This window comes from Lactuca virosa, chromosome 8 (assembly GCF_052849685.1).
Source record: "Lactuca virosa cultivar CGN04683 chromosome 8, Lactuca_virosa_CGN04683_v6, whole genome shotgun sequence".
NCBI classification, from domain to species: domain Eukaryota; kingdom Viridiplantae; phylum Streptophyta; class Magnoliopsida; order Asterales; family Asteraceae; genus Lactuca; species Lactuca virosa.
This window is the reverse complement of record NC_136433.1, coordinates 388,605,352-388,749,530: the sequence shown is the minus strand read 5'-3', so window position 1 is coordinate 388,749,530 and position 144,179 is coordinate 388,605,352. Positions and strand designations below refer to the sequence as shown.

The 144,179-nt window shown below is 40.0% G+C and overlaps 1 protein-coding gene and 1 long non-coding RNA gene across 8 annotated transcripts; both read right to left on the bottom strand.

Moving 5' to 3' along the window:
- Positions 1 to 26,728: 26,728 nt before the first annotated feature.
- LOC145129069 (uncharacterized) lies at positions 26,729 to 46,914 on the bottom strand. 7 transcript variants are annotated; one of them, XR_013717282.1, is made up of 7 exons: positions 46,550 to 46,914; positions 46,270 to 46,338; positions 45,943 to 46,188; positions 45,715 to 45,842; positions 44,702 to 44,816; positions 29,454 to 29,888; positions 26,729 to 26,865 (listed from the first exon to the last, which is right to left on the bottom strand). It is a non-coding gene; the product is annotated as an uncharacterized LOC145129069 (long non-coding RNA). The 7 variants fall into 7 exon arrangements; XR_013717284.1 differs by having other exon boundaries at positions 45,747 to 45,842; XR_013717281.1 differs by lacking the exons at positions 26,729 to 26,865; positions 29,454 to 29,888; positions 44,702 to 44,816 and adding exons at positions 44,891 to 45,148; positions 45,339 to 45,402 and having other exon boundaries at positions 45,747 to 45,842; positions 46,550 to 46,906.
- A 20,842-nt stretch (positions 46,915 to 67,756) lies between these two features.
- Positions 67,757 to 68,086, bottom strand: LOC145131986 (uncharacterized). Its single transcript, XM_079066627.1, has one exon. The coding sequence runs from the start codon at positions 68,084 to 68,086 to the stop codon at positions 67,757 to 67,759; it is 330 nt and encodes a 109-aa protein (XP_078922753.1).
- Between the last annotated feature and the right edge of the window lie 76,093 nt (positions 68,087 to 144,179).

Genomic DNA, 144,179 nt, shown 5'->3' with positions numbered 1-144,179 from the left:
AAACATGCTTATGAACTCACTAACTTAATTGTTGACACTCTTTTCAAAACTACTTGTATTCTCAGGAAATCAGTAAACAGGTATCCATAGGTTTTGAGAAGATGGAGCTTCATTGACTCATGTCTTTTAACTTTTGCTATACATTTTGGTGTCAAGTATACATTGATTTGAACACGAATGTAAAACTATACGTTATCAATATAATGGTTGTTGTACTTTGATTACTATTATGCAATTGTTGTGATACTATACATGACGTCATCCGCCCCCGAACGTTTCCGCCATTCTGATTTGGGGGTGTGACAAGACTGATCAAGTATCATGTCTTTATGTAAGACATTATGAATCGTGTCCCATATGCTTCAGATATAGGATCGATTGCATATGCTATAATATTCATGTGTCTTAATTTTCCAAATGCCTAGGGAATTAAGAGAGAAAAAGGACAAGAACCGGATATGACTAAAGTTATTAAACAACTGTCAAGGACGATCTGAGGTTCGCTAAGGATTGGTTGCTTAAGGACAGTTGGAAGTATAGTAATGAATGGAAAATATTGATATAATTATGAATAGATAGGATTCTTTTAAGAATGTACTGTGCTTTGAATATGAGACTTCATATCTATGGAATTGTCTTGTAACAATCTCCAATGGAAAGTTTTGTAATTGGAAAAGTCTCTGTGAGTTATGTACATAGTCATTACAAAAGGATCACTGCATATATATGCTTATAATCTAACAGATTACAGTAAGTGGCAGGGACTTGGTATTCTTACACTTACGATAAGGATTTGGAATTGTGAAATAAGTGTCATTGGAAATGTTTACAATTGATCTATTTCACAAAGTAAGGACCATAGGTAAACATAGTGTGCATGCTTGGAGCATGGGATGACTATTGTTTTAATTCAAGTATTAAGTTGATCAGTCGAAACATTATACAACGAATAATGTGTAATCGATATGGTGATTAAATAAAAGGTGTTTTATTTATATTCAAAAGTTATGAGACCATAATGGATTCGATTATTCTTGTGTTTCACTTCGCATGTTTTGACTTCCCGAATAATAAGATTATTCAAACATCCACAATCAATCATACTTTGGAAGTAGGTAATGAGGTAAGACTGTGATGAATTCATCTGTAGATTGTCTAAAGTGTTAGACATAGCACAAGTTTGATGCAGTGTTCATGAGTACTCCTATAATAAGATTTGAGTATTGGATTAAACCCACGCTCATCTGAATCACTTCATGGATTTTATCACGGGTGATTGTGAGATGATAATATCTTATATTCTCGAAACGGAGAGATATGAGTTGCAGTTTACAAGTCGGTTGCACATTGATGATATGTAAACACACCAGTAACATAGTGTTATAAAATGTATTGTTGTGTGTGATTTGATGAGTAAATTGAGCAAGCATATGAGTCGAATTTTATCCGTTCATTTTACCCTAAGCGGGATAAAAGCGATATATGTGGGCCCCTCGATGATTTAGTGATGACAAACCTAAGCGCTTGGCCAAGCCTAGACTGATTTGATTTGTTCAATTAGTCGGTCGTCATAAATCGGAAATCGGGAAACAACACATGGACAGAGAGAATGATTATAATCCATGTCTCATGTCCATACGATATCTAGAATGGAGGAATATATGATCCCTTATCTAATGGACGCGCCAGAGTTTAACAACTACTTTTAAGAGCTACGATTGCTAATCGGATTTTAGAGTCGTATTTGCAATAATAGTTATTAGACTTATCCAAGTGGGAGACTGTTGGATTAGGTGTCTAAGCCCATAACTATAATTGGTATGTACTTGACCTGATAGTAGCATGGTCCATTTCAGGTTGCTACATCGGAACAATTTGATAGGATGGATATTTGAGTAAGACGTTATTTGTGATTTATTAATATATTATAAGTATAATATATTAATTGAGAAATCATATTATTTAATTAGTATTGATCAAGAATTAATTTGGAATTAATTTAGTGATCAAAAGAGACTAATTAAATTAACGGGGACTGATTATGTAAATCAGTGAGACATATGGTTTGGGCTAATGATCCATGATTAATTTGTATTGGACTAAGCTTATGTGAAAGTCCATAAATTATTAGTCCAAATAAGTTATGGATCATAAGCCTAAGTATAAGGATTAGGGTTACATATAACTCTTGGAATTCTACACTATATATGTAACCCACTAAAGCCAAAAATCGACCAAGGGTGGATTATTCTAAGAGATGGATTGATTTTGTGGGCTCCATAAACTCTCTCATTATTTTCCATTTGTTCATGGTGTTTGTGACTTGTTTGAGGCATCACACTTGAGGTGCTAAGCTCTTGAAAGGCCAACAACTACAAGCTACAAATAAGAGGTATTCTTCTAACTAGTTGTATGATTCATGTACCATATTTGTATGCTAGATAGGTTTCATGCTTTGGATAATTTTGTTGCATGTATAACTAGAGAAAACTTAGATCCAAAGCATTAAGGTTGTATGTGGACCATAGGAGTGTTATAGTACTTAAAACCCAACACTTACGTCCTTTTTCTGAAAAAAGGAGTGCTACCGGAGGACGCGAAAGAGGCAAGAAAGATGCGAATTAACGCACCGAACTATACTATGTATGGGGGTTGACTATACATGAGGGGTTATTCCACCCCATGGCTGAAATGTGTAACGAACAGAGAAGCGGAGGCAGTAATGCAAGAGATACACTTTGGGGTTTGTGGAGCACACGGAGGATCACGAGCAACCACCCAGAGGATACTTCTAGCCTTCCATGACCCGCGACATGGAAACATTCATCAAGAAATGCCACGACTATCAGATACATACGAATGTACCAGCACTACCGCCACAGGATATGGTTAGCATCACGAGCCCGTGGCCGTTCTTTCGGTGGGGAATTGATATTGTGAGCCCTTTCCCTGAAGCACCAGGAAAGCTCAAATTCCTTATCGTAGCAATCGACTACTTCATTAAACGGGTCGAAGCTGAAGCAGTCACGGCCATAACCGGGGAAAGAATTATCAAATTCGTGTTGAGACAAATTGTTTGTTGCTTTGGCCTACCCCATACTATTATAAGTGACAATGGAAAACAGTTTGTTGAAAATCCCTTCAAGAAGTGGTGCTAGGAAAAGAGAATCCTGCAGAACTTCACCTCAGTGGCTCATCCTCAGGCCAATGGTCAAGTAGAAGTAACAAATCGAACTATGGTAAAGGGAATTAAGAAAAGGTTGGGAAAAGCCAAAGGAAATTGGGTTGATGAACTACAATAGGTGTTATGGGAATATCGAACCACGGTGCGAACATCGACCAAAGAAACTCCTTTTTGCTTGGTGTATGGAACAGAAGCAGTCATTCCTATAATAGTCACAATTCAGACTACCTGAACCAGTAACCTAGAAATACGGTCGAACACAACAAATATACAAACAAATCTAGATCTTCTAGAGGAAAATGATACTACAACGCCCGGGTAAAAAAGTCATCATGTGCAGTGGGTGATTTGGTTTTATGCAAGAACGAAGCTAGCAGGCAAGAGCCCATGGGAAAACTTGGTCCAAACTGGGAAGGGCCATATTGGGTGATCGAAGTACAATAAAGTGGAGCAAACGTTCTAGAGACTTTATATGGGATCCGGCTACCAAGAACGTGGAACATGCATAACCTCCGAAAATTCCATTTTTGAAAATGAAATCAAGCAATGACGACATTTTAGAATTCATAACTTTTGTTGTTCTTTTTTGGATGTAATTCGATTACTTATTCTAAAATGATATATATTACATTCCTTTCAAAAACTACCTTTTACGAATAGTCCATGTTAATAGCTTAACATCATCGCCATAGTCATCCACCTTATGGCATGATGTTACTTTTACTCGAACCTTAGGGTTATGCCTAATGGTTCGATCAATTTCAAAACATCTCCATAATCATCCACATTATGGCTCTATGTTACTTTTACTCGAACCTTAGGGTCATGCCTAATGGTTCGAGAAATTTCAAACCATCACCATAATCATCCACATTATGGCTCGATGTTACTTTTACTCGAACCTTAGGGTCATGTCTAATGGTTCGAGCAATTTAAAATCGTCGCCATAATCATCCACATTCTGGCTCGATGTTACCTTTACTCGAACCTTAGGGTTATGTCTAATGGTTTGAGCAATTTCAAATCATTGCCATAATCATCCACATTATGGCTCGATGTTACCTTTACTCGAACCTTAGAGTCATGTCTAATGGTTCGAGCAATTTAAAATCATCGCCATAATCATCCACCTTATGGCTCGATGTTACCTTTACTCGAACCTTAAGGTCATGTCTAATGGTTCGAGCAATTTCAAATCATCGCCATAATCATCCACATTATGGCTCAATGTTACTTTTACTCGAACCTTAGGGTCATGCCTAATGGTTCGAGCAAGTTCAAATCATCGCCATAATCATCCACATTATGGGTCGATGTTACCTTTACTCGAACCTTTGGATCATGCCTAATGGTTCGAGCAATTTCAAATCGTCGCCATAATCATCCACGTTACGGATCGATGTTACTTTTACTCGAACCTTAGGGTCATGTCTAATGGTTCGAGCAATTTCAAATCATCGCCATAATCATCCACATTATGGCTCGATGTTACCTTTACTCGAACCTTAGGATCATGCCTAATGGTTCGAGCAATTTCAAATCATCGCCATAATCATCCACATTATGGCTCGATGTTACCTTTACTCGAACCTTAGGGTCATGTCTAATAGTTCGATCAATTTCAAATCATCGCCATAGTCATCCACATTTTGGCTCGATGTTACTTTAACTAAAACCTTAGGGTCATGCCTAATGGTTTGAGCAATTTCAAATCATCACCATAATCATCAACATTATGGATCGATGTTACCTTTACTTGAACCTTAGGATCATGCCTAATGGTTCCAAAAATTTCAAATCATCGCCATAATCATCCACATTATGGCTCGATGTTACTTTTACTCGAACCTTAGGGTCATGTATAATGGTTCGAGCAGTTTCAAATCGTCGCCATAATCATCTGCATTATGGCATGATGTTACATTTACTCGAACCTTAGGATCATGCCTAATGGTTCAAGCAATTTCACATTATCGCCATAATCGTCTATATTATGGCTCGATGTTACCTTTACTCGAACCTTAGGATCATGCCTAATGGTTGGAGCAATTTCAAATTATCACCATAATCATCCACATTATGGATCGATGTTACTTTTACTCGAACCTTAGGATCATGCCTAATGGCTTCGATGTTATTCTTTCTGGAACTTTATTCTCACATCTAGTAGTTCTACTAATTCCCAAACGTCACCATAATATGCCTCACCATTCGATTCTTGGGTTAAAGCCCGATGGATCAAATTATATGCTAAACGTAAAATTCACGTTCGTAGGTAAACCATCTCAGGATCTGACAAGCACTTCGAGTCAATAGAAAGGCTGGATGTCAACCCTGGGCAATAAAAGAACAAGCAAAATTACAAACAATTCTCATTACAATACGAACAGGAAGAAAAAGGACTCGATCGCATAAAACAAAAGTTCATTGTCATTTAGCTAGATGCCATTACAAGATAACAAAACAAGCAAACCCGCCTAGCGGCAAGGGCGAAATTAAAAAGTAACGATTACATCTTCAAACCACTACTAAAACTAGCACGATCCAACTTCATCCTCCTTGGAACAATCCACAACCTTCAGCAATTTTTTCAAACCACCCACATCCATTCCTTCATCCCCTAGAGCAGATAAAAGGGAGTATTGTACGTTGTCATCTCAGCAAAACGATCAATAATTTGACGTTGTGCATCTGGGTACGAATACAAGACACTCTTATCCTTCAATTCTTTAGGGTATTTTTCCTTCATGTCAATGCAAGCTTGATGAAGACCAAGTTGGATGGCGGACGTCTGCAAGGTAGCATTCACAATGCCAAACTCGCTTGAATCTAACAAAGCACGGACAAAAAGATAAATACCTTCCTTCACAGCCAACCGCAGTTCCTCAACTCCCTGGTCCACTCTTTCCTGGCAAGTGGCTACTTTCTGTTCCGTCAGGAGTTGTGCATCATTCAATGTAGAAATTTGAGCATCCCTCTCCAACATCAGAAGTCTCGCCGCAACCAACTCCTCCTCCAACAACTTAATGCTGACATCCTTACTCGAATAGGCAATCTCCAATTGAGAAACATTCTCTGTGTATTGCGACTTCAATGAATGATACTACTGAAAAACACCTTCGAGCTCTTTAACGGATGAGGCACGATGGCCTAGAGCATCATCGATTCTCATTTGCAAATCCTGGTTCAACTTTTTCAGCTCCTCTTGCTAACCGATAGATTGACTCAAATCCGCTACCAAACTCCGGTTCCTTTAACTCTTTGGCTTCTTTCTCCATCTATTCATGAAGGACTCGCAACTATTTCAGCCCTTCCAAAGCTTCATCGAAAACAACCTGGAGTTGGGAAAGCTCCTCTGAGCGTTCCTTCGTGCGGAGGGACACTTCATTCAACAAGTACATTCCTTCCATCAATCATGACCGAGCCTTATCCAGTACTTCCTCATCAGAGGCAACCCCCATTTGAAAAGGGTTCGGAGGAACACTGGTCACAGTGAAAGCGCATTGAAACTGGGGAAGTGAAGCAACGAGGGTAATCAATGTGGGCATAGCGGCTTCTTTTCCTGTTATAACGATAGTTGCACAAACAATAAAAGAAACAAATCGTAACAAGGATACAACAAAATATAAAAAAAAGAAAGATGGAAGCAAACATCGATAAAGAAAGAAAAGAAACATACGGCCCGACGAAGAGGAGGATTGGAGATAACTGCCTCCGTGTCCGCGGATTTGGTTCCCACAGGCTCCTCGTTCTCAGTCATGGTATCGGAAAGGATAGGGATAGGTGTAACAACCGAAGAATCAACGGTCGACGCCACAAAGAAGCCAAACCCAGACCCAAAGAGTTTCTGCTGGAACACAGCGGCAGCAGACAATCTCTTAGGATTTTCCTTCTCTAAAAGAGGGTTTTCAAGGTTGTTTTTAGGGGAGATTCTTAGCAGCATCCTCTGATCCTGATTTGGCCAAATGGGACGCCTCTGCCTCGTTTTCTACACGTTTCATTTCGTTGTTCAGTTCGATTAGACAGTCATGGAAGACAGTGGTTGTAGGGCCTTCCAAGGTACGTTCAGAGCTTGTAACATCGAGAACAAGAGGATCATCAAGATCATTCAAACTTCGGCTTCTTGTTTCACTACAAGAACATTTCCGTTTGGGAGGAGACATTTTGATGAGCTGGTCATCTTGAGCAATTTCAGAGCGCCTCTTTAAGATGAACCCTGTCGAGGAAGCTCTTGTAGATACTATGGGAGATCTACCACGATCAGAATCCAGTTTAACACCTTTGGAACGAAGGTTGGGGGCAATAGATTTAGAGCTCTCCGACTGAGAAACCTCTAGAGCGGAATCCATGCTGGACTCTGAACGAGTCGGGGAGTCCGGGATCATCAGCTCCTTTGTAACTAGGCAGGGTTCACATTATGCTTTCGATGAAGACGATCGAGAAGGGTTATATTTTTTTCCCTCAAATATATCCACAAGTTTCTTGCCCAAACGACTCCAATGGGGACTCATGCCCGCCATACCCAACACTGCTTCACCAGGATATGGCCATCGAACAAAATTCCTCGCTAACCTCTCCGTTATCAACATTTCGTCAGGCGAGAATTTAGGGATGGGGTCGGTAACCCTGTCAGTGGTTGCACCATACGCCATAGGGCCACAAAAGGCAGAGGCATGAACGAAGAAGAACTCTTCCTTCCAATGTTTGATAGAAGTAGAAAGGCCATCACATAGCTCCACCAAACCATGGCGAAGGGAGAAGGAAACCCAGTCTCCATTGGACATAGGAAGGTAGAAGTAGCGAAACAGGGCAATAGACGACGACAAATCTAGGTAACGCGCAACAGGGTCAAGAAAAGAACCTCGCGAAAGCCATTGGGGGTTATTTAGGCGATGTGTAGACTATAGTAATCCAGAACGGATTCGAGGAAATCAAAAGCAGGGAGATGCAACCCAGACTTGAAGAATACTCAATAAACCCCCACGAAGCCTTCAGGAGCGTCAGTAATGGCATCGTTGGCCTCTGGCAAGCGAGGATGGAACTTGGGATCGATATGGTACTTTCGAACAAGCATACCCATGGTTTGAACGGTTAGTTTGGATTTCACCGTTCCTATATGAGAAATCCCAGTGCTTGCCATGTTCAGAAGGGAGGGAGAAAAGAAGAGGAAAGGTGGACAAGAGAAGAAAACTTACTATAACTGAAAGAGCGAATGATGAAACAGATGGTTTAAAACCGAATATTTATAGCAAGTCTAGAGCATATGAAGATTAATAGGCAGACAAAGTGGTTGGTGGATACTGTACCCCTATTCAAGTAATGGCGAATGAAGAGACGGTTATAGGGATCATCATTAGGACTAGCGTAACCGTCAGCACGTCACTTCAGAATTAATTCAGGAGTTTTGCGCCCCGAGCTGACCACAACGGCTATAATATCGCTGTTACCAAAGTTTGCATCCCTACTCCATCGAATACGTAGAGATACAAACTGGGGGGACTTAATCGGGTATAATCCGGAAATACCTTTATCCATTCCTAAACATGCCGAACCGGCATGTTCGAAGATGCCCGAATCATTAAACACTGAACTGGCATAATGACTTTTGAGGAAAAGAAAGAACAGAGGGAAGGTACAAAGTGAAGTCTAAACAGTAATGGCAATATCTCGAAACTATGAGGATACAGCCTGTACGGGGATACAAGGTTAAGAGATCCTGGTGCAGCCACACGACAGTTGTATCATGGTATGTATAGTACCAATGGTCGTACCTTCGGGTGTTACACCATAAATGCGATAAGATGACATGTCGGGGTCGATGTAGGAAGAGCTTGCCACTTCCTATACCACTATAAATAGACGTCTCGTCACCTCAAGAAGGTAAGTACACATAATCTACTTCTAACTCTCGTGTATAATACATCGAATATATAGCTTCTCGCTAACTTATTCGTCCGAGAATCCTCAGGGATCCCCTCCTGGCTGGTTATTTACGGTTTGTTTGTAGTCTTTAGGTCAATCTTATTCCCTGTGGAGATCGGATCCTTAAGTGAAAGATGTAAGACGGACCTGATGACACATCACCCTCTTATAGTTCAGTTGTGTGAATGAGGTGTTGGATTAGGTGTCTATGCCAATAACTGAATTAGTATATACTTGAATTATTGGCAAAGCCCTTTTGGGTTGCCCTCAAACCTAGTAATCGAAAAGGATGTTTTTTAAAGAGAGAGATTGATTTATTAATTTATTATGTGATTAATAAATTAAATAGAAATCAAAATAAATAGACTTTTTAATATGTTATGAAAATAATATATTAATTAGAAATTGTATTATTAATTAATAATTCATCAAAAATTAAGTAAAAATTAATTTTGGGATTAATTTGATTAATTAAAAGTGCAATGGTTAAAGTGCAATTGTTGAACAGTTGAACAAGAAAGAGTCCAAAACCTTCCTTGGAAGGGTTGGATGAATTCTACGATATTCCAGGGTATCTGGAATATTACAGATAAATAGAAAGTTGGATAATTACCAATTTGAATAAATATTATTTTATTCATCTTTATGGTTATCTAGGGTTTCCAAGTTGCACTATATAAGGAACCCTTAGGCTCCAATTTCCAGCCACTTCATTCTTGAGAGGCAAGGCCAAAAATTCTATCATCCCTCGTTGCTAGGGTTGGGTGTGAACTATCAGAGGCACAACACTTGTGGTGCTTGCTTTCAAAAGCTTTGAAGAATGGTTTTGATTTGTTTACTACAACAAAATCAAGAGGTATGTAATCTTCCGTTATGAATTCAGATTTCATTAAGTTTTGTAGTTTGATAGTTCATAGTATGTTGCTTTTATATGAAATATTTTGATCCTCTTTAGGTTGCATGTGCCATAATCATTTAATTGTTAAATGTATTTCTGCATAGAGCATAGTTTTGTAATCTATGTTTTCCATAAGTGGTATCAGAGCCTATGACTGTCTTTCATCTAATTGCACATTGGTGAATCGATAAAACAAATAAAATTCGATTTTTTGTATTTCACGACGTGAGAGTTTGAGCTCACGATGTGTGATGTATCGAATTCGAAAATTTCGAATTTTATCTGCTTAATCTGATTTGCATGCCTTTATTTTGTAATTATCTGCCTTAAATATCTGTCAAATCCGAATTTCCTGCAGATTTGATAATTAAATAGAAGCTTATAAATTTGGAGATAAATATTTGACTTGATTAATTGATTAATTGATTAATATGATTCATGTTTTAAATGTGTAAATCATTAATTTAGATATTAATTAATGTCAAATACCTAGTGTTTTAAAATGTTTAAAATACATATTATACTATAAATGTGATTAATTGTTTAATATATATATATATATATATATATATATATATATATATATATATATATATATTTGTGTGTGTGTGTGAGAATAAGTGAGTCGGATCGCTAGTATACCTCATTATGAAGCCGAACTATAAGGGGTATAAGGAAATTGCCTATAAAATGGTAGTTGAATGGGTGTCCATTCTCACCCACCGTTTTTTGTTTGGTGGAGGGTCATTAGCAGAACGGATCTGATAGGACATTAACTTCAATAAAAGTATAATGATATTAAGTAACTAAACTATTTTATAAAATACCACTCTTAGTTACTTTAGGAAAAAATGTGAAAGGTATGCTAATCTATAAAGTTGTACATTATACTTTATAGTGGTTAGTGGAGCACGTGTGGTTAACCGACACACTAATAGTAACTATAAAGAGTAATAATGGGTGTCTCGAAAATTATCATTGATTAATGGAGCGCGTGTGGTTAACCGACACATTAAAATGAGATGATAAATGACATCGAGAGTGCCAAGCATATTTGTATGGTTAATCACATCTTGTTTGTGATCATCGGTATCCCAGTCACAAATAGTGGAGCATAATCTGAGATTAAACATGCCATTAATAGATTCAATGAATCTCAAAAGATCTAGGAATTTCATAGTTCGAAATTGGTAAATTGTTTTCTCTACCTTTATAAATTCTCAATAAGATTACGACATCCCTCTTCTTAGTTGTGAATTGATATTTTGAATCCTATCCTTAGTCGTTTATTATGGGTTAAATATTAAGGATAATTGTCATCTAACTAAAACTACCTTCTTTCTTTATAGATGTCTACTCCTGGTGATGCTTATGCTCCATCGTCATCTACCTACCACTCAGGTTTCTCCATACTCTCTATCGTGTCCAATGTGACTTTTGATGGCACCAACTATAATGATTGGATGCGCAATATCAAGATGACTCTTTGATTCGAGGGAAAAGAATATGTCCTTGAGGAAAAACTTGTTGAAATCGATGAAGCCAAAGCTATTCCTGAACAACTAGCCTCCTATAGAAAACACTACGAGGATGCAACAAAAGTTGCTTGCATCATGGTGGCTACAATGACTCCTGAATTGCAAAGGTTCTATGAGGACTACTGGCCATATGAGATGAACAATGACCTTGTGGAAAATTACCACAAGAGAGCTCGTCTAGAGAAATAAGAAGTGGTCAAGTCCCTCATGGCTTGCAATATGAAATAGGAGGATTTTGTATGCAACAACGTGCAGAGAATGCAAAGATACATGAAACGCCTTTGTTAGGCTCAATGTGCACTTTGACGAGGATTTGGTCATTGACATGGTCTTGAACTCCTTTCCAAGTTGTTATGATCAGTTTATGTTGGCTTATCATTTAAACAACACAGAAACCACATTGGCCCAACTCCACAACTTGCTATAGACTGTTGAGTCATGAATAAAGGGAAATAATCCAACCCCCTCTACTAATGCTCATGTTCTCGCCATTGGTAAAGGAAAAGGGAAGAAGAGGAAGGATGCTCCTAAAGCTAACTAGAAGAACAAGGCCCAAGCCGTGTCATCTAGCAATGACCCAAAGGCAAGGCCCAATTCAGAGTTTCCAGCTATTAGTGACCCTAAAGAGGCCACTTGTTACTATTACAATGACAAGGGCCATTGGAAGAGGAGCTTCCCCAAGTACCTGCAAGATATCAAGAATGGCAAGGTGAAGCCATCGTCATCAGGTATATACACTATTCAAACTAATAACTCACAATCTACTCGTTCTTGGGTCCTTGATATAGGATGTGGTTTTCATATTTGTTCTTATTTGCAGAGACTAAAAGAAAGTGAAGAGGTGGAGCATGGGAGGATGAACATGTTCCTGGGAAATAGGTGATCTTCTCCTGTTACCAAGATTGGAACTTATCGTCTTGTTCTTAGTAGTGAAGTTAATTTAGATTTGATTAATTGTTGCTATTCGGCATAAATGACACGAAACATTATTTCATTTCATGCATTGTTTAGACAAAGTTTTTTCTACTCTTTTAATGATTTGAATGGTTCAATTTTGGTTTAATAAGAATGGTGTTTTTATATTTGAAGCTTTACCTTGTAATGGTGTGTATGAAACTTTGACTTGTGTTGATAGCTTAGGAAATAGTGTATTTCACATTGATTCGTTTAATGGTTTAGACAACGCATGCTTGTGGCATTGTCGTCTTGGGCACATTAACAAGAAACGCATCACCCAACTCCAAAATGATGGAATTTTGGAATCATTTGACCCAAGACCAAATGATGAATGTGAGTCTTGTCTTTTGGGAAAGATGACAAAATCACCTTTCACTAGATCTTGTGAAAGAGGTGAAGGTTTGTTGGACCTCATACAGACAGATGTGTGTAGACCCTTCAGGTCGAGCACAGGAGATGCTAATTGATTCTATATAACATTTACGGATGATTATAGTAGATATGACTATATTTACTTAATCAAACGAAAATCAGAACCTTTGAAATGTTCAAAGTGTTTAAACATGAAGTCGATAATCAATTAGGCAAGAAAATAAAGATGTTCTGATCTCATAGAGGATGAGAATATCTTAGTATCGAGTTCCACGACTACCTCAAGGAATGTGGAATAGTTTCACAATTGAATCCTCCTAAGACACCACAACTTAATGGTGTGATTGAGAGGTGTAATCGAACCTTGTTGGACATGGTTCGTTCCATGATGAGTTGAGCCACTCTTCCCATTTCCTTCTGGGGGCACGCCTTAAAAACAGTCGCCCATATCCTTAATCTTGTCCCAACTCAAAAGGTTTCCAAAACACCTCACGAGATGTGGACAGGGAAACTTCCCTCGTTAGCACATATCAAAGTCTAGGGTTGTGAAGCTTTCGTTAGATGAGAGACTCATGACAAGCTAGAAGCCAGAAGTGAGAAATGTATTTTAATTGGCTACCCACAAAAGTCCTTTGGATACTTGTTCTATAGACCTAGTGAAAACGTGGTCTTTGTAGCACGAAGTGGGGTCTTTCGCGAACGAGAGCTCATATGCATAGAGGACAGTGGGAGCACAATTGACCTTGAAGAGATTCAAGAGTCAACCAATGAAGGAACCTTAGAAGACACTAGTACTCAACCAAAGGAAAAAATTCCAGTTGCGCCAATTGACACTTCTTTACCTCTTCGTCGTTCCAGTAGAGTTAACATGCCACCTCAGTTTTATGGTTTCCATATAGCTGCAGAAGGCGATACGTTTATCAGTGATCGTACACTGATGAATTTAGAAGCACCAACTAACTACAAGGAAGAAATGGCAGGCCCTGAGGCTACCAAGTAGAAAGAGGCAATGGACAGTAAGATCAAGTTCATGTATGACAACCAAGTTTGAAATTTGGTTGATCAAGAACCTAGTCGAAAGACAGTTGGTTACAAATGGATATTCAAGAAGAAGACCGACATGGATGGGAATGTGTACACATTCAAGGCATGATTGGTTGCGAAGGGCGTTACTCAAATCCCAGGGATTGAATATGATGAGACCTTCTCACCAGTAGCTAAGATAAAATTTATTAGGATAATGCTCGCCATAGTTGCTTTTCCTGACTATGAAATCTGGCAAATGGATGTCAAAACCGCTTTCCGAAATGGGAAGTTGGCTGAGGATATTTACATGAGTCATCCAGAGGGTTTTGTTGATGCAAAGTTTTCTAATAGAGTGTGTAAGCTTTGATAAATCCATTTATGGATTGAAACAAGCATCTCACAGCTGGAATCTTTGCTTTCATGAAAAAGTCAAAGAATTTGGTTTTTCTAGAAGTAAGGATGAGTCATGTATATATGTCAAAGTCAGTGGGTGTATAGTAACTTTTCTAGTATTGTAAGTTGATGACATACTACTTATAGGAAACAACGTTCCAACCTTGCAAGAAGTAAAATCTTAGCTTGGAAAGTGTTTCACTATGAAGGATCTAGGAGAGGCTGCCTATATTCCCGGGATAAGAATTTGAGAGATAGAAAGAACAGACTAGGACATTGTCAAAGTGCATATTTGGACAAGGTACTAAAACGGTTTAGTTTGGAAAATTTTAAGAAATGAGAGCTACCTATTCAGAGCAATGCCAAGTTGATTAAGACTAAAAGCCCAAGTACGGATGAAGAGATAGATGATATGAGTCGAGTCTCTTATGCTTCGGCTGTAGGATCCATCATGTATGTTATGACATGTACTCGTCCTGATGTGTCATTTGCTTTAAGAACGGCCAGTCAGTATAAGGGAAATCCTGACAGAGCTCATTGGGCAGTAGTGAAGAGCATTCTCAATTATCTATGAAGGATAAAGGATATTATTCTAGTCTTTGGATGCAGTGATAAGTTGAGAGTGATTGGGTATAGTGACGCCAGCTTTCAGACGGACAGAGACAACTTTCATTCTCAATCTGGCTGAGTATTTACATTAAATGGAGGAGCAGTTACTTGGAAAAGTTCCAAGAAAGACACGGTGGCTCATTCTACATGTGAATCAGAGTACATAGTGAAGCATCAAAGGAAGCAACTTGGTTGAGGAACTTCATTAGATATCTTGGAGTAGTTCCAACCAATTAAGAACCAATGAAACTTTTATGCGATAATAAAGGTGCGGTTGCTTTGACTAAAGAACCAAGAGACCATGGCAAGTCAAGACATATCGACAAAAAATACCATTACATCAGACATATAGTAGAAGAAGGTCACCTCATTGTCAATATGGTATCATCAGAAGATAATCATGCATATCTTTTGATGAAGGCTTTAAGTAGGGTTAAGCATAATCAGCATGGTAGGGGCATTGGATTAAGAGATTATATTAGTTTTAGTAGTTAGATGATTATTCTGGAAACTTGTAACAAAATAAATGTAATTGACTTTTGGTGATTAATAATAGAGATTATTTATGAGTTTTTTTTACTGCCTTTGTCAATTATTTATTCTTGTGTTTTGTTTTGCATGTTTTACTTCCAGAATAATTTAATTATTCAAATTCCACAGTCGCTCATACTTTGGGAAGTAAGTAGTGAATTAAGATGGTCACGATTTGGATTGTAGATTGTCTAAGGTAGTTAGACATATCAGTTGTATTGCTACAACATTCATGAGTACTTAGAAATGGAGATTTAGTTATTGGATAAACCTACTCTCAGAGAATTACTTCATGGATTATATCATGAGTAATTGTGTGTAACACCCCGACTCTCAGGTATAAACTTTACAACCTTATATTCATTTTGAAAGGTCTACTCGACGAGTTGGATGCCCTGACTCGTCGAGTAGGAACGAACTTGGCTGCGTGTCTTAAGTGACCAACTCAACGAGTTGGAGGACACAACTCAACGAGTTGGAGCTGGAGGATGAAACCCTAATTTTCAGGGTTTTTCACCCTATTTAAAGGGTCATTAGCCTCCCTTAAAGCCCCCCCCCCCCCCCCCTTGAGCTCAGAAACCCTAAATCGTACTTACTCTCCATATTTGTATGTTATTAAGCTTGGAAGGTGGATTTTTGTGAAAAGAGCTTGAAGTCCAAGGAGCTTGGAACAAGGATAAGTTGTGGATACAAATTCTACTCCATCTTAGCATCACTTTGAAGGTGACAAGTCGATACCTTGGCTCTCCATTAGCTAGATCTCTTTATACATGGTTTTAGAACCATTTCTAGTGTATTGTTGTGGTATTTCCGGATTTGGGGCAAGATCTGAGGTTGTAACTTCATATCTGGACTCCTTTAGCCCCTTATTTTCACAAAGTTCTATTCTTTGTCAAGCTATGGCCTTCTCCTTGCCTTAAGCTTCTTCTTTAGCCTAGTTTTGGCTCTTAAGACCTTGCATGCATGTAAAGTTTGCAACTTTACGTGGTAACTAGGCCGTAGGAGACTAGATCTACCAATTGGAGCTTTGGAGTAGCTTAAAAACATTTGTATAAGAAGAGGACTGCATGAACTCGATGAGTCATATAGACAACTCGGCGAGTCCAATGAAGATTTACCGTGGTTGTGTTCTGCATGGACTCGGCGAGTCAGTAAGGGGACTCGACGAGTCAGTAAGGGTTTTCCCCAACTTCTGAATACGCATGGACTCGACGATTTGGTTGGAAACTCGGCGAGTCAGTGAGGGTTTTATGACTTCTGAGTTCTTGAAGAACTCGACGAGTTGCTAGCTGCACTCGACGAGTCGGGTTAACATGGATCGTTGACTTTGACCTTTGACTTTGACTTTGACCAAAGGTTGACCAGTTGGACTTTTGAGGGTATTTTGGTAAATTGGGATTCTGATGGATTTGGTCCTATGGTGGTTATAGGTGGTGGGGTTCGTGACAGTGATTCAGGAGTTGATCTTATAGCTACAGTTCGACACTTGTGAGGTGAGTTCTCCTCACTATATCAACAGGGTCTAAGGCACCAATACCGAACCTTATCGGATTTGTATCCGGTTTTATTGCATGATATGCTTATTGATTTACATCCTGGTAGTTAGCATGGTGATACGCTTAGTGGCCTGGTAGGTCGGTATCCTGTTTATAGGATGGATGTTATGTTAGAGATCTGTTAGATCAGTATCCTGGTTATAGGATGGTTGGTATGTTATTGATCGATTAGATCGGTATCCTGGTTATAGGATGGTTTCCATGTTAGTGATCCGTTAGATCTATATATGACTATTTGTCCCTGCATGTTAGCGTATAATAATATGGGCACATGTTTATTGGTTTGGGGGATTGGGTTGAGGCAGGTCCTGCTTTGTGCTGTAGGCCAAGATACCCAGGGCGGACCGGGTAAACTGCAGACCCGGGAGGGCATATAGTCAGGCCGAAGGCCCGGCGAGTGGTTTGGATAGGCTGAAGGCCCTGAGAGGCGGTCCAGGCGTGCCGAAGGCTCAGAGAGCGGTCCAGATAGACTAACGGCCTGGTGCGCGCGGTCCAGTCAGACTGATGGCTCATTATGCATGTTGTGATTGTTTATATGTTATGATTATGATCATATGGCGTTGGTATTTTGGGGGTAACTCACTAAGCCTTTGAGCTTACATTTATCGATTATTGTTTCAGGTACTTCTGATGACCGCGGGAAGGCGAAGGCGTGATCGTGCACCTCCTTATGTTTTATGATTTGATTCTGGAAAACTCTGACATTGAACTATTTGAAAACAAGTTTTGTAATAATCATTGGTTTTGAAATGTTTTAAAAAGTTTAAATTTGGCATGATTTTTATGGATGTTACAAGTTGGTATCAGTGCCTTGGTTAGAGTGAATTGGATGAAACACTCGCGTGTCTCCAGTCTCAAACTGAGGACAAGATTTTAAAACGATTTTCTTAGAATGTTTTCAAAATAATAAAGGAGGATGCAAGTGTACGATCAGCCGGAGCTCGCGGATAGACCCCAAAATACCTTACGTATTATTTGATTTATGTGATATGTTAGAACAACATGCTAGTACTAGGCTAGGGATCTTCAGGAATTGCATGATAGAATTGCCTGAGTATATGATGCCTGATAGCCTAGGGTTTTCCTTATAAGAAATTGACATCATTATTGTAGTTGCTTAGTGTATGCAATACGGCTGTACATAATTAAGATCTTATAGCATGAGATTGTTTGGTTTGGCCATATTTCCTGTTCTTGTTTGATGAAGGGCTTAGTGTAGGATCAGGTATTCGAAAGTCTATAGGGTCTAGCGTTATGTATGGCTAGCATACATGAGTGCTGCAGGGTTGGTGGAAGTTTCATGGATGGGTTGTTTGGAATGAGTTCGCCAGCTATGAGATATTTAGCCTTCCTCTAGGAGTGAGGATTGAGTGCACGCCATGCTTACGTATAGTTTTATGGCGTTGTGATGATACTTGAGACAAATATGGGTAGGTGTGGAAGGTAGTATGGGCCCGTACTACTGAAAGCACAGGACCCATACCCGTAGCAAGGAAGTCACAACCCCTAGGGTTTTGTTGGGAGTTGGTTCCCGGATTGTTATATGGAATATATTATATCTTCTTGGTATATTTTCAACATGGTGGTTACTCGATGATTTGTGACTGGATCCGGGTCAGGATCAGTAGGGGCGGGTAGGAGGCGGCGACAGCGCCCGACACTATCGGCCATATGGGGCCAAATGAGATGGATGCCAGGATCCGGGAGATCCTGCACGATGAGGTTGCTGCTATGTTCCGGGCTCAGTTACCGGAGATGTTTGGGTCTATCAAGACCGCCATGGTGGAGTATTTCGATGATCGCTATGCAGCCCTCACCGAGGCGGCTGCCGCAGCAGCCACAGCGGCTGTAACGGCGGCAGGGTTGGGAGCCAGTCAGGCTTTTCAGTATCGGGACTTCGACAACACGAAGCCCCCTACTTTGGATGGGACTCAAGACACCATCAAAGGCATGAGGTGGCTATCTGACGTGGAGGGGTGTTTCTTAACGTGTTCATGTCCTACTGACCAGAAGGTCAGATGTGCCCTGAACCTGCTGAGGACTGGGGCAAAGGACTGGTGGAGGTTGATCAATGGATCGTACTCGGATGATCAGAGAGCTGCGGTTACTTGGGAGCAGTTCAGGGATATGTTTCGCGCTCGCTACATTCCACGAGTCGAGCGGGAACGGTTAGCTCAGGAGTTTCTGGATTTTACACAGGATGGTGAGACGGTGACGGAGATTACCCGCATGTTCATGGAGAGGGCGATGTTCTGCCCAGAGTTTGCTTCAGAGCAGGCTCATATGACATGTTATTTGAGCATGCTCAACACTGACATCTGTCAGTTTGTTGCTACCCAGCGATGTGATACTTTGCTGGAGTTACAGGAGGCCGCTAGGCGGCGTGAGTTGGAGATTGAGCTACAGTTGAGGGAGCAGCAGTAGGCCCCGACACAGTCACAGTCGGCGTCGAAGCGGTCTAAGATAGACTAACGGCCCGGTGCGGGCGGTCCAGTCAGACTGATGGCTCATTATGCATTATGTGATTGTTTATATGTTATGATTATGATCGTATGGCGTTCGTATTTTGGGGGTAACTCACTAAGCCTTCGAGCTTACATTTATTGATTATTGTTTCAGGTTCTTCTGATGATCGCGGGAAGGCGAATGCGTGATCGTGCACCTCCTTATGTTTTATGATTTGATTCTGGGAAACTCTGACATTGAACTATTTGAAAACAAGTTTTGTTATAATCATTAGTTTTGAAATGTTTTAAAAAGTTCAAATTTGGCATGATTTTTATGGATGTTACATTGTGAGACGATAATATCTTATATTCTTAAAACTGAGATATATGAGTTGTAATTTACAAGTTGGTTATGCATTGGTGTTGTGAAAATGCATCAGTAACATGATGTTATAAAACGCAGTGTCATGTATGATTTGATGAGTAAAGGATACAAGCATATAAGTCAAAGTTTTTCCGTTCCTTTTGCCATAACAGCAAAAGCGATATCTTTGGACCCCTCAGTGATTTGGTGTTGACTTATAGTGTTGGGCCCAACCAGGACTCAATTGATATGTTCGATTTGATGTCTTATGTCTTCATCACAAATCAGGAAATCGTGAAAAAACAAAAGTTGGACAATGAGATTGATTCTAGTCCATGTATCGTGTATGCATGATATCTAGTAGAATGGAGGAATATTGGATCACTTATCTTAGGACCAATGTCTATTTATTTCAGAGTTCGACAGTTGCTATGGAAGCACTCTTTGTTGTTTAATTTAGAAGTTATACTAGTAATTGCAGTTATAGACTTATCCAAGTGGGAGATTGTTGGAGTACGTGTCTAAGGCAATAACTAAATTAGTGTATATGTGAACTATTAGCAAAGTTCTTTTGGGTTGCCCTTAAACCTAGTAATCGAAAATGATGTTTTTTAGAGAGAGAGAGGCTGATTTATTAATTTATTATGTGATTAATAAATTAATTAGAAATCAAAATAAATAGATTTATTAATATGTTATGAAAATAATATATTAATTAGAAATTGTATTATTAATTAATAATAAATCAGAAATAAATTTAGAATTAATTTTGGGATTAATTGGATTAATTAAAAGTGCAAGGGTTAAAGTACAGTTGTTTAATAGTTGAACAAGAAAGAATCCAGAACCTTCCTTGGAAGGGTTGGACGAATTCTAGGATATTTCAGGGTATTTGGAATATTCCTTACAGATAAATAGGAAGTTGGATAATTACCAATTTGAATAAATATTATTTTATTCATCTTTAGGGTTATCTAGGGTTTCCAAGTTGCACTATATAAGGAACCCTTAGGCTTCAATTTTCGGCCACTTCATTTGTTGAGAGCAAAGGCCAAAAATTTTATCATCCCTATCCTCTCTCTTCAAGTATTCAAGTTGCTAGGCTTGGGTGTGAACCATCAGAAGCACGACACTTGTGGTGCTTGCTTCCAAAAGCTTTGAAGAAGGGTTTTGATTTGTTTACTACAAAAAAATCAATAGGTATGCAATCTTCATTTATGAATTCTGATTTCATTAAGTTTTGTAATTTGATAGTTCATAGTATGTTGCGTTTATGTGAAAGACATTGATCCTCTTTAGGTTGCATGTGCCCTAATCATTTAATTGTTAAATGCTTTTCCGCTTAGAGCATAGTTTTGTATTCTACGTTTTCCATCATGAAGCATACTAGCGATCCGACTGACTTAATCTCATACATATAGTAATTAACTTTTAATACTATATATACGGTGTATTTTAAAAACTTTTCAAAATATTGGGTTTAAATCAAATTTTTGAAATTAAGGAATTAATTTAATTTAAATTAAACCAATTATGTTTTTAATCTTTATCTTTCAATTAATCAAATAATTAAATGTAATTAAAACACAAGAATAATTCACAAATTCAAGATAAGGATATCTGATTACAAAGATAATTATTCAGTTTTATATACAATTAAAAACATTATCTAAATTAATTATCATAATCAATTTGTGAATTAAGAAAAAAAAATCGTTGATCAGAGGGTCTACCATGTCGTGGCAGACAATTTCCACATCGTGGTGGAACGGGAAAAAGACGCGAATAGGAAGATCGAAAACGTTGTGGCAGAAGAACACCACGGCGTGGTGCCGCAACAGAATGTCAATTTTGTTTCCTCCAATTAGGTTTTGTTCAAGTTCAAGCAATTTACATTCAACTGTTAGACAACCATATGCTCTGATACCACTGATGAGTTTTACATGCAATAACGCAGATAAATCCTTATACTCTTAAGGGTACATGCAACCTATTGGATCTAGTAATAACTCTATTGAAGTAACATTCTATTGAACAACAAGAACCTTATAACCCTAGGTAATTTTGAAATTTATAGAAGAAAACATACCTCTTGATTTGTTATTGTAAACAAATCTAAAATCCTTCTTCAAAGTTTTTTGAAGTGAGCACAAGAAATCTTGTGCCTATGATAGTTCACACCCAACCCTAGCAACTAGGTGACTTGAAGAGAGAGGATAGAGGAGATTAAATTTTCGGCTATCCCTAGGAAAGGAGGACTGACCAAAAAATTGAAGCCCTTGGGGTCTTTATATAGCTGATTTAGGAAACCCTAGATGACCCTAATTTCAATATTATATTAATATCTCAAATTTGGTACTTATCTACTCCCTAATTATCTATAAGGAATAATCTAGAAACCCTAGATTTTACTCCAAGAAACCGTCCAGCTCTATAGGGGAAGGTTCCAGAGCCTCTTGCTCAACTATTAAACAATTACAATTAGACCCCTATACTTTTAATTAATCCAATTAATCACAAAATTAATTCCAATTAATTTCTGATTAATTATTAATTAAATAATACATTTTCTAATTAATATATTATTTTCATAACATATTAATAAATTCATTTATTGCTATTTATTAATCATATACTAAATCAATAAATCATTATCTCTCTCTTTAAAAGTCATCATATTCAATTACTAGGTTTGAGGGCAACTCAAAAAGACTTTGCTAATAATTCAAGTATATACTAATTCGGTTATTGGCTTAGACACCTAATCAATAAATCATTATATCTCTCTTTAAAAGTCATCATATTTAATTACTAGGTTTGAGGGAAACTCAATAAGACTTTGCTAATAATTCAAGTATATACTAATTCGGTTATTGGCTTAGACACCTAATCCAACACTTCGAGGGTTCATCGTGGGTGTGTCCCGAACCTGTTCAGCGAGAGATACTTTATTGATTTGGTATCGATTCCTCTGCGAAGGTCGAAGGTTATCATCAGGATGGATTGGTTGGGTCCCAATGGGGCCATGATTAACTATGGGTGCCAGCAAGTGAGAGTTCGAACCCCAATTGGGGGAGAACTGGTTATTCCTGGTGAGGGAGCTTCGCATGGGACAACTCTTTGTTCAGCTGTGAGGGCCAGGAGATACCTTCAGCAGGGTTGTTCTAGGTTTTTGGCTTACATGTCGGATACTCGGATTGGTGGCTTGTCGACATTGTGTGAGGTGCCCATTGTTTGGGATTACCCAATGCATTTCCCAAAGATTTTCCTGGAGTGCCTCTCGAGAGGCAGGTCGAGTTTCGGATTGATTTAGTCTCTGATGCGGCTCCGATAGCCACGGTACCGTATCGTTTGGCACTGCCGGAGATGCAGGAGTTGTCTACATAGCTTCAGGAGCTGTTAGAAAATGGATTTATTCGGCCGAGTAGTTCACCTTGGGGAGCACCGATCATGTTCATGAAGAAGAAGGATGGGTAACACAGGATGTGCATTGACTACTGGGAGTTGAATAAGCTAACCGTGAAGAACCGTTACCCACTTCCGAGGATTGATGACTTATTTGATCAGCTTCAGATTGCATCTTGGTTTTCCAAGATTGATTTGAGATCGGGTTACCATTAGATGAGGGTCAGGGACGATGATGTACAGAATACGACCTTCAGGACTCATTATGATCATTACGAGTTCATGGTGATGCCATTTGGGGTCACCAATGCACCAATGTCATTCATGAATCTCATAAGCCGAGTTTGCAGACCGATGTTGGATCGGTAAAACCTAGAACTAGAAGACAATTGAGGAGAGTGGAGAAGCAAGAGAATTCCGTTCATAAGCTTCTAGAAAAGACTATATACTAATTTTAGTGCCCCAAGGGTCCTATTTATAGTTTAGGTAACTATGGGACCAAGCAAGATTTGAATGTATTTAATCTCAATCCAAATCATTTCCTTATATGCATCCAAGAGGCTTTTGAAAATTCCAATGAGGCTCCCAAAACCGTCCTCCCTTGGATGGTTCTAAATTGCATCTTTTGTTCAACTATTGAACAATTACAATTCACTCATTGCACCTATAATTAATTGCAGTTAATTTCATATTAACTTTGATTAATAATTAATCAATTCTAATTGATTTCATATTACTTCATTAATTATATAAGTTAACAAATCAATTATTTAACAATTGATCTCATATTAATTTTATAATCACATAGTAAATTAACAAACCAATTACCTAACTCCAACTAATACAAGAATATAACAATTTAGTTACTAACTGACATCTTAATCCAACATTGACATCGAGAAGGCTACGTAGCAACAACCATCCCGCCCTTTAAATTTGCCACACTTTTCTATGTAGAATTCCACCGCACATAATTCTCTTTTCCATTTTTTTTCTTTTTGTTTTTTAAGATGACCGTTTACTATGTGAGAGAGAAAAATGATATGAACCGAGTTGCCACACGGAAAAAAAAAGAATATGATGAATACACCCTTTGGCTTAGTTACATATAGATGTAGTTAATAGACGTCTTTCAGTCAAATATTAAAGGTTCAACTCTTTACGATGGAATATAGAAAATAAAAAATATGGTAATGTGTGTATTTACACTGCTCTTAGAAAAACATATATATTAACTAATTTGCCGATAAATGCATTTTAATGGATTCATATTGGACCAATGTGTGGAAGTCAAACTTTATATATGCCTACCCCACAGAATAATATTTGTGCAAACAAATTGGTTACTTGAGTGATTGAGTTGAGTATGCTTTAAGCAATACTTGCTCTCATTTCCTTTTGCTTGCTTTGGTTTTTCTTTCTCTTTCCGTAAAAAAAGACAATGACACTAATATACTTTTAATATGTTATCAATTTGTTAGAAAATATGTAATTTTTGTTTTTTTTGTAAGTAATACATTGTGCCACCGTCTAAAAAAAAATTAATGGACTAGAAGGATCAGTTTTTGATATACATATAAATATGACAGATACTTTTTCCGACCTCTTTTCATTTTTTTGATATAAGCACATTCATTTTCGTGTACTCTTTCTTCTCCATCACTCCACTTAATCTGTGTACCCACTACGCTTTTCTTGTTTTTTCTCACAACGAGAATGAATGCACTGAAAACTCAATTTCACCAAACACATGCACACATCACACATTGCGGTTTGTTCATGTGACTCCATTATCCATTAATCCACTCTTCACATTGTTTTCATATTCATTTCATCATCAATCCCTTCTTTTGGTTTTCTATATATCTATGAAATAACGATAAAGCTACGACATAGCCACCAAATATCGCAATCAATTTATATAGAATTAAGTTTATCTTGCTTGCTATTTCACAAGGTTCTAAATAAGTTCTAAATAAGGACACATGTGACATGTCCACGTCAAAATTTTGTAAATTGCCCTTATAATTTATTTGTGTTGAACTGACTCCTGTTTCGAGTTTTTAATATCATGTCTCAATTTGAAGGGGCCTTTGGCCACGAGGGATGGTGAGTAAGTGCTGAACTTAAATATTTCAGTAGCTACCAAAAAAAAAAACTATTATCTATGTAATAACGATAAAGTATGGATCATAAAAATGATTCATGCTTCAATTTTAATGATCCAAAAAAAAAATTTCAATTTTTTTTCTCTCCGATATAGTATTATGTTCGATTTTATGATTTGTATTTTTTTTTCAATTTTTTAAGGTGTACGCATGAGTCCTTACTTTAAAAAGAATTATCACCGATCATATATATATATATATATATATATATATATATATATATATATATATATATATATATATATATATATATATATATATATCAGTGTTGCAGAATCGGCCTTGGCGGCCTCGAACCGATTACGATTAGGGTACTTGACGGAAATTGGTCAAAATCGGTCAAACTCTGGCTTGGCGGTCCTTGGCGGTCCTCGGCGGTCATAGGCGGGAAATATTTAAAAAATTCAAAAAAAAATAATTTTCAAATATTACACCAAAATTTTAAATTTTTAAATTTTTAAGCTTTCAAATTTTAAAATATTATACTAAAATTTTTAAATTTTCAAAATTTAAAATTTCCAAATACTTAATTTTTTAGGAAATATTAATTTTTTAAATAATTTTATTAATAATTTAGGGTCCCCGATTAATCACCGATCAATCCCCGCCGAGTCTGATTAATCGCTTATCGCCAGTCGACCTCCGAACTACCGTCGAACGATTTTTACAACATATATATATATATATATATATATATATATATATATATATATATATATATATATATATATATATATATATATATATATATATATATATAACGTCAAATGGTTGAGAACGCGAGAACGATTGTAGACCAATCATTTTGTAAGGGACAATATAGGAATTTTACAATTACATTAATGATATAATCAACTTAATTAATAGTGGTTTCCTATAATGTTGCCATCATTTAATTCAATTTTTTTCCAAAAACATTTCGGTTTTTATTAATATAAAACAATTAAATTAGATGAGTTCCTTACCATTGAAACTTAAATAATGTTATAACTAAATAACTTTGATTTTTTTTCATATATCAACTAAATCTATCTTTATTCAAAAAAATGTTGCATTCGTTAATGAATATCTAATTTAAGTTTTTTATTTAATATAAATTAATGATATGAATAAGATAAATATTATAATGAAATTTTATTCGTTGATAATGAATTTAGTGGTTGTTGTATTCATAAATGAATGACAAAGATGGATTCAAACTTTTGCACAATTAAATTCATAAATGATTATACTACATCTGAATTCATACATTTATATTGATAATGATATATTTATAAATGATTAAACTCAAACAAAGAACTTGTATTCATAGATACTATAATTGATTATTATACATTTGGATTGAAACGTATTCATACAATTATAATCGCAAATGAATAACACATATGTTTTGCTCCTTCAAACGGAGATCACAAATGAATAAAACATATGTTTTGCTCCTTCAAACGGATATGATGTCGACCTTGTCTTTTTTTCTTAAAATACAAACCTGAAGCTATAACAATAAAGAATAGAGTTAAATATATTATTTTTTTAATCAAATTAAGATATAAACATCAAAAAAGTGAAAGATAAAAACAAAAACTACAACTATATAATGAGATACATGTAAATAACTTGATAAGTTGTTTTCAGAAAATTATATGCATATTCACTAATGATCAAAAAAGTGAAAGATAAAAACAAAAACTACAACTATATAATGAGATACATGTAAATAACTTGATAAGTTGTTTTCAGAAAATTATATGCATATTCACTAATGATTGGGCATTATTTCAAATTCGATATGAAATTATCATTTAATCATTTAAATTAATAAAGCACATTCTCAGTCTTTCGATCAAACCTATATTTTTGTCGCTACGACTGTTTCTTTTCAACATATTATCAACTTTAACAAATTATAACCTAACAATGATTAATAGCTACTTTTTGATACATATGAAACTTCAACCAAAAGAACTACGAACCCAAATTACCAATTTGCATATATTAGTTTATTCATAAATAGACCATTACGTTACCTTTGCTTTTAAATCTATATTTATAAAATAAATAGAATACGTACTTTTTAGACAAAATTGCAAAAATGGTCCCTGTGCTTGTCAAAAATCTGTGATTTTGGTCCAAAAAAGTTTTGTGGTGCATCAGTGGTCCAATTTCGGATACCTTGTGTGCTTTTGGTCCCTATGGTTCACATTATCTTGTGATTTTGGTCCATACCCTACCTGAAATGACGAATATGCCCTTAAATTATTCTTTTTTAATTTTTTTAACTATTTTATTATTATTCTAATTAAAAATAAATAAAAAACAAAAACCCTACCCACCCACCCCTCTTATCCCTTCCCCTCTACCTTTATCTACTGTAAAAAATAAACCACAGTGCATTCCAAGACCAAAGAATCTTCCGACAACCAGAAATCGTGCCCCTCAAGATCCACCACTGTCGGACCCATTTTTAGGCACTATCACCTGTCATACCATCGTCATTTTCAAACCACCATCATCGAACTCTTATGGGTTCTTCCCTTCATCTTCTCCATCACTTGTACCAGTAGAAGAATGAGACAAAGAGGTTGAGAAACCTTAGGCTTTCCTTTCATCGATGGAGATATCTGCTTGTCGGAATCCAAATGTGTACCATTCTCAGTCCAGATCGAAGACCCTAATCATTGAAAGGTAGTGGTGGCGACTGAAAACCCTAATCGTTGGGTGTAGGGTTTAATTTCTGGGTTTGAGCACCCTTTGCATTGATTTGGGCACCGAGTATGATTTATTGGCACTTGGTTTAGATCTGGGCAATAAAGGGAGCTACTAATGGTGGTTTTCGACTTTGTTAATGGTTTCCGATGAGACAGGAGGAGAGAGAGGACAGTGGGGATGGGGTGGGTGCCGACAGATAATGGTGTCAAACGATGGTGTGGTGGTCGCTAGTTAACTTTTCCCGGATTAATGAATGAGAGATGGGGTAAGGGTGAGAGAAATGAAGGTGGTTAGCGGGCATATGGTGATAGTTGGCAGTGGATGGTAGTGGGGAACGGTCGTGGTAGCCGGTGGTGATGGTGGCGGACGGTGGTAGCAGTCGGTGGTGGTAATCGATGGGTGGTCATTGTCGTCCATTGGAAGCCAGGTTTCAGTGAGTGGTCATAAGATATAGGAGAATGAGAACCAGAGAACAGTGGAGGGGATACGACCATGCTTGTTCATCAGCTCCGATTTGGGTGGCAGATATGAATGATGGATTTTGTTGAACCAAGAACATAACACACACAATTTTGTTGAACCAAGAACATAACACACACAGACATACATATATTTTTTTTCTTGATTCAAATCTAATTTTAGCTCCGATTCTGGTGACCCAATCGAGTGAATCAATTTTTGCTCTGATTTCAGCTTCAATTTGATTCAGTGAAAATCATCTACTTCTTTGATTTCATTAACCCTTAAACCTTGAAATAAACTACATAGATGAAATTGACTTTACAGAAATCAATTTGATTCGGTGCCTCCAGATCTTCACTTTGTCGATTTTTCTTTTTGCTTGGTTTTGATTTAGCCCCTTTTTTTGTCTGATCAGTGGTCATTTTGGACGATGATGGTATGGTGGTTGATTGTAATCCTGGTGGTATATGGCAGTGGTGGTGGTGGTTGTGAGTGTAGGATGAATGATGATATTTTAAAGTAAATTATATATATATTTTTTTTAATAATATAATGAATAATAAATTAATTAAAAGAAAAGGAAAAAGAAAATCAGGAGGGTATAATAGTTTTTTCAAGCAAATAGGGACCAAAATCACTAAAAAGATCCAAAATTGGACCATTGATGCACCGCTAAAACTTTTTGGACCAAAAACACATAATTTTGACAAGCACAGGGACCATTTTTGAAATTTTGTCTACTTTTTACCTTATTTGGCACAATGAATAAACTTATATTCAAAAAAGTGGTGTGATATAGTTTTAACCTAATTCACGTAGGTAATTTCTCATATGAAAAGGGTGAGTCGTAACAATTTTTAAGATTGAAAATTATAAGAAAAAGCTTCACAAAAATTATGAAAGGTCATTTACCTTTTTAAGTAGCCATGCCATATTAATTTCCCTTCATGATTATCATTGGTAAGCAACATATTTATTGTCTTCAAGTCTTGAATATCAGAATCTCCTTAATCTTAATCATCTTAGCACTATGAACATATCTGCGTTACCTCTACAACACTCGATCCCAAAGCAGGTGTTGCGGAAAATCAAAAACAGCCCCCATATAAACCATGAGATATCACCGGATACACCAACTAGAAAACCATATCCAAAACCCAATGATTTGTTGCTCCGCCGGAAAAACAAATACAATATTAGAAACGCCACTAATCGGCAGCTTGCTCTGGTCCAATTAAGACTGCGAGCATGAAACGAGAACTGTTACGATGGAAAAAGGTGTGGGTGATGCGCCGATGGGAGAGAGAACAAAAGGTTAGGCGTAGACGTTATGCCGATGTTCATAATCTATGATCAAATATTGTGGATTTGTTACCAACGAAAATAAATTTAAGCAAATTTTAATGAAATTAACAAATTTAAAATTACGTTCATATCCTTTATGTGATTTTATTATTTACATATTGATATCTTTAATTTTGAAATTGACATAAATGGTCCCTTGTCTATCAGCCCTAGATCTAATTATTTGGTTGGTTGTGATATATTCTCGCGTTCTCAACCTTTCTAATGTTCTCGATTTAACCTACCTACCTATATATATATATATATATATATATATATATATATATATATATATATATATATATATATATATATATATATATATATATATATATATTTATGTTGGGTCAAAATATTGGTTTATACTTTACTTTTCTAGGAAAATGTATTTTTATGTCTAGGACCGTAAACAACTTGGTGTTTACGGCTGTATATGTGTTTACGGTTGTGTTTACGGCCGTGAACAGGTTTACATCCGTGAACCTGTTCACGACCCATGTCTCATATATATAAGGTGAGGAGTGAATGTTAGAGGAGGATATGGTAGAGAGAGAAAGTTAGAGCGAAGAGAGGAGCTTAAGTGTGACATCCCTATTTTCACGGCCAAAAAAGACCGATTTTTTTGTTTATGTTTTATAAAAATCAGAGTACCTCTTTTAATTAAAATGTTGCGGAATTTGTTCCCAGAAAAACATGATAAATACGTTATCAAAGCATTTCCGAAGAAATGTATTTTTATCCATTTTAAAACATTTGGGATGTCATCGTCATACAGAAACATAAGCATAAACAGAACTTAACTTCATTTACACTAGTGATCTACATCTCTTTTAAATCCCTAAGTGTAAAGGAGCTTCAAATCGACAGTTGTGATACAAATAAGCTTGAGTGGGTCAGGTTGGGAAACCTGGTGAGTACATAGGGTTTTCAACCCACAATAATATAATTATTATGTTAAACATCAAACAATCAACCCAATTACCCATCCCCATTATCTTCTTTATTCTTAAGGATCTACCCTAAGATTCAGCTATTCCTCGTTCATTCATTCCTAAGGAGTATCCTAAGGAATCGACACTAAGTCTGCATAGTCGTCGGGGTTTATCTCGTTTATTGACAATATTGTTTTCGAGAGTCCACTCGTAATACCTGTCAATGGGTTTTTAGAGTACATCGGGTGAACACATCGTTCACAACACCTACAGGTTGCGAGCCTGCTACTGTTCCACTAGACTGTCTAGAATAGTTTGTGGTTGTCATCAATACTCTGCTAGATGACGGGGCCATCGCTTGGGTCATCGTTTGGCTCATCGTTTTGGCTCATCATTTTGGCTCATCGCTTTGGCTCATCGTTTTGGCTCATCGCTCTGGCTCATCGCTTAGGTCATCCCTTCGCACCATATTTTATCACTCATATATCATCGCTCATCATTCATCTCATCTTTCATCGCTCATCATTTATCTCATCTTTTATCGCTCATCATTTATCTCACCTTTAATCTACCCATGTTTTACCCAACACATTTTGTAGATATAAAATACATATAAAGTTTAGATCATTTAAAAACATGTATAAAACGTTTCATCCAGCATAGACAGCAGGTATTCAGACAGTATACACACATAGCACGTAATTTATATAAAATACTTCATATCTATGTGTAAGATGAAAGTAACTATGCACTCACCTGATAAGGTGGTGACTCGGTACTCGGACAACACTTCGTTTACTTTAAACAACTCCTTTAACAGAACCTAGTATCATTACCACTAGAGTTTAGTCTAATATTCGCCGAGACTAATTAATAGTGTAACTATTATTACTATTATATACGCGTTAAACAATACTCTTCACCCACTATGTACAGATAGGGGCCAGACATTGAAGACCGGAGGGCAGGATCATTTTGGCATATAGCACTTCTGAATCCAGCAACCCAAGCGACCCTCCAAACCAGATTCCCCGTACCGCGAGTGGTTAAAAAGATATTATAACGACTCTTATATAACTCATAATAATAGCCCAAATACTTATTATAAGGTCTTAATAACATTATTATATTGAAACATAAGCTATACTAAAGATAAGGTAGACGTAGCTCACTTACAGCGGGTTTTTCTCAAAACCGGGATCCGCTGGAGCAGTGTTCCCGAGCCGAAAGGCTCTTCTTCTCTGAGCCGTCGGGCACTCCGGGGCCTCCGCCTCGTGCTAGGGAGGGTCCCAAGGCTTTTCGGGGGGTTTCGGGGCTAGAGAGAGGTTCTAGAGAGAGGGGGAAGTGAGGGGAGGTGTGAGGAATGAAGAGGGCTTCACCTCTTATTTATAGGGGTTAGGAGGGTCACTTACGTCGTGAGTTTCTTGATGCTCACGTCGTCAGCCAGCTGGATGCAGCCAGGCACAGCCTGGTGCTGACACGTGGCATCGCACACAGGGTGGAAATCAGCTGATTTTCAAAAATTCATAACTTTCGCATACGAGCTCCGTTTTTGACGTTCTTTTTTCCACGCGTAGGTAAAAACAAGATCTACAACTTTCATTTAGACTCCATCGGCTAATTCTCGACCAATCTTAAATTTAACAGTAGGAGGAGAATAAGCTGTTAAATGACCGCGAAGAATTCGTAAATCCTTCATACGGACACTGTTTTCGTTTGTCTTTTTATCGTTGAGTTCCTATTAATGAGATATTCAACTCTCATATAGGTCGCGTAGGCCAAAAACCGCTCGAACTAAAATTCAATTTTCGGGTCGTGCACTGCTATGCCAAATCTTAGAAAATTCATAACTTCCTCATACGAAGTCAGATTTGGGCGTTCTTTTTATGGACGCTCTCGGTTTAACATATACTACAACTTTGGTTTAGATTACTAAGGCCAAAAAGCCCTCTATCTTAAATTCACTATTTACGTCTCCTGGTGTCGTGCCGGTTTTGCCGCGAAACTTCGACGGACCATAACTTCTTCGTTATAACTCGGATTTCGGCGTTCTTTATATGTATGGAACCCTTGTAACATATAATAAAACTTGGTTAAGATTAATCATTCTAAATAATCTTCCATCAAAAACTCATTTTTGATGCTTATTGTCACTAAATTGACCAGCCCGGATCTGCGGGCGTTACAATTATCTCCCCCTTAGGATGATTACGTCCCGAAATCATAAACAAAATAGGGTTGTATAATGACTCCATACGTTATCTCTTCATCCTATGTAATAATCGTAACTTCTATGTTTCTTCGAATGCGTATCTAACTCCTGGTCTTCTTGACTGCAAGCGGTGCTTGATCTTGCACTCATTCTCTATGCCTCGTTAGACTTTCAATCATGACCTTCATGTCACAACCTCGCTCTTTATCAGAGACTCCTTCTTCTTCTTAACAAACTTAAGATAAGTTTATTTGATTACTACAATAGACCGATGTGCCACGTTCTAATGACCTCTCATCGTATGTTGCAACGCTTAAACTCTGGTCTCTTAGAGTCAAATTCCAGAATGGAATATACTTTCCTTCATGTTCTGATCACATCTTAAAAGGTACATTTCTAGCTACAAGCAACTGTCGCGATACCTCTACTGATCGCTTTGATTATCTTTCATTTCAATCTTCCGGCTTAAGCCGGATGTTACATCGAACTTGGTTCTCTGTACCATGTAACATACTCATCTTAGTCGGACTCGATTTGATATGACCACTAGGGTCGGAATAACAATCATCTTCTTAGTCATTACCGAAACGATGGTAACGACATACTTGAATAAAACGAAATCAATTACTAGCTTCTTGGTAATCTTGTGACTTTCCCTGATCCAAGTGTGAGTCATGTGTTTCCGGTAGCATAGGCCTCTACTACCATTCACACCTACTCATACTCGTCCCAAGCATTGTCTCGCAGTTTTCCAAGTCACCATTCAAGAATTTCACACAATCATTCAACACATCAGATAACAAAACCGGGGTTTATAATATTTCTTGAAATGATTACATAGGCGTTCAAGTTCACCCCAGACTATGCCTTTAATAGGCTACATCATAACTTGATCTTCGGATATGAAATCCTCATCCACGATTCCTCGTGTTGTTGTCTGCTTCGTTGAGGATCATGTGGAATGCCATTGGCCTTGGTGGTGTATCTGGCTTTGCTGCCTCGTGTTTCTTTGTGCAGTTTCTAGACATGTGCCCCTTGACTCCGCATTCGTAGCATACCTTATCATTTTGCGTACAATCGTTGGAATAGTGACCGATCCTTCCACACTTGTAACATGTTACTTCTCCATCGCATCTCCCGAAGTGCTTCTTCTTACACTTTTCGCACCACTTGGCTCCATACTTTTGGTCATCCAGGTTAGACTTCGATAATTTTCCCCTCTTATCAGGTCTTGAGTATCCTTCAAACTTCCTCTTTTCACCAACTTCAGCTTTCTCCACACCTTTTATCTTTATTTGGGTCTCAACATTCCTGGCTGCTCTAACGGCTGTTTTCAAAGTAGTTGCCATTTTGACTGTTGGGCCAAAGTCTGTGGGCAGCCCGTTAGGAAACCTATCGATCTTGGAGAGTTAAGTAGGCACCAAGTAGGGGAATAACTTCATCCTCTCGGTGAATGCGGTGGCATACTCATCCACACTCATCTTTCCTTTCATCAGGTTCTGAAATTCGTTGTTTAGGTCTATTAGATCTATCTCTGAGCAGTACTGCATTTTCAACTGCGAGCAGTACTGCATTTTCAACTGCTCCACGAATGCTTCCCAAGACATTCACATGGCTTCTCCTCGTGGCATTGTATCTGCTAACAACTTCCACCAACTTAACACTCTAGTCTTTAGTTGTCTGACTGCAAAGACGTTCTTTTGCTTGTTGCTACAGTCACGGCTCTCAAACACCATCTCCATTTCGGAGATCCAGTCCATAATCTCAACCGGCTTTGGGCTTCCGGAAAGACTTGGTGGCTTGGCACCCAAGAAGTTCTTATACATTCGTCCATCCTTGTCGTTTCCCCTCTCCGGGCCATTCCTTCGTTCTCCTTGAGTCCCAACATGACTCACAGGGCGGCTATAGTTCCCTTCTTCCGATTGCTCTGGAATTAGCTCAGGTTGCTCAATGGGCATGGTAGGTTTGTCCCTATTTTCATGAAACATCTGCCTCATTTCTTCCCTTTGTTCAGATAACATAGCCCGAATCATGGCTTGTACTCCAGCCATGGTGATTGGTTCAGGTACAGCTTCTACTACAACAAGTATTTGCTCAATCACCGGGGGCCGTTGATTCCTATTTCCATTTGCGTTCCCGACTCCACTTCGGGTTCTTGCCATTTCGATCTATACACCAATTCAAACGTTCGGTGCGTAATGACGAGAATTAAGATAGGAAAGATTTTATTTACGATCGACGTGTAAATCTCCTTATCACTCCGAAAAGTTACATGCCAGTTCTAATATCGTAATTAAACGTTTAGAAACCTGAACACGTAAAGATTCCAGATCCGGTCGGCAACAGACCATAGATCCGATCATATAACGCATATCATAAATCATTTAGCACATAAAAGCATGTTAGGCATTTTCCCTAAATAAGCTAGTGCTTGTGTCTATTCAGGTGTATTACCTAAATTCATTAGACACACTCCTCACAATCATTGCTTAGCATTCTAAGTTTAAGTCTACAAATAAATCCATATTCCTAGTTCGAGTAAACTAATACTCTGATACCAACTGTGACATCCACATTTTCACGGCCAGAAAAGACCGATGTTTTTGTTTATGCTTTATAAAAATCAGAGTACCTCTTTTAATAAAAATGTTGCGGAATTTGTTCCCAGAAAAACATGATAAATACGTTATCAAAGCATTTCTGAAGAAATGTATTTGAATCCATTTAAAAACATTTAGGATGTCATCGTCAATACAGAAACATAAGCATAAACAGAACTTACATTCATTTACACTAGTGATCTACATATCTTTTAAATCCCTCAGTGTAAAGTAGCTTCATATCGACACCTATGATACAAATAAGCTTGAGTGGGTCAGGTTGGGAAACCTGGTGAGTACATAGGGTTTTCAACCCACAATAATCTAATTATTATGTTAAACATCAAACAATCAACCCAATTACCCATTCCCATTATCTTCTTTATTCTTAAGGATCTACCCTAATATTCAGCTATTCCTCGTTCATTCATTCCTAAGGAGTATCCTAAGGAATCGTCACTAAGTCTGCATAGTCGTCGGGGTTTATCTCGTTTATTGACAGTATCGTTTTCGAGAGTCCACTCGTAATACCTGTCAATGTGTTTTTAGAGTACACCGGGTGAACACATCGTTCACAACACCTACAGGTTGCGAGCCTGCTACTGTTCCACTAGACTGTCTAGAATAGTATGTGGTTGTCATCCATACTCTTCTAGATGACGGGGCCATCGCTTGGGTCATCGTTTGGCTCATCGTTTTGGCTCATCGTTTTGGCTCATCGCTTTGGCTCATCGTTTTGGCTCGTCGCTTTGGCTCATCGCTTAGGTCATCGCTTTGCACCATATTTTATCACTCATATATCATCGCTCATCATTCATCCCATCTTTCATCGCTCATCATTTATCTCATCTTTCATCGCTCATCATTTATCTCACCTCTAATCTACCCATGTTTTACCCAACACATTTTGTAGATATAAACTACATATACAGTTTAGATCATTTAAAAACATGTATAAAACATTTCATACAACATAGACAGCAAGTATTCAGACAGTATACACACATAGCACATAATTTATATAAAATACTTTATATCTATGTGTAAGATGAAAGTAACTATGCACTCACCTGATAAGGTGGTGACTCGGTACTCGGACAACACTTCGTTTACTTTAAACAACTCCTTTAACAGAACCTAGTATCATTACCACTAGAGTTTAGTCTAATATTCTTTGAGACTAATTAATAGTCTAACTATTATTACTATTATATATGCGTTAAACAATACTCTTCACCCACTATGTACAGACAGGGGCCAGACATAGAACACCGGAGGGCAGGATCATTTTGGCATATATATCACTTCTGAATCCAGCAACCCAAGCGGCCCTCCAAACCAGATTCCCCGTACCGCGAGTGGTTAAAAAGATATTATAACGACTCTTATATAACTTATAATAATAGCCCAAATACTTATTATAAGGTCATAATAACATTACAATATTGAAACATAAGCTATACTAAAGATAAGGTAGACGTAGCTCACTTACAACAGGTTTTTCTCAAAACCGGGCTCCGCTGGAGCAGCGTTCCTGAGCCGAAAGGCTCTTATTCTCGGAGCCGTCGGGCACTCCGGGGCCTCCGCCTTGTGCTAGGGAGGTTCCCTAGGCTTTTCGGGGGGTTTCGGGGGCTAGAGAGAGGTTCTAGAGAGAGGGGGAAGTGAGGGGAGGTGTGAGGAATGAAGAGGGCTTCACCTCTTATTTATAGGGGGCTGGAGGGTCACTCACGTCGTGAGCCAGCTGGATAAAGCCAGGCACAGCCTGGTGCTGACACGTGGTATCGCACATAGGGTGGAAATCAGCCGATTTTAAAAAATTCATAACTTTCGCATACGAGCTCCTTTTTCAACGTTCTTTTTTTTCACGCGTAGGTAAAAACAAGATCTACAACTTTCATTTAGACTCCATCGGCAAATTCTCGACCAATCTTAAATTTAATAGTAGGAGGAAATAGACTATTAAATGGCCGCGAAGAATTCGTAAATCCTTCATACGGACTCCATTTTTGTCTGTATTTTTATCGTTGAGTTCCTATTAATGATATCTTCAACTCTCATTTAGGTCGCGTATGCCAAAAACCGCTCGAACTAAAATTCGAGTTTCGGGCCGTGCACTGCTATGCCAAATCTTAGAAAATTCATAACATCCTCATACGATGTCAGATTTGGGCGTTCTTTTTATGGACGCTCTCAGTTTAACGTATAATACAACTTTGGTTTAGATTACTAAGGCCAAAAATTTCTCTATCTTAAATTCACTATTTACGTCTCCTGGTGCCGTGCCGGTTTTGCCGCGAAACTTCGACGGACCATAACTTCTTCGTTATAACTCGGATTTCGGCGTTCTTTATATGTACGGAACCCTTGTAACATATAATAAAACTTGGTTAAGATTAATCATTCGAAATAATCTTCCATCAAAAACTCATTTTTTATGCTTATTGTCACTAAATTGACTAGCCCGGATCCGCGGGTGTTATATTAAGTGTGTGTAACTTGTATGTGAATCTTGTATTTGGATCTTCATTCTAATCTAATCATACAAGATTCATCATCTTCTTCTTCTCCTTCTTCTTCATTAGATCTGGCATCATCCGTTTGATTGGGATTCCGCACCATCAAACGGATCTGATTGATACACAAGCAGATTTGGGAGTTACAAGTGGTATCAGAGCTTGGATTGTATCAATCAATTTGGTCAGATCTGGAGCGTATTTGATCTTATTTTTGAAGAATTTTTGCGTTTTTGGATAGATCTTTGAAAAATAGGGGGGTTTGTTCTTCGTGTTTTTGATAAAAACGAGTTTTAGATCGAGTTTTGGAGCAAAAATGGTGAAAAACGTCGTTTTTCTTCGCATCTGTTGAAGTGTTTACGGCCTTTGAAGGGTGTACGGCCCAAGAAGGGTTCACGACCCGAAGTTCGTTTACGGCCCTCGGAGTTTACGGCCAGCCTCGCACGTGTTCGGTCGGGGTTCACGGTTCTCGGTGTGCGCCCAACCTCGCACGTGTACGGTCGGGCGTGTTCGGTCACGTTTACGGCTCGCGGTTCACGGCCAGCCACGCTTCGGAGTTCAGGGCTCAACCTCGTCCTCGCATCGCAATCTCAGCCTCGCACCTCGTCCTCGCATCCTCGCACGCGCATCTGAAAAAATAGTAAACAATTTTGGGGCTGCCATGATTCGAACCCGGGTGCCTCGCTTCATCAGCCAACGCGCCTTACCAGCTGATCTAGCTTGCTAGATGGAATAATCCTTCGAAATTTAATTCAAAAGGAGTCCTTTCTCGGTTGATAATTTAGCATTTTGACATATTTAGCCCAAAAATCAATTTCCTTTATTTTTAAATTTCATTTTCTTCCAAAAAATTTAGTTTTTAATTTTTGACTTTTATTTTTGACTTTTAACCTAAAATTTTGACTTTGACTTTCAAGTTTGACCTTTGACTTTAAACTTTGACTTTTTCATTTAACTTTCAAAATTTCAAATTTAGCTTTTAAGTTTGACTTTTTAAATTTGACTTTTAAGGTTGACTTTTGAGTTTTTAAGTCAAAGGGCATTTTTGGTAAACAATGAGTTCTTCAAAAATCAAAGTCAATGAACTTTCCTTGGAGAATTTACGTGAACGCTATGAATTACTACGAAGAGAGAACGAGGAACTAAAATACGAATGATACCAACTTAGGAAAGGTCAGAAACCATTGAAAGAACAATTATAGGCCAAAACTAAGGACTTCAGGAAACTACAGGAGGACTATAGCAATAAGTGTGTCAATTATAGATATCTTCAGAAAGAACTTGCTGCTGTCATTGAGGAACTTGAAAAATGGAAAATACGTTTTGAAAATGCCGATTTCAACTTTAAAAAATTCGATGTATCAAGTGACAAAGTGGCAACAATGAATGAAAAACTAATGAAATGGAAGGACCAAAAGCAAGTAGGAATAGGATATGAGAGTGTCCCTCCTCCATTTAATCACACTTATACTGTTACTCCTTTGACTCAGGAAGAAATAGATAGAGAACCATTTATGGTGTATGGCAAACCTGCCGTGGTTGTGCAAGAAAGTGTTAAGATGAAAGATTCTAATGTTTCTACTTCCTGTGCAGGTAAAGTAGCGGATGAAGAGAACAAGGAGAACACTTTTGAACAAACCAATGTCTCCTTGAACTCTGAATCTGTTGCTTCTAACTCATTACTTCTGATAAACCTGCTGTTGAGAAATACAGGCCACCAAAGCAAGCCAAACAGAGTGCCTGTTGTATGTGTGCATGTGGGAACAACCAGAAGCGAGGCAAAGATACGCCACCAGGGACAGGAAGAAACAACTCCTATGTGAAGAAAAAGACATGTTTTCACTGTGGAACACCTGGACACATTGCCAGAAACTGTCCAAATCGCGCATACGTTCCCTACTACGAACAAGGATGGCAGAAGGTGCCAAGAGGGAGATTCTCCAAAGGAAATCATTCGAGATCATGATCAGACAATGGCGACTGGAATGCCAAGAAGGCCAAGAATCCAACTCCCAAGAACAAGAAGGGAATGCCGGCTAAGAAATCCAATCCAAGAGATGCTCCAGTGAAACAAAGATCAGTTAGCTCAAAGTCATCTCAACGATCGACTTCCAGTTCAAAAGCAAGTACTGAGCCATCCATCCGATCAAACAAGAAATGGGTTAAACCCAACTACAGATGGGTACCGAAGGTTCACTCTCCTAAATCTTCTAATGATTCTAATATTTCTACATCTTCTGTTTGTGATAAGCAGGATGTGTCTTGGGAGAGAGTACCGTGCGTAGACGACAAAGGTCAACCTAGTTTCAAAATGGATTGGGTTCCAAAGACCAACTGATCCCGCTCTGTGTCGGAGCAGCTATGGAGGCATATCATTAGACTTCGGTTTGTTGGTAGTGGCTGTTCCAGGCACATGATAGGGAACATCTCTCAACTGTACAACATTCAGAACTTTGTTTGGGAGTATGTGCCTTTTGCGGGAAAGGAAGAAAGGAAAGGATCACACATGGGGTTAGTGCTTAATGACATGAAGAATTTTCGAATCTGTTTTGAGATTATGCGTGATGTTCTCAGACCTTTTGGATGCAAATTCAATCGGTGACTTACGGTTTGAGTTTTCTTCTCTATACTCTTGAGCTTATCTTAAACTGATTCATTTTGAAGACAAATTTTTATTTCCTTATATGTCTTTCTTTAGTAGGTTGTTTTGGGAAGTTATATGAAGTATAGTGCTAAAGGGCAATTTATGATGCGTGTAATGCACTAAAGCCGAATTGTCTAGATTCTGTATTCAATGTGCTGGTAGGCACAAAGGATTCAAAAGGACTAGACTCAGTTTGAAAATTGAAAGGTCTTGACTAATATGAACTTAGATAGTTTCATTTGGACTGACCATACGACGCTCGGGTAGATTGAGCAGTGAGATAAACATGGGAGCCTGCGAGATACAGTAAAAGTTAATTATCTAGAACTGTGGCTCAACATTTCCTTGATGTATGGAATCATGTCCTTAATTACGATATTGATAGGGAAACTGGGGTTTATGATAAAATAGGTCTGTAGGAAATTATTTTCTTGCTTTCTATCTGTCAGTCATATGTTGCTTCCTTTGCGTGATTGGAACATATCTGACCTAGAATGCAACATATGCAACTCTATCTCTATGCATTTCCATATCTATGAAATTCTTTCTATCTGTTAGCCATATGTTGTTCCCTCTGCGTGATCGGAAGATCCGACCTAGGACACATCATATGCACTCTACTATCTCTCTAAACCCCTATCTATGTTAGTCATATGTTGTTCCTTCTGTGTGATTGGAAGACATCCGACTTGGGATACAACATATGCACTTCTATATCTGACTTCTTTCTTAATGATTGAATACTCACCTAAAGTAAGGAGTTCTTTGGAAGTTCTTGATTACCGGGGTATATCGGGAAGTGGGAAACATGTTCTAGTACATCTAAAATTGAACCATTTAATAGGTTGTATGTAGATCTTGCTGCTTAGTTTAATTGGACAACAATATCCTTGGTCGTCGTCAGCTAAATGTCCATTTAGGAATATATATCACAATGACTTGTCACTTATAATCTGTCCAAATTGTCAACATCCTTTATGTTTAAGTGGACCACAATACCGGTGATTGACCAGATCTAGACATGCAGGCTTGTGCTGATAAACGATATTGGATTGCTTGACAACTTTGATCCCAAATATTTTTGTTAAATGTGTTCATAGTTTTCCTCTATGCACAAATTTAGGGGGAGAATTAAAAAAATTCAAAAATCAAACAAAAATCAGAAAAATTAAAAAAAATCCAAAAATAATGTTATTTATGTTTTAGTTCTTGTTCAGAAAAATCAAAAATTCAAAAATATTCTTGTTTCTGTTTTTATTTTTCCAGAAAATATGAAAAATCCAAAAATATTGTGTGTTAAGTTTTCTTTTAGTTTTGTTTTGTCTTAAAAAGTGAATTCATATGTAGATGAGACTCATGGAGTCTGTGTCGAAAATTTCTGAGCCAAGGCTTCGTCCGTGATCATCGAATAATTCTCATTCGAAGGAGCAAGAAATGAAGACTATTCTTTCAACATTCAATCCTTCAACCCAGAAGCAAGGTGAAGTTGCAATTGAAGATTATGTGACGGATTGCATTGAAGCCTCCTCAATCAGTCTGCTGCTATCTATGAACCTGCTTAAGTGATCCAGAAGATTCGTTCTCGCTGATATTCTATCTGAAGATTCTCAAGCTGAAAGCGCTATCTTTCAAGAATCTCTACAAAACCCCTCCTCACTCAATGTGTATTCAATGTCAAATTCTGAAGAAAAGCCCAGCTGCTCAAAATGAAGTCATTTATTGAAGATTCATCAAGTTCATCTTGAAGTTGTGAAGAATTTGAAGATTAATGCTGAAGCCAAGCTCCCAATGAAGATTGACAAGAAAGGCCAACCACTTTTTAGGGGGAGTTTGTTGGGTCAATTAGAAAAAAAGCTATAAATCAAAGGGCAGATTGTTGGGTCTAAATTATTGTTTATACTTTGCATTTCTAGGAAATTGTAATTTTCTGTCTAGGACTGAAAACTGTTCACGGCCCAGGTGGTGTTTACGGTCGTGAACTGGTCCACGGCCGTAAACCTGTTCACGGCCCATGTCTACTATATATTGTATTAGTGATAAGGAGTGCATGTGAGAGAGCATATTGTAGAGAGAGAAAGTTAGGGAGAAGAGAGGAACTTAAGTGTGTGTGTTTGTATGTAAATCTTGTATTTGGATCTTCATTCTAATCAAATCATACAAGATTCATCATCTTCTTCTTCTCTTTCTTCTTCATTAGATCTGGCATCATCCGTTTGATTGAGATTCTACACCATCAAACGGATCTGATTGATACACAAGCAGATTTGGGACTTACAATATATATATATATATATATATATATATATATATATATATATATATATATATATATATATATATATATATATATTCAATAGAGAGAACCAATATTAACAAGAAACCAAGAAACCAATCGTTAGCGTCAAAAATTCAAACGATCAACGGCCAATGGAATGGATGTTCACGGTTTTCCGTCCTCTTTACATAGAGATACATATTGATATATAAAAATATTTTTTTTCTTCAAAAAAACTCACTTCGTTTTGTTGTTTTTTTCAATATTTAAGTTTATTTTTATAAAAGAAAACCAATTATACCAAAAATATCAATTTTTGTCCTCTATTAATAAACATCATCAACGATTAAAAAAAACTCGATTAGTTCAGATTAACATTGTAAATCTAAACTTTAAATATTTTAATTTTAACATTCACAATATAATCTGACTTGCTATTATTTACTTTGTAAATCTGCTCAGATTCACAATCACAATGTGAATCTGAGCAGATTCGCACTGAAATTTCGTTTTTTTTACATTAATATGAATATTTGTTTAAATATTACAAAAAATATGAATTTTAATATATTTATTACAATTTTTTGATAAAAAAAATGGGTTTTGTTTGAAATGAAGTCATTTTTTTTTAAAAAAAAAAACATTTTTCATATATCAATATGAATCTCTATGTAAAGAGGACGAAAAATCATGAACAATTGTATATTTGGGTTTTTTTATAAAAAACATTGCCTAAAAAAACTTAAACGAAAAAAAAAAGTGAGTTTTAATATAATCCAGTGTATGTGCGTCCATTGTAAAAAGTATAAAACCAATTCCTTTGCCTTTGATCGCGTAAAATTCCGACGTTTTAGAATAGTTCATTGGTTCGTTGATTAATAATGGTTGTTTATTGAACTTTTTCATATATATATATATATATATATATATATATATATATATATATATATATATATATATATGTGATTAATAAATATAATCACATGTGATTAAACAAAACACCTCCTACCCACCCACCACCAAGAACGCACCGCTCATTTTATTCACATTTGATTTAAAACACATATGATTTAAAACACCATAAAAAATTATTAGATCGAGAATGTAAAAACAAATCTTGGGTGGCGGGTGGTGTTGGGTGGGTAGTGGTAGCTGGTAGGCGATATGTGGTGGGTTCCAGTGTTGGGAGGTGGGTGGATGGTAGTGGTTGTGGTAGGTGGTGGGTTTAATCATATGTGATTATATGTATCTAATCACATATGATTAATATGGACAAGATTTTTTTTCGTTCTCGATGACATAATCGAATCGATATTTTCCATATAAATCATATGTAATTAGAGATAAAGAGAAACAAGAAAAGATGAAGCATATATATGATGGATGAGTCACCAAGTATTGTCGCTACGGCAGCCAATGTAGCCGCAACTTGTATCCTGATTTTGAAATTAGATGAACCGCGTAGTAGAAATAAAAGAATACTAAAAAGTGAAGAAGCGCAATTTGTATCTTCAAGTTTTAATGTCTCATTAGTTGCTCAATGCATGACAAACATTTAACCGTACCTTTTTTCAAAAAAAAGTAAAAATAAAAAGGGTAAAACGGTAAAAGTAACCACTTTTTTGGGTTTTAAAGGGTACCTTCATGTTTTCGGATGTCACACAACAAAAAATGTATGTACCATTCTTTCCAACAAAGATGAATCTTCCCACATTAGTTGTAGAAATGAAGTTGATGCCAGACATCTTTTAGTTTCTACATAATCATGAAAATATTGAATTGAACATCAAACAATTCTTGAAAGATATCCAAGGGCTCTTAAAACATTTTCTTTGATCTAAGTATAAAAAATAAAATCAAATAAATTTAAAATACAATTACATAAATAAACATTGAAAATGATATAAATCTTGACAAGTTACAATTTTACCATATCACCATCTCTTGTAAGGCATAAAGAACAATTTATTAACAAAAAAACCATTTTGTCGCAATCCTTTAAGTATATCACTTCAAAGATGAGTGAATTTATAAAAACAAAACAATGCATAGGGGTAGAATGGTCAAAATGAAAGTTTAGTACTCACCTACAAAAGAGATTGAGGGGGTAAATAAGTTAATACAGTAGCGAACATAATCACATAAATTAGCTAAAACTTAGGAGGCTGCAATACGAACCTAAATACAAGAACTTGTGAAATCATATAGCTAACAAGATAAAAATGCATCAAATATAATTAAATAAAATGATTTAAATATAAAATGAGAGAATGATACCTAGCCTAATGGATGGTTACTATTGACTTTAGCAGTATTGATAAACTTGCAAAGGGTCTCCACACTATTACATTCAGACATTTGTAAGGTTGTTATAAACTAGATAAAGAAATGGATATCTAATATGGTAATAAAGAAACTTTTCTGTAAAAACACAATTGAAACTCAAAAACTATAAATTCAAAGGTAACTCATAAAAGCTTTTGGAAAACATGCAATAACACCAATGAAACAACAAGCAACAGATCTTACTAATAGGACATCATCATCAAGAGCATCATTGATCTATAAATTTTTCATATGATATAAATTGATAAAGAAATGGATATTTAGTAGGGTAATAAAAAAATGGCAATGTTAACTTCTAAAATAGAACCTTTTTAGCAAGTGAATCTTTTACAATCTTACAGAATAAGTGATGATCTGATCCAGTTTGTCCTCTAGAAGGGAAAATAATACACATGAAGTTAGTCCTGCAAAACAAGTAATTGATGCAATCCTCACCTTCCAGAAAAAAGGAAAATATTATTAGCAAGAGCATATCTATAAACATATAATCAATTTATAAGAAAAAAAGTGGAAAATGAGAAGTGCTATAGCTAACCATGGGTGAAGTATGAAAAAGAGTTGATGATAAGTGCTTTTCAATAGCTTTACACCACTGGTCACTATCAGTTGGATGATCATCACTAGCCACTGGTTGGTTCTCCAAGCCATATTATGGAACAAATGATATTGCTGTTTTCACTTTGATGTAATCATATGTAAAAGGGCTGTTAGGTAATTTATCATCAAAAAGATCATATGTTCCCTTAAATCCACAGATAGCAAATAGAGATTCATCCAGCAGCTGCCACAGATGATATAAAAGTAGTTTTTCAAATATGTAATGTGAAAAAAACCAACAGTGAAAATAAGAAATGGATCTCACCTTGATTACATTGGTTATAACTTCTGCCCTAATCGTCAATACAGTGTGTCCAAAATTTCTGGTTGGCGCCTGATGATCTATCACGTATCCATTAGAATCAGCTTGATATAAACGAGGCACAAATGTCTGGTTACAAAAGTTCCTATTATTCTATTACAATGATGAACGGTTTAAGGATTTGTTGATTCAGAGAGAAAACTACATGAATACGATTTTGAATTCGAGATACAGATTCACTTTTCCTTTAAACATGAATTTCCCAAAGATTGAAGATGTGTACCGTAAAGTCGACTCAAATTGTGCCTTGTGTGAAGATTGCACAGCAGCAGAAAATCAGGGGAAGAGCTTATGTGTTTAAAATAAGGTTATTTTTTATGGTTTCCGGTCACCAGCAGGTCCGATTTCCCGTTACCGGTGAAAGATATTTTCGATTTATCCAAAACGCTTCTGGAAGCATGGATGTTTGTAGGTATCCTGAGAGAGAGATGGAAGAGGCAGTGGTGTGGTGGTTCCGGCGTCTGCCATATTTTCCGGTAGCTGTGGCGTGATAGAGAGAGAAACTGAGAAGAATGGGTGGGGTGTAGTAGTAGGGATGGGGTAGTGGGGAGGGATGGGTTTTATTTTTTTTAGAAAACAAACGAGCGCGTGTTTTTTTGGACTCATAGCTAAAAAATGTTCTCGTTTGAATATATATATATATATATATATATATATATATATATATATATATATATATATAAATGTAGAAATTGGCCTTAATAGCCGATTAATATAGGATTACTCGTTTGACGGTCTGCAACCGGTTACGATTATAGTGTTTGGTGGAAATTGGTCAATATCAGTCAAACTTGGGCTAGGAGGTCATTAGATCTCCTTGGCGAGAAAATTTTTAAAAATTTAAATTTTTAAATTTTCAAATATTACACCAAAATTTTAATGTTTTAAATATTCAAGTTTTCAAATATTATACGAAATATTTTAAAATTTTAAATTTTAAAATTTTCAAATACTAATTTTCATAACATATATTAACTTTTACTATATTTTTATTAGTAATTTAGGTCCCTAATTAATGTCAGCCAAACCGATTAATCGTTTGACCCCAGTCGACCGCCGTGCTATCGCCGAACGATTCACAACCTTGATGACTATATATATATATATATATATATATATATATATATATATATATATATATATATATATATATATATATATATATATATATAGTCCGACTCCGGTGATGACTAAAAAAATAGCGACAACTGCAAGGACAATTTTTCACCACCTAGTTCGTCAATGGCACATACGTTAAACCCAATTCTTGGGTGTGACGCATGCACATACGACGCACGTCCGATTCCTGGTACGCATTTAATTATAATTTATTCATTTTTGAAGAGCTACTTGGCGGGTTGGGAGCCCCAGACTCGTCGAGTAGAAACGAGATTGGACGCGGGATTTATGTCGCCAACTCGACGAGTTGAGAAGCCTCGACTCGACGAGTAGGGCTGTCAGGATGAAACCCTAATTCGGGGTTTTGCACCCAATTTAAGCATTTTAATCCCCACTGGCCTCATTTTCAGCCTCCAAGTCCCAAACCCTAATCCACAAAACCCTAGAGCCTTTTTGTGAGTTTATGAGCCATTTTGAGTGAACTTTGTGTATTTGAAGCTTGTGAAGAAGAGAAAACACTTGGTGATTCTGAAGGAAGCTAGTAGATCCATAAACAACTTCTCATCCTCTTCATTTTCTGGTAAGCAAGTCTCAACCTTGCTTAATAGCTTGTTAGATCTCTTCTTTGTCACTTTATGGGGGTTTTGGCCCAAGAAGCTTAGTCCTTGGGAAATGGACGTCCCAAGTGACCTACCTTTCAGATCTGGTGTCTAGAAGGGGTTTCATGGCATAAATGTGCAAACTTTATGACCATGGAAGCCCCATGCAAGCTTTAAGGTTGTTATTATGGCTTTTTAAGCCCCGAAAGGGCATGTATGGAAGGAAAGTTAGGAGCTTTACGTGTTCAAATGATATCTAAGGCCTAGATCTATGCTAGTATGCTTCAGTTTGGACTATCAAGGCTTTTAGACCAAGATCTATGTTCTAGAGAACTAGGGTTTTAGCTAAACGCTTGAGGAAGGGTTATTAGCGGGTAAAGTTGGAAACTTTACCCCTAAAAAGGACATAATCAGTGTATAGGAGAAACAAGAAGCTTGGATCTGAAGAATAGGGGCTTAATCCCTTAAGATGGCCAAACAGACTGAGGAACTCGTCGAGTCCAGAGAAGGAACTCGACGAGTTGAGTTGTTGTGTCCCGATTCAGTTTAAGATAGAACTCGCCGAGTCTGTGAAGGGACTCGACGAGTTGAATCATTTTATCGCGACATGAGTAGCCAGGGAACTCGGGGAGTCAGGGGGTGACTCGACGAGTTGGATCGCGAGTTCCAGACTTTTGATTCGTAGAACTCGGAGAGTTGATGGGTCAACTTGGCGAGTTGAGTCAACCCAGAGCGTTGACTTGACAGAATGTGACTTTTAACAAGGGCAATGTAGTCATGCTACCTAAGAAAGATTTTGGACATTGATTTAGTGATATTGTAATGATGTTAGCTGAGGAGTCGCAGAAGCAGCCGATAGAGACCCCTTACCGAGAGATTCCACAGCCAGCTTTGTGAGGTGAGTTCTCCTTCGGTAGGAACGGGTCGAAGGCACCAATGTCGGCCCTTTTATGTATGCTAGAGTATGCTGGAATTAGGTCCGATGACGGGGTTAGCCCGAAGTAGATTATATGTTTCCTGACCACGGTCCAATGCCAGGGCAAGCCCGATGAATGTTTTTTATGCTTGATGTCTTCGTGATTCTTGCATGTGTTTGTTTATATGTTCCGGACTTCAGTCCGATGTGGAGCAAGCCCGAGGAATGTTTAGCTTATATGTTATGTGTTATATGTTTCGGGCTTCGGTCCAATGTCGGGGCAAGCCCGAGGAATGTTTATATGTTTATGTTATGTGTTATGTTATATGCCTGTTAATATGTTATATGTATACCGGACTTCGGTCCGATGCTGGGCGGGCCCGATGTAGCGGTCAAGGCCCAATGTGTGTTATTATGTGATTATGTGTATGGTATGTGGTAGTTTGGTGAGACTCACTAGGCTTCGTGCTTACATTTTTCAGCTTTGGTTTCAGGTAATTTTGATAGCAAGGGGAAGAGCTCGGGATGACTGCATGACACACACCATTTATGATTAGCCTAGGATATTTACTCTGATTTATTTGACATGTGATTGTTATGGATACACTGTTTTGACATTGAGATATTATGGTTCATGTTTTGATAAATGATTTTTAGTAATTCTGGTTTAATTAATGATTTTAAAAATGAAATTTTTTTAGACCGTATTTTTGGGATGTTTCAAGTTGGTATCAGAGCCTTAGTTTTAGACCATATTATCCTAGGGCAAGCCTAGGATGAGATTAGCTTGAGAACAACCGTAGCAGTAGAAGGGACTTGGTGGAGTCAAGGTAGTTCTTGAGGAAAGTACAGATAGATGTGGAAGGTAGTATGGGCCCGTACTACTGAAAGCAGAGGATCCATACTCGAATCAAGGAAGGCTGAGATGAATCCAGGGAACTTGTAGTATATTTGATCCCTCGAGATATGATTAGTATTATGATGTTTGTTATGATGTGTTTACAGAATGGTGGTATTACACACTAGACTAGTTGGCAGTTCAGACGCCAGTGAGGGATCAAGCTCGGGCTCTTGAGCCGAGCAGCTAGTTGACCAGACGAGGGAGTTCATCTCCTTTGAGATCACGCGCAGTATTCTGGATCAGACTCCTATGATCTTCAATACGATCAAGGTGGTAATTGTGGAGCTTTTGGATGAGAGATTGAGTGCTTTCCGCACCGAGGTGGCGGCCATGATGGGGTCACGCACACTGACATTCAGGGAGTTCAGAGCTTGTGGAGCTCTCGATTACCATGGGACTCGGGACCCCATTGCGAGCACTAGATGGTTGGCTGATGTCGCCAATGCATTCCGCACCAGCAAATGTCCCGAGGGGGACAAGGTTCAACTTGCATCCTGTCTTCTAAAGGACAGGGCACGTGACTGGTGGGAGGAGGTTAGACATTCCATTGGTGATGGTGTAGCTCTTGATGTTATGACTTGGAGTGACTTTTCGGCCAGGTTCAGGGCCGAGTTTGGACCTATGATAGAGGTGCAACATCATGCTAGGGAGTTCCAGGATCTCCAGCAGACGACTGAGACGGTGACGGAGATCACCGCTATGTTTAAGGAGAGGGCCCTTCTCGTTCTGTAGTACGTGGAGGATGAGGAGATGAAAAAGGCCCGATATCATGAGATGTTACGGAGTGATATCTGCCAGTTTGTAAACCTCTCCAGCTACAAGACGCTGGAGGACATGATTGTTAGGGCGAGAGAGAGAGAGAGAGATAGAGAGAGAGAGAGAGAGTTGGATTTGGAAATGGAGAGGAAGAGGAAACCCGAGGGGGTTTAGTCAGGGAGTTCGGGAAAGAAGCCCAAGGTATCAGACCACCGACCTAGGAGCCAGCAGGGTCGTAACAGTTGTGGAAAATGCGGCAAGTTGCATGAGGGGACGTGCAAGGCAGGGAGTTCAGGCTGCTTCAAGTACGGCCGAACTGGACATGTGTGCAATGATTGTACAGCTACTACCACCACCACGACAGTATCAGATCTGATTTGCTTTAAGTGCAATCATAGGGGACACAAGCGTCCCAGTGCCCGGGTTTAGCAACGACAGGGCAGGTGGCAGCACTCACTCTTGCTACGTTGAGGATTACAGACGGCCGTCAGGGCCGGGCAGAGGCGCCTGTGGCGAAGAGCAGGGCATTTCAGTTGACAGCAGAGGAGGCACGAGCAGCTCCCGACATGGTGACGGGTATGTATCTTCTCCTTATCTCTTTATTTAAATTGATTATTGCTTATGTTTCTGTGTTTCGTTATAGGATTGTTCCTTGTGAGCGGTATATCTGCTCTGATATTGTTTGATTCGGGGGCTACCCGATCTTTAGTGTCGCTCGTGCTCAACAAGAGATTCGTAGGGCTCCGAGGGAGCTCGATTGCCCACTTGATGTGGAGATAGCAGATGACAGGACCATTAGGGTTGTGAGGGTTCACTGAGGATGTTCACTGCAGAGGTTTGGTGAGCAGTTTTCCGTGGATTTGGTCCCTATTCCCCTTCGAGGGAAGAAGGTTATAGTTGGTATGGACTGGTTGAGCCCCAATAGGGCAGTGATCGACTGCGAGCAGCAACTAGTGAGGGTTCGGACTCCTAGTGGGGGAGGGTTAGTGATTCAGGGCGAGAGGCTGTAGGGTGGACCGACTCTATGTACAATAGCGAGAGCGAGGCACTACCTTCAGCAGGGTTGCACAGGTTATGTCGCATATGTTATGGATACCCGGGATAAGGGTAAGGTGACTAATGCGACCTGGCTCCGAAGCACTTGAGCTATGGATGAATGGCGTCCGGCTGGAACCTGAGAAGTCACAGAGAAAATGAAGGCGTCATCCGTCATCCGGGAGGAGGTCCCGAAAGAACGCTCCGATGATCAAGTTAGCTGGTGAAATGAGAATGGACGTATAGAGAATAAAGGCTGGGGTGAAGAGATCTTACCTCGTCAAGGCCAGATGATAGGCCTTTTATACTGAAGATCTTCCTTGGACCATACGAGGGACAGGGACTGCGATCCCGACAGGATCTGACGCTCTTATTGGAGAAACATGTTCCACGTTTGTGTCCGGTCCAACGATTGGTCCAGGCGATTATGCTCTGGCCTGGTGTCTTGTCGCCTAGTGTCTTGTCGCCTGGAGCCGGTCCCCGCGTAGGAATCCGGGGTCGTTTGGGACGTCCGGGTCGCCTGGTCGATTCCCTGCTGGTAGCGCCCTGCTAGGGCTCGCCTGTCTCTGGCCCGCTCTGAGGGGCGCGTCATCAAGTCCCCCAGTCCAGTAGTCATAACGTATGCTAGCTAGCTATGACGTTCTGGACTTAACTGCTGGTGCACACGTCATGCTTTTACTCGGTCGACGCTTCATTTCCGGTGATGTAACATTACGGCGTGCGCGGCGGTTACGTCAGCCATGTCAGGGATTTTCGTAAATCCCGCTTTCCTTTCCTTTTATTGCTCTCGAACAGTTTTCTTTTTCAGCTCCTACCCTGCCTCTTTATTCCATCTTTTCTTCTCCTCTTCTTGTTCTTCGTCATGGCGTCTGCTCAGAGCTTAATCGCTAGTTCCTCCGAATTCGACACCCTTCAGGAGGCTTACCGCCTCACTCCGGCTGATGGGGTGGAGTTTCCAGTCTCTGGTTCTTTGATCACTCGACCTCCGCCTGGGAAGGTGGGTGTTTATCTGAAAACCTTCGACGCCGGTCTTCGCCTTCCGTTAACTGACTTTCAAGAAGAAATACTCCGGCGTAACGGGTGCAGTGTTCAGATGCTAACCCCCGGTGCTGTTCATAAGATAGTGGCCTTCGAGATGATTTGTCGAGCTAACGGCATCGTTCCCAACTACTTCGTCTTCAAGTTCTTCATTCGGTTTGCCGCCACCAACGACAAGTATACCTTCTCTGTCCTCCGGGGAGGCCATAATCTCGTCGTTGACAGTAAGCCTCCTAAGAACTGGCAGGATAAGTGGTTGTGGGTCAACCACGAGCTGCTCAGCCGTGAATACCCCCGGGCGACTACGCTTTCCGACACCATCCCTAAACTGTTTCCCCAAAACCAGGAGACTGCAGATCTCCTGCGTACTCTCCAGGTGGACGTTGATGTGATGTCGGAGGTTATACTTGCCGGTGTCGGGATGACCCCTAGTTGGCGCTCTCGGGGGGAGATGTATGTGTTCTACACTGTTTCTAACGGTGAGTTGCTCTTGCTTTTCCCTTTGCTTTCTCTCTTCTTCCCCCTTTCCCCCTATATATATATATATATATATATATATATATATATATATATATATATATATATATATATATATATATATATATATATATATATATATATATATATATATATATATATATATAAAGAGACCTTGTTCACTTTTGCATTTTCACGGTTGTCTTCTCCGTTTTTTGGGCAGGTGTTGAATGCTCTGTCTCTATGGATTTTGTATTGCGGTTTCGTTACCAGGGCAAGCTGGAGCATCACGTAGTGCCTTTGTACGAGACTTTGCCTCATCCCCGTCGCTTAACTGCTGCTGCTGCTCGGGTGCCCCCACAACCCGTGGGGAGTTCTACCACGTCGGGAAGTCAGCCGGGTTCCTATACCGTCATGACCCCGCCGACTGCCTCTCGTACTCCTACTGGGTCGGCGACCGACGGTGCGGTGGACAGCAAGGCTGGGATTATGGCTGGCGATCGCCGGGTTGCAGAAAAAAGGAAAGTTGTGCAGGCGATGAGTGGTCTGGCTCCTGAGGGTAGCTCGGGACCCATCGGACGGCGTGTGATGCAGCACCGCGGTCGTATGCGCCTATTGTCGTCTGCATCGTCCAGCCCAGGGGATGTGTTGGTGATACCCGATGATGACGTTCAACAGTCTGAGGGTGTCGAAGGCGCGTCTCATCATCCCATTGTACCAGTTTCTTTAGGCGATGGCCTCAGCCCTCAAACTTAGAGGGGTAGCCCTGAGCGGTTGTTCCAAGAGCCCTCTGCGGTGGAGGCGTTGCGCAGCGCGCCTGTGTTTGTTCCAGGGTGATGGGTTTAGGTAAAACAAATAAACTAGAAAACAATTCCTAAGTTCACATGCAACCTACTTTGGATCTATGTTTTAACTATTGAACATATAACTTTGAATTGCAAAACAAGAACCCTAGAGGAGAGAGGCTAATTTCGAAATTAACAAACTAGGGTTTAGGGTTTACATACCTTTCAATTGTTATAGGAAACAATTGATAATCCTCTTGATCTTGATCTTGATCTTCTTGGAAGCTTAGCACCACAAATGTAATGCCTCTAATGGAATCACACCCAAGAACTAGCAAGAAGGAAACTTGGAGGAGAGAGGATGGAGAGAGTATGCAATTTCGGCCTTAGGGTTTCTTCCAAAGAAATCAGTGACCTCAAATGTGAGCCAGGAGGCTCCTTAAATAGATGAGGGATCTAGGGTTTAGGGAAAACCCTAGTTATCCTTTGCTTAGGGCCTAAGCAAGACCCAAGGCCTTATCTTGGACCCCTTGGACGAATTCTCTAGGGTTTCCCCTAGGGTTTTCGTCCACCCCCTTCCAAGGGAGTTCTGGATCCTTCCATTCAACTATCAGTTAATTGCAAACTAGTCCCTGCACTTTATAATTAATTCTTTTAACCCCAAAATCAATTCTGATTAATTTCTGGCTAACAATTAATTAAACATAATGATTTCTAATTAATATATTAATCCATTAACATATTAATAAATCATTTATATATATATTAATTTATTAATCTTATAAATTAATCTCTCCTTTCATAATTTCCTTGTCCAGTTGCTAGGTTGAGGGCAACCCAAAAGGACTGTGCTGATATCAATTCAAGTACATACCAATTATAGTTATGGGCTTAAACACCTAATCCAACAGTCTCCCACTTGGATAAGTCTGTAACTATAATTGCTAGTATGCCTTCTAAATTTGACCAGCAAATTGTAGCTTCCAAAAAGCTGTTGCCGAACTCTGACCCAGTCAGTTATGTGTCCTAAGATAAGTGATCATATAACCCTTCGTTCTGCTTGATATCCCCAGACAAAAGACATGGAATGTAATCAATCTGTTTGTCCAGAATCTATGTTTCCCGATTCCTGATTTGTGATGATGTAGGACTTCTAATCGAACACATCAATTTAGTCCTGGCTGGGCCCAGCACATAAGTCAACACCAAATCATCGAGGGGCCCACATATATCGCTTTTCCTATTAGGGCAAAAGGAACGAATAAACGTTGACTCATATGCTTGTATCTTTTACTCATCAAATTATACATGATAATACGTTTTATAACACCAAGTTACTGATGCGTTTTCGTATCACCAATGCATGACCGACTTGTAAATTGCAACTCATATATCTTCGTTTCAAGATTATAAGATATTATCGTCTCAGTATTACTCGTGATGAATTCCATGAAGTAATACTCTGAGCGAGGGTTTATCCAATACTCAAATCTCAATTTCTGAGTACTCATGAACGTTGCAGCAACTCTATTGCCATGTCTATCCTTAGACAATCTGCAATCCAATTCATGACAGTCTTAATTCACTACTTACTTCCAAGAGTACGAGCGACTGTGGAGTTTGAATAATCTCATTATTCAGGAAGTAAAACATGCAAAAATGAAACACAATAATAAACAATTGACAAAAGGTAGTAGCCAAACTTATAAATAATACTTTATTATTTAATCACCAAAAGTCAATTACATTTACTTTGTTACAAGTTTCAAAAACTAATCTAACTACTAAAACTAATATCACCTTTCAGTCCTATGCTCCGAGCATGCTGAATATGCTTAGCCCTACTCAGACCCTTTGTGAGAGGATCTGCTGGGTTATCTTCAGATGACACCCTCTTTACTATAAGATGGCCTTCTTCTACTCTATGTCTGATGAAATGGTACTTTCTATCGATATGTCTGGTCTTACCATGATCTCTCGGTTCCTTTGTCAAGGCAACCGCTCCTTCATTATCGCAGAACAGTTCCATAGGCTCCTGGATGGTTGGAACAACTCCGAGATCTCCGATGAAGTTCCTCAACCAAGCTGCTTCTTTCGACGCTTCACTTGCTGCTATGTACTCTGATTCACAAGTAGAATCAGCCACCGTATTTTGCTTGGAACTCTTCCAAGTAACTGCTCCTCCATTCAGTAAAAATACCCACCCCGACTGAGAACGGAAGTTATCTCTATCCGTCTGAAAGCTGGCATCACTGTAACCATCTACTCTCAAAGTATCACTGCCACCAAGCACAAGAACCCAGTCCTTTGTCCTTCGCAAATACTTGAGTATATTCTTAACTGCTATCCAATGAGCTCTACCTGGGTTTCCCTGATAGCGACTGACCATGCTCAAAGCAAATGCCACATCAGGGCGAGTACATGTCATAGCGTACATGATCGATCCGACAGCGGAAGCATAAGGTACACGACTCATGTCATCTATTTCAACATCTGTACTCGGGCATTGAGTCTTACTCAATTTGGTATTGCTCTGGATAGGTAGCTCTCCCTTCTTGGAATTTTCCATACTAAACCTCTTTAGTACCTTATCCAAGTATGTGCTCTGACTAAGTCCAATTAGTCTCTTCTTTCTATCTCTCAATATTCTAATCCCAAGAATATAGGCAGCTTCTCCAAGGTCTTTCATGGCAAAACACTTTCCAAGCCAAGACTTAACCTCTTTCAAGGTTGGAACGTCGTTACCAATGAGTAATATGTCATCGACATACAACACCAGAAAAGTTACTATACTCCCACTAGCCTTGATATACACACAAAACTCATCTTCACTTCTAGAGAAACCAAACTCTTTGACTTTCTCATGGAAGCAAAGATTCCAACTGCGAGATGCTTGTTTCAATCCATAAATGGATTTCTCAAGCTTGCACACTCTATTGGGGAACTTTGCATCAACAAAACCCTCTGGCTGACTCATGTAAACATCTTCAGCCAACTTCCCATTAAGGAAAGCAGTTTTGACATCCATCTGCCAGATTTCATAATCATGAAAGGCAGCTATGGTGAGCAATATCCTAATAGATTTAATCTTAGCTACTGGTGAGAAGGTCTCATCATAGTCAACCCCTGGGGTTTGAGTGAAACCTTTTGCAACCAGTCGAGCTTTGAATGTGTGCACATTCCCATCCATGTCTGTCTTCTTCTTGAAGATCCATTTGCACCCAACTGTCTTGCGACCTGGTGCACTATCAACCAAATTCCAAACTTGATTGTCATACATGGACTTAATCTCGCTGTCCATTGCCTCTTTCCACTTGGAAGCCTCTGGGCCTGCCATTGCTTCCTTATAAGTGACTGGTTCATCTAAGTTTACCAGTGTTCTGTCACTTATGAATGTGTCACCATCTGAAGTAATATGAAAACCATACAACTCAGGTGGCACACTCACCCTAGTGGATCTTCTAAGAGGTAAATGAGTTATCGATTGGTTCAACAGGAACTGTTTCCTCTGGTTGAGTGCTAGTGTCATCTAAGGTTCCTTCATTGGCTGACTCTTGAATTTCTTCAAGGTCAATAGTGCTCCCACTGTCCTCTTTGAATATGAGCTCTCTTTCAAGAAAGACTCCTCTTCGTGCTACAAAGACCACGTTCTCACTAGGCCTGCAGAACAAATATCCAAAAGACTGCTTTGGGTAACCAATGAAAACACATTTCTCACTTCTAGCTGCTAGCTTGTCGTGAGTCTCTCGTCTTACGAAAGCTTCACAACCCCAGACTTTAATATGTGCTAACGAGGGAACTTTCCCTGTCCACATTTCGTGAGGTGTTTTGGCAACCTTCTTTGTAGGGACAAGATTGAGGATGTGGGCGGCTGTCTCTAAGGCATACCCCCATAAGTGAATGGGAAGCGAAGCCCGACTCATCATAGAACGAACCATGTCTAACAAGGTTCGATTACGCCTCTCAGCTACACCATTTAACTGTGGTGTCCTAGGAGGAGTCAATTGTGAGACTATCCCACATTCTTTCAGATAGTCGTTAAACTCGATACTAAGATACTCCCCGCCTCTATCGGATCTAAGTATCTTTATCTTTCTGCCCAATTGATTTTCGACTTCATGCTTAAACTCTTTGAACTTTTCAAAAGTTTCTGACTTATGCTTGATCAAGTAGATATATCCATATCTGCTATAATCGTCAGTGAAAGTCACATATAATCGATTAGCATCTCTTGTAGTTGATCTGAAGGGCCCACACACATCCGTGTGTATGAGATCCAACAGACCTTCACCTCTTTCACAAGACCCTGTGAATGGTGATTTTGTCATCTTTCCCAAAAGACAAGATTCACACATATCATCTGACTTTAGGTCAAATGATTCCAACACTCCATCCTTTTGGAGTTGGGCTATGCGTTTCTTGTTAATGTGTCCAAGACGACAATGCCACAAGCATGCCTTGTCTACACTATTAGACAAGTCAATATTAAGTACACTATTTCCTAGGCTATCAACACAAGTCACTGTTTCATACACACCATTACAAGGCAAAGCTTCAAACATAAAAACACCATTCTTATAAACAGAAATTGAACCATTCAAATCATTAAAAGAATATGTAAAACCTAGTCTGAACAATGCATGAAATGAAATAATGTTTCTCGTCATCTCAGACGAATAACAACAATTTATTAAATCTAATCTAACATCATTACTAAGCAGAGGCTAATAAACTCCGATCTTGGTTACTGGTGAAGACTTTCTGTTTCCCATGATCAGGTTTATCCTTCCTCGCTCTATCTCCTCACTTTCCTTTAGACCCTGCAAATCAGAACATATATGAAAACCACATCCTGTATCAAGGACCCATGAACGAGAAGATAATGAGTTATTAGCAGAAATAGTGTAAATACCTGCCGAAGATGGCTTCACTTTGCCATCCTTGATATCTTGCAGATATTGTGGGCAAGATCTCTTCCAATGCCCCTTTTGGTTGCAGTAAAAGCAAACTGCCTCTTTTGGATCAGAAACATGGGGAGTGGAACCATTGGGCTTAGCCTTTGGGCCATTACTAGATGACCCAGCTTGAGCCTTGCTCTTCCAGTTTTGCTTGGGAGGACCTTTCCTCTTTTTCCCCTTTCCCTGTCCAATAGCCAAAACAGGGGCACTCGAAGGTGTGGAGGGTATACGTTTACCCTTCATCCCTGCCTCAGCTGTCTGCAACAAGTTGTGCAATTGGGCCAAGGTCTGCTCAGTATTGTTCAAATGGTAAGTTAGAATAAACTGACCATAACATTCAGGAAGTGAGTTCAAGACCATGTCAATGGCCAATTCCTCATCAAAGTGAATATTGAGCTTGACCAAACGCTCAATGTAGCGTTGCATTCTTTGCACATGTGACACAACCGACTCCCCATCTTTCATCTTGCAAGCCATGAGTGACTTGACTACTTCGAACTTTTCTTGACGAGCTCGCTTATGGTACTTTTCCATAAGGTCCTTGTTCATCTCGAAAGGCCAGTAGTCCTCATAGTACCTCTGCAGTTCTGGGGACATAGTTGCCACCATGATGCATGCCACTTTGGTAGCATCATCGTAATGTTTCTTGTAGGCAGCAAGATCTTCAGGAGTAGCTTCATTCTCATCAAGCTCTTTGAGCTCCTGTTCAAGAACATATTCTTTGTTCTCGAAACGAAGAGCCATTTTGATGTTGCGCATCCAATCGTTATAGTTTGAGCCATCCATAACGACTTTGGAGCATATATTGAGCAAAGAGAAGTTTTGGTTTGAGGAGGACGAAGCAGAAGTGTTTCCAGGAGTAGACATCTGAAAAGAAAGAAAGTTTTAGTTAGATTTCAAGATACCTTAATAGAATAACCCAAAGGTATAATATCAAGGTTAGGATCCAACTATGAAGATTCACAACTTAGAAATGGGATGCCGAGATCCAAGTGCAAATTTCATAAAGGTAGGTGAATGACGATTCACCAATTCCACCATTAGACGAAACAAACGAAGTGAAATTCCTAATTCTTTTGAGATACATTGAAACTATTCAATGACATGTTTTAATCTCAGATTATGCTCTTCTATTTGTGACTGGGATGCCGAGGATCACAAACAAGATGTGAATAACCATGCAAGTGTGCTTGGTAACCTCATTGTCTTTATCATTAACTATTGATGTGCTGGTAAACCATACACGCTCCATCAAAATGACAATTATGAGATACCCATTACTACTCTTTATTAGTGCCTTTTAGTGTGCTGGTTAACCACACACGCTCCACTAACGACCAATAAAACATAATGTGCAATTTCATGGATTAGCATACTTTTCACATTTTTCCTAAAGTAACTAGAGTTGGGATTTTGAAAATAATGTTCTAGTACTTTCTTTAATATCATTATACTTTTAATGAGAAGTAGTTGTCCTATCAAATCCGTTCTGCTAACGACCCTCCACTAATCAAGGAAGCGGTGGGTGAGAGTGGACACCCATTCAACTACCATTTTATAGGCAGTTTCCTTATACCCCCCTTATAGATTAGCTTCGTGAATGAGGCATACTAGCGATTTGACTGACCATGTTCTTATACATATATAATATTAAACTTTTAATTATAATATATATATATATATATAAGGTGTGTTTTAAAACATTTTAAAACTTCAAGGGTTTATAAATTTCGAAATTTAAGCTATTAAATTTAAATTTAAATAAACCAATTAACTAGATTTAATATTTATCTTTTAATTAACTATTAATCAAATTATTAAATCTTGTAAGGATTATCTAATTAAATTAATCCATTAATTTAATCCTAATCCTTATCCCTCTAAATTTCGAAAATTAGGGTAAGGATAATTATCCAATTAATCTAATTAAGTAACAATTATCCAAAACAAGAAACCCTAAAACTTCTAGCAATTTCGAAATTTACAAGGGAGGAGGCTAGGGTTTTCAAAACCCTAACCCTAATTTCGATTAGGGTTCTTTGGAGGCTAGGGTTTTCGAAAAAACCCTTTTATCCAAAACCCTAGAAATCGAAAATTTGGCCTTTAGGGTTTAATAGCTATAAACCCTAATTTGCAATTCAACAATTATAGCAATTCAATTTAAAACAAACCTGGCTCTGATACCATTGATGGGTTTAGGTAAAACAAATAAACTAGAAAATAATTCCTAAGTTCACATGCAACCTACTTTGGATCTATGTTTTAACTATTGAACATATAACTTTGAATTGCAAAACAAGAACCCTAGAGGAGAGAGGCTAATTTCGAAATTAACAAACTAGGGTTTAGGGTTTACATACCTTTCAATTGTTATAGGAAACAATTGATAATCCTCTTGATCTTGATCTTGATCTTGATCTTCTTGGAAGCTTAGCACCACAAATGTAATGCCTCTAATGGAATCACACCCAAGAACTAGCAAGAAGGAAACTTGGAGGAGAGAGGATGGAGAGAGTATGCAATTTCGGCCTTAGGGTTTCTTCCAAAGAAATCAGTGACCTCAAATGTGAGCCAGGAGGCTCCTTAAATAGATGAGGGATCTAGGGTTTAGGGAAAACCCTAGTTATCCTTTGCTTAGGGCCTAAGCAAGACCCAAGGCCTTATCTTGGACCCCTTGGACGAATTCTCTAGGGTTTCCCCTAGGGTTTTCGTCCACCCCCTTCCAAGGGAGTTCTGGATCCTTCCATTCAACTATCAGTTAATTGCAAACTAGTCCCTGCACTTTATAATTAATTCTTTTAACCCCAAAATCAATTCTGATTAATTTCTGGCTAACAATTAATTAAACATAATGATTTCTAATTAATATATTAATCCATTAACATATTAATAAATCATTTATATATATATATATATTAATTTATTAATCTTATAAATTAATCTCTCCTTTCATAATTTCCTTGTCCAGTTGCTAGGTTGAGGGCAACCCAAAAGGACTGTGCTGCTATCAATTCAAGTACATACCAATTGTAGTTATGGGCTTAAACACCTAATCCAACACAGGGTAGGGCTTACGTTCTGATTCTTGTTTGTCTGTTCGTTCTGTTGCCTTGGATTTTACTCGTCATGCTCTTCCTCCTTCCACCGTGGATGATATGGATTCGATGAGCAATGCCGTCTTGGCTCATAATCTTGCGTATCCCGCTGCACAGGCCATGACATTTCTGGCCGCTTGGTCCCGTCGTGTGCAACGGTTTGATGAGTTTCTGTTCGTTCTGTTGCCTTGGATTTTACTCGTCATGCTCTTCCTCCTGCCACCGTGGATGATATGGATTCGATGAGCAATGCCGTCTTGGCTCATAATCTTGTGTATCCCGCTGCACAGGCCATGGCATTTTTGGCCGCTTGGTCCCGTCGTGTGCAGCGGTTTGATGAGTTGGAACAGGTCGTGTGCACATCCCTTGTTGAGAGTGAAGCTGTTTTGAGGGCGAAGGTGGCCGACTTAAGCACCGCTGTTGGTCGGTTAGAGGAGGAGAACAGGTCTTTGGTGTCGGGGAAATTGGTATTGGAGGATGTGCGTAGTGTCTTGGAGGCTCAGGTGTAGTCTTTGACCCAAACAAATGAAGATTTGATGATTCAGAATGAAAGCCTGGAGCGGGACCTTGCCGATCGCGAGCGTGAACTGGAGGTGCTGAGGGCAGACCGTAGTTGGCTCCTTCAGGTTGGGTTTGTGCGTGTGATGGACAAGCTTCTTGAGCATCCCGAGTTCACCGGTGGTATTAGCCGTATTCGTCATGCTGCCTTTGTTGCTGGGGAGGAGTCAGGTTGGGCCAACTTGAAAGCTCAGCTCGATGCTGGGACTTACGATCCTTCAGCTAGTGACTCGCGGTCCAGTCATACGTCAGGCTTGGATGACGCTTTGTTGGCTTTCGCGACTATGGAATTTGTTGGTTTGCTCGGGCTGGGTCACTTGGATGTGGATGGGGTAAGAGCGTTATGCGCGTTTGATGAGGGTGAGGAGGATGTGGAGATGTTGGGTGCAGGTGGTGCAGGGGCAGGTGGTGCAGGAGCGAATGCTGAGGCTGGGGGAGTTGGCGGTGGTGGTGAAATTGGTGATGGAGATGGTCCTGTTGGCGGCGATGGTGTTGGTGGCAATGGTGCTGGTGGTGTTGTATGAAGTTGCTCAGATCTACCCTTCTAGGGTGTGAAAAAAATCTTCTTGAAGCTATTGTCTTGTTGTCTTTTAATCGTTTTACGACCTTTGAGGCCTTTGTTTTGATGTTCTTAGCTTGTGGCCTCTAAGGCTTTTGTGTGTAAACAAACAATGGTTTATCTTTAGTTGCTGAACTGTTATGCTTTTTATCAATCGTATCGAACCTTCTATGTAGGTTGATCATCTGTTAGGCTCTCTTATATATTATTTTTTCGTTTTTATGTACACTGCAGCTTGGATTCACTGAGTATCCTTTATGTTATATTTGTTAGAATGTTAGATGTGCTCATTGCATTACGTGCTAAAGACAATGCATGTTCTTTTATTTATGTAATTCTGATACATAGTTGTTTCATACAATAATTTCCTATTGGACTTCTCTGAGAGTCTATCCGTTGGTCCGGGTGATCAGTCCGGCCATGAGATGTTTTCCTCATTTTCCCTACTGTTTAGGGGTTTACGACTTTGCTTGAAGGCTGTGTGCCTTCGTCTTCCCTTCTGCATATGGTCCTACCATTGCTCAGACGTGGAACTTCCTCAAGTTCCTCGCGTTCCATGTCCTAGGTATTTGCCTCCCTTCCAGGGTCTCGAGAGAGTATGATCCGTTGCGGTGCGCCTCGACCACTTTGTATGGTCCTTCCCACGTCTGGCTTATATTTCCCGCGGGGTTGTGCATGGCTGACCTCATTTTTCCGCAAGACAAAGTCTCCGACTCGGAATGCTTTGTCCTTGACACGTTGATTGTAGTATCTTTCCACTGTCTTTTTGTAGGCTGCCTGGCGCATGCTTGCGCGCTCGCGTCGTTCCTCCAGGAGGTCTAGGTTTTCTCTTAGATTTTCGCTGTTACCTTGCTCCTGGCAGTACTCTGTTCATATTGATCCTATCATCATTTCTGCCGGTAGCATTGCTTCGGCTCCATAGGATAAACAGAATGGCGTCTCTTTTGTGCTGGTCCGTCGTGTGGTCCGATATAACCAAAGAACTTCTGGTAGTTCGTCTACCCAGTTACCTTTTGCTTTGCCTAGCCGTTTCTTGATCCCTTGCACCAACGTCCTGTTAGACACCTCTGTTTGTCCATTGGCTTGGGGGTGATCCACAGATGTGAATCTCTGTTCTATTCCCTTTTCTTTACACCAGTCCTTGAAGGGGTTCTCTGCGAACTGTAAGCCATTGTCACTGATTAGGATCTTAGGTGTTCCAAACCGTGTTATGATGTTCTTCCAAACGAACTTGATTATCTGCCTCCCGGTAATACATGCCAACGGTTCTGCTTCTATCCATTTTGTAAAGTAGTCGACTGCCACAACTAGAAATTTCACCTTCCCTGGCAATGTCAACTCCCCATTGGTAGAAAGGCCAAGGGATGACTATGCTTGTTAACTTGGATGGTGGCACTTCTTGCGCCGGCGAGAAAGTCTGGCATTCCAAACAAGTTCGTGTTAGCTCGACAGCATCCTGGTGTATCTCTGGCCAGTAGAGACCCATGCGCAACACTTTGCCTGTGAGTGCTCGCGCTCCTTCGTGGGCTCCGGCTGACCCTGCGTGGGCTTCCTTCAGAGCCAACTTCCCAGCCGTTCCATCTATGCATTTGATCCACGGAGCTGTGTGAACTTTCTATACAACTTCCTTTTTAGGACTGCATACTGGGGGGGCTCGCACCCTCGTTTTCCGGGCCTCTGCGTGGTCGTCAGGGAGTATACTGTGCTGAAGATAGTCCATGATGGGCGTCATCCAATTGGGTTGCGCCACTGATAGGGAGTCAACTTGCCGCTCGTCGATGCTCCTTTCTTTTAGTATTTCCACCAGCACCTCCTTCGAGAGGTGTCCGAAACATGTTGACGCTAACTTGCTGAGGGTGTCTGCTCGCCTGTTGCTTCCCCTCGGGATTTGCTTTATCACAAAACATTTTAGGGAACTCGTGATTCGTTGCACCGCTTTCACATTCTTCTCCATTCGTTTGTCTTTCCCTTCGAATTCCCCCGATACTTGGTTGGCTGCTAAGCGCGAATCCGTCAAGGCTGTGACTCTTTCCGCCCCCATTTTTACAGCTAGCCTAAGGCCGGCTAGCAAGGCTTCGTTCTGCTTCGTTGTTGGAAGTACGGAAGTCGAAACGCAGGGCGTATGTGACTTCCTCTCCCGTGGGGCTGGTTAAAATTAGCCCTGCGCCCAACCCTTCTTTGCTGGAGGCCCCATCTGTATAGAGGGTCCACTGCTGGTCGGTCTTCTCTGTTGAGTGTCTTTGTTGGTCTGTATTGGTTACTTCTTGTTGGAGTTCCGCTGGGATTTCGAGCAAGAAATCCTCTAATGCTTGCCCCTTGATGCTTACCCGAGGGTGGTAACTGATGTCGTGCTCTCCTAGCTCTATGGCCCACTTTGCGAGTCGCCCGGATGTCTCCGGCTTTAGGAGCACCTGCTTGATCGGGCAATTAGTCAGTACCTCTATTTGGTGGGCCTGGAAGTATCGGCGAAGCCTTCGTTCCACGTAGACTAGGGCGAGCACCAGTTTCTCGATGGTTGGGTAGTTCATTTCGGGTCCCTGTAGGGCCCGGCTCACGAAGTAGATCGGCAGCTGGCGTCCTTGTCTTTCAACTACCAGCACTGACGAGATAACGTCTTTCGATGTGGACAAGTACCCTTGTAGTGTCTCGCTGGGTATTGGGCTGGCCAGAGTAGGGAGGGTGTGGAGTTCCTTTTTTATCTTCTGTAGTGCCGACTCGGCCTCTGTCGTCCATCGGAAATTGTTTTTCTCTATGCATCCTTTGAGCGTGTGGAATAGCGGCATGGCTTTCTCAGCCGACTTGGAGATGAATCGACCAAGCGCTGTCAGCTTTCCGTTTAATCCTTGTGCGTCCCTCAGCGTACAAGGTGAGGGTGTTTCTTCGAGCTCATTTACTTTGGTTGGACTCGGCTGAATTCCTTCTTTCGTTACATAGTATCCCAGAAACTGGCCTTCTTCGACCCCAAAAGTGCACTTGGCGGGGTTTAATTTCTTCTTAGCCCCCTCCAACGTTTATAGTGTTTCCTCCACATCTCGTAGCAGCTTGCTCTCGTTTGGGATTTTTATTACCATGTCGTCGACATAGACCTCAATATTTCGACCGATCTGATGGGCGAACAAGGAATCGACGAGCCGTTGATAGGTCACCCCCGCGTTCTTTATCCCAAACGACATCTTTGTGTAACAAAAGGTACCATGATCCGTGTAGAAGGCTGTCTTCTCTTCATCGTTTGTACTCATCAGGATTTGGTGATATCCTTTGTATGCATCTAGGAAGCACTTCCACTGAAATCCTTGCAAAGATTCTACTTTTTGGTCTATTTCTGGTAGCGGGTAACAGTCTTTGGGGCATGCTTTGTTTAGATCCGAGTAATCAATACACATTCGCCAACTACCGTCATGTTTCCTTACCATTACCGGGTTGGCGATCCACGTAGGAAAAATCGCTTCTCTGAGGATTCCGGCGTTGGTTAACTTTGCCACTTCTGCGTTGATTGCTTTGTTTCGGTCCCCTCCCTGAACCCGCTTCTTTTTTTCACTTCCTTGGTTCCTGGTTTTATCATCAGCTTGTGTTCTATGATTCTTCGGTCGACCCCCACCATGCCTGTAGGCGTCCATGCGAATACATGTTTGTACTTATGCAGTAGCTTGACCAGCGCCCCTCTCGCTTTTGCAGGGAGGGTTGTTCCCACGGTCACTCGCTGCCTAGTCCTTGGCTTGTGCTAAATTTGACTATCCCGTGGATTGTCGACGGGACCGCCCCAAATCTAAGCAGGGTTGTCTGACCCAATATGATGTTGTGCTCCGATGGGTCTCGTATGACTACAAAGTCTATTAGAGCGGTTCGTCGCCTGGCTTTGTCTACCGTGAATGGTAAGTGAATCATACCTAGTGGCCATAGGCTGTGCCCAGTGAATCCTGTGATTGGTCTCAATCCCTCTTTCCACGTGTTTGGTAATAGCCGAAAACAGTGTCCGTAGATGATATCCGCTGAGCTTCTGGTATTGACGTATACCCGGTGAACGATCACATCCCGGATGGACCCCTGAATGACGAGGGGGTTGTCTCCGTTCCACCCGACTGGGGTTGGGTCACGCATGGAGAATGTCAACCCCTGCATTGCTCTTGTAATATCTCGTGTGTCTTCTGCACGCTCCACTCTCCCCTTATTATGGTGGATCATCAGAATTTTGGGTTGTCTGCATCGAACTTAGCCCGTAGGCTTTTGGCGATTTCTATCACGTTGCCTTTTAGTTGCTTTTCTTCGATCTCCCTTTTTAGAACCGCGCAGTTGATTGTGTCGTGTGTCCTGCTCTTGTGATACTCGCAGTATCGTGTTTTGGTGCCTTTGGTTGTTGACCTTTCGTCGACCGTGTAGACTTCTGTTCGTCTTCCTCGCCTATCGTCCCTGCTGAAGGGTCTGAAACGCCCTGGCGGTCGTCTGTCCCGCCCCATGAACCTGCTGTTCCCCCGAGAGTCGGGATGAGTCGGAGGGTAGCTATTCTGCCTCCCGGTGGAGGTTGTCATGGCGTTGAGGTATGCCTGCTTCGATGCTTCACCCTCCTCTTGGCGTAGAAAACGTTTAACTCGCTCTTTTAATTCGGCCCGCGTCTTGGGTTGTTTTCCCATAAGCTTTTAGGACAACGAACCTGATAACAACCCCCAGGTGAACGCACCCGCGATTAAACCTTCGTCATGTCCTGGGACGTCTAACGTTACTTTGGTAAACCGAGCAAAGTAGTCTTTGACTGTCTCCCCCTCTCTTTGTTTGCACCCAATGATTGAGTGGCAGTCACCTTTGTACTTCCTGAGCTGCATGAAGTTTGTGAGGAAGAGATACTTCAGCTGGCTGAAATTGCTGATGCTGCCCGGACGCAGCGTCTTGAACCATGTTCCTGCGTTGCCGTCTAAGGTAGTGGGGAAGTATGTACACCAGAACCGCTCATCTAGCTTGAGGGACGTCATGGTCCACTCATACGTGTCAATTGAAGGGTTTTAGGTACAACAAATAAACTAGAAAACAATTCCTAAGTTCACATGCAACCTACTTTGGATCTATGTTTTAACTATTGAACATACAACTTTGAATTGCAAAACAAGAACCCTAGAGGAGAGAGGCTATTATCGAAAATAGTAAACTAGGGTTTAGGGTTTACATACCTTTCAATTGTTATAGCAAACAATTGATATTCCCTTGATCTTGATCTTGATCTTCTTGGAAGCTTTAGCACCACAAGTGTAATGCCTCTAATGGAGTCACACCCAAACTAGCAAGAAGGAAAGTAGAAGAGAGAGAGAGGAGAGGGAGTATGCAAAATCTCGGCCTTAGGGTTTCTTCAAAAAAAAAGAGTGACCAAAAACATGAACCAGGAGGCTCCTTATATAGCTGAGGGATCTAGGGTTTAAGGGAAACCCTAGTTATCCTTTGCTTAGGGCCTAAGCAAACCCAAGGGCCTTATCGAAGCCCCTATGGACGAAATTATTAGGGTTTCCCCTAAAGATTTCGTCCACCCTCTTCCAAGGGGGTTCTAGAGCCTTCCACTCAACTATTAGATAATTGCAAACTAGTCCCTGCACCTTATAATTAATTCTTTTAACCCCAAAATCAATTCTGATTAATTTCTGGCTAACAATTAATTAAACATAATGATTTCTAATTAATATATTAATCCATTAACATATTAATAAATCATTTATATATATATATATTAATTTATTAATCTTATAAATTAATATCTCTCCTTTCATAATTTCCTTGTCCAGTTGCTAGGTTGAGGGCAACCCAAAAGGACTGTGCTGCTGTCAATTCAAGTACATACCAATTATAGTTATGGGCTTAGACACCTAATCCAACAGTCTCCCACTTGGATAAGTCTGTAACTATAATTGCTAGTATGCCTTCTAAATTTGACCAACAAATTGTAGCTTCCAAAAGCTGCTGCCGAACTCTGACCCAGTCAGTTACGTGTCCTAAGATAAGTGATCATATAACCCTTCGTTCTGCTTGATATCCCCAGACAAAAGACATGGAATGTAATCAATCTGTTTGTCCAGAATCTATGTTTCCCGATTCCTGATTTGTGATGATGTAGGACTTCTAATCGAACACATCAATTTAGTCCTGGCTGGGCCCAGCACATAAGTCAACACCAAATCATCGAGGGGCCCACAGATATCGCTTTTCCTGTTAGGGCAAAAGGAACGAATAAACGTTGACTCATATGCTTGTATCTTTTACTCATCAAATTATGCATGACAATACGTTTTATAACACCAAGTTACTGATGCGTTTTCGTATCACCAATGCACAACCGACTTGTAAATTACAACTCATATATCTTCGTTTCAAGATTATAAGATATTATCGTCTCAGTATTACTCGTGATGAATTCCATGAAGTAATACTCTGAGCGTGGGTTTATCCAATACTCAAATCTCAATTTCTGAGTACTCATGAACATTGCAGCAATTCTATTGCCATGTCTATCCTTAGACAATCTGCAATCCAATTCATGACAGTCTTAATTCACTACTTACTTCCAAGAGTACGAGCGACTGTGGAGTTTGAATAATCTCATTATTCAGGAAGTAAAACATGCAAAAATGAAACACAATAATAAACAATTGACAAAAGGTAGTAGCCAAACTTATAAATAATACTTTATTATTTAATCACCAAAAGTCAATTACATTTACTTTGTTACAAGTTTCAAAAACTAATCTAACTACTAAAACTAATATCATCTTTCAGTCCTATGCTCCGAGCATGCTGAATATGCTTAGCCCTACTCAGACCCTTTGTGAGGGGATCTGCTGGGTTATCTTCAGATGACACCCTCTTTACTATAAGATGGCCTTCTTCAACTCTATGTCTAATGAAATGGTACTTTCTGTCGATATGTATGGTCTTACCATGATCTCTCGGTTCCTTTGTCAAGGCAACCGCTCCTTCATTATCGCAGAAGAGTTCCATAGGCTCCTGGATGGTTGGAACAACTCCGAGATCCCCGATGAAGTTCCTCAACCAAGCTGCTTCTTTCGACGCTTCACTTGCTGCAATGTACTCTGATTCACAAGTAGAATCAGCCACCGTATTTTGCTTGGAACTCTTCCAAGTAACTGCTCCTCCATTCAGTAAAAATACCCAGCCCGACTGAGAACGGAAGTTATCTCTATCCGTCTGAAAGCTGGCATCACTGTAACCATCTACTCTCAAAGTATCACTGCCACCAAGCACAAGAACCCAGTCCTTTGTCCTTCGCAAATACTTGAGTATATTCTTAACTGCTATCCAATGAGCTCTACCTGGGTTTCCCTGATAGCGACTGACCATGCTCAAAGCAAATGCCACATCAGGGCGAGTACATGTCATAGCGTACATGATGGATCCGACAGCGGAAGCATAAGGTACACGACTCATGTCATCTATTTCAACATCTGTACTCGGGCATTGAGTCTTACTCAATTTGGTATTGCTCTGGATAGGTAGCTCTCCCTTCTTGGAATTTTCCATACTAAACCTCTTTAGTACCTTATCCAAGTATGTGCTCTGACTAAGTCCAATTAGTCTCTTCTTTCTATCTCTCAATATTCTAATCCCAAGAATATAGGCAGCTTCTCCAAGGTCTTTCATTGCAAAACACTTTCCAAGCCAAGACTTAACCTCTTTCAAGGTTGGAACGTCGTTACCAATGAGTAATATGTCATCGACATATAACACCAGAAAAGTTACTATACTCCCACTAGCCTTGATATACACACAAAACTCATCTTCACTTCTAGAGAAACCAAACTCTTTGACTTTCTCATGGAAGCAAAGATTCCAACTGCGAGATGCTTGTTTCAATCCATAAATGGATTTCTCAAGCTTGCACACTCTATTGGGAAACTTTGCATCAACAAAACCCTCTGGCTGACTAATGTAAACATCTTCAGCCAACTTCCCATTAAGGAAAGCAGTTTTGACATCCATCTGCCAGATTTCATAATCATGAAAGGCAGCTATGGCGAGCAATATCCTAATAGATTTAATCTTAGCCACTGGCGAAAAAGTCTCATCATATTCAACCCCTGGGGTTTGAGTAAAACCTTTTGCAACCAGTCGAGCCTTGAATGTATGCACATTCCCATCCATGTCTGTCTTCTTCTTGAAGATCCATTTGCACCCAACTGTCTTGCGACCTGGTGCACTATCAACCAAATTCCAAACTTGGTTGTCATACATGGACTTAATCTCGCTGTCCATTGCCTCTTTCCAGTTGGAAGCCTCTGGGCCTGCCATTGCTTCCTTATAAGTGACTGGTTCATCTAAGTTTACCAGTGTTCTGTCACTTATGAATGTGTCACCATCTGAAGTAATATGAAAACCATACAACTCAGGTGGCACACTCACCCTAGTGGATCTTCTAAGAGGTAATGAGTTATCAATTGGTTCAACAGGAACTGTTTCCTCTGGTTGAGTGCTAGTGTCATCTAAGGTTCCTTCATTGGCTGACTCTTGAATTTCTTCAAGGTCAATAGTGCTCCCACTGTCCTCTTTGAATATGAGCTCTCTTTCAAGAAAGACTCCTCTTCGTGCTACAAAGACCACGTTCTCACTAGGCTTGTAGAACAAATATCCAAAAGACTGCTTTGGGTAACCAATGAAAACACATTTCTCACTTCTAGCTGCTAGCTTGTCGTGAGTCTCTCGTCTTACGAAAGCTTCACAACCCCAGACTTTAATATGTGCTAACGAGGGAACTTTCCCTGTCCACATTTCGTGAGGTGTTTTGGCAACCTTCTTTGTAGGGACAAGATTGAGGATGTGGGCGGCTGTCTCTAAGGCATACCCCCAGAAGTGAATAGGAAGCGAAGCCCGACTCATCATAGAACGAACCATGTCTAACAAGGTTCGATTGCGCCTCTCAGCTACACCATTTAACTGTGGTGTCCTAGGAGGAGTCAATTGTGAGACTATCCCACATTCTTTCAGATAGTCGTTAAACTCGATACTAAGATACTCCCCGCCTCTATCGGATCTAAGTATCTTTATCTTTCTGCCCAATTGATTTTCGACTTCATGCTTAAACTCTTTGAACTTTTCAAAAGTTTCTGACTTATGCTTGATCAAGTAGATATATCCATATCTGCTATAATCGTCAGTGAAGGTCACATAGAATCGATTAGCATCTCTTGTAGTTGATCTGAAGGGTCCACACACATCCGTGTGTATGAGATCCAACAGACCTTCACCTCTTTCACAAGACCCTGTGAATGGTGATTTTGTCATCTTTCCCAAAAGACAAGACTCACACATATCATCTGACTTTAGGTCAAATGATTCCAACACTCCATCCTTTTGGAGTTGGGCTATGCGTTTCTTGTTAATGTGTCCAAGACGACAATGCCACAAGCATGCCTTGTCTACACTATTAGACAAGTCAATATTAAGTACACTATTTCCTAGGCTATCAACACAAGTCACTGTTTCATACACACCATTACAAGGCAAAGCTTCAAACATAAAAACACCATTCTTATAAACAAAAATTGAACCATTCAAATCATTAAAAGAATATGTAAAACCTTGTCTGAACAATGCATGAAATGAAATAATGTTTCTCGTCATCTCAGACGAATAGCAACAATTTATTAAATCTAATCTAACATCATTACTAAGCAGAAGCTGATAAACTCCGATCTTGGTTACTGGTGAAGACTTTCTGTTTCCCATGATCAGGTTTATCCTTCCTCGCTCTATCTCCTCACTTTCCTTTAGACCCTGCAAATCAGAACAGATATGAAAACCACATCCTGTATCAAGGACCCATGAACGAGAAGATAATGAGTTATTAGCAGAAATAGTGTAAATACCTGCCGAAGATGGCTTCACTTTGCCATCCTTGATATCTTGCAGATACTGTGGGCAAGATCTCTTCCAATGCCCTTTTTGGTTGCAGTAAAAGCAAACTGCCTCTTTTGGATCAGAAACATGGGGAGTGGAACCATTGGGCTTAGCCTTTGGGCCATTACTAGATGACCCAGCTTGAGCCTTGCTCTTCCAGTTTTGCTTGGGAGGACCTTTCCTCTTTTTCCCCTTTCCCTGTCCAATAGCCAAAACAGGGGCACTAGCAGGTGTGGAGGGTATACTTTTACCCTTCATCCCTGCCTCAGCTGTCTGCAACAAGTTGTGCAATTGGGCCAAGGTCTGCTCAGTATTGTTCAAATGGTAAGTTAGAATAAACTGACCATAACATTCAGGAAGTGAGTTCAAGACCATGTCAATGGCCAATTCCTCATCAAAGTGAATATTGAGCTTGACCAAACGCTCTATGTAGCGTTGCATTCTTTGCACATGTGACACTACCGACTCCCCATCCTTCATCTTGCAAGCCATGAGTGACTTGACTACTTCGAACTTTTCTTGACGAGCTCGCTTATGGTACTTTTCCATAAGGTCCTTGTTCATCTCGAAAGGCCAGTAGTCCTCATAGTACCTCTGCAGTTCTGGGGACATAGTTGCCACCATGATGCATGCCACTTTGGTAGCATCATCGTAATGTTTCTTGTAGGCAGCAAGATCTTCAGGAGTAGCTTCATTCTCATCAAGCTCTTTGAGCTCCTTTTCAAGAACATATTCTTTGTTCTCGAAACGAAGAGCCATCTTGATGTTGCGCATCCAATCGTTATAGTTTGAGCCATCCATAACGACTTTGGAGCATATATTGAGCAAGGAGAAGTTCTGGTTGGAGGAGGATGAAGTAGAAGTGTTTCCAGGAGTAGACATCTGAAAAGAAAGAAAGTTTTAGTTAGATTTCAAGATACCTTAATAGAATAACCCAAAGATATAATATCAAGGTTAGGATCCAACTATGAAGATTCACAACTTAGAAATGGGATGCCGAGATCCAAGTGCAAATTTCATAAAGGTAGGTGAATGACGATTCACCAATTCCACCATTAGACGAAACAAACGAAGTGAAATTCCTAATTCTTTTGAGATACATTGAAACTATTCAATGGCATGTTTTAATCTCAGATTATGCTCTTCTATTTGTGACTGGGATGCCGAGGATCACAAACAAGATGTGAATAACCATGCAAATGTGCTTGGTAACCTCATTGTCTTTATCATTAACTATTGATGTGCTGGTAAACCACACACGCTCCATCAAAATGAAAATTATGAGATACCCATTACTACTCTTTATTAGTGCCTTTTAGTGTGCTGGTTAACCACACACGCTCCACTAACGACCAATAAAGCATAATGTGCAATTTCATGGATTAGCATACTTTTCACATTTTTCCTAAAGTAACTAGAGTTGGGATTTTGAAAATAATGTTCTAGTACTTTCTTTAATATCATTGTACTTTTAATGAGAAGTAGTTGTCCTATCAAATCCGTTCTGCTAACGACCCTCCACTAATCAAGGAAGCGGTGGGTGAGAGTGGACACCCATTCAACTACCATTTTATAGGCAGTTTCCTTATACCCCCCTTATAGATTAGCTTCGTGAATGAGGCATACTAGCGATTTGACTGACCATATTCTTATACATATAATATTAAACCTTTAATTATAATATATATATAAGGTGTGTTTTAAAACTTTTTAAAACTTCAAGGGTTTATATAAATTTCGAAATTTAAGCTGTTAAATTCAAATTTAAATAAACCAATTCACTAGATTTAATATTTATCTATTAATTAACTATTAATCAAATTATTAAATCTTGTAAGGATTATCTAATTTAAATTAATCAATTAATTTAATCCTAATCCTTATCCCTCTAATTTCGAAAAATAGGGTAAGGATAATTATCCAATTAATCTAATTAAGTAACAATTACCCAAAAAACAAGAAACCCTAGTTATCCTCTAGCATATTTCGAAATTTACAAGGGAGGAGGCTAGGGTTTTCAAAACCCTAACCCTAATTTCGATTAGGGTTCTTTGGAGGCTAGGGTTTTCGAAAAAACCCTTTGATCCAAAACCCTAAAAATCGAAAATTTGGCCTTTAGGGTTTAATAGCTATAAACCCTAATTTGCAATTCAACAATTGTAGCAATTCAATTTAAAACAACAATGGCTCTGATACCACTGAAGGGTTTTAGGTACAACAAATAAACTAGAAAACAATTCCTAAGTTCACATGCAACCTACTTTGGATCTATGTTTTAACTGTTGAACATACAACTTTGAATTGCAAAACAAGAACCCTAGAGGAGAGAGGCTATTATCGAAAATAGTAAACTAGGGTTTAGGGTTTACATACCTTTCAATTGTTATAGCAAACAATTGATATTCCCTTGATCTTGATCTTGATCTTCTTGGAAGCTTTAGCACCACAAGTGTAATGCCTCTAATGGAGTCACACCCAAACTAGCAAGAAGGAAAGTAGAAGAGAGAGAGAGGAGAGGGAGTATGCAAAATCTCGGCCTTAGGGTTTCTTCAAAAAAAAAGAGTGACCAAAAACATGAACCAGGAGGCTCCTTATATAGCTGAGGGATCTAGGGTTTAAGGGAAACCCTAGTTATCCTTTGCTTAGGGCCTAAGCAAACCCAAGGGCCTTATCCAAGCCCCTATGGACGAAATTATTAGGGTTTCCCCTAAAGATTTCGTCCACCCTCTTCCAAGGGGGTTCTAGAGCCTTCCACTCAACTATTAGATAATTGCAAACTAGTCCCTGCACCTTATAATTAATTCTTTTAACCCCAAAATCAATTCTGATTAATTTCTGGCTAACAATTAATTAAACATAATGATTTCTAATTAATATATTAATCCATTAACATATTAATAAATCATTTATATATATATATATATATATATTAATTTATTAATCTTATAAATTAATATCTCTCCTTTCATAATTTCCTTGTCCAGTTGCTAGGTTGAGGGCAACCCAAAAGGACTGTGCTGCTGTCAATTCAAGTACATACCAATTATAGTTATGGGCTTAGACACCTAATCCAACATCAATGTGGCTATCTGGATCGGTAGTTCCATTGTTCGTCTTAAGTTAGGGTAGTTTGGCGGTATTGGGGATTTCGTACTCCAGGAGTTCTTTAAAAAATGGCGATGTGACGCTTCGCGATAAGCAGTCTTGGGTTGGAACTTGCTGGTTGAGGTGGTACCCTAGCGATTGCATCGCCAAGAATGGCTGAACTAGCATATTGTTGTAAGCGGTGAGATCTGGTGTTGCTAGACCATAGTGGCTAAGGGGTTGAAACGGAGTGGGGAAGCTGTATGGCATGGGTATCTGTTGCTGGGCCACATGTGTTTGCTGTTGGGCCATGGGTGTCTGCTGTTGGGCCATGGGTAGCTGCTGTTGGGCCATGGGTGTCTGCTGTTGGACCATGAGTGTTTGCCCGCCATCAGTAGTTGGTGGTTCTGTGGTTGCGATACAATACCCGCGCCAATCATAGCGCTGTTTGCGTGTATGTTAACCGCGAAGGGTGTCACGGTTGTCATTTGAGCGTGATGGGAACCGACGGTGTTGGAGAAAAGGGGTTGCGAGGTGGGTATGGCGTATCGGCTGGGTGTGATATTGTTTGGTAATGGTGGGATGGTCATGGGAATCATGGTGGGTATTGTTTGGTTCTGGGGTAGGGCGGCCTGCGCAGCCGTGGTGACGGGAGTTGGGAATGAATCTGGCGGCGGAGTTGTCACAAGGTACGGTGGCGGGCCGCCGAAAGCCGGTGTCGCTTCGAAGGAAAACGACAGGTAACCAGATGTTGGTGGTATTTCGGATGTTGGTGGCTGACCACTGGAAGACGGTGCCGCCGGAGTGTCAGTTACCTCCAACGACCCCATCGGGTGTATCGGGCTGTGTGGTGGCTCCGATGGCTCACCCGTCGTCTTCTTCGTCATGTGTGTTTACGAGAAAAGAGAAAGAGAAAGGGTTTGCGTATCTATTGTCACACAAACAGATGGCACCAAATGACGCGACCTGGCTCCGAACCACCTGGGCTATGGATGAACGGCGTCCGGCTGGAACCTGAGAGGTCACAGAGAAAAGGAAGGCGTCAGCCGTCGTCCGGGAGGAGGTCCCAGAAGAACGCTCCGACGGTCAAGTTAGTTGGTGAAATGAGAATGGGCGTATAGAGAATGAAGGCTGGGGTGAAGAGAGCTTACCTCGTCAAGGCCAGATGATAGGCCTTTTATACTGAAGATCTTCCTCGGACCGTACGAGGGACAGGGACTGCGATCCCGACATGATCCGATGCTCTTATTGGAGAAACATGCTCCACGTTTGTGTCCGGTCCAACGATTGGTCCAGGCAATTATGCTCTGGCCTGGCGTCTTGTCGCCTGGAGCCGTTATCCTTGGACTGTAGTTAGAGGACAGTGCTTGGCGAGGGCGAGCTTCTTACGCGGTCGCCGCGTAGAAATCCGGGGTCGTTTGGGACGTCCGGGTCGCCCGGTCGATGGTAGCGCCCTGCTAGGGCTCGCCTGTCTCTGGACCGCTCTGAAGGGCTCGTCATCAGCGACAATGAATGATGTGCCAGTCATACGAGAGTACATGGATATATTCCCGGAGGATTTTCCTGGGATACCTCCAGAGAGACGTGTTGAGTTCAGGATTGACCTAGTCCCTTGTGCGGCTGCAATAGCCAAGGCACCATATCGGTTGGCTACTCCCGAGATGCAGGAGTTGTCTACACAACTGCAAGAGCTGCTAGACAAGGGATTTATCAGGCCGAGCAATTCGCCATGGGGAGCCACGATCCTGTTTGTGAAGAAGAAGGACGGGTCACATTGCATGTGTATAGACTACCGGGAGCTAAATAAGGTAACGGTGAAGAACCATTATCCCCTCCCGAGGATCGATGATTTGTTTGACCAGCTACAGGGTGCATCTTGGTTCTCTAAGCTTGATCTGCGATTGGGTTATCATCAGATGCGAGTCAGAGACGAGGATGCGAAGAAGAAATCATTTAGGACTTGCTATGGTCACTATGAGTTTGTGGTGATGCCGTTTGGGCTCACCAATGATCCAAACACGTTCATGGACCTCATGAACCATGTGTGTAGACCGATGCTGGACTGGTCTGTGATAGTTTTCATTGATGACATCTTGGTTTACTCCAAGACTCAGGAGTAGCATGAGGAGCACCTGAGGGAGGTGCTGGAGACACTGAGGAGGGAGAGACTTTTCGCAAAGTTCTCCAAGTGTGAGTTTTGGTTGCGTGAGGTGCTGTTTCTGGGGCACCTTGTCAACCAGAAGGGTATTCTGTTCGATCCGTCCAAGATAGAGGCCGTGATGCAGTGGGAGGTTCCGAGGTCTCCAACTGAGATTCAGAGCTTTCTTGGTCTAGCGGGTTATTATCGGAGATTCATCCAGGATTTCTCCAAGATCGCGGTTCCTGTGACCCGACTGACCAAGAAGTCGGTGACATTCCGTTGGGGGCCTGAGCAACAGGCAGCCTTCGAGGCACCGATTTTGACTTTGCCGGAGGGATTCGATGACTTTGTGGTTTACTGTGACGCTTCGCTCAAGGGCATGGGTGCGGTATTGATGCAGCGGGGTCACGTGATATCTTACGCTTCGAGGCAGTTGAAGCCTCACGAGGCTAACTATCCGACGCATGATTTAGAGCTGGGGGATGTGGTTTTCGCCCTCAAGATTTTGAGGCATTACCTCTATGGGGTCCGTTGTACCATTTATACGGTCCTCAAGAGTTTGAGGTACCTCATGGATCAGCCGAATCTGAACATGAGGCAGCGTCGGTGGCTAGATGTGGTGAAGGATTACGACTGTGAGATACTTTAACACCCGGGCAAGGCCAATGTGGTGGCTGATGCTTTGAGCCGCAAGGCAGTGGCGGCTCTAATTCGAGATATATGTGTGAGGATGACGGTGATTACTCCATTGTTGGAGAGGATTAGAGAGGCATAGGTTGAGGGCCTGAAGGAAGAGCGTCGGAAGTGCGAGCGGATCATAGGCCAGGTGGCCTCGTTTGACTATGACAATCGTGGGTTACTGACCCTGCATGGGGGGTCTGGGTTCCATACTGGGGCGGAGTGCGGCAGGTTCTGATGGATGTGGCCCACAAGTCCAGGTTCTCTATTCATCCCGGGGCGACGAAGATGTATCAAGATCTTCACCCTGAGTAGTGGTGGCCTTGCATGAAGCGGGACATAGCATGGTATGTAGAGCGGTGCTTGACCTGCAGGAAGGTCAAGGCCGAGCACCAGAGACCCTACGGCAAGATGCAGCCGCTAGACATTCCCATGTGGAAATGAGAAGATATCACTATTGACTTCATTACAAAGCTTCCCAGGACCGCACGTGGAGTAGATTCGATATGGGTCATCGTGGATAGGTTGACCAAGAGTGCTCACTTTATCCCGATCCATGAGAGTATATCGACTGAGAAGCTGGCCGAGATCTACGTGCGTGAGATAGTGGCACGACATGGAGTGCCTCTCTCAGTGGTGTCAGATTGAGATGTCCGTTTCATTTCCAGATTTTGGAAGCGATTTCACGACGTGATGGGTACTTTTCTCCACTTCAGCACCGCTTTCCACCCTCAAACAGATGAATAGAGCGAGAGGACGAATCAGACTCTCGAGGAAATGTTGTGCGCATGTGTTTTGGATTTTGGTGGCAGTTGGGATACGTATCTTCCGTTAGTGGAATTTTCGTATAACAACAGTTACCATGCCAGCATAGACCGACCTCCCTTTGAAATGTAGGATCCCAATATGTTGGAGAGAGGTCGGTCAAAGAGTCATGGGGAGTACTGAAGTAGTACTCAAGACTACTGAGAGGATCCATCAGGTTCGGAGCAGGCTCTAGACTGCTTAGAGTCGGAAGAAGAACTATGCCGACAAGCGGCATTCAGACTTGGAGTTTCAGGTGGGCGACATGGTCCTCTTGAAGGTGTCACCTTGGAAATGTGTCATCCGGTTCAGGAAGCGGGGCAAGCTGGGCCCCAGATACATTGGTTCGTTCAGGATGTTGGCTCGGGTGGTCCGAACTTGGATCTTCCAGCAGAGCTCAGCCAGATCCACAGTACTTTCCATGTTTCTCAGTTACATAAGTGCTTAGTGGATGACTCGGCGGTTGTGCCACTAGAGGACATTCAGGTTGATGACAGCATGAATTACATCGAGAGACCGATAGCTATTGTCGATAAAAAGACGAAGGAACTAAGGAACAAGAAGGTTGAGCTGGTGAAGGTGCAGTGGCAGCACCACAAGGGTTCAGAGAGGACTCGGGAGCCCGAGGAGGAGATGAGGGAGCACTACCCAGAGTTGTTTCCCGACGTAGCAGACTTTGAGGACAAAGTCTAAGACAAGTGGGGGAGAATTATAACGCCCGATTCCTGGTACGCATTTAATTATAATTTATTCATTTTTGCAGAGCTACTCGACGAGTTGGGAGCCCCTAACTCGTCGAGTAGAAATGAAATTGGACGCGAGATTTAAGTCACCTACTCGACGAGTTGAGAAGCCTCGACTCGATGAGTAGGGCTGTCAGGATGAAACCCTAATTCGGGTTTTGTACCCTATTTAAGCATCTTAATCCCCACCTTATGGCCTCATTTCTAGCCTCCAAGTCCCAAACCATAATCCACGAAACCTTGGAGCCTTTTTGTGAGTTTATGAGCCATTTTGAGTGAACTTTGTGTATTTGAAGCTTGTGAAGAAGAGAAGAAGCTTAGATTTTCAGAAGGAAACTAGTAGATCCAGAAACAACTTCTCATCCTCTTCATTTTCTGGTAAGCAAGTATCAACCTTGCTTAATAGCTTGTAAGATCTCTTCTTTGTCACTTCATGGGATTTTTGGTCCAAGAAGCTTAGTCCTTGGGAAATGGACGTCCCAAGTGACCTACTTTTCAAATCTGGGGTCTAGAAGAGGTTTCATGGCATAAAGGTGCAAACTTTATGACCATGGCTTTTAGACCAAGATCTATGTCCTAGAGAACTAGGGTTTTAGCTAAACCCTTGAGGAAGGGTTATTAGCGGGTAAAGTTGGAAACTTTACCCCTTAAAAGGACACAATCAGTTTATGGGAGAAACAAGATGCTTGGATCTGAAGAATAGGGGCTTAATCCCTTAAGATGGCCAAACAGACTGAGGAACTCGTCGAGTTCAGAGAAGGGACTCGACGAGTTGAGTCGTTATGTCCCGATTCAGTTTAAGATAGAACTCGGCGAGTCTGTGAAGGGACTCGACGAGTTGAATCATTTTATCGTGACCATGAGTAGCCAGGGAACTCGAAGAGTCAGGGGGTGACTCGACGATTTGGATCACGAGTTCAAGACTTTTTATTCATAGAACTCGATGAGTTGATGGGTCAACTCGACGAGTTAAGTCAACCTAGAACGTTGACTTGACAGAATGTGACTTTTACCAAGGGTAATGTAGTCATGCTACCTAAGAAAGAATTTGGACATTGATTTAGTGATATTGTGATGATGTTAGTTGATGAGTCGCGGAAGCAGCCGATAGAGACCCTTATCGAGAGATTCAGCAGCCAGCTTTGTGAGGTGAGTTCTCCTCCAGTAGGAATGGCTCGAAGACACCAATGCCGGCCCGTTTATGTATGCTAGCGTATGCCGGAATTAGGTTCGATACCGTGGTTAGCCCGAAGTAGATTATATGTTTCCGGACCACGGTCCGATGCCGGGGCAAGCCCGACGAATGTTTTGTATGCTTGATGTCTTCGTGATTATTGCATGTGTTTGTTTATATGTTCCGGACTTCAGTCCAATGCCGGGGCAAGCCCGATGAATGTTTAGCTTATATGTTATGTGTTATATGTTCCGGACTTCGGTCCGATGCTGGGGAAAGCCCGAGGAATGTTTATATGTTTATGTTATGTTTTGTGTTATATGCCTGTTAATATGTTGTATGTATACCAGACTTCGGTCCGATGCCGGACGGGGCCCAATGTCGGGCGGGGCCTGATGCCGGATTCGTCCGATGCCGGGCGGGGCCCGATGTAGCGGAAAATGCCCAATGTGTGTTATTATGTGATAATGTGTATGGGATGTGGTAGTTTGGGGAGACTCACTACACTTCGTGCTTACAGTTTTCAGCTTTGGTTTCAGGTACTTCCGGTAGCAAGGGGAAGAGCTCAGAATGACTTCATGGCACACACCGTTTATGATTAGCCTGGGATATTTACTCTGATTTATTTGACATGTGATTGTTATGGATACACTATTTTGACATTGAGATATTATGGTTCATGTTTTGATAAATGAATTTTAGTAATTCTGTTTAAATTAATGATTTTAAAAATGAAATTTTTTTTGCCCGTATTTTGGGATGTTTCAAGTTGGTATCAGAGCATTGGTTTGAGGGACTCAGGCACACTCTTGGGTGTGTGTGAACTCAAACTAAGGAACTGGTTTGAAAATTTTCAAAAGAAAATCATTTTTATAAAAAGAACTTCGAAAAGAGAAAAGAATTTTGAAAAGAGAAAATGGTGTGGTGCATGCAATCAGCCGAGCTCAAGTAAGTACTCCCAAATTACCCATACAAGTTTATGTTATGATATGTTTATGAGAACTGCATTCTAGATTAGGGCTAAGGATCTAGGAAGGATGCCTTATGTGCCTGTTGTATGCATATCAGCTTTATGAACTGCATGTTAGTACAGATTAGTCAGTGATATGATGGCCTGATTAGAATATGCTTGATTATGTTACTATATGCTCGAATGTTGCTTGCTTTGTACTTTTTGGAGTTCTAGTTATCTTTTACTAGCTAGTAAACGAATATGTTAAGTTACATATTGCGAGGACTAAATAATTTCAGAAGGTTAGGTCTAGCTCTATTTTGCAGCTCTTGTTTGAGTCCAACCGTTGTAGGGTAAGATCTCTCATTCGAAGAATTATCTAGTCTTAGTGATATGTAATGGTATCCGCGAGCTAGTTAGGGTGAGATAGCAGGGACTTCTTATGCAGCTGATGGTGGAGAGTGGGTTGGTGATTACCCTAGCGCAAGCCTGGGATGAGATTAGCGTGAGAACAACAATAACAGTAGAAGGGACATGGTGGAGTCATGGTAGTTCTTGAGGAAAGTACAGATAGATGTGGAAGGTAGTATGGGCCCGTACTACTGGAAGCAGAGGATTCGTACTCAAATCAAGGAAGGCTGAGATGAATCCAGGGAACTTGTAGTATATGTGATCCCTCGAGATAGATTAGTATTCTGATGTTTGTTATGATGTGTTTACAGAACGGTGGTATTACGCACAAGACCAGTCGGTAGTTCAGGCGTCGGTGAGGGATCAGGCTCGGGCTCTGGAGTCGGGCAGCTAGATGACCAGACGAGGGAGTTCATCTCCTCTGAGATCACGCGCAATATTCTGGATCAGACTCCTGTGATCTTCGACACGATCAAGGAGGGTATTTTGGAGCTTTTGGATGAGAGATTGAGTGCTTTCCGCACCGAGGTGGTGGCCATGATGGGGTCGTGCACACTGACATTCAGGGAGTTCAGAGCTTGTGGAGCTCCCGATTACCATGGGGCTCGGGACCCCATTGCGAGCACTAGATGGTTGGCTGATGTCGCCAATGCATTCCACACCAGCAGATGTACCGAAGGGGACAAGGTTCGACTTGCATCCTGTCTTCTAAAGGACAGGGCACGTGACTGGTGGGAGGAGGTCGGAAATTCCATTAGTGATGATGCAACTCTTGATGCTATTACTTGGAGTGACTTTTCGGCCAGGTTCAAGGTCGAGTTTGCACCTGTGATAGAGGTGCAGCAACTTGATAGAGAGTTCCAGGATCTACAGCAGATGACTGAGACAGTGACTGAGATCATTGTTATGTTCAGGGAGAGGGCCCTTCTCGTTCCGCAGTATGTGGTGGACGAGGAGATGAAAAAGGCCCGATATCATGAGATGTTGTGGAGTGATATCCACCAGTTTGTGAGCCGCTCCAGCTGCAAGACGTTGGAGGACATGATTGCTAGGGGAGAGAGAGAGAGAGAGAGAGAGAGAGAGAGAGAGAGAGAGAGAGAGAGAGAGAGAGAGAGAGAGAGAGAGAGAGATGAAGAGGAAACCCGAGGGGGTCAGTCAGGGAGTTCGGGAAAGAAGCCCAAGGTATCAGACCACCGACCTAGCAGCCAGCAGGGCCGCAACCGTTGTGGAAAATGCGGCAAGTTGCATGAGGGGACGTGAAAGGCAGGGAGTTCAGGCTGCTTCAAGTGCGGCCGAACTGGACATGTGAGCAGAGATTGTACAGCTACTACCACCACCACGACAATATCAGATATGATTTGCTTTCAGTGCAATCAGAGGGCACACAAGCGGTCCCAATGCCCGAGTTTAGCAGCGGCAGGGCAGGTGGCAGCACCCTCTCCTGCTACGTTGAGGATTACAGACGGCCGTTAGGGCCAGGCAGTGGCGCCTGTGGCGAGGAGAAGGGTCTTTCAGTTGACAACAGAGGAGGCACGAGCAGCTCCCGACGTGGTGACGGGTATGTATCTTCTCCTTATCTCTTTATTTATATTGATTATTGCTTATGTTTATGTGTTTCGTTATAGGATCGTTCCTTGTGAGTGGTATATCTGCTATGGTATTGTTTGATTCGGGGGATACCCGATCTTTTGTGTCGCTCGCGCTCAGCAAGCGATTCGTAGGGGCTCCGGGGGAGCTGGATTGCCCAGTTGATGTGGAGATAGCAGATGAAAAGACCGTTAGGGTTTTGAGGGTTCACCAAGGATGTTCACTGCAGAGGTTTGATGAGCAGTTTTCTGTGTATTTGGTCCCTATTCCCATTTGAGGAAATAAGGTTATAGTTGGTATGGACTGGTTGAGCCCCAATGGGGGTAGTGATCGACTGCGAGCAGCAGCTAGTGCGGGTTCGGAATCCCAGTGGGGGAGGGTTAGTGATTCAGGGCGAGAGGCCGCAGGGTGGACCGACTCTATGTAGAGCAGCGAGAGCGAGGCGCTACCTTCAGCAGGGTTGCGCAGGTTATGTCGCATATGTTATGGATGTTCTAAGTCCATAACTATATTTAGTATGTACTTGACCCGACTTGGCACGGTCCATTTGGGTTGCATCTTCATCTCAACTGTTGGATAGACAAAATGAGAAAAAGGACACTTACGATTTGTTAATATATTATAAGTTCTAATATATTAATATGAAATCATATTATTTAATTAGTATTGATCAAGAATTAATTTGGAATTAATTTTGTGATAAAAAAGAGACTAATTAAATATATGGGGATTGATTTGTAAATCTTTCATTCTTATATATTGGGCTTATGGTTCATGATTCACTAGATTGGGCTAGGACCCATTGGGTGCTCCATGGATGCTCCATGGAGGTTATAACCCATGGATCATGGGGGAAATGAAAAGCCATGCACATTAGGGTTTACATGGTGTAACCCTACATGTGACACACTATATAAAGAGCTCCATAGCTAGCTAAATCGGCCACTATGACAAGACAAGGAGGGCTAGCCGATTTTGTGATCAAAGTGTTCTTATCTCAAGTTATTCCAAGAGTTGTGGGTGTTGTGTGAAACATTTGAGGCATCACATTTGGGGTGCTAGGCTCACAAGGTCTTAAGGAATCCAAGCAATATCAAAGGTATGACATTCTACTAGTTTTTATATTACAAGTACGCCATGCCATGCTAGTTAGGATGTAAACCTTGGAAAATTCTTATTTGCATAAATATTAGAGAAAACATAGATCCAAGGTTTCTAGGGTTTCATGTACACCTTAGGATTGTTAGAATGCTCAAAACCCATCAGTGGTATCAGAGCCTAGGCTTGTTTTCTTTGTATTTGATGCAAACTGCTTGAAAAAGTCGAGAATTCTGCAATCTGAACAGTGAACTCGCCGAGTCCATGTCAAAATGCATCCTACTCGTCGAGTAGGTTCTTGCACTCGACGAGTAGGAGCCCCTGTGTGCATAATTTCGAGTTTTTCTGCTGGAAATGGACTAGAATCATTACCCTAAACTGTTTTGGACTTGTAAAACCTGTTTTTGATGGTGTAATGATTATGCTAATCCATTTTTAATGGTTATTATCAAAATTTTAAGTTTTATATATGTTTATATGATTCTTGAAATTGTTGATATGAATGTTCATACTTGTGAGTTTTAGAAGGTCATAGGAATTATTTGCAAGTTGTTTGTTAGTGTAATTATTGATCTTAATGCCTAATGATGGAGTCCATAATTTGTCCTCAAGTTATGGATTACCAAAAGCCACTTCTTTAAATTGTCATTAAAGAGCCATAGGTTACATAATATGAATAGTCTTCATTTTAATAAACCATTAAACTCATAGGTTATGAACATGAAAGGTTTTGAATAGTTTCAAAACTTGCCCTCAAGTTTTGGAATTTGTAAAGTCTTTTAGAAAACTTTAATTCCAAACCTGTCACACCCCCGGATCAGGACGGCGGAAACGTCCGGAGGCGGGTGACTTCATTGCACAGTATCATAACAGTTGCATATAAATGAAACATAGCAAATCCAAATATCATACATCAATATAACAAGCTTACATTGTTTTACATCATGTTCATGTTCGCAAAGTTTACACAAAAGAGACATCAGTAAGCAAATCCAAAATATAGCAAAATAATCTTGAGTCTGCGATCCACAACCTGCTTATTGGTTTCCTGAGAATACAAGTCGTTTGAAAAGCGTCAACATAAAATATGTTGGTGAGTTCATAAGCATTTTTGTATAAAACTTTGATGATAGTTTAGAAATCCAGAAAATCCGATGTTTTCTTATCCAAAACAGCTGTATGACTTGTTTTAAACTCGAGTATAGTTACATGTGTGTCTTAGTTAGTCGTTTTCGAAATAGTATATAATTGTTTACTCCAGAAAATCCTATATTTTCTGATGTTTAAAATAGTAGCTTTGAAAACCATAACACTTGTGTAGAAAAGTTTCTTTTGTACAAACCAAAACATAGTTGTTTGTAAACCAAAAGTGAAATCTGTATAAATACATTTCTAATATATTCTAGTGAGTCGTTATAACCATACTAATACGACGGAGTGCCCGTTATGAGGTTCTTCAGGCGTCGGTTTCGTTTAAGACATTTGTCACCCTAGACTGGCCGGTCTAGCTGTAGCGAACAGCGAAGGTGCGGGGTGTCAACCCCGTATAGATCTATACACAAATTCCCGCTCCCCCTCCAGGAGACTCTGGTTATAACTCTTACAGGACTTTAGGCGTACACTATTATATAAATAAATGTACTGTGAAGATTTGTCTGACTAGAATACTAACTGACTTTTGAGAAAATCGTGAAAACCATTATTTACTAAATAGATAATAATAGCCTTACTCGTTGACTAGATATTTCGTTTCACTACGTATCATTTGTTGAAAATAATCCGCTTTAAATATTTATCAAATCGAACCAATATTAGCGAAATCGACAAAATGGCTCTTTTCTTTATAAATTACTATGTGAGACCCCATTTGTCGGAAGATGTCAAGTTATGGTTTGTGTAAAACTATGACTTCTGTGAAGTTATGACAGCGGCATTATGACATGCAAATGTTTCTGTCATAAAGGCTTTATATGTATATTTCCTTAGTGAAAGTGTTTATCTCAAATATTTGTAAATAATTACTAATAGTTTGCAAAAAGTCATTAATATGACCCTAAGTTCCAAATTTCGAAAGTTTCTAGACACAGTCTCATCATATCAAGATATAGTTCAACAACTTTTAATTCTAGACAAAGAGCCATGGATCAAGGGAGTATGTTGGACATACTCAAAAACTTGGGAGGCTCCTTTTGTAAATAGTATTCTTCATATGGTGACTAAAATATTATTTATCTTCATGTGTTTTGTGAATCCTCACGTTCACAGAGAGTTAAAATAAAATAATAATATTCAACACACACATACCAAACATACGTATACATGCAATCATTCAAGAGTTTAGAACAAGAGATGACTTGTACTCTCCCCCAAAAACAATAGAAACTTAGAAAAAGTGGGGTATGAAGCTCACCTTGGTTTAGTTTGCTGGAGTTTGAAGAGGTGTAAGGAGCTTCCAAGTTTCAACACTTGAAAGGTTCTTTGAACTTTAGGAAATCCTATGAATAATTTTATATGTAAATATAGTGAAATCTTAGGAATGATGTGGAAAATCACTATTCAAAGAAGATGAACACTCACCAAAGAATTCTGAAAATTTTCCTTGAAGGAATGAACTTGGAGCTTGAAGGAGTTGAGAGCACTTCTTAGAAGCTTACTGGAGGTGAAAGTGAGAAGTGGAATAAGGGGGAAGAAAGAGTTCACATATTCTAGATGGAGGGATAAGGAGTGACTTGACATTTGCTTGGAGGGCTGGTGGGATAAGGAGTGTATGGCATTTGCATGGGAAAATGGAGGATTTGCATCACATCACAAAGTCAAACTCCTTATCTTCTTAGAAACCCTTTAAAAATCTTGAATATTATTTTACATAAATATGTTTAAAATAATTAATTTTGGCATAAAATAGGGGTTTAGGACATGAAAAATACGAGTTTGGTGTGATTTCTGGCGTCAAAATGCCTTAAAATGATAAAAAGGTCCGGAAATGATAAAAATCCGAAGCTTAGAGGCGAATTCCGGAGTCCCCTTCTAAATTCCGGAGTCAATATGAGAGGTTCGGAGTCAGCTTACAAGGTTCCGGAGTCAGCACCAAATTCTGGAGCATTTCTCGGACTTCCGAAGTCAAGCGCGAGATCAGGAGCGAAGCCAGCAGTCCGGACCGGAGGCGCGAAGCCGACTGGAGAATCCGAAGCTGCCTCAAGCGAGATCTTCCGGAGCCACTTTCGGAGCAGAACCGAAGGGTCCGAACAGGGGGGGGGGGGTTCCGAAGGTGCACTCCTCTTGGTTCCTTAGAAGGTGTCCGGACTGAGAAGGTTCCGGACCAAGAGGGTCCTTTCGGGTTTTCTACTCCGGTTTTGGGCTGTTTCCGATTGAAGAAGGTACGTAGAGAGATTTGGGAGAGATTTCACATACTTGGAGAGATTTGGGAGAGATTTCATATTCTTGGAGAGATTTGGGAGAGATTTCACATACTTGGAGAGATTTAGGAGAGATGTGATATTCTTGGAGAGATTTGGGAGAGACTTCATATTCTTGGAGAGATTTGGGAGAGATTTCATATTCTTGGAGAGATTTGGGAGAGATTTCACATACATGGAGAGATTTGGGGAGAGACTTCATATTCTTGGAGAGATTTTGGAGAGAGAGAAATACAGTGAGAGAGATTGAGAGAGACTTTGCCGGGGGCCTTTATTAATGTTTTTCTTCGTAGTTCAAAGGCCGTAGACTTAGTTACATCCCATTTTGAGTGTTATACACCCCCGAAGGGCACTTAATAATGTTTTATAGAGCTGTTACTTCCCTCAATCAGATTAGGGTTTTAAATTCTGAACCTTTGAAACCTTCAAGTGTTACTTTACATTAAGATTTATAGTCATACATTAGAAAACATAAAGTAATTCCTAACATATAAGCACTAGATGAGTTGACCAGTTGCCCCGTTGGTCTTGACTTGACTTTGACTTGACCAGAAGTTTGCCGGTTGTCACAAAACCCTAGAGTTTTAAAAGTTAAAATTCAACCCTTATACTTTATAATATTATAAGTTAATAATATATATATATATATATATATATATATATATATATATATATATATATATATATATATATATATATATATATATATAAGATCAAGTCAGTTTTACCGTTAATAGGCCTCATTCACGAAGCCGGTCTATAAGGGGGGTATAAGGTTGTTGCCTATAAAATGGCAGCTTAATGGGTGTCCACTGTTACCCACCGCTTCCTTGACTGGTGGAGGGTCGTTAGCCGAACGGGTAGGACAAGGACTATAATTCTCATTAAAAGTATAATGAAATATATAAAGTAACTATTTTTTTTTAAATTCCCAATCTTAGTTACTTTAGGAAAATGTGAAAATGGTGCTAACCCATGCAATTACACTTTGTACCTTACCAAGTCGTTGGTGGAGCGTGTGTGGGTGACCGACACACTAACATGGAGTAGTAAGAGTGGCAAAGTGTGACTTAATATTTATCATAGATCGGTGGAGCGTGTGTGGGTAACTGGCACATTGATTAGGTGATAAAGATTAAGGGTACCAAGTAAATTTGCATGGTTGCTCACACCTTGTTTGTGATCCTCGGCATCCCAGTCACAAACTTGAGAGGGCACAATCGAGATTTAAACATGTCATTGAAAAGTTCAATGAATGTCAAAAGAATCTAGGAGTTTCAATCCAATTAAAACCTAATAATTTATTTCTTTTTTCATGGTGGAAATTGGTGAATCGTCATTTGCCTACCTTCAAATATTTTATAGCTTGGATTACGACATCTCTCTTCCAAGTTATAAAGTATTGTGTTGGGTCCTAGCCTTAATATTACATTTGGGTGTCGTATTAAGGGTTCTATATCTAATCTAAACATGTCTTTCTTCTTTTCAGATGTCTTCCAACAATGCTGCTTCTGGCTCAATCCCTACCGGCTCCTTCTCTCTCATGAACCTTTGTGGGAGAGTCATCTTTGATGGTTCAAACTTTAATGATTGGATCAGGAACATCAGGATGGTCACTCGGTACGAGGACAAGGAATATGTCCTCGACAAGGAGCTGAAGGAAATTGATGAGTCTACTGCTACTCCAGAGGAGATCGCTGACTTTAGGGCACATGAGAGAGATTCTACCAAGGTGGCATGTATCATGTTGGCCACAATGAAAGCTGAACTCCAAAAGTCCTATGAGGACTTTTACCCTTTTGAGATGCACATGGACTTGATGGACCGCTACCGTCAAAGTGCTCGTCAAGAGAGGTATGAAATCATCTCTTCCATGATAACAACCCGAATGAAGGATGGTGAACCCATCACGGGCCACATGCAGAAAATGCAAAGGTTTGTGGACCGTTTGCTGAAGTTGAATGTGAACTTCCCAGAGGAGTTGGCTATTGATATCATATTGCACTCATTACCTACTTGTTATGATCAGTTTCGAATGACATATCACATGACCAAGGAGGAGGTCACACTTAGCAAACTTCAAGGGCTCTTGAAGACCGTTGAAACTGGTCTTAAGGGCAAATCGGTTGTTACTACTCCTACTCCTACCGCCGCCCCTGTTCTGGCAATCGGGCAAAGTAGAAGGAAGAAGAGGAAAAACCCTTCGAAGGGTACCAAGGGAAAGTCTCTTGATGGCTCCTCTTCAAGTGGAACCAAAGGTGGTTCTGTCACTCCTTCTTCCAACCCAAAAGAAGCTCAATGCTTCTATTGTGAGGAAAAGGGGCACTGGAAACGAAACTGCCCCAAGTACCTGCAAGATGTTAAGGATGGGAAGGTCAAGCCTACCCATACAGGTATTTACACTATATTGTTTAATAACTCATCACATTCTACTTCTTGGGTTCTTGATACAGGTTGTGGTATTCATATATGTTCTGATTTGCAAGGCCTAAGAAGAAGTGAGGATGTGGAGCATGGAAAGATAAACTTGATCATGGGTAATAGGAAAGCTTCACCTGTCACCAAGATTGGATTTTATTCTTTGTTTCTAAAAAGTGGGTTAGTTTTAGATTTGAATAAGTGTTGTTACTCGTCTGAAATGGCGAAAAATATTATTTCCTTTCATGGCTTGTACAAACAAGGATTTACTTTTTTATTTGATAATGAAGTTGGTGGTATTAATGCTTTTTATAATAATGTTCTTTATTTTAAAGCATTACCTTGTGATGGTGTATATGAAACTGTGTCGGTTGTAGACAACTTAGGAAATAATGTATTACATATCGATTCTTCCACTAGTTTGGATAAAGCATCCTTGTGGCATTAACGTCTTGGACATGTTAACAAGAAGCGCATAGGCCAACTCCAGAAGGCTAGAGTCTTGGAGTCATTTGACTTAAAGTCAGATGATAGTTGCGAGTCTTGTTTGCTTGGAAAAATGACAAAGTCACCCTTCACTGGTACTTGTGCTAGGGGTGAAGGTTTGTTGGACCTCATACACACAGATGTGCGTGGACCCTTCAGAACTGTAACACCGTAAATTTTCAAATAAATTTTTTATTTTAAATCATATAATTCTCAGAACACATTTCACAAAATCTCGTTTATTTAATTTACAAATCGCGACTCCATAATTGTTTGATTAAAACCCAGAATCATCAGAACAAAACTCCATCACTGGTGTGTACAATCAAGCGGGTGCCTTCCCGTGATGTTGAGAAAACCTGAAACACATAACACACAACACGTTAAGCACAAAGCTTAGTGAGTTCCCCAAAATACCACATACCCAGCTCATTAGCCACTCGAGGCTATATAAATGTAAGACCCTCTGGTCAATGTGTCTCAGTGGGACCCTCTGGTCCCATATCTCGGGTGGACCCTTCGGTCCTAACTCTGTAAGCTCAACATAATATACAACATAAATCACGAAGACATAATGCAGGATATCATAACATCCCATATAAGCACATAAGGTACACATAGGATATTCTGATTACACATAGATCTCTACTCATAGTATAGTGAGAAGTCTCACCTCGAAGCAAGCAAGCAAGCAGTTATCCTCATACTTGAATCTCGAACTAGCCACCGCCTAATACATAGGGTAAATATCTCTAATCAATACTCGAATTCTCAACTCTAATTAAACCAAAGGTTATTCTTTCTCTCTCTACTCGGGAAGTGGGTAAAAGACCATTTTACCCCTCACGATTGACCCAACCCTAAAGTCAACAGAAGTCAAATCGAGTCAACAGTCTTTTTTTGACCCGACTCGTCGAGTGCACTCATGCAACTCGTCGAGTCCACTCACATCCTCAGAAGTCTCGTGAAGGTCGAACTCAGCTCGTCGAGTTGACCCCCAACTCGCCGAGTTATCGCATGAACAAGCTCATCGGGACAAACCCTTACCGACTCGTCGAGTCAGCCTATGGACTCGGCGAGTTCCTTCGATCTGATTTCCCATTCAGACGTCCAAAGTCAGATCTATCATTCCAAACCCTAGATCTAGCCTCCTAGGGTCCAAAAGTCACGTAAAGCTCTGATCTTTATGTCCATGCATGTTATATGATGCTCTAAATGCTCAAAAAAATTCCAACAAGGTACTTGCACACTATAACTCTTGAATGGTTGGGTAAAGCTTATAACTTTGGGACTCTCTGGACCTCACAAGGTCCAGATTCATTAATTCTAGACCACAAAAGGGACCTTATGCATTCAAAGTCCCAACAATAGGTGGTAAAAAGCCGTAACTACCACAAAAATGGGATCTAGTCACCATAAGGAGAAAGGTGAGCACTTTTTACCTCTCTCGGAAGCTTCTGGACAAGATAACCTCATATCTACTGGTCTCCTTCACGTTCCTTGCTTGAATCCTCCTCTTCACTTCAAAAGTAATGCACAAAACACTTAAATGCAAGCTCAAACTCCCTCTTCAAGCTCCATGGCCGTTTAGGGTTTCTCTCAGGGTGGAAGAATGGTTGGTGAGCCGCAAGTGAGGCTATGAGTGTCCTTAAATAGGTCCCAAACCCGGGAATTTAGGGTTTCACAACTGAGCGTCTACTCGGCGAGTCGACCCTCGGACTCGTCGAGTAGACCACTAATCCCACGTGGTCATCTCGGGCCTACTCGACGAGTTAGAATCATTACTCATCGAGTCACTCATTGAATCTCAAAATAATCACATAAATTAATATTTCTGGAAATCCGGATGTTACAATTCTCCCCCACTTGAATTATATTTCGCCCTCGAAATCACTCCTCGACAACACATAGATCGACTCAATGACCCGAGAAACACCACCGAAGGAATCTCATATCATACAACAATTTTCTCCCAAGACACTTGAACCCAACCAGGAAATCCCCATGACCAAAAAGAACAGACCCATCTGCCGCTACGGTACTCATCCGGGCTCTCCGGGAATCGAAAACTCAAATGTCTGTCTCCCTGCCAGGCCGTCCTCATAAGATATCACTGCTAAACGCTCTTCGAACATCAAACTCAGATAACTCGCTGCTCCTCTGATTCTCTCGATGCGAAATTCACTGACCAATAACTGGCAAACCGATCACTCATACTTCATATACTAATCGATCCATATCATACTCCCAACGAAACGGATAGGTCACAACTCACCAGGGACCCATCCACTGTAAAGCTATCAGAACCCATCTCGAACCATGGACTCTCCACACCCTGTCCTCAGACACAAGAAAATGATCATGCTCACTCAGAAGTATCCTCTGACATCTAATAATCATAAATCCCAAATTCCTCCCAATTATCTCTTTTAACACTGAACATCAGATCAGCTCCTGGCCTAACAGTTGAAACTCCAAGTTTACCCATTGCCTACCTTAAAGCATCTCACTGGCTTCCTCCTCACAATAACTATCTCGGCCCATTGTGACACACAAGTTACGGAGTTCGCTTTTTCCCCAGCGAATACTACAATCCCAACTGAAGATCGACTCCTCCCCGACCTCTGTCGTCTACTACTCATTAGTCCTATGCGCCTTATGATACCTCCCGTACCAACAAACTGACCCAATCAGGTCCAAGACACCAGATGACAATCAATACCCCTCAAAATGGAACCAATCTCTGAATCCGAAATCTCTTTTTGCCTACTCAATAAACCACTAGAGCCAAACTCAAACTCGAGAGTCTGGTCCGACCCAGAATTGAAACCACTCGTCCCAATGAAGCACTCAACTCAATACCCACAACCCGCAACTCGCGCGTACATCACTTAACCAATATCCTTCTGATTGTGATAACCACACATTAACTCCAAATATAACGGTTTCCGGTCAATAAGAAGACCCCAGTCTCGCCCCTGGTCCGACCACCAGGTTCCCAAAACTCAAATAATGAGGCTACCCAAGCCTAAAACTCTTCTGCGTCATGCTCTGACTAGCGAATAATACGGCTCCCCGTAGACGTATGACATTCTCTCACTGACTCATGAATGCTACGCCCCCCGCAATATCACAACACTTCTCTCGCCGACTGGTGAATACTACGGCTCCCCGCAGTATCACAACACTCTTGCTGACTGGTGAATACTACAGCTCCGTAGTATCACAACACCCTCTCACTGACTGGTGAATACTACGGCTCCCCGCAGTATCACAACACTCTCTCGCTGACTGGTGAATACTACGGCTCCCCGCAGTATCACAACACTCTCTCACTGACTGGTGAATACTACGCCTCCCCACAGTATCACATCACTCTCTCTAAGTGGCCATGGGCCCATTCCATGGTTTTCCACTGACAATCCCAAGTGGTTACTCCCACTCAAACCCACTCACTCTCTTATCACCTCATCATCTCATCCTCGGGTTATTACCCCACTGAGTTCACTAGTGAATACTCCACGGTCCAACATAGATAGGTACACACACCCACCCAGGTTAAGCATTACCACTCCTGACGACAACCGTTATGACCAAACACTTTTTCTCACTGCAATCCCATTCTTGGATACTCCCACTCGATGACACTTGGCTGGAAGACCCCCGCTGGAACTATAGTCACTTGATGCTCTACTGGTCATCTCATAATTCAAGTCTCAAAATATCCCGAAATTTAAGGCATTCTACCCGGATACCTCGATACTGTTGGGTTTTTGAGCATTCTAACACTCCTAAGTGTACATGCAACCCTAAATACCTTGGATCTATGTTTTCTCTATTATACATGCAAATATGAATATCCAAGGTATTATACTAACTAGCTTACAAAAAACTTTGATTCATATGAAATATAACAAGTTAGAATACATACCTCGTTGATGTAGAATGACTCCATGAAGCTCGAGAGCCTAGTGCCCCAAGTGTGACACCTCAAATGGTTCACACCACATCATATGCTTTTGGAATAACTTAGAGAGAAATACACACTTCTTGAAAATCGGCTAGCCCTCATGTTCATTCTCTAGTGGCCGATTTTTCCTAATGATATGATCTTTATATAGTGTCACAATTAGGGTAAACCCTAATTGTCATGGCTTTCCATTTCCTTGGATCCATGGGTTCAAATACACCATGGAGCATCCTATGGGTTTTAGCCCAACTTGATAATCCATGGAGTCTTAGCCCACTATACAAGTATGGATGATTTACACAATCAACCCATATATTTAATTAGTCTTCTTTTGATCACTTAATTAATTCTAGATTAATTCTTGATCAATACTAATTAAATAATCTTATTAATATATTACAACTTATAATATATTAATAATCCTTAAGTGTTATTTCTCTCATTTTAATCTATCCAAATGCATGATGCCATGCAACCCAAATGGACCATGCCAAGTCGGGTCAAGTACATACCAATTATAGTTATGGACTTAGACACTAATCCAACAGTCTCCCACTTGGATAAGTCTAAAACTATTATTGCGTATGACTTCAAGAACCAACTGGCAATCGTAGCTCTCAAAAGCCGCTGTCGCACTCTGACCTTGTAGATGAACTCTGACCTTTGTCAATGACTTGTCCATTAGATAAGGGATCATATATTCCTCCATTCTAGATATCATATGGACGGAGACATGGATTATAATCATTCTCTCTGTCCATTTGTTGTTTCCCGATTTCCGATTTATGACGACTGACTAATTGAACAAATCAAATCAGTCCAGGCCCGGCCGAGCACTTACATTTGTCATCACTAAATCATCGAGGGGCCCACATATATCGCTTTTATCCCGATTACCAATGCGGTTTAGTGCAATCAATGTACAACTAACTCATAGTAACAACTCATATCTCTAGGTTTGAAGAATATAAGATATTATCGTCTCATGATCACTCGTGATAAAATCCATGAAGTGATTCAAATGAGCGCGGGTTGAATCCAATACTCAGAACTTATGAGCACTCATGAGTGTTGTAGCACCGCTTTGTCCAACAACTTAGACCTCTACAAGCCAACTCATGACAGTCTTGATTCATATCTACTTCCAACATATGACCGACTGTGGATGGTTTGAATAACTTAGTCATTCGGGAAGAGTGACCTAGTTTATTCTGGAAGTCAGAACATGCAAAATGAAACACAAGAATAATTGAATCTAGTATGGTATCAAAACCTATGAATATAAATAGAACACCTTTTATTTATCACCATATTGATTACTCATTATTCATTGTTTTGGTTTTATCAACTTTATACTTGAATTAAAAACACTAGTTGTTCCCATGCTCCAAGCATGTACACTATGTTTTCTAAACACTAGTCATGCCATACACCAAGTATGCATACTAAGTTTGTCTATGATCTTTACTTTGTGAACTAGATCGATTGAACATAATTTCAATGATTCTCTTTTCACACTCCCAAATCCTTATCGAAAATGTAAGAATTCCAAATTCCTATCATTTACCGAAATTTGATAGATTTTTTTTAAACTTATATGCATGATCCTCTTGTAATGTTTACGCACAAAGTCACAGAGACTTGTCAACATACATTACAGAGTATTCCAATGGAGATCATTCCATGGAAATATCCTTCTTGCATTAAGTTTTTCTAACTTTACACAAATTGAATAACTTCCACCTATGGAAGCATTTCCATGTTCCCATTTTGACTATCACTTCTGAACAAGAGTTGCCTCTTTTTAGAATATGTCAATATGGTCCTTCCAAAAAATTTAACACTATACTTCCAACTGTCCCCGAGCAACCAATCTTTGGTAATCCTTAGATTGTTCTCGACAATTGCTTAATCATTTTAGTCATATCCAATTCTAGACTTTTCCTCTCTTAATGCCCTGAGCATTTAGAAAATTTAGAAAGGATGAATATTATAGCACATGCAATCGATCCTATACCCAAAGAAAATGGGACACGATTCATGACAATATTTTTATTTGCCATGTTTTTCAAAATTTGACTATGAAGAGGGATGCCGTAATCATAATCGAATTTTGAGAATGCAATATATAGAATTTCCTTAAGTTGAACCAACCCAACATGAAATTCATATATATATATATATATATATATATATATATATATATATATATATATTCTTGACTAAATATGATTAAGATCTCAATCTAAGCCTTTAGAACTGAAATCTAAGCCTTTAGAACTGAAATGAAGTATATCCTCTCCCTTAATTATAGCAAAACAACTTTTTCAACCCCTGCTACTTCACGAATTGAAACTTTTGTTTTTTATAATTAACATTGCTAACTTGCAATACTTATCATAATTATCATGCTCCCACCAACATGATGATTATTAGCATAATACTTATGCTCCCACTAGCTTTGACATGTATCCAGAAATTAGCTGGACTTCTAGAAATCAATACTTTATTGACTTTGTTACCAAAGTTCAGATTTTTTATATGAGATTGCTTTGATAAGACTTTCTCAAAATCATACACCTTATCTTAGATAGCTCAAGATGTGTCTAAACAATTTTAGAACTATGAAAAGGGATGCCTAATCATAGTCTCAATTATTCAGACTTTTTTGCCATTTCTCATAAGTCCATGTTAGTGTGCCGGTTAACCACACATGCTCCACTAACGACTTTGAGAATGCAAATATCACACTTGCTATCTTACTTAAAATCTACTTGGTGAAAGTGTTTCCTCACCATCACTTTCATGAATCGGAGAGAAACCTTATAACCTTTAGATTTTATGGTGTATGTGTTCTTATCCACGTGAATTTGTCAAAACCATAATCACAAGACTAGGTTAGTGACAAATCCAAACTCATATAGATTGAACTTGTGCAATCTTAACTTCTTGCCACCTGGCAGTACAGGGCCTGCCATTGTTTCCAAGTAGTTATGCAAACAATTGAGAACATGTAGAACTCAAATGTATAGTCAACTTTACTGGAATGGACAGAAATGTCAACACAATAGGTTATAAACCTTTAGTAGAGTGCTAGTGATGAAATACGGGTTTTATTCTTGATTAGATCTTGAAATGCTTTCAGAATCTTTTAGACTCCCATTGTCCTCTTGACATATAAAACTATCTTGCCAAATATTCAAGAGATTGTGCGGATTCTTTATCAAGACAAACACTTCACACAATTGGCCTTAGTTGGTCTTTATTTTATCCAAAACATCACAACTTACCAATTTCAAATGTACAAGAGTAGGACACCTTTATTCTTACATTTGACAAGTGTTTTAAGCCTTTCTTTAAGATATTTTACTCAACTTATGTTGAGAGAAAAACTTGGAGACACACTTTGAACAAACGTTAGAACAAGTGGATTGCGGAATAGTTAATCTCGAAGGATCTAAAAGCTCAACAATAATATTAATAAGTTATAGTTACATAGTTAGAGAGTTAGTTGCGGAAAAGTAAAGAAATAGAAATGACAACAATTGTTATATCAAGTATACACATAAGTTGATTCATAACAAGGAATGCATTCAAACCAAGTTAATAAGGAAGATCAAACTTAGTGATTAAGTCACAGAGGACTTGCTCCAGAGAGAGGTTATGATCAGTTATGTTCTAGGAAGGATTGAGAGTAAGGAGGGATGAGAAATAAGATAGAGGAATAGAAAAGATAACTTAGAGAAATGTATTCAGAATAGATGTGTGAGTTATCCGTATTGAATACAAGAGAATGAGCTCTTATTTATAGAGACTCATGAAGAGCACTAGATTACATCTCTATGAGTAGCCATGCAAGGCATACTAGACAATAGAGTGTATTACAATAAAGACAAGTAAAGTAATCTAGCTAAGTGACTGCGGTAGGTAGACTCCGGTTGCGGTTGCTGATGAAGAAGCTTGACTGCGGGTGCTGGATGACTGCGGTAGCTGAAGAGATTGCGGTAGCTGAAGTTCAAGAGGGTCACTTTTTATGATTCAACAATTTCCCCCTAAGTGACCTCTTTAACTTTTGTTCAGCTATCAAGTTTGAGGAACTTGATCAGGATCCACCAAAACTTCCTGATGTTTTCCAGCCAGGTGATTCTCCTTGAGATCTCGAACTTGACTTCTGCAGTAGTGTGCTTTGATCTTTCAACTGTGGTTCGGCAGATGTCAAGTTGCTTCTTGGTTAGGCGATGCATGGCAGTCATAGGAATGAAGTATTTGACATTATCTATCTTCCTTTTGAAAATGACTCCAAGTTCAGGAAAGTTTGTTGCGCCTAAGGATCTTTCTTGATAGCCTTCGGTAGTCATTGGAGCAGGCTCGAGAGGTGGCATATCAAATTTCTTGCCAATTATAGGATAGATATCTGCATCGATCTTGGCGAAATCACAGACCGTTTCCTTCAGAAAAGTATTGGCCTTTTCAAGCGCGATCTTCATTTTCGGGTGCTTTTCTGACTTGTTTTGGAACACCTTGGCAATAAGAAAGATTTCTTCCGGATTCATACATGGAAAGTCTGCCTGGGTGCGGATGTAGTCATGCTCCCTTCTAGTGAGGGTATACTGGATGTAGTCAGCCTTCATGAACTTCCGGATTTTGTAGTTCTTAACTGCGGATGGTCTATCGTTAGACCATATATTTTCAATGGAAGAGGCATGTTTAACATGAAAAAGACTAAGTCTCTCAAATTCCATTGGCAGTCTTTTGTGATCAGGAAGGCTGCGGTCGAATTGCTCAAATATTGTGAAGTATTTGGCATTTGGAGAAATTGGGACATCCTAGTAGCCATCAGTAGGGGGTTCAGCATAGGTGAGGTGGGGTCTGTAATCTTCGTCCAACAGTCTGCGGTAAGGATTGATCCAAGAGTTTATTAAGGATTCGTCCATCATAGTATCAAAACCGCATTCTCTCCATATAAGCTCTGTAAGTTTGGCTGCCTTCCAATCTTTCTTCCTTTGGGTGGTGGCAGGAGAGTCAGTTGAGCTCGGAGAGGACATATGCTCAGCCAGATCTTTGAAGTGAGGGGGAGTCTCTGGCTTTTGAGGAGTGACATTCTCTTGCGGTGGAGTGTCATGGGGTGGAGTATGGTGAGACGGTTGCGGTGAGGGCTGCGGTGTAGGAATTTTTTCTGTGATGATGGGGGGACTCTGATGTTGTGAGATGGAGTGATCAGAGTGATGGACTTCTTCTTATTCACTTTGATGGACTTCGTCTTTACTTCCCCCTCTTGAGGAATTCAATGCAGGTGATTCCTCAAGCCATTTCTTAAGGCCATCAACCTTGGCAAAAACCTCTTGAAATTGAGCTTTGAGGGCTTCGGCCAACTGTTGATTATTGGGAATGGAGGAGCTGAAGAGTAGCCTGTGTATTTCCTTTGTGAGCTGGAGGATCTCGGGACCATGGAAGTTGGAGGACAGGGATCGTTGCAGTCTATTGATTGTTGCTTGAAGAACTGAGATAGTGGACTCATACGCAGTGTGAGTCTCAGCTATCAGTTTCTGAGACTGAGTGGCTTGATCTGCAATGGCTGCTTGGAGATCCGTTTTGATTGCGGTCACCTCAGTGATGAGGCGTTCCGCAGCAGCCATAAAATCCTTGTGATCTACTTTGCGGTTGTTGTCAAGGGACCGGATCCCCATTTCCACTTTGAGAGAAATTCTCTCAACAGCCAAGCGGTCCCTTGTTTCCAGACGCTCTATACGTTCGATCAGGGACTGCGGTCCCAGGGTGTCTTCTGGTTGCGGTTGAGTTGGTTTGACCGCAGCTAAGATCAGATCGACTTTAGCTTGTAAGCTCAGAAATTCTTTCCTGGTGACAACATTCTTCTTCTTTTTCTTCTTTTCTTTGGGTTTAGAAGTCGAATGTTGAGAGCCACTGGATTCCTCTTCCTCAACGAACATCATGAGGTCATCATCAGAAGGACTGGGCTTGTTTACCTCCTGAATGTCTTCATCATCAAGACCGAAGGTGGGAGCAGAACTGACTTCGATTGCGGTTCCTTCGTCTTGTGATTCATTGACTGTTGGAGTTGGAATAGGATTTGGAGTAGCTCTGGAGGTACCTGCACCTTCACCTGATGCCTGAGCTTTAAGGACTGTTTCAGCCATCTCGGTCATCCAGTCCCGAACCTTTTGGATGGTGGCTACGGTATTGGCATTATTGATTGCGTCTGCCCAATACCGTGCCACTGACTGGATATCTTGCTCCTTTTGCTGCTGTTGCTTGATCTGTTGTTCCTTGCGGGCTTGGAATGCCCTTTTGAAAGCAGCATATTTCTTGATTTCTGACTCAGTTACCGGATTGTACTGTAACCAAGAGTCATTGGATTCACCTCCGTCAAAACCTTGGAAACGCACCGAAGTGTCCTTCGGGTCCACGAATCCTTGCATATTTGTGCTCACCGTACCTAAACCACCTGCTGCGAATGTAAGCAGAGTAGGATTTCCTGAGCTTCCTCGGTCTCCTTGACCCGTGGTCAAGTTTGGCCTCGGCTCAGTTCTGGCATGGGCGAAAGAAGTGCCCTGCGGTTGGGAAGGTGTTTGGGTGACCTTAGGGCGAGCACCAGTGTCATCCTCTTGGGAGTGAACTGGAGGGGAGTCTCCACGATGTCGTGAATCAGACTCACTTTCTGAGTCTGATTGGAAAATGATAGTGGTGTTGAATGGGTCTGCGGCCACCCCAAGGACTACCGGAGCCTTTTGAGAGGCTTCAGTATCGGTCCGGTCACGCATTTGGCCAGGGGAATCGGTTTTTCTTTTCTTAAGGATAGCAATTGGTTGCCTATCCTCATCAGAATCACTACTAGGTGTAGGTGCGGTTGGTTTGATTTTACGTTTCTTGGTGGGTGCAGTTGGTTTGGGAGTATCCTTCTTAGGGGTTCTTTGTTTCTTCTTGGTTGCCAATTGCTTTCTTCTTTGAGAAAGATTGGAGAGTGTAGTGGCAGAAGGGACTGCGGTACCTTCAGGGTTAACAATTACGGATGGGAGTTGGAGAGGCGGGGTAGGAAGGTATGGGGCAATACCTTCCGTAGCCTCAATGTGATCTGAGACATCAGCAGTCTCAAGACCAAGTGTGGAAAGAATGTGGGTAGGGAGTCTGCGGATAGGTCCAAAAACAGTTTGATCAGAAGAGGGATTGTACCTTTTGAGATCCTTAGTGACAAAGAAGTTGATGTCACTGCCCATGTCGATTCCAGCGTCCGCATGAAGGTCTGAAATGCAGAGTGACCAGAACCTTGAAAAAGTGAGCTCGGTTGGGTTCTCCCTTGGACTCTCTTTGGGAATATATTGAAGGAAGTCGTCCCATAGGATCTGCCCGTAGTTTACATCGTGTCCTGTGAATATGCTCCACACCGACTCCAGTAGCTTGAGTCCTATGTTGTCTATGCCTCCGGTTCTGCCGGATAGACAGCGGATGATGAAATGGCACACAAACTGCCAAACCGCAGGCAACTGATTTTTCTTGAATTCACCAATTCCTCTAATTGGTTTCTGATACCCCATTTGGTAAAGGGCAGAGGTAACGTCCGCCATGGAAGGAGAGAAGATCTTGATGGAGGGATGAACCAGAAGGTTTATTGCAGAAATAAACTTTTCTTTGGACAGGATGACCAAAGAATCATTAATCAGGTTGAGGTGAACTTCTTGAGGGTTTTCGATTGGGCGATAAGCGGAGAATGCACATTTGAAGAGGGTCGAGACTGGAACAACATCTGTAAAAGCGTCGAAAGGGCCAAACAAAGGGTGATTCTTGAGAAACTTGATCATCAGTTTGGTTGGAGCATTATATGAAGAATGATCTTCAAACACTGCTCGAAAGTTGCTTGAAGCAATCGTTGGAGAGTCTGAACCGGTAGGATTCACTGAGCCTGAAACCTTGGATTGTTTCTTTGATGCACCTGATTTCACCATTGTAGGAGCTTTGAGAGAAGGAGTAGAAAATAGAGTTCTTGAAGGGTTTGAGAGAGAAGGTTCGATGTGCAGAAAGCGTAAAGTGATTTTGGGGAAGAAGATGGGTTTATAAAGAGGTGAAAACTTTTTAACCCTAGGTAAAAGGTAAGGATAAGGTAAAAACATCGTTTGGGGTTTGGAGGGAATCTTTGAATTGGGGATTAAATCTCAGCCACAAATAATGAAACGGTTTAAAAAAGATTTGGGAGATTTACTAAAGGAGGGTTTGCATTTAATGAAAAGTCAGACATCTATCAATGTGTCAGGTAATCGTGGGGTGAGGGGAAAGGAAGTTGTAACGGATGGGACGTGCTGGGGAGAGGAAAAGACAGATTAAGGATGAGGTTATGAAAAAACGTTCTTTTTGTCATAATACCTAAAATAGGTCTGACACAAGGTTTATTCAGAAAGAGAATGAGACAGTTTCTAAAGAGAATGTTTTTTTATTTAATGTTCTATTTAATGAAGGATCATTAAATAGCACACAAAAGATTCAAGGGTTGATGAAACAGTTGAGAATTATCAATAATGATCGCGGATGGAAACGTCATTGCGGATGACCAGATGTCATTGCGGATGAACAAATGTCATTGCGGATAGGTAGATTTATGACTTCAGTAGAAAAACTGAGAAGAGCACTTGTACAAAAATTAGTAATAACAAACAATAAAGACCCATGAAAAAATAAGTATGTTATATGGTTGCGGTACCTAGACTACGGTACCAAAACCATCTATCATAAATAACTTTCAGTTAGAACCGCAACGGAGACCAAGAATGGTCTGCGGTATCTAACAATTCAAAAAGAATTGCGGGTCTGGATTCATCATTCCTAACATTTATAGGAAGGTGTTAAGTTTTGTGGAGTCGAGTGCTTTTGTGAACACATCAGCAATCTCTTCATGAGAATGGACAAAGATGAGTTCAATGTTACCTTTCAAGATGTGGTCTTTGATGAAGTGATACCGTAGTTCAATATGCTTAGTCTTGGAGTGCTGAATTGGATTGTGAGAAATAGCAATAGCACTTTCAGAGTCACAATATATCGGTATCCGCAGCATTCTATACCCGTAGTCCAATAGTTGAGTTTTCATCCAAAGGACTTGAGAGCAACAGCTGGCTGCGGCCACATACTCAGCTTCCGCGGTAGACAGAGAAACACAACTTTGTTTCCTTGAGGACCAGCTGACGAGTCTTCCACCCAAAAATTGACATCCACCTGAGGTACTTTTGCGGTCTAATCTGCATCCGGCGTGATCCGCATCTGTGAAAGCTTGCAGGCTGAAGTCATTGCCTGCGGGGTACCATAGACCAAGAGATTTGCTTCCTTTCAGGTACCGCAGAATTTGTTTGGCTGCAGTCATATGTGACACTTTTGGGTCAGCCTGATACCTTGCACATACACCAGTTGGAAAGACAATGTCTGGCCTGCTTGCGGTGAGGTACATCAAAGAGCCAATGATACCTCTATAAGTCTTGTGATCCACAGATTCGCCTGAGGGATCAGCAGAGATCTTATAACCGAAGGCCATGAGGACCATAGCAGAAGAACAGTTGTCCATGGAATATTTCTTTAATAGTTCAGTGGTGTATTTCTCTTGATGAATGAATATCCCTTGCGGAATTTGTTTCACTTGAAGTCCTAGAAAGAAGTTAATCTCTCTATTCATGCTCATTTTGAACTTGTTGGTCATGAGCTTAGCAAATTCATCCACCATTCCTTGATCAGTCGATCCGAAGATGATATCATCCACATATATTTGTACAAGCATAAGGTGGTTATCATTTTCTTTTCTAAATAACGTGGGGTCAATCACTCCTCTCTTGTACCTGGATGAGACAAGGAATTCAGAGAGAGTCTCATACCATGCTCTTGGGGCTTGCTTCAGACCGTAGACTGCTTTTTCAAGCTTGTAGCAGTGGTCTGGGAATTCAACATTTTCAAAACCTAGAGGTTGCTGAAGGTAAACCTCTTCTTTTAATTCCCCATTGAGAAAGGCACTCTTAACGCCCATTTGGTGTACCGTGACGTTCTTGTGGGCTGCGTATGCTAGGAAGATCCGGATAGCCTCCATGCGTGCTACCAGAGCATACGTTTCATCATAGTCAATGCCTTCAAGTTGACTATACCCCTTTGCAACTAGTCTTGCCTTGTTTCTGACTACCGCACCAGATTCATCCAGCTTGTTTTTGAATACCCATCTAGTGCCAACAATAGAGTGACCACGTTGCTTCGGAACGAGCTGCCAAACTTTGTTTCTTTGAAATTCTTCTAGCTCTTCTTGCATTGCAGCTATCCAGTCAGGTTCAAGCAATGCTTCTTTGATCGTTCTGGGCTCTACCGAGGACATAAATTCTGCGTAGTGGCAGTGATCAGATAGGTCCTTGGAAGATCTAGTCTGGATACCTGCGGATAGGTTGCCAATGATTTGACCTGGTGGGTGGTCCTTTGTCCATACGTGTAGACGGGGTTGCAGATGATCAGCAGCTGCGGTAGAGGGAATATCTTGAATATCAGGAGAGTCTGCGGTTGGAGATGGCAGTTCCCCCTGGACTTGAGAACATCCTGCTGAGTCATCTTGGTTTGTTGAAACGAGAATGGAGTTTTCTAGAGCAGTTGGGAGAGGTTCCCCCTAGATTGCGGATGGGCGTTCCTCTGGAACCTGAGAAGGTTCCCCCTGGACTGCAGATGGGAGAGTGATAATCCTTGGATCGATTCTCGTGTCAATGTTCTCTATGAGTTCATCATCCGAATCTGACGATACGTTTGATGGTAGTGATTCTCTCCGGATAGGAACTTGAGTAGCATCAAGTACTGGAACCTCGACAGTTGTTGTTAGATCCGGAGTAGAGCTTTCCCCCTCAACCGGAGAGGTGGAAGTATTGAGAGAAGCGACTTCGGATAGAGATGGTCCAGAAACATCAGCGTGTTGTTGTTGAGCTGCGGGTGACACAAGAACTTCGGATAGTTTCGCTGTTTCAACAGGATCGAAAAGATCATCATAATTGACTTCAACTAGATTTAAAGGACCTGAAGAGGCAGGAATATCGCTTTCCATTATTGCGGTGGTTTCAGTGGATGGAGGTGCGTTGCGGATGTGAGAATCATCAAATTTCACATCGAAGCTTTCAATGATCAGCCTTGTACGTATGATGAGCACTCGATAAGCAACCTTGTTAGTTGAATAACCAAGGAAGATGCCTTCATCAGACTTTGGTGCAAACTTGTTAAGCTGATCGCGGTTGTTGATCACGAAACATCTACACCCAAAGATATGAAAGAAGCGAACATTTGGCTTGCGGTTGTTAAGGCCCTCATATGGTGTTTTATTGAGACGTTTTCACACAATGCTTTAATTTTGAACAAAGCATGCGGTTGCTACAGCTTCAGCCCAGAAGTAGAGAGGAAGGTGTGCGAAGTTGAGCATAGATCTGGCTGCTTCTACGAGTGTGCGGTTCGTTCTTTCTACTACTCCATTTTGTTGCGGTGTGCAGGGAGCTGAGTAGTTATGAGAGATGCCCTTGGTCACCAAGAAACTGTTGAGAAGATGATTAGTGAACTCGGTTCCATTATCACTGCGGATACGTCTTACTGGAAGCTTGATCTGAAGTTCGATCTCTTTGATGAAGTTGATGAAAATCTGCGGTGTTTCTGACTTGAGTCTGAGGAAGAAGACCCATGTGAAGCGTGTAAAGTCATCTACGATAACTAGTATGTACTTCTTGTGATGGAGACTGGCTACGGTTGATGGACCGCAGAGATCAATGTGCAATAGCTCCAGTGGTTCAGAAATTGAAGAATCCATTACTAGAGGGTGACTTGCTTTGGACTGTTTACCACATTCACAAGCCGGACAGAGAGTATCGTTGCTGAATTTGAGAATAGGGAGACCTCTGACTAGTTCTCCTGTGACCAAGTTGTTGATGTACCTGAAGTTGAGATGAGCCAGCTTGCGGTGCCATAGCCAGCTGACTTCGGATACAGCTCTGGATAAGAAGCACAACTGCGGTCTGCCAATGATCAGAGAGACATCCAAGGGGTACATGGTACCTTCGGATCGGGATTTGATCAAGCATGTGTTCCTGTCACTTGTCATTACGTAGCAAAACTGATCATCAAATTCAATTCGATGTCCTGCTTTACATAGTTGGCCAACACTGATGACATTGTGTTTAAGGCTTTCTACATAAGCGACCTTCTGAATAGAAAAGTTCCCCGTAGTGAGAACACCGTAACCTCGGATGATTCCATTCGCATTGTTACCGAATGTAACATTTCCACCATTGCATATTGGCCTGAAATCCCGAAGGTATTCTAACCTTCCGGTCATGTGCAAGGAGCAGGCACTGTCAATTAACCATTCTTCTTCTTGTTCCTCCTTGCACAAAGCCTGAGTATTACACGGTTAGTTTAGGCATCCAAACTAGTTTGGATCCTGGGGCAATTGGTGAATTTTTGAAAGATGCATGGACCGAGGTTGTAGGGACGGGTCTCTTGTCAACTTTTATTCCTAGTCCTGGGTGTTTGTGCAAATTTGGAGTGTTGTGAGTTTTTGAAAAAGCACTACGTTTCTGACTCTGACTAGATTTGATATAGGATGAATCTTTTTGACAACTACAATGACATTTGCAAAAGGATTTTTTGTCATTGGATCTGACATTGTGCTTGGTCAGCGGTCCATAGGATGAATTGGACTTGTTACCGGTCCGAGTTTGAAAAGATCTGACATGAGTGTTGTTTAATTTCTGAAAAGTTTGTTTTGAACAAGGTTTAGCACGTGCAAATCTTTGAGTCCTTTTTGGTGGATTTGGTAGGATACCTTTCCATTTGTTGAAATTTTGACGTGACTTTAAAAGTGTTGGAGTGGGTAAAATACCTTTCCATTTAGGATCATTTGAGGAATAGACCTGAAAACCATTGTTTCGAAAAGACTGAACACCCTTTTGGGTTGTGTCAGAAGAAGTAGGAATGACTTTTGAAGCGGTACTTTCCTTTTTGTTTGTTTTCTTGATTGGAGATTTTTTTGAAAAGTAGTGTGAGAAAAGAAATTTTTCTAGACTCTTGGACTTTGGAATTCTGACATGCTTCTTGTTTTTCGAAAAAGTTTGTCTATATGTGCCTCGAGATCTAAATTCCTCTTTGAAGGCCTTTTTGGCCAAAGATTTTGGTGAACCGCAGTCCTTGTTGTTCAACTGCGGTTTCCTGGAATTTTTAGAATGATTTTGAAAACATGGGCTTGAGTCATCCGAACTTGAAGATTCTGGGGTTTGTGAGCATTGACCCACTTCAAAGTTCTCTATAGGTAATTCATGATGAATTCCCTGAAGGGTCACGGTTCCTTTTACTGATGATTCCGGTAGTGATGTTTTAACTACTGCAGAGTAAGTTTGAGTTGAGACTGCGGTGGGACTTTTGTGGGACTTTTGACTATAGTGTGATACACTGCGGTCTGAAGACAGAGGTGGAAAGTATTTTGAGACTTCGGGGCCCTCAATGACAATTTCTTCATCAACTACGGATGAGGTTTGAGAATTTGGGTAAATGGTGCCACAGATAGGAATTTGATCACATGTGTGAACCGAAACCTCAGGCATAATTTCCTCAATGACACAATTATTTCTTAGACTATGTAGTCTACCGAAGTGAGTTTTGATGTCTTCGAGAAAAGTCTTGTCATTGACTGGGAAAAGAAATTCTTGGTATGGAGGGACATACAGTCTGTCTTTATTGAACCGGGGTGAGGAATCCATTGCGGTAGGATATCCATTTGACCAACCCCAATTGTATGTATTGTCCACGGTTCCATTATTCACTAAATTTTCAATAGCTTCACTTTCATTGAACAATTTTTCGATTAAAAGATTTAGGCGTACAATTTCTCTCTGAGCAAAATCTCTTTGGTTCAAAGCTATCTCTAATTGTGTTTCACTTAACATTCTCGCGTCTTTCTCTAACTCTAAGTCTTTTTCTAACATAGCCAATTTGAGTCTTTTGTTATCCAGTCGTCCTCTTACATGGAACATCTCTTGGGACGCAATGTTCTTCTCATCTAAGGCTTTGTTATAGTCTGTAAGGACGACAACACACGTGTCATTAAGATCATTTATGTATGGTTGACAGTCATGCATGCTATAGTTTAGAGTTTGGATCATGAGTTTTACCTGTTCGACGATGCTTAGAGTTCCATCCTTTGCCATGTAGTAGTAGTTCTTTTCCAGCTTTGTGGACTCATCATCATCCGCAGTTGCCAGCATGCAGATTTTCCCTTTTCCTTTGATACTGCTGATGGCTTCATCTTCATCTCCAGATGACCACACTTGATGGTCTCTTTTGACATGGGCTACGTATGCCCTTGCCTTTTCTTTATCTTCCAACTCTTGAGCCATTCTAAGGTAGAATGCTCTGTCTTTTACTACATTGGCCTTACAATCTCTTGCAAAGTGGTTCTCTTTGTTGCATTTGTGACAAATTACAACATCAGTTTTGTCTTCTGAGGGAGTACAGGAGTCAGTGGTTTGAGGAGACTGCTGTACCTCCTTTGGTTGATTAATTTGAGATTGCGGTGGTGGATGAGAATTTTTGGAATATCGAGAATGGTTATTCTGGGAACCGAAGTTACGGTTGAATGAAGGTTTGTTGAACTGTTGATTCTTGCGGAAGGAAGGAGGTGGTAGACGGTTGAACTGTTGACTAACCAGAGCAATAGCCTTCTGAAATTCTTCTTCATCATCATACTCTGAGTCAGCTTCGTATGACTGCCGTGGAGTGTCATACGATGAAGAGTAGGGTGACTACGGTGGAGCTTGTGCTATGAGAGCAAGTGGTCCTCCGAAGTCAGCACAGTCTTTGAGTACGGTGGATTCTTGTGCTTGCAGCTCTCCATAGAGCTTGTAGAGTGACAAAGAGTGAATCTTCTATCGCCTTGGACTATCATCTTAGCCGTAGTCCAATGTCTTCCCAAACCATTAAGAAACTAAAGGTTTGTTTCATGGTTACTGCAGATGGTGCCCGCATTGGATAACTTGGTGACTATCAGATTGAACCTTTTGAAGGAGTCTTCCAAACTTTCGCCGGTATGAGCTTTGAAGTTGTTGAACTCATTGAGTGCGGTAGTAAGCTTCTTATCTTGTGCTTGTTCTGAGCCTTCGTACAGATTCTTGAGAACTTCCTAGATCTCTTTTGCTGATTTGCAATTTATGATAATATCGAAGTTGTCAGGAGCAACTCCACAGGAGATTTCATAAAAAGCAACAACATCATTTTCCATTTTATCGAGATCATCCTTGGTGGGACGGCTCATAACTGGTTGACCTCCTCCTAGTCTGGTTGTAGCGCCGTCGGTTTGGACAGGTGTAAGGACTGGGACATGTGGTCCTTCTTCTACGGATCGGCATACATCTCTACCAAGTCTCCTTAAGTATCTTTCCATTCTTTGTGACCAGTGATGATATTCATTTGCTACCAGTATTGGGGCTCGGTTAGAACCACCAACACTGTTGGAAACGTTCAGAGATAACGATTGTGCCATTTGAAATTGTTTTTTTTAAGAAATGAGCTTTAGTGGTATAGAAGGCCTTTTGAAAAATCAGAGATTCGTTTTCAAAAAGCAACCACTATGGCTCTGATACCAATTGTTGAGAGAAAAACTTGGAGACACACTTTGAACAAACGTTAGAACAAGTGGATTACGGAATAGTTAATCTCGAAGGATCTAAAAGCTCAACAATAATATTAATAAGTTATAGTTAGATAGTTAGAGAGTTAGTTGCGGAAAAGTAAAGAAATAGAAATGACAACAATTGTTATATCAAGTATACACATAAGTTGATTCATAACAAGGAATGCATTCAAACCAAGTTAATAAGGAAGATCAAACTTAGTGATTAAGTCACAGAGGACTTGCTCCAGAGAGAGGTTATGATCAGTTATGTTCTAGGAAGGATTGAGAGTAAGGAGGGATGAGAAATAAGATAGAGGAATAGAAAAGATAACTTAGAGAAATGTATTCAGAATAGATGTGTGAGTTATCCGTATTGAATACAAGAGAATGAGCTCTTATTTATAGAGACTCATGAAGAGCACTAGATTACATCTCTATGAGTAGCCATGCAAGGCATACTAGACAATAGAGTGTATTACAATAAAGACAAGTAAAGTAATCTAGCTAAGTGACTGCGGTAGGTAGACTCCGGTTGCGGTTGCTGATGAAGAAGCTTGACTGCGGGTGCTGGATGACTGCGGTAGCTGAAGTTCAAGAGGGTCACTTTTTATGATTCAACAACTTATAGTCTTGGAGTATGACTCTAAGACTTGTTTTTGAAACGAAGTATGACTCATCTTCTTGATTTAACCATTTCAACAATTCATGACTCCTCTTCTTAGCCATAAGAATGCACTAAGATTTCCTTAGAGGACTAATTGTGATATGATTTCTAAATCATTAAGATGATCACAAAACATGATACTAAAGTACTCTCCCATCTTTTCAGATTTGAGAAACTTTTATCTTTCTGCCTAATTTGATTCTTCTCATTCGTTCTGCCATACATCAAAGTTTTTCCAATGCTTCAGAATTATACTTCAACTTGTAAGTATAACCATATTTACTAAACTTTAGTAAATCATGACGAATAGTCTTATTGAACTTTTGTGGTGGACTTGACCGGTGCACCAGAATGTGATCTCGATCCCTTAGTCCTTCACTTGACTCACATATACATGTGAACAAGGAATTAATCTTACTTTTCCAAAGGTGAAAATTCTCATTCATCATACTATACAACTTGCATGATTTCCAAGTTTCTATCCAACTGAAACCTTGGGTGATGAGAATCTTTCCTTATTTGGTAAATTAGACATTTCCACAAATGAAAGAAACAAATCCATTTTCCATTATTGCTATCAATGGAATCATATAAGCAACAGTTTTTCACAAATGCCATTGTAAGGATACTTAGAATAAATGAAATCAAAAATTTCCTTTTATTTTAAAACATTTGCGGAAAAACTTATCCTTACAGTGCAAAAGCATATGAAAAACTTTGTTGTTATCTATTCCTAAGCAATATATCGTAACTCCTAAGCAACAACTCAAAATTCTGATCACCGAACCATGCAATCAAAATCCATCTTCGCGATCAGAATCAGCATGTACTTCCTTTAAGTTTCTTCACTTTTCTTTGATTCTTAAAACATCAACATGTGACCCAGTCACATAATGTAATGAGAATCTCAGAATAGAAACTTAACAGAGTTAGATAGTGGACTTTTATCTGAAGTTAAGTCAAACTTATTGACTTTATGATCTTTCAGATAAACAAGAAGCTTCGCAATCAATGCCCCTTCCTTTGGCAAGAGAAACATATGGACTCTTTGGTAATGGTGTACTGGACTATCACAGACTTGCCTTTCTCTTTACCATTTGGTCAACTGAGTTGACTATGGCCAATCCCTTTCCATTGGGAAGAGAAAGCTTTTCTGGATAACCAATGTTACCATTTTCAAAGTCCATGGAAGTTTGGGAAGTTGATCTTCTGATCAAATTTGCTCTACCAGTGCTCAAATCATAGCTGATTTAGCAGCTCAAAGCAAATAGGTAAGATCATTAAGGGTCATGTCATAGTCTTTTACATAGTAGTCCCAAGGAACTAACTATGTGACTTAGAAAGTGATTGAACATCCAACTTTCTTAAGACTTTGACACCCAACTCTCCCGGCTTGTCAATATGTGACTTTATCTCCAAGATGTGAGCACACATAGACTTTGCTTGCCAACAGGGCTTGAGTGACCTTGAACTTTGTGGGTTAGGGAGAATAATTGGAGGAGGTGGAGGAAGTGAAGTTCCAAGTGATTTGGGAAGATCATAGATGTCTGAACTAGACATCTTTTGGGAGATATTCAAGGTAGTTGATTTAAAGTCCTTAATATAACACCCAATATGAAATATTAAGGCTAGGATCCAACACAATATTTTATAACTTGGAAGAGGGATGCCGTAATCCAAGCTATAGAATATTTGAAGGTAGGTGAATGACGATTCACCAATTTTCACCATGAAAAACGAAATAATTTAAGTTTTAATTGGATTTGAAACTCCTAGATCTTTTGAGATTCATTGAACTTTCAATGGCATGTTTCAATCTCGAGTGTGCCCTTCAGGTTTTGTGACTGGGATGCAGAGGATCACAAAACAAGGTGTGAAGTAACCATGCAAATTACATGGTACTCTTAAATGTTTATCACCCAACCGATGTGCCGGTAAACCACACACGCTCCACCGGTCTATGATAAACTTTAAGAAACCCTTTGCCTACCTTGTTAAGTCCAAGTTAGTGTGCCGGTAAACCACACACGCTCCACCAACGACTTAAACAAGGCGCAAAGTGTAATTTCATGGATTAGCACCTTATTCACATTTTCCTAAGTAACTAAGATTGGGAATTTATAAAAGGTTTAGTTACTTAGTATTTATCATTAATACTTTTAATGAAGGGAGAATTTATAGTCTTTGTCCTACCCGTTCGGCTAACGACCCTCCACCAGTCAAGGAAGCGGTGGGTGAGAGTGGACACCCATTAAACTGCCATTTTATAGGAAGTAACCTTATACCCCCCTTATAGACCGGCTTCGTGAATGAGGCCTACTAACGGTAAGACGACTTGCTCTTATACATATATATATATATATATATATATATATATATATATATATTATTAACTTATAATATTATAAAGTATAAGGGTTGAATTTTAACTTTTAAAATTCTAAAGGCTTAATTTGGAATTAAAGTATTCATGAAAGAAAACTTTTTCAAATTCCAAAACTTGAGGGCAAGTTTTGAAAATATTCAAAACCATTTAATTCCATAACTTATGTGTTTAAAGTAGTTTTAATTAAAACTCTTCAAGTTCCATAACTTGAGGACAAGTTATAGAAGACTTTAAACTATTAAAGAATGTAACTCTTCTTCTTTTGTAACTTATGGAACTAATTAAGGTTACACATTTTTATTATTTAATGAAGTGACTCTTGAACCTCCATAACTTGAGGACAAGTTATGGAGTCATAAAACCATTTAATGAGGACAAGACTCTTCATTTTGTAACCATTCCCAACTTTTATGAGTTTTAAGAAACTTTAATGTGACTTTTCATGTAACTTGAGGACAAGTTACACAAACACATTTTAGAATCCACTCTTAGATTAAAATGGATCAAAGACACATAATCAATCAACATTTTCTATTAATCTAAGCAACTCATATGAACAAGATAATTGGAATCAAACTTTTTCATGTAATTAGCATAACACTTAAACTAATACAAAACATGAATCTATTGACAGTTATCTTTGAAATTGGATTAGTATGAACATGACCACATAAAAAATAAGTTTATAAGTCCAAAAACAGCTTAGGGTAGTGTTCCTAGTCCAATTCCAGCCAAAACAGTCGAATATATGCTGTCAGGGGGTCCAACTCGTCGAGTGCATGAACCAACTCGGCGAGTTGGATGCATTTTGCCTTGGACTCGGCGATTCTGCTGTTCAGACAGCAACAAAATTCGATTTTTCAGCCATTTTTGCAAGTATAACAAGAAAACAAGCCTAGTCTCTGATACCACTGTTGGGTTTTTGAGCATTCTAACACTCCTAAGTGTACATGCAACCCTAAATACCTTGGATCTATGTTTTCTCTATTATACATGCAAATATGAATATCCAAGGTATTATACTAACTAGCATACAAAAAACTTTGATTCATATGAAATATAACAAGTTATAATACATACCTCGTTGATGTAGAATGACTCCATGAAGCTCGAGAGCCTAGTGCCCCAAGTGTGACACCTCAAATGGTTCACACAACATCATATGCTTTTGGAATAACTTAGAGAGAAATACACACTTCTTGAAAATCGGCTAGCCCTCATGTTTATTCTCTAGTGGCCGATTTTTCCCAATGATATGATCTTTATATAGTGTCAAAAATAGGGTAAACCCTAATTGTCATGGCTTTCCATTTCCTTGGATCCATGGGTTCAAATACACCATGGAGCATCCTATGGGTTTTAGCCCAACTTGATAATCCATGGAGTCTTAGCCCACTATACAAGTATGGATGATTTACACAATCAACCCATATATTTAATTAGTCTTCTTTTGATCACTTAATTAATTCTAGATTAATTCTTGATCAATACTAATTAAATAATCTTATTAATATATTACAACTTATAATATATTAATAATCCTTATGTGTTATTTCTCTCATTTTAGTCTATCCAAATGCATGATGCCATGTAACCCAAATGGACCATGCCAAGTCGGGTCAAGTACATACCAATTATAGTTATGGACTTAAACACTAATCCAACAGATACACCATCACAGAATCTCACGAGGTCTTGCCTCGGCCACTGATCTCCCACTTACGGCATCATACCCTGATCCCGCAATGCATCCTTTCAGAATTCTCACATCTGACCTTCCTCCCACACAACTCGTAACTTCAGAATATCCCAACTCCCAATTTGAAACACAGAGGAATCGCCAATGACTCAGAACACGATGGCGACAATTCGATACTCCCTCCTCCATTGCTCAAAACTCATGCAAAAATACTCATGACAATCCTGAAGTTGTTTGCCCAATCAACTTCTGCCCTTCCCCAAGTGCATATAACAACCCTTACAATGAACCAGAAATTCTCAACTGCCGAAACTATCCTTACGAGCCAACCACCTCGAATTCGCCATTATAACCTCATAGAATCCTTAACTATCACAAGGTCTCTGACCAACGGCCACCTACTGTGGAGACACCCATCCCGTCCCGAACACGTACAACATGCTTTATCCCGCTCTTCACCTCGCCTCGACCACCAATAACCCTGGTCTCATGATCTTCTCAATACAACGACCACTTACCGCAAGTCTCTATATCCAGTTCTCTAACCGCTTTTGAACAAATCTATGATCCTCTCAATACAATACCCGGTTCTCCCCCACTCAGGGTTCAAACCATCACTAGTTGGCACACCACAATCTATTACATCGACTGTTTTCACTAGGTACATCGCACTTACTCTTGGAAGTACTACGCAACGCTCGATGATCTTCCTGATAGAGACCAACAACTCCAAATATCCCGAATCTCAGGTAAAATCCTCGGAAACTTCCCAACGCGTCATCCATAATCTCATACTGACATACTACCAGACATCTCAATTGTCCCGTAGTAGCCATGACTCTCAGCCTGAAAATAATGAGCCATCCCGCTCCTCGTCTTTGACTCCCCAACCAATGCCCCATCATGAGAATTATCATGAGAGCAGTGACCTCACTCCCACACTCGATATCCATCGTAGACAAAGAGAGCCACCGCCCCGATATACTCCTCTTGATCTCCCGAAACTGATGCTAACATAAGCCCTACTATACTCAAACAGGGTACCTCCTTGCTCTTGCCCATCTCAATCCCCACTGATGACCCTCTCATGCTATATTATTGCCTTTCGGCCACATACTTCCCCGATACTCTGGTGAAAAGATCGCAACCAATGCTACCCCACTGGGTTTACCTCCAAACTCGGAAACCGGAAGCTCAATATCTCTTCTTCTTCTCACAAGAACGAAAATAACGCAACTTGGTCATAGAAAGTGACATCTCCACCTTCGGCCAATTGCTCAACTCAGACCGCAACCCTTCATAAAGCACCATCTCTACTCATCCATGAGTCTTGCGATTCTTTCTGGCATCTCACCAGTAAAATCTCTCGGAGGCTAACTCAATTCCCTCCCAAGGTAGGCTCTATTGAGTCTTGCTCAACATGGCCCTCAAGCCCCACATTCCATCACATCTGATCCCAGTCTAATCAATCAAAGCTGGATAGCTCGTAAAACCAGAAGCACTACCCGCCTCAAATCATGGTACTCAAACCATGTGATCATCTCTCGACCTGCCATGAATCGTGGTACCCGAACCCTATCATCTCCTCTCAATCTGCTACAAATCATGGTACCCGAACCATGTTATCTCCTCTCAATCTGCTACTTAGAACCCCTAGAATTCTCCCTGTTCCAAGTATGGGTTCTCTGCTTTCAGTAGTACGGGCCCATACTACCTGCCACATCTAACCATACTTTCCACACGGATCGTCCCAGATTTTCCTGCGTAGCCGCTCAACCTTCTTAATCACCAATCTCATCACGCATGATCCCTCCCCGGCGCATACTCTTTCCCAGACAGCGTACCCATAGGACTCAAATTACTCACTAGGCTCCCCGAGGTTCTCACACTTCTATGCCATCAGCTGCTGAAGAACTCCTTATGATGCCAGCCATCTACCTCCTAAATATCGTCATATTCACTTGGTAACTGACTCCCATCATTACGAGTTCCACAAAGCACACAGCAAGCAGTATTCGGGCATCAGATGACCTCCACTGATACTAACACACCACTCGAGCACACAGCTCCACTTGTTCTATTCACGACTCAAGGCATCACTGAACTAAGGTTGTCTCACCTCTCATGGTATCTAATTACTCTTCTCGGTAGACTCCTTAAATGCATCTAGGTATCTCTCCTACATTATCCCTCGACTCAGAACTCCCTCTCTAAATGATTCCCGCTAGATACTCTTACTCAGCACATACTCAAGGCACATAACAGATAGCAACAATCCCTAAGCTAAGGCATCACAAATCAGGCATCTCTAGCCCTAAACATGAAATACCTAGCCTATCCTCTAGCATTCATAAATAATATCTCATAAAGTAACAATTTTTGGTATTTTGGGAAATCACCGTTCGGGCTCTGGCTGATTGTACACACTGCTCCTTCTCGTTTTTCTCTTTGAAACTCTTACTTGTTTTAGAAAAATCTTTTCTTTTTGAAAACTTTTCCCAAATCCTCAGTTTGAGTCCAGACTTAACCGAAGGTCCATCCGAATCCCTCAAACCAAGACTCTGATACCAACTTGTAACACCGTAAATTTTTAAATAAAATTTTCATTTTAAATCATATAATTCTCAGAACACATTTCACAAAATCTCGTTTATTTAATTTACAAATCGCGACTCCATAATTGTTTGATTAAAACGCAGAATCCTCAGAACAAAACTCCATCACTGGTGTGTACAATCAAGCCGGTGCCTTCCCATGATCTTGAGAAAACCTGAAACACATAACACACAACACGGTAAGATGATGCTTAGTGAGTTCCCCAAAATAATGCACAAAACACTCAAATGCAAGCTCAAACTCTCTCTTTAAGCTCCATGGTCGTTTAGGGTTTCTCTTAGGGTGGAAGAATGGTTGGTGAGCCGCAAGTGAGGCTGTGAGTGTCCTTAAATAGGTCCCAAACCCAGGAATTTAGGGTTTCACCACTCAACGTCTACTCGGCGAGTCGACCCTTGGACTCGTCGAGTAGACCACTAATCCCATGTGTCATCTCGGCCCTACTCGACGAGTTAGACTCATTACTCGTCGAGTCACTCAATGAATCTCAAAATAACCACATAAATTAATATATCTGGAAATCCGGATGTTACAAGAACTGCCACAAGGGATGCTAACCGCTTCTATGTGACTTTTACTGATGATTACAATAGATATGGTTATGTCTACTTAATCAAGCATAAGTCAGAAACCTTCGAAAAGTTCAAAGAGTTTAAATAGGAAGTGGAGAATCATTTGGGCAGGAACATTAAGATGCTCTGATCCGATCGAGGAGGAGAGTATCCTAGTACAGAGTTCCTTGACTATCTTAAGGAATGTGGAATTGTTTCACAACTGACACCTCCCAGAATACCACAGCTTAATGGTGTGGCTGAGAGGCACAATCGAACCTTGTTAGACATCGTTCGTTCCTTGATGAGTCGAGCTTCGTTACCAATCTCATTCTAGGGGTATGCCTTAGAGACTTCCTCCCATATCCTTAATCTAGTCCCTACCAAAAAGCTTGCCAAAACACCTGACGATATATGGACTGGGAAAGTTCCAAATTTAGAACACATCAAGATTTAGGGTTGCGAGGCGTTCGTGAGATGTGAGACTCAGGACAAGCTCGAACCTCGAAGTGAGCGATGTATTTTCATCGGCTACCCACAGAATTCCTTTGGTTATCTCTTCTACAGACCCAGTGAGAATGTGGTCTTTGTGGCAAGAAGAGGGGTCTTTCGTGAGAGAGAATTCATAAGCCAAGGAAACAGTGGGAGGCAAATTGATCTTGAAGAAATTCAAGAGTCAAGCGGTGAAGGAACCTCAAACCCTAGCGATCAACCTGAGGAGGAAACTCCTGTTAATGAGTCCGTACCTCTGAGGCGTTCCACAAGAGTTAGGAATCCACCTCAGCATTACTATGGTTTTCATATTACTGCGGAAGGTGATGAATTTATCAGTGATAGGACACTGGTAAATTTGGATGAACCTAACAACTTTAAGGAAGCCATGGCATGCCCTGAATCTGCCAAATGGAAAGAGGCCATGGATAGCGAGATTCAGTCCATGTATGACAATCAAGTTTGGAACTTGGTTGACAATGTACTGGGTCGTAAGACGGTCGAGTGCAAGTGGATCTTCAAGAAGAAGACCGACATGGATGGGAATGTACACACTTATAAAGCGCGACTGGTTTCGAAGGACTTTACTCAAACTCCGGGAGTTGACTATGATGAGACCTTCTCACCAGTAGCGAAGATTAAGTCTATTAGGGTTTTGCTAGCCATAGCTGCATTTCATGATTATGAAATATGGCAAATGAATGTCAAAACCTCTTTCCTTAATGGAAATTTGGCTGAGGATGTTTACATGAGTCAGCTAGAGGGTTTTGCCGATGCAAAGCACCCTAATAGAGTGTGTAAGCTTGAGAAATCCATCTATGGATTGAAACAAGCATCTCGCAGATTCAATCTTTGTTTCGATGAGAAAGTCAAAGAGTTTGGTTTTTCATGGAGCGAAGATGAGTCCTGTGTATATGTTAAGGCAAGTGGGAGTATAGTTAGCTTTTTGGTATTATATGTGGATGACATACTACTCATAGGAAATGACATCCCAACCTTGCAAGAGGTTAAGTCCTGGCTTGGGAAGTGTTTCGCTATGAAGGACCTTGGAGAAGCTGCCTATATCCTATGGATAAGGATATTGAGAGAAAGTTGTAAGAGACTAATTGGACTTAGTCAAAGTACCTACTTGGATAAGGTGCTAAAAAGGTTCAACATGCAGGATTCCAAGAAAGGTGACTTACCAATCTAGAGCAACGCCAAACTGAGTAAGACTCAGAGTCCGAGTACAGAGTTTGAAATAGCTGAGATGAGTCATGTACCATATGCTTCCACTGTGGGCTCAATCATGTATGCTATGACTTGTACTCGTCCTGATGTGGCCTTTGCTTTGAGTATAGTCAGCAAATATCAAGGGAATACGGGCAAGGCTCACTGGACTGCGGTGAGGAATATTCTCAAGTACCTACGAAGGACTAGGGACTGGGTCCTTACCCTTGGTGGGAGTGATGACTTGAGAGTAGTGGGGTACAATGATGCTGGCTTCCAGACTGATAGGGATAATTTCCGCTCTCAGTCGGGCTGGGTCTTTACCCTAAATGGAGGAGCAATCACTTGGTAAAGTTCCAAATAGGAAACAGTGGCTGATTCAACTTGGGAATCGGAGTACATAGCAGCAAGCGAGGCGGCAAAGGAGGCTATATGGCTAAAGAACTTCATTGGAGACCTTGGAGTTGTACCAGCTATTAAGGAGCCTATGGAGATTTTCTGTGACAATGAAGGTGCAGTTGCCTTAGCTAAGGAACCAAGGGATCACGGGAGATCCAGGCACATCGACAGAAAATACCACTTCATTAGACATCGGATAGAAGAAGAACTCCTCGTGGTGAGGAGGGTATCATCGGATGAGAACCCAGCAGATCCCCTCATGAAGGGGCTGTGTAGGGTTAAGCATTTGCAGCATGCGAGGCGCATCAGGCTGAAGGATGATATTACTTTTACGGATTAGATAGTTATTTCTGAAGCTTGTAAAATGTGAATTGACATTTGATGATTAAATACAAGTTGTTGTTTATTTATAAGTAAAGTGTTGCTATCTTGTGTCAATTATTTACTATTGTTTCAATTTTGCATGTTTTGACTTCCAGAATAATTACTTTATTCAAACTCTCCACAGTCAGTCATATGTTGGAAGTAGATATGAATCAAGACTGTCATGATTTGGGTTTGTAGATGTCTAAGGTGTTAGACATAGCAAATGGTTGCTACAACATTCATGAGTGCTCATAAGTTGCATGTTTTGACTTCCAGAATAATTACTTTATTCAAACTCTCCACAGTCAGTCATATGTTGGAAGTAGATATGAATCAAGACTGTCATGATTTGGGTTTGTAGATGTCTAAGGTGTTAGACATAGCAAATGGTTGCTACAACATTCATGAGTGCTCATAAGTTCTGGGTATTGGATTCAACGCACGCTCACTTGTATCGCTTCATGGAATTTATCTCGAGTGATCGTGAGATGGTAATATCATATAAGTCTTCAAACCTAAAGACATGAGTTGTTGACTATGAGTTGGTTATACATTGATTGTACGAAAACGCATTGGTAACTCGATGTTATAAAACATGCCTTTGTGTATGATTCAACAAGTAGTAGAATAAGCATATGAGTCGAAGTTTATCTGTTCCTTTTAGTCCTTGGAGGATTAAAAGTGATATATGGGCCCCTCGATGATTTTGTTTTGACCTATGTACCGGGCCCGGTCAGAACCAAATTGATGTTTTCAGTTTAGTTCTATGTCAAACAAATCAGAAATCAGTAAACAAACTGCTAGACAATAAGTACGACATTGTTCCATGTATTTGTCCGGCTGATATCTAGAACATAGGATCATATGATCACTTATCTTAAATGGTGCATCATAATCTCAGTTCCGCGAGACTTTGAAAGAGCTACGATTGTTGGTTGGTTTCTGAAGTCATGCCTGTAACTATAGTTATCAGAGTTATCCAAGTGGGAGACTGTTGGATAAGGTGTCTAAGTACATAACTATAGTTAGTATGTACTTGACCCGACTTGGCATGGTCCATTTGGGTTGCATCTTCATCTCAACTGTTGGATAGACAAAAGGAGAAAAAGGACACTTACGATCTGTTAATATATTATAAGTTCTAATATATTAATATGAAATCATATTATTTAATTAGTATTGATCAAGAATTAATTTGGAATTAATTTTGTGATAAAAAGAGACTAATTAAATATATGGGGTTTGATTTGTAAATATTTCATTCTTATATATTGGGCTTATGGTTCATGATTCACTAGATTGGGCTAGGACCCATTGGGTGCTCCATGGATGCTCCATGGAGGTTATAACCCATTGATCATGGGGGAAATGAAAAGCCATGCACATTAGGGTTTACATGGTGTAACCCTACATGTGACATACTATATAAAGAGCTCCATAGCTAGCAAAATCGGCCACTAAGACAATAGTTGTGGGTGTTGTGTGAAACATTTGAGGCTTCACATTTGGGGTGCTAGGCTCACAAGGTCTTAAGGAATCCAAGCAATATCAAAGGTATGTCATTCTACTAGTTTTTATATTACAAGTACCCCATGCCATGCTAGTTAGGATGTAAACCTACGAAAATTCTTATTTGCATGAATATTAGAGAAAACATAGATCCAAGGTTTCTAGGGTTGCATGTACACCTTAGGAGTGTTAGAATGCTCAAAACCCATCAATGGATACCCGGGATAAGGGTAAGGCGACAGTGAATGATGTGCCGGTCGTACGAGAGTACCTGGATGTATTCCCGGAGGATTTGCCTGGCATACCTTCGGAGAGACAGGTTGAGTTCAGGATTGACCTAGTCCCTGGTGCGGCTCCGATAGCCAAGGCACCATATCGGTTGGGTCCTCCCGAAATGCAGGAGTTGTCTACACAGCTGCAAGAGCTGCTAGACAAGGGATTTATCAGGCCGAGCAGTTCGCCATGGGGAGCCCCGATCATGTTTGTGAAGAAGAAGGATGAGTCACATCGCATGTGTATAGACTACCAGGAGCTGAATAACGTAACAGTGAAGAATCGTTATCTCCTCCCGAGGATCGATGATTTGTTTGACCAGCTACAGGGTGCATCTTGGTTGTAACATCCAGATTTTCAGGGATATTATTGTGTATGTTAATCTTGAGTTTGAAGGAGAGACTTGACGAGTTGAGGGTCCAACTCGTCGAGTCGAGTCGAGTTGCTCGCGTGGATTTAATGAGTGGAATCGACGACTCAGAGGAGGGACTCATCGAGTAGGTGCTGGGCAGAGAAACCCTAATCTGCTGGGCTTGGGACCTATTTAAAGGCATTTATAGCGTCATTTGTGGCTACCTTTCCTTGAGAGCAAACCCTAAACGACCTCTGAGCTTAGAGAGAGAGTGCCTTGCTATTTATGAGTGTTTGGTGCATCTTGTGAAGAGAATAGGAGATTTCCAAGCCAAGGGACAAGAGGGTGCAGCTAGATCTGGAGTTGTCTCACTTCAAAGCTTCTAGGAAAGGTATAAAGCTTGTACCTTTCTCCTTATTTTGTACAGATCTCATGATTTTGTGAATCTAGGGTGTTTCCACCCAAATATGAGGGCCTTGAGTGTTTCATGCTCATTGAGAGGGTTGAACCTCAGATCTGGACTGTAGAAGGACTTGAGAGACCAAAGATCCAAGCTTTATTGAGCTAGAGTCTAGCTTTTGTGCATCTAGCCCTTGTGGGAGCATGTTTTGGCATTATGAGTCTTATATGCCATGTTTAAACGTAAAGCTTGCAGCTTTTCGTGACAATCGACCCCTAGGATGGTAGATCTCGTGTTTGGAGTGATGGATCTGCCTTAAATCGTATGAATGAGGAATCTGATCGAAGGGACTCGCCGAGTCCATGGACTGACTCGACGAGTCGGTGAGGGTTTGTCCCGATGGTTTGATTGTGCGGTACGGCGAGTTGGGTGTCAACTCGACGAGTTGAGCTGGACTTTTTGAGACTTCTGAGGAAATGGGTGGACTCGACGAGTCACATAGGTGCACTCGGCGAGTCGGGTCAAACATGGACTGTTGACTTGAGTTCGACTTTTGTTGACCTTACGGTTTGGTCAAGATGAGTGAAAGAGGTCAGGAAGGGTAGAATGGTCTTTTACCCATCTGAGAGAGCATAGGAAGGGAATAGTCTAGCCTTTGAGAGCCATTGTTAATTAGAGGTAATTTATGTATGTGATTAGGCGGAGGCTAGATCAGTGTTTCGAGTTCGAGATCATCCGAGTTTACCCGAGGTGAGTCTTCTCACTATACATTACCTAGAGTGGTATCTATGTGCAGACCGGAGGGTCTTATGTGTTATGTGCTTGCTTGAGATTATGTGCATTGTGATTAATGTATGCTATGTGATATTAGACCGAACTGGAGGGTCCAACGACTTATGGGGCTAGAGGGTCCTCAACCAGACCGGACCGGAGGGTCCAACGATTTAGACCGGACCAGAGGGTCCAACGATTTAGACCGGACCAGAGGGTCCAATGAGCTAGACCAGACCGGAGGGTCCAACGAGCTATGGGACTGGAGGGTCCCGCTGAGACATATTGACCGGAGGGTCTTACCGAGTTATAGCCTCGAGTGGCTTATGTGTGGTATGTGGTATTTTGGGGAACTCACTAAGCTTCATGCTTACCGTGTTATGTGATATGTGTTTCAGGTTGTTCCCGGGATCGCGGGAAGGCACCGGCTTGACTGTACACACCAGCGGAAGAGTTACGTTTGAGGATCCTAGATTTTAACCGAGTAATTATGGAGTTTTGAATAGCAAACTTAATAAATGAGACTTTTGTGAAATACATTATGAGTATTATGTGATTTTTAAATGAAAATTTTGTTTTGAAAATATACGGTGTTACATTGGTTCTCCAAGATTGATCTGCGATCGGGTTATCATCAGATGCGAGTCAGAGACGAGGATTTGCAGAAGACAGCTTTTAGGACTCGCCATGTGCATTATGAGTTTGTGGTGATGCCGTTTGGGCTCACCAATGCTCTAGCCGCTTTTATGGACCTCATGAACCGTGTGTGCAGACCGATGCTGGACCGGTCTGTGATAGTCTTCATTGATGACATCTTGGTTTACTCCAAGACTCAGGAGTAGCATGAGGAGCACCTGAGGGAGGTGCTGGAGACACTGAGGAGGGAGAGACTTTTCGCAAAGTTCTCCAAGTGTGAGTTCTGGTTGCGTGAGGTGCAGTTTCTGGGGCATCTTGCCAACCAGAAGAGTATTCTGGTCGATCCGGCCAAGATAGAGGCCGTGATGCAGTGGGAGGTTCCGAGGTCTCCAACTGAGATTCGGAGTTTTCTTAGTCTAGCTGGTAATTATCGGAGATTCATCCAGGATTTCTCCAAGATCGCGGTTCCTTTGACCCGACTGACCAAGAAGTTGGTGACATTCCGCTGGGAGCCTAAGCAGCAGGCAGCCTTCGAGACGCTCAAACAACGGTTATGCGAGGCACCGATTTTGAATTTGTCGGAGGGAGTCAAGGACTTCGTGGTTTACTGTGATGTTTCGATCTTGGGCATGGGTGCGGTATTGATGCAGCGGGATCACGTGATAGCTTACGCTTTAAGGCAGTTGAAGCCTCACGAGGCTAACTATCTGACACATGATTTAGAGCTGGGGGATGTGGTTTTCGCCCTCAAGATTTTGTGGCATTACCTCTATGGGGTCCGTTGTACCATTTACATAGACCACAAGAGTTTGAGGTACCTCATGGATCAGCCGAATCTGAACATTAGGCAACATCGGTGGCTAGATGTGGTGAAGCATTACGACTGTGAGATCCTTTACCACCCGGGCAAGGCCAATATGGTGGCCGATGCTCTGAGTTGCAAGGCAGTGGCATCTCCGATTCGAGATATATATGTGAGGATGACGGTAATTACTTCATTGTTGGAGCGGATTAGAGAGGTACAGGTTGAGGGCCTAAATGAAGAGCGCCGGATGTGCGAGCGGATCATAGGCCAGGTGGCCTCGTTTGATTATGACAGTCGTGGGTTGCTGAACCTGCATGGGGGTCTGGGTTCCGTACTGGGGGGAAGTACGACAGGTTCAGATGGATGAGGCCCACAAGTCCAGGTTCTCTATTCATCCCGGGGCGACGAAGATGTATCAGGATCTTCGCCCAGATTACTGGTGGCCCTGCATGAGGTGGGACATAGCATGGTATGTAGAGCGGTGCTTGACCTGCATGAAGGTCAAGGCCGAGCACCAGAGACCCCACGACAAGATTCAGCCGCTAGACATTCCCATGTGGAAACGGGAAGATATCACTATGGACTTCATTACCGCTTGGATCTTCCAGCAGAGCTCAGCCAGATCCACAGTACTTTACATGTTTCTCAGTTACGGAAGTGCTTAGTGGATGACTCAGCGGTTGTGCCACTAGAGGACATTCAGGTTGATGACAACCTGAATTACATCGAGAGGCCGATAGGTATTCTCGATAAGAAGACAAAGGAATTAAAGAACAAGAGGGTTGAGCTGGTGAAGGTGCAATGGCAGAACCGCAAGGGTTCAGAGTGGACTTAGTCTAAGACAAGTGGGGGAGAATTGTAACGCCCAACTCCTGGTACACATTTAATTATAATTTATTCATTTTTTAAGAGCTACTCGACGAGTTGGGAGCCCCAAACTCGTCGAGTAGAAATGAGATTAAACGCGGGATTTAAGTCACCTACTCGACGAGTTGAGAAGCCTCGACTCGACGAGTAGGGCTGTCAGGATGAAACCCTAATTCGGGGTTTTGCACCCTATTTAAGCATCTTATGTTAGGTTTTGTATACTACAACATCCTATGGTGTGCACATACAACCCTAGAAGCTTTGGATCTATGTTTTCACTAATTATACATGCAAATGGTTTCCAAAGCTTTAAGCCTACAACTAGCATACAAATGATGTAAACTACATAAAATACTAGTTAGAAGTTTACCTCTTTGTGTAGCTTGTAGAACTTGATGAATTTGGCCTTAAAGAGCTTAGCCCCAATAGTGTGGAAGCCTCAAATGAAGTCACAACACATCATGGACAAAGGTGGAACTTGAGAGAGAATTCCATGCACCCAAAAACACCCATGAACTCCAAGAACAAGCATGTAGGCGTTTTTTAGGTTAAGAGCATGTATTTATATGATGGATTTCAAGGGTCATGGGTATAACCCAAATCCATACCCATGGGTTTATGATCCATGGTTCATGTGGCCCAACTCTTTATGTATCCATACATAAACTTGGTCCAACATGGATCATAAGCCCAACACATATAAATATAAATAATTATCATAATTAGTCCTCATAGATTTAATTAGTCTCTTTTGATCACTAAATTAATTCCAAATTAATTCTTGATCAATACTAATAAAACATATGATTTCATATTAATATATTATAACTTATAATATATTAATAAATCATATATAACCTTCTCTCAAAAGTCAATCCTAACAAATTGTCCTGATGATATGCAACCCAAATGGACCATGCTACTCTCGGGTCAAGTACATACCAATTACAGTTATGGGCTTAGACATCTAATCCAACAGTCTCCCACTTGGATAAGTCTAAAACTATTATTGCAAGTACGACTCCAAAATCCCGACTAACAATCGTAGCTCTTAAAAGTTGTTGTCGAACTCTGACCTAGTCAATGACATGTCCATTAGATAAGGGATCATATATTCCTCCATTCTAGATATCATATGGACTGAGACATGGATTATAATCATTCTCTCTGTCCATCTGTTGTTTCCTGATTTCCGATTTATGACGACTGACTAATTGAACAAATCAAATCAGTCCAGGCCCGTCCGAGCACTTACGTTTTGTCATCACTAAATCATCGAGGGGCCCACATATATCGCTTTTATCCTTCCAAGGGTAAAATGAATGGATAAACTTCAACTCATATGCATGTACTAACTACTTGTTGAATCATACACAAAGGCACGTTTTATAACATCAAGCTACTGATGCGTTTTCGTACAATCAATGTACAACCAACTCATAGTCAACAAATCATATCTCTAGGTTTGAAGAATATAAGATATTGACGTCTCATGATCACTCCTGCTAAAATCCATGAAGTGATTCAAATGAGCGTGGGTTTAATCCAATACTCGAATCTTATTCCAGGAGCACTCATGAATACTGCAGCTATGTCTAAAAACATCTAGACATACTACATACCCATTCATGACAGTCTTGCCTCAATACCTACTTCCAAAGTATGATCGACTGTGGACGATTTGAATAACCTAGTTATTCGGGAAGTCAAAACATGCAAAGTGAAACACAAGGATAATACTAATCCTATATGGCCCCAATACTTGTGAGAGTAAATAAAAAACCTTTTATTTAATCACCATATTGATTACTCATTATTCATTGTATAATGTTTCGAATAATCAACTTTATACTTGAATCAAAACAATAGTTGTCCCATGCTCCAAGCATGCACACTATGTTTACCTATGGTCCTTTGTTTGTGGAATAGATCAATTGACAACATTTCAAATGATACTCATTTCACAATCCCAAATCCTTATCGCAAATGTAAGAATACAAGATTCTTTGCCACTTACTGAAATATGTTAGATTCCAAACTTATATGCATTGTTTCTTTTGTAATGACTATGCACAAAGGTCACAAAGACTCGGCAACAGACATTACAAAGTATTTCAATGGAGAGCAATTCCATGGAAATGAAGTCTCACATTCAAAGTACATTCCTTTGAACATCCTTCTTGCATTAAGTTTTCTAATCTTACACAGATTTAAAGAATAACCTCCACCTATGGAAACATTTCCATATTCCATTTTGACTATCACTTCCGAAGAAGAGTTGCCTCCTTTCAGAATATGTGAATATGGTCCTTCCAAAATTTTCACTATACTTCCAACTGTCCATGAGCAACCAATCTTTGGTAAACCTCAGATTGTCCTTGACAATTGCTTAATCATTTTAGTCATATCCAATTCTAGTACTTTTCCCTCTTAATGACCTAAGCATTTGGAAAAATTTAGAACAGATGAATATTACAACACATGTAATCGATCCTATATCTGAAGCATATGGGACACGACTCATGATGTCTCACATAAAGACATGATACTAGACCAGTCTTTTGCTATAATACTTTTATTTCTATTTGCCACGTTCTCATAAATCAGATTATGAAAAGGGATGCCATAATCATAATCGAATTTTAGAACGCAAATAATGTAATCATGACCAAATTTGATTAAAATCTCACAATCTAAGCTTTTAGATTTGAAATGAAGTATAATTTCCTCTCCCTTAATTATAGCAAAACAACTTTTCAAACCCCTACAGCTTTGCAAATTGAAACTTTTTTTTTCTATAATTAACATTGCTAACTTGAAAAACTTAACATAATAATCATGCTCCCACTAACATGATAATTATTAGCATAACACTTATGCTCCCACTAGCTTTGACATGTATCCAGAAATCAGCTGGACTTCTAGAAATCAATACTTTATTGACTTTCCTACCAAAGTTCAGATTTATGATACGATATGCTTTGATAAGACTTTATCAAAATCATACACCTTTCCTTAGATAGCGCACATGTGTGTCTAAATAATTTTTTAGAACTATGAAAAGGGATGCCGTAATCATAGTCTCAATTGTTTAGACCTTTGGCATTTCTCACAAGTCCATGTTAGTGTGCCGGTTGACCACACATGCTCCACTAACGACTTTGAGAATGCAAATATCACAATTGCTATCTACTTAAAATCTACTTAGTGAAAGCGTTTCATCACCATCATTTTCATGAGTCGGAGAGAAACCTTATGAAACTTAGATTTTATGGTGTATGTGTTCCTATCCAAGTGAATCTGTCATAAGCATAATCACAAGATAAGGTTAGTGACAAATCCAAACTCATATGGACTGAACTTGTTCAATCTTAACTTCTTGCCTCCTGGCAGCACAAGGGCCTACCATTGCTTCCAAGTAGTTATGCAAACAACTGAGAACTCATAGAACTCACATGCATAGTCAACTTTAACTGGAATGGGCACAGAAACAAGAATATGTCAACACGATAGGTTATAAACCTCAAGTCGTGTGCTAGTGATAAACAATACCCTTGATTAGTTCTTGAGACTTTTCAACATCTTTAAGACTCCCACTGACCTCTTGACATATAAGATTCTCTTGTCAAGAACCATTCCTTGACAAAGCAAATATTCAAGAGTTAGTGCGGATTCTTATCAAGGCAAACACTTCACACAATTGGCCTTAGTTGGTCTTTGTCTTATCCAAGACATCACAACTTACCAATTTCAAATATACAAGAGTAGAAAACATTTTACTCTACGTTTGATAAGTGTTTTAAACCTTTCTTAAGATTATGTCACTCGAGTTACAATCTTGGAGTATTACTCTAAGACTCAATTTTGGAACGAAGTATGATTCATCTTTTGATTTAACCATCTCAACAATTCACGATTCCTCTTCATAGTCAAACTGTAACGCCCGCAGATCCGGGCTAGTCAATTTAGAGACAATGAGCATCAAAAAAATTAGTTTTGATGGAAGATTATTTAGAAGGATTCATCTTAACCATTTTATAGTATATGTTACAAGGGTTCCGTACATATAAAGAATGTCGAAATCTGAGTTATAACGAAGAAGTTATGGCCCGTCGAAGTTTTACGGCAAAACCGGCACGACACGGCGCGACGTAAATATTGAATTTACGATAAAAGACTTTTTTGCCTTATTGATCTAAAAAAACGTCGTAGTGTACGTTAAACCGAGAGCGTGCATAAAAAGAACGCCCAAATTTGACTTCGTATGAGGAAGTTATAATTTTTCTAAGATTTGGCATAGCAGTGCACAGCCTGGAATTTGAATTTTATATTGAGCGGTTTTTGGCCAACGCGGCCTAAATGAGAATTGAAGATCTCATTAATAGGAACTCAACGACAAAAAGACAGACGAAAACGGAGTCCGTGTGTAAAAGTTATGAATTTTACGCGGACATTTAACACTGTAATCACCTCCTACTGTTAAATTTAAGATCGTTCAAGATTTAGCCGACGGAGTAAACAGGAAAGTTTTAGATCTTGTTTTTACCTACGCGTGGATAAAAAGAATGTCGAGAGTAGTGCTCGTATGTTAAAGATATGGACGAAACCTGGTCCCTACTCTTCGAGCGCGATAAATTCGATACAGTTTTGTAAATCTGTGATAGAATGAGAATTAGCTGACGGCGTCTAAATGAAAGTTGTAGTACTCATAAATACCAACGCATGGATATAAATAACGTCAAAAATGGAGTTCGTATGAACGAGTTACAAATTATAATAGCATATTTACGTATTAAAATAAAGTATAAATCATATATACGTACACACACACACACACACACACACACATATATATATATATATATATATATATATATATATATATATATATATACAAATGTATATATCATTAGAAAGGTATCGACGATGCGGTTATTATAAGACTAGTGTTGAGTACTTTCGACATTAGTTTAGTACAAATATCGTTAAATCTATTTAAAATAGTATTATGAAGGGGTGTTTAGTCGTTTATATAACTATAAGGTCATTAAGTAATTATGGAGGGTAGTTTTTGTAAATTCAATTACTATAAATAAGAGGTTTGGGCTCTCATATTTCTTGCATCATTCTCTTAATTCAAGAGTCTTTCTCTTCTTATCCCCCGAGCATTTCGGTCCCTTGTGATTCGACTTCTCTTTCTGTAGTTTTAGTATAGTAAGGTGAGCACTGAAGCGTTGCACGAATCTTCCTTAGAAAGATTCAGCGACGAAGTTCTTCCCCTGCAGAGCTCGACTCCTAGCTAAAACCCCCTTGTAAGTAAGTTATGCTTACCCTATTTTAAATATAGTTTATATTTAAAATTAGTATTGTTATTATGACCTTATAATAATTATTTGGGCTATTATTATGGGTTATATAAGTGTCGTTATAATATCTTTTTAACCACTCGCGGTACGGGGAATCTGGTTTGGAGGGCCGCTTAGGTTGCTGGATTTAGAAGTGCTATATGCCAAAATGATCCTGCCCTCCGGTGTTCCATGTCTGGCCCCTGTCTGTACATAGTGGTTGAGAAATATTGTTTCGTTCTTATATAATAGTAATAATAGCAAGACTATTAATTAGTCTCGGTGAATATTAGACAAAACCTTAGTGGTAATGATACTAGGTTTTATCGAAGGAAATTATATTGTTAAGAAGCGAAGCGTTGTCCGAGTTTGGAATCATCACTTTAACAAGTGAGTGCATAGTTACTTTCATCTTACACATAGATATGAAGTATTTCATATAAACTATGTGCTATGTGTGCATATTATCTGATTACTTGCTGTCTATGCTAGATGAACGATTTTATACATGTTTTAAATGATTTAAACTGTATATGTATTTTATATCTATAATATATGTTGGGTAAAACATGAGTACATGAAATATGAGTTGGGTGATGAGATGAGAGAGGATATAGACCATGAGATAAGGGTGAGAGGTGAACAATGAGAGAAGCCTAAACCCTGGCGATCATGCAGACTTGGTGCCTAAACCCTGGCGACTATGCAGACTTAGTGCCTAAACCATGGAGATCATGCATACTTAGTGCCTAAACCCTGGCGACTATGTAGACTTTGTGCCTAAACCCTGGCGACTATGCAGACTTAGTGCCCGTTGTGTAAACCGTGGGCATGATGGACATCGTGTCGATTCCTTAGGATGATCCTTAGCTTAGGATGATCCTTAGGAATGGATAAGTGAGGAATAGCTGATTCTTAGGGTAGATCCTTAAGAATAGGGAAGATAATGGGGATCGGTAATTGGGTTGATTGTTTGATTGTTTAAAAATAATAATTATATTATTGTGGGTTGAAAACCCTACGTACTCACCGGGTTTCCCAACCTGACCCACTCAAGCTTATTTATATCACAGGTGTCGATATGAAGCTACTTTACACTGAGAGATTAAGGAAATAAAAGTCACTAGTAATAATGAATGTAAGTTCTGTTTATGCTTATGTTTCGGTATTGACGATGACATCCCAGATGTTTTAAAATGAATAAAAATACATTTCTTTGGAAATGCTTGATAATGTATTTATCGTGTTTTTCTGGGAACAAATTCCGCAACACTTTTCTTTAAAAGGTTACTCTGATTTTCAAAATAAAGCATAAACAAATCGGTATTTTCTATCCGTGAGAATGGGGATGTCACAGTTGGTATCAGAGAATTAGTTTAAGCGAACTAGGAATAAGGATTTATTTCTAGACTTAAACTTAGAATGCTAAGCGATGATCGTGAGGAGTGCGTCTAATATATTTTAGGAAGTGCACCTGAATAGACACGAGCACTAGCTCATTTAGGGAAGATGCCTAAATTGCTTTTATGTGCTAAATGATTTGTGATGCTTTATGATGCTATCATTTGATCGGATTTATGGTGTGTTGCCGACCGGAACTGGAAACTTTGTGTGTTCAGATTTCTAAACGTTTAATTACGATAATAGAACTGGCATGTAATTTTTCGAAATAATAAGGAGGAATACATGTCTAAAACTTCCTCTATCTATATTCTCGTCTCGATACACCAAATGACTGCTTTGGTGTGTAGAACATCATGGTGAAGACTCGTAGTGAATTGAGTAAATGGAGGAAATGAGAAGGCTACCTATCGGAAGATATCGTAAGAGTGATATCATGCCTTTAGAATGAGTTTAATAAATAATACGTCTAGTACGGGAGAAGCACACTTTCGATTAGCAGAAAGAAAGATTATCCATGAAGTTATCCCATCGTCTGACATTTCCATCACCAACCGAGTTGAAGCAGAATTGATGATTGAAGATAAGCATGGAAGAAGTCCTAGTAGAGTCTAGGGAAAATTATATGATTGTTTGGACACATTTGTATGTGTTAAAATTGTTTTTGTGATAATGACTTGGAGAACTGCGAGACAATACTTGGGACGAGTATGAGTAGGTGTGAATGGTAGTAGAGGCCTATACAACCGGAAGCACAGGACTCACACTTGGATCAGGGAAAGTCACAAGGTTACCAAGAAGCTAGTAGTTGATTCCAATTTATTCAAGTATGTCGTTACCATCGTTTCGGTAATGATTAAGAAGATGATTGTTGTTTCGACCCTAGTGGTCATATCAAATTGATTCCGACTAAGACGAATATATTACGTGGTTCAGAGAATCAAGTTCGATGTAGCATCTGACTTAAGACGGAAGATTGAAATAAAAAGCGATCAGTAGAGGTATCGCGAAAAGTTGCTTGTATCTAGAAATGCTACCTTTTAAGATGAGATTAGAACATGAACGAAAGTATAGTCTGTTTTGGAAGACTCTAAGAGACATGAGTCTAAGCGTTGCAACATACAATGATAGGTCATTAGAATATGACACATCGTTCCATTATAGTAATAATAATAATAAAAACTTATCTTAAGTTCGTATCCAGTGAGGATCGAGATTGTGACTTGAAGGTCATAATTTGGAGTCTAACGTGAGATAGGGAGCAAGTGCAAGATCGAGCACCGCCTGCAGTCGAGAAGTCCAAGAATTAGATACTCATTCGAAGGAACATATAAGTTACGATTATTACCTAGGATAAATAGATAACGTACGGAGTCATTATACAACCCTTTTTCGTTAATGATTCCGGGACGTAATCATCCTAAGGGGGAGATAATTGTAACGCCCGCAGATCCGGGCTACTCAATTTAGAGACAATGAGCATAAAAAAAATGAATTTTGATGGAAGATTATTTAGAAGGATTAATCTTAACCATTTTATATTATATGTTACAAGGGTTCCGTACATATAAAGAACGCCGAAATCTGAGTTATAACGAAGAAGTTATGGCCCGTCGAAGTTTTACGGCAAAACCGGCACAACACGGCGCGACGTAAATAGTGAATTTACGATGAAAGACTTTTTGGCCTTATTGATCTAAACAAAAGTCGTAGTGTACGTTAAACCGAGAGCGTACATAAAAAGAACGCCCAAATCTGACTTTGTATGAGGAAGTTAAAATTTTTCTAAGATTTGGCATAGCAGTGCACAGCCCGGAATTCGAATTTTAGATCGAGCGGTTTTTGGCCAACGCGACCTAAATGGTAATTGAAGATCTCATTAATAGGAACTCATCGACAAAAAGACAGACGAAAAAGGAGTCCGTGTGTAAAAGTTATGAATTTTACGCGGACATTTAACAGTGTAATCACCTCCGTGTGTAAGTTATGAATTTTACGCGGACATTTAACAGTGTAATCACCTCCTACTGTTAAATTTAAGATCGGTCGAGAATTAGCCAACGGAGTAAAAAGGAAAGTTTTAGATCTTGTTTTTACCTACACGTGGATATAAAGAATGTCGAGAGTAGTGGTCGTATGTTAAAGATATGGACGAAACTTGGTCCCTACTCTTCGAGCGCGATAAATTCGATACAGTTTTGTAAATCTGTGATAGAATGAGAATTAGCTGACGGCGTCTAAATGAAAGTTGTAGTACTCGTAAATACCAACGCGTGGATATAAAGAACGTCAAAAATGGAGTTCGTATGAACGAGTTACAAATTATAATAACATATTTACGTATTAAAATAAAGTATAAACCATATATACGTACACATATATATACAAATGTATATATCATTAGAAAGGTATCGACGATGCGGTTATTATAAGATAAGTGTTGACTACTTTCGACATTAGTTTAGTACAAATATCGTTAAATCTATTTAAAATAGTATTATGAAGGGGTGTTTAGTCGTTTATATAACTATAAGGTCATTAAGTAATTATGGAGGGTAGTTTTTGTAAATTCAATTACTATAAATAAGAGGCTTGGGCTCTCACATTTCTTGCATCATTCTCTTGATTCAAGATTCTTTCTCTTCTTATCCCCCGAGCATTTCGGTCCCTCGTGATTCGACTTCTCTTTCTGTAGTTTTAGTATAGTAAGGTGAGCACTGAAGCGCTGCACGAATCTTTCTTAGAAAGATTCAGCGACGAAGTTCTGCTCCTGCAGAGCTCGGCTCCTAGCTAAAACCCCCTTGTAAGTAAGTTATGCTTACCCTATTTTAAATATAGTTTATATTTAAAATTAGTATTGTTATTATGACCTTATAATAATTATCTGGGCTATTATTATGGGTTATATAAGTGTCGTTATAATATCTTTTTAATCACTTGCGGTACGGGGAATATGGTTTGGAGGGCCGCTTGGGTTGCTGGATTCAGAAATGCTATATGCCAAAATGATCCTGCCCTCCAGTGTTCCATGTCTGGCCCCTGTTTGTACATAGTGGTTGAGAAATATTGTTTCGTGCTTATATAATAGTAATAATAGCAAGACTATTAATTAGTCTCGTTGAATATTAGACTAAACCCTAGTGGTAATGATACTAGGTTTCATCGAAGGAAATTATATTGTTAAGAAGCGAAGCGCTGTCCGAGTTTGGAATCATCACTTTAACAAGTGAGTGCATAGTTACTTTCATCTTACACATAGATATGAAGTATTTTATATAAATTACGTGCTATGTTTGCATATTATCTGATTACTTGCTGTCTATGCTAGATGAACGATTTTATACACGTTTTAAATGATTTAAACTGTATATGTATTTTCTATCTATAATATATGTTGGGTAAAACATGAGTACATGAAATATGAGTTGGGTGATGAGATGAGGGAGGATATAGACCATGAGATAAGGGTGAGAGGTGAACAATGAGAGAAGCCTAAACCCTGGCGATCATGCAGACTTGGTGCCTAAACCCTGGCGACTATGCAGACTTAGTGCCTAAACCATGGCGATCATGCAGACTTGGTGCCTAAACCCTGGCGATCATGCAGACTTGGTGCCTAAACCCTGGCGACTATGTAGACTTTGTGCCTAAACCCTAGCGACTATGCAGACTTAGTACCCGTTGTGTAAACCGTGGGCACGATGGACTTCGTGTCGATTCCTTAGGATGATCCTTAGGAATAGATAAGTGAGGAATAGCTGATTCTTAGGGTAGATCCTTAAGAATAGGGAAGATAATGGGGATGGGTAATTGGGTTGATTGTTTGATTGTTTAAACATAATAGTTATATTATTGTGGGTTGAAAACCCTATGTACTCACCAGGTTTCCCAACCTGACCCACTCAAGCTTATTTATATCACAGGTGTCGATATGAAGCTACTTTACACTGAGAGATTAAGGAAATAAAAGTCACTGGTAATAATGAATGTAAGTTCTGTTTATGCTTATGTTTCGGTATTGATGATGACATCCCAGATGTTTTAAAATGAATAAAAATACATTTATTTGGAAATGCTTGATAATGTATTTATCGTGTTTTTCTGGGAACAAATTCCGCAACACTTTTCTTTAAAAGGTTACTCTGATTTTCAAAATAAAGCATAAACAAATCGGTCTTTTCTAGCCGTGAAAATGGGGATGTCACACAAACAATTGCACTAAGATGTCCTTAGAGGATCGATTGTGATATGGTTTTTGCTAATCATTAAGATGATCATAAAACATGATGCTGAAGTACTCTCCCATCTTTTCAGATTGGAGAAACTTTTATCTTTCTGCCTAATTTGATTCTTCCCATTAGTCCTGCCATACATTGAAACTTTTCCAATGTTTCAGAATTATACTTAAACTTGTAAGCATAACCATATTTACTAAACTTTAGTAAATCATGACGAATAACCTTATCGTTCTTTGTGGTGGACCTGATCAGCGCACAACCAAGTGTACCCGATCTCCTAGTCCTTCACTTGACTCACATATACATGTGAACAAGGAATTAGTCTTAATTTCCCAAAGATGAAAATTCTCATTCATCATACAATACAAGTTGCATGATGCCAAGTTTCTATCCAACTGAAACTTGGGTGATGAAAAACTTTCCTTATTTGGTAAATTATGATACTACCACAAACAAAAGAATCAACTCCATTTTCCAATATTGCTATCAATGGAACCATATAAACAACAAGTTTCACAAATGCCATTGTAAGGATACTTAAAATAAAAAAAACTTTTCTTTATAAAATTTGCGGAAAACTTATCCTTACAATGCAAATACAAATGAAAACTATGTTGTTATCTATTCCTAAGCAATTTATCATAACTTTTAAGCAACAACTCAAAATTTTTATCTTCGAATCATGCGATCGAAATCCATCTTCGCGATCAGAATCAACTTACTCTTCCTTTAAGTTCCCTTTCATTTTTTCGATTCTACAAAACATCAAGATGCGACCTAGTCACATCATGTAATAAGAATCTCCAAATAGGAACTTTAGAGAGTTATATAGTGGACTTTACCTGAAGCATAGTCAAATTTTTGACTTTTACCATCCTAGTGAACTTCCACGTAAATAAGGCAGCTTCGCAACCAATGCCCCTTCTTTTGGCAATAGAAACATATGAATACTTTAGTACTGGTACATGGGACTATCTCAGACTTAGCCTTTTTCTTTACCATTTGGTCAACCGGGTTGACTATGGCCGATCCCTTTCCATTGGGAAGAGAAAGCTTTTCTGGACTTCCAATGTTACCATTGTCAATGTCCATGTATGTTTGGGAAGTAGATCTTCCAATCAAATTTGCTTTACCAGTGCTCCAAATCATTGCTGATTCAGCAGCATCAAGCAAATAGGTAAGATCATTAAGGGTCATGTCATGGTCTGTCACATAGTAGTCCTTAAAGAACTCACTATGTGACTTAGGAAGTGATTGAAGAACCAAGTCAACAACCAACTTCCTCAAGAGTTTGACACCCAACTCCCCCGGCTTGTCAATATGTGACTTCATCTCCAAGATGTGAGCACACATAGACTTTCCATCTTGCCAATAGGGCTTGAGTGACCTTGAACTTTTCAAGTCTTTGAACTTGTGGGTTAGGGAGAATAATTGGAGGAGGTGGAGGAAGTGAAGTATGATTTCCAGTCTCATTAATGCACAACAAAGGGATTAACCTTTCACCTTGATCGCTATTTGGGGTATCATCTTCATTAGAATAGCTTTATCCAAAAGGATATGGAAGACCATAGTTGTCATAACTAGACATCTATGAGGGAGAAATTCAAGTTTAGTTGATTTAGGTCCTTAATGTAACACCCAATATGAAGTATTAAGGCTAGGACCCAACACAATATTTTATAACTTGGAAGAGGGATGTCGTAATCCAAGCTACAAAATATTTGAACGTAGGTAAATGACGATTTACCAATTTCCACCATGAAAAACAAAATTTAACATTAGGTTTTAAATGAATTGAAACTCCTAGATCTTTTGAGATTCATTGAACTATTCAATGGCATGTTTAAATATTGATTGTGCCCTTCAGGTTTGTGACTGGGATGCCGAGGATCACAAACAAGGAGTGAATAACCATGCAAATTAACTTGGTACAATTAATGTTACAACCACCTAATCAATGTGCCAGTTAACCACACAGGCTCCATTGATCTATGACTAACATCAAGCTACCCTTTGCCATGCACTGGCAGTCCCAGATTAGTGTGCCGGTTAACAACACACGCTCCACTAACGACTTAACAGGGTACAAAGTGTAATTTTATGGGTTAGCACCAAATTCACATTTTCCTAAAGTAACTAAGATTGAGAATTTAATAAAGTTTAGTTACTTAGTATTTATCATTATACTTTTAATGAAGGGAGAATTAATGTCTTGTCCTACCCGTTCGGTTAACGACCCTCCACCAGTCAAGGAAGCGGCGGGTGAGAGTGTACACCCGTTAAACTGTCATTTTATAGGCAGTAACCTTATACCCCCCCTATAGACCGGCTTCGTGAATGAGTCCTACTAACGGTAAGACCGACTTTTTACTTATACATATAATATATTAAAGTTTTAATATTATAATAGTGTAAGGGTGTATTTTAGACATTTAAAATACTTGGTGGTTTAATCTATTAATTAAACTAGACTTTTAATTTAATTAAACTCAAACCATATATTTATGGATTTAATAATACTCTTTTAATTAAACGCTTTAATTAACTATTAATAAAGTCTATAAGAGTTAATTTGAACTATTCAACAAAACATCATAATTCCAATTATTAAATTCAAAATTAAAACCATTTAATTAATTGTTTAAGTTATGAACCCAAAAGTTTTAGAATTCAATTTTTTTTCATAAAAAACTTTTTTCAAATTCCAAAACTTGAGGGCAAGTTTTGTAACTCTTGAAAACTTTTGGATTCCATAACTTATGGAGTTAAATGCTTGTTTTATGATGAAACTTTTCATGTTCCATAACATAAGAACAAATTATGGAATTCTTTAAAACATTAACACCAAGTTTTGTAACACAATAAAAAACTTTGAATCAATTTTTTTTTAAAAACTTTCATTTTCATAACTTATGGAGGTTTCAAAAAAAAAAACTCTAGATCAAACTTTCAAAACTAATAAAATAATCATATCATTTTATCTTTTACTAAATTTGACCTAATTCAACTCATATAGAAAATTATTCAAATTTTATAAATAATTAGTTTTTCACAAAACAAGTAATTATCTTAAAATTTGACAAAATTCATGTTTTTTTTCTTTTTTTTCAACTTTGAAAATCAAACATTTGCATCAATATAACAGAAAACAACCCATGGCTCTGATACCACTGTTGGATTTTGTATACTACAACATCCTATGGTGTGCACATACAACCCTAGAAGCTTTGGATCTGTGTTTTCACTAATTATACATGCAAATGGTTTCCAAAGCTTTAAGCCTACAACTAGCATACAAATGAAATAAACTACATAAAATACTAGTTAGAAGTTTACCTCTTTGTGTAGCTTGTAGAACTTGATGAATTTGGCCTTAAAGAGCTTAGCCCCAATAGCGTGGAAGCCTCAAATGAAGTCACAACACATCATGGACAAAGGTGGAACTTGAGAGAGAATTCCATGCACCCAAAAACACCCATGAACTCCAAGAACAAGCATGTAGGCGTGTTTTAGGTTAAGAGCATGTATTTATATGTTGGATTTCAAGGGTCATGGGTATAAACCAAATCCATACCCATGGGTTTATGATCCATGGTTCATGTGGCCCAACTCTTTATGTATACATACATAAACTTGGTCCAATATGGATCATAAGCCCAACACATATAAATATAACTAATTATCATAATTAGTCCCCATGGATTTAATTAGTCTCTTTTGATCACTAAATTAATTTCAAATTAATTCTTGATCAATACTAATAAAACATATGATTTCATATTAATATATTATAACTTATAATATATTAATAAATCATATATAACCTTCTCTCAAAAGTCCATCCTAACAAATTGTCCTGATGATATGCAACCCAAATGTACCATACTACTCTCGGGTCAAGTACATACCAATAATAGTTATGGGCTTAGACATCTAATCCAACATCTTAATGCCCACATTATGGCCTCATTTCAAGCCTCCAAGTCCCAAACCCTAATCCACGAAACCCTAGAGCCTTTTTGTGAGTTTATGAGCCATTTTGAGTGAACTTTGTGTATTTAAAGCTTGTGAAGAAGAGAAGAAGCTTGGAGATTCAGAAGGAAGCTAGTAGATTCAGAAACAACGTCTCATCCTTTTCATTTTCTGGTAAGCAAGTCTCAACCTTGCTTAATAGCTTGTTAGATCTCTTCTTTGTCACTTTATGGGATTTTTGGTCCAAGAAGCTTAGTCCTTGGGAAATGGACGTCCCAAGTGACCAACCTTTAAGATCTAGGGTCTAGAAGGGGTTTCATGGCATAAAGGTGCAAACTTTATGACCATGGAATCCCCAAGCAAGCTTTAAGGTTGTTATTATGGCCTTTTAAGCCCCAAAAGGCCATGCATGGAAGGAAAGTTAGGAGTTTTACGTGTTCAAATGATATCTAAGGCCTAGATCTATGCTAGTTAACTTCAGTTTGGAGTATCATGGCTTTTAGACCAAGATCTATGTCCTAGAGAACTAGTGTTTTAGCTAAACCCTTGAGGAAGGGTTATTAGCGGGTAAAGATGGAAACTTTACCCCTAAAAAGGACATAATCAGTATGTAGGAGAAACAAGAAGCTTGGATCTAAAGAATAGGGGATTAATCCCTTAAGATGGCAAAACAGACTAAGGAACTCGTCGTGTTCAGAGAAGGGACTCGACGAGTTGAGTCGTTATGTACCGATTCAGTTTAAGATAGAACTCGACGAGTCTGTGAAGGGACTCGACGAGTTGACTTGTTTTATCGTGACCATCAGTGGCCAGGGAACTCGGTAAGTCAGGGGGGTGACTCGACGAGTTGGATCGCGAGTTTAGGACTTTTGATTCATAGAACTCGGTGACATGATGGGTCAACTAGGCGAGTTGAGTCAACCCATAACGTTGACTTGACAGAATGTGACTTTGACCAAGGGTAATGTAGTCATGCTATCTAAGAAAGATTTGGACATTGATGTAGTGATATTGTGATGATGTTAGCTGAGGAGTCGCGGAAGAAACCAAAAGAGACCCCTTACCGAGAGATTCAACAACCAGCTTTGTGAGGTGAGTTCTGCTCTAGTAGGAACGAGTCGAAGGCACCAATGTCGGCTCGTTTTTGTATGCTAGCGTATGCCGGACTTAGGTGGGATGCCGGGGTTAGCCCGAAGTAGATTATATGTTTCCGGACCACGGTCTGATACCCGGGCAAGCCTAAGGAATATTTTGTATGCTTGATGTCTTCGTGATTCTTGCATGTGTTTGTTTATATGTTCCGGACTTCAGTCTGATGTCGGGGCAAGCCCGAGGAATGTTTAGCTTATATGTTATGTTTTATATGTTCCGGGCTTCGATCCGATGTCGGGGAAAGCCCGAGGAATGTTTATATGTTTATGTTATGTGTTATGTTATACGCATGTTAATATGTTATATGTATACTCGACTTCGGTCCGATGCCGGGCGGGGACCGATGTCCAGCGGGGCCCGATGCCGGACTTCAGTCTGATGCCGGGCGGGGCTCGATGTAGCGGGCAAGGCCTAATGTATGTTATTATGTGATTATGTGTATGGTATGTGGTA

Bases quoted from the DNA above. Each gene is read 5' to 3' on its own strand.
- LOC145131986 (XM_079066627.1), bottom strand. From the start codon at position 68,086: ATGACGTCCCTCAAGCTAGATGAGCGGTTCTGGTGTACATACTTCCCC.